Raw genomic sequence first — 144179 nt, forward strand, 5'->3', positions numbered from 1 at the left:
ATACTTAGGTTATAGCCAAAAGTTGGTTGTTTCGGTACAACGGGGCTCATCTGGAGGTCCATTGCTCGCCTACAGTCTAAAGAAAGTTCCCTGACAATGGATCAACGCCAGGTTAAGATTTCGGTCCGATTGGATTTGTGAATCGACTGTGGAGGACCAGTTTCAGTTCAACGGCTATCGTTACTTAATCGGGGCCACAAGTACACTGACATGTGTTGGAAAATTTCTCTGATCCAAGGATGTAGTTGGGTCAGAATTTGACAGTTTGAAACCTTATATTTGGTCTGCAAGCGAACGGCCCAATTCACTTAAGTTCGAGTTCATTTTCTAAAGATATTCACGTTTCTCATACACTTCGATCTGGGATCAAGTTGTGTGTTTCTGGATACTATTTGGAATTGATTCCCGAGAAGGTTGTCAAGCCTAGTAAGGCGGTCATAACTGTATAGTTTCACGTTAATCGAACTTTCGACGCGCGGTCCAGGTCCGATACGGAGTTTCAAAATGCTCCCGAGAGCAACTGAGTTTTGAGATTGATCCTAGCTTTTTAGGAAATGTAGAGTTAGTGATTCTATAGGTTTTGGGTCTTGCAGTTCGTATAGAAAGTGATTCGAACTAATTTGCCAATTAATTCAGTTCAGTACTTAATTAATTTTCGTCTAATTTCTAACAGATTCGGTCCTTAGTGATTTCTACCTGAGGTGGTACTCGGGTCTTTGTACGAATTTTTCCGAGACGTTACACAATTACATTAAGTAGTGTAATCATTTACTTGTACCTGTTATTTACATTTCTTAGTGTAATACATAACGGTAATAAAGTATTTGTTGAACCTTAGTTGTAATTATAGTCTACACTGATACGCTGGATTCAATTCAAGTATCAAGCAGATTTCTCCATCCAGGGATGTGTTTTGCAACTACTCTCCACGACCGATTATAAGAATTCTTTTTTTTTTCCCCTGTATTGAAAAGTCATTTTGTACGGAAGGCAAATGTGTAAGCCATTCTCAGAGGATGAACCATACACTCTGAATATCGCCTGATCATTTTAAAACACCGTGCAACTGGTTGAATAGGCGACCAGTCTTATTCGATCTTGGTCACATACTATCTATTTTCTTATCTAGGCGCTTGGGGTCATAGTTGTACGGTTGAAATTGAGTCGCACATTCAATTATGGCATGCCCGCATTTATCACATGACTGAATATGTAAATTGAACCATAACACATACATTCCAAACCATAACACATACATTATTCATCAAGTATACTATCATTTTATAAATTTTGGGCCCAACTGGATATCCGTGGATACCTTAAATCTCAACCATTCATAAGAGTATTAGTGTTGACCATTGCACTGGGTAGCAAACATGATCCACATTACATAATTTGGATGAATAATTTAGACAGATTAGATTAACCCCAAATTTGGTACATACATTATTCATCAAATATATTATCATCACACATAAATTGAGCCTCACCAACATAATTACAATAAAAGAGAATAATGTAGAAACACATGCACATAAGTAGGCATCATGAGATTCAATGGTGAATTTCCTTCCCATACTTCCTCAAGGGGATTTAATTTCCATAAATCCTCAAAGGGGTGGCCCACTTGGATTTGGTTTTGGGCCAACCAAACGCCACTATAATCTCATGGTGGGGCCCACTTTACCATAAAAAAAAGAAAAGAAAAGAAATAAAGAAATAAAGGGATAGATGTAACCACCTTAGGTTGAATGACTTTGATATTCACTCCAAAGGTGGCCCACCACCTCTCTCTCTCTCTCTCTCTCTCTCTCTCTCTCTTAAAGTTTTCTTGTTAAATGGCCAACCACATTGGTTAGCCCTATTTTGCATAGAGGCTTAACCATAGATTAGGAGTGAGAGATTAGCTTACTTAGGTTAGCTAGTTAGTGGGGTATAATGACAGTGCATGACCATGGCTCATGCATAGGAGGGTGATGTGTCACGAGGAGAATGTGCATGTAGTGTTACATGCAAAATGTGCATGTGGGGTGAGGTGTCACATGGAGAATGTGCATGTGGTGTGAGTGGACCATAATATCATGCTCATGTGTTGGTTAAGTGAGCAGAGAGTGTTGGCATACTATACCCAGGCATGAGATGGGCTTCCCAAAATGGGCCATGGGCCCAAGCCCATTGAGGTGTATGCATGCGTGGTTTTTTTGTGCACTTGTGCTCTAGAGTTCTTCTCGGTGTACCTCACAAGTGGAGCATCACACCCATGAACAAATTGTACCTTCGCGATCACTCCACTGTGGTGGTCAATATGACATGGGTTACAAGGTCTTGGGTTTGGGTCACTTGAGTATGTACTTCATTCGGACAATTGGGTTCTACACGGCTTATCTCACAATCGAAGCGCCGCATGGACAAATGGACGAGACCTCTGCCCTCGGGGAGACTTGGCGGTCAATATAGCAGGGACATCGATGTCTTGAGGTCTGTGTCACTCGGGTGTGTGCAACTCACGGGTGCTCAGAGTCTTACACCAGGTCTCTGGACGATGTGCACACATGCGTAGAAAGAGATGTAAGGCATCGGGGTAGTTAGCTGAGACATAGGCGAATGAACACACTGCTGGCTGCTGAAAAAATTGGGGTATTAGGATCCACCCTCCTATTCACAACACAACTTTGCAATCCATGACGAGGAAAGTGCACCAAACTGTTCCATTCATGCATTTTCTCATCATCCAATACTTTCACTATTATGGCCAAAGATCTTTATTCCACGCTGAAAAAACAGCGGACGCTACTAAGCTATCATTAAGCGCTGTCAAAACAGTTTAATGGACAAAATAAAACTTTGAAAAAAAAAACCCTTTGAGAAGGCCGAAACAGTTCAAAATCCGGGCCGGGATCAACCCCAGGCCCGGCATGTTGATAGCCCTAGGCATCACTTACAGTGCGACGAGAACACCGTTCCGATTAAGCGTCTCACGAGAAATAGAAAGGTGTGTTCGTTCTCCACGCAAAACGATTCTCTCACGGACAGCGGTCCCGTCCGTCGCGTAAGAGTAAAGCCATCTCTCTCTCTCTCTCTCTCTCTCTCTCACATTCAAGTACCCCACCTGAGGACGGTCTTTCTCTCATTCCAGTACCCCACCTGAGGGCGGTGACTGTCTTGCACAAAAGAACGGTTGAGAGGAGGGGGGTGCGATGGCGGACCCCTCGGCGCACGTTAGCAGATGGCGCGACCTCGACAAGCTCCTCCTCCGCCCGGGCAATCTCGTCGGGCCCAACTTCGAACCAGGACCCGAGGTAGGCCCCACCCTTCATTCCCTCCATCATACTCTTTTTGAGCGTTCAAGAGAATGGAATGAATGAGATGAAGTTGTTGTGATTTTGGGTGCAGTTGAGAGATGATCTTCGAGCGTATGTGAGGGTTTTGGTGGTCGGAGCGGGCGGTTTGGGCTGCGAATTGCTGAAGGACCTGGCCTTGTCGGGTTTCCGTAATCTTGAAGTGATCGACATGGACACAATCGAGGTCTCCAATCTCAACCGCCAGTTCCTCTTCAGGTTCCTCTCCTTCTCTACCCGTGTCTTCCAATTTCCTTTCCCCGTTGGGACCCACTTCATGTTCGCTTTCCTTTTTTTTTCCTCTAATCATGCCTTTATGCTTGTTTTTCTGGCTTGTCTAATAAAAAGCATCTTTACCGATTTAGATTTAAAAAACCCGAACTGGTGCAGCCCGCCTTTCAATGATCCAGGCGGTTCATCTGGTGGGACACATTTTATGGATGGGTTGGTGCCGTGGGCATCTTCCCCCACATATTGATACTCTGGTAGTGTGTGATCATCACGCTCATGCACCCTGAAATGGCACATGTGACATACTTGTAGCTCAAGTTAATTTGTCCAAATCATGGGCTTTCTGAATTGGAACTCTTCTTCTCTCTATAGAGCTTCCGATGTTTGGAAAGCGATACTGGCCACTGAGCACCTGGTTCGCAGGGGTTGTTCCTTCGTGCTTGGAAATGGGTATCATATATGTTTTTGGGTGGATGTGTGGTGCGGAGACTGTGCGGCGTGCGCTTCAGGATCTGTTTCCGAGAGTTGTCTGTGTTGCTTCTGATCGCTATGTTTCTGTGGTGGACAGTTTTTCTTTTGATGGTGGGACAATAGTGTGGTCTCCTCCTTGCCGGAGGAACATGATGGACGAGGAGATAGTGGAGGTTGTCGATGTTTTGGAGTTTCTAAAGAATGCTAAACTTGCTCTTTAGGATGAAGATCTGATCTTTTGGTTGAGGCACCATTCTGGAATTGTCATCTTTGAGCTGTCTTGTGATCCTGGCACGTCTCACCCATTTCATCATTGCTTCTATAGAGCTCCTCCCTAGGCGGCAGTCTTCATTTGGCTTGTAGGTCAAAAGAGAATTCTTACAGTTGATAATCTGTAGAGAAGACCGCTAGCTCTCCCTTATATTTGTTTGATGTGTGTGGAGAATGGGGAGTTGATTGATCACCTCTTCATTCACTGCCCGTTTGTTGCTAGAGTTTGGGTCACTTTCTTGGCTTATTTCACACCGACTGGGTGATGCCGAATTCAATGGAGGACTTACTTTGGGCATGACATGGAGGAGGAATCGGCGAAGCTGGGAAATCTATGTGGAGATTGATTCTTGTGGCTGTTCTCTGGATTTGGGGCTCTAGAAATGGTCATTGCTTTTGGAATGAGTGCGAGGGTGTGAGTGAGGTCATTAGCAAAGTGAAAGGCCTTGTTTGGGTTGGGCCGTGTATGTAAAGGCAACTTCAGTTGGCCCTCTTTTTGTGTATTCTTGATTTTGTTTTTGGGTTGTATTCTTTTCTCGCGTTTCTCGAGTTTCTCAATAAATTTGTGCTCTCAAAAAGAACTCTTGGGTCATAGACCTACAATCATAGTAAGCGGATGGTTTACTGGCGAACATCTACTGGATGGTTGGCGAACATTCAACCACACATCTTCGATCACTTCGTTGCATTGCTATTGCACTTCAATTACCGAAATCACTTGTTCTTTCTCATTTCGATCTTCATGGTGTCTGAAGTATGCAGTTTAATATTCCATATTGAAGATAGGGCTAATCTACAATCATAGTAAGCGGATGGTTTACTGGCGAACATCTATTGGATGGTTGGCGAACATTCAACCACACATCTTCGATCACTTCGTTGCATTGCTATTGCACTTCAATTACCAAAATCACTTGTTCTTTCTCATTTCGATCTTCATGGTGTCTGAAGTATGCAGTTTAATATTCCATATTGAAGATAGGGCTAATCTCTGGTTCAGGTTGAAGTTTGATGAGATACACACATTTTCTTCAAGTCTCGTCTTGATATAGTAAGGACTCACATTCATTGAATGCAGTTTTTTGTAGGATCCTGGTGGAAACTGTTTGGGCTCAGGATCGGCCATCACTCGGTCTTCGGATTCTATGAAATGTTGGCTAATGTCAATGTATTCCTCGTAGTTTTCTGTGCTTTATACAATCTTACACTTGACATCTTCATGAATGCCCCTAACACGCTGTAAAAAATGCTAAGTGTGTCCCCTCTGTGAAGGGTTGTGGCTTGTCATTAAGGGGCACGAGGGTCTGGTTATTGTGGAAGGAGTAGAGCTGCAAAGATTTGAGGAAGAAGATAAAGGGTATGGGAGAGAGAGAGAGAGAGAGAGAGAGAGAGAGAGAGAGAGAGAGAGAGAGAGAGAGAGAGGTTTGGAAGAATACTTCTTTTTGTTAGGGCTTCAAACCCCTACAGACCTTTTATTATAATATTAGAGTTACAAAAACATACTCCATAGGAGTACCCAACGCTATGTACATGCACACTAAAAAACACATAAAACAACATCATTCTTGTAACTCTTTATACTCCCCCTCAAGTTGGAGCACAAATATTGATCATGCTCAACTTGTTGGTGATATGAAGAAGAGCATCCTGACTAACAGATTTGGTAAGAACATCGGCCAACTGTTCCCCAAAGTGAATGAAAGGAGTTGCAATTTCCTTCTTAGCAACTTTTTCCTGAATTAAATGACAGTCAATCTCAAAGTGTTTTGTGCGCTCATGGAACATCGGATTTGATGCAACCAAATGTTCACATGTGCTGATTGATCAAGATTTGAGGAAAAGGCCTGCATCTCATGCGAGCACACTCCGCACATGTGCACAAGAAAATGCCATCTTTCCCTTTTTAGCTCATCTCTACTTTCCTTTTCTTTCAAATCTCTAATTAGGAAATTTTCTTTCTTTCATATCTTTATTTTAGGCAGGGAATAATTTTAGATATTTTCTTATCTAAGTATCTTCTTATTTTAGGCATGTTCTTAATTAGAATTCTTTTCTTATCTAAGTATCTTCTTATTTTAGGCATTTTCTTAATTAGAATGCTTTGTTATTTAGGTGCTTTCATAGTTTTGTAGATTTTTATATTCCATAGCTTTTGTTACAGATTGTAAAGTTTGATTATAAATAGGGCCTATGGAATAAAAAAAGCTGATTAATATTCTCTTTATGAAATTCTCTTATTTTCCCTACGGTAGCTATTGAAGGGAGTGGGAGTGGTCTCTAGTTCAAGACTAGAGGACTATTGAGCTTGTTCAAAATCTTGCATTTGTGATCTCTAGCATTCGGCTAGAGGGTTGTTGGGTCTTTTCCCACAACCTCTTTCATTTCATTTTGATTTATCTGCTTTCCCTTTCGGGTTTGCATTAGGATTGTTGACAATGTGAATGGCAACCTGATTGTTGTAATGCAATGGAATGTGAATCGAAGGATTATAACCGAGTTCCTGTAAGAGGGTTTGCAGCTAAATAAGTTCACATGTCGTATGAGCCATTGCCTGATACTTTGTCTCGGCAGAAGATCGTGCCACGACGGACTGTTTCTTGCTCTTCCAGGTGACAAGGTTGCCACCTACATATGTGCAGGACCCGAATGTAGACCGTTGATCATCATGTAAACTTCCAACATAGTCGGTATCAGAGTAATTAGACAGATGAAGATGGCCATGCTGTTGAAAACGTAAACATTTACCCAGGGAAGATTTGAGATACCGAAGGATACGACACACCGTAGTCAGATGTGTGGTACGAGGACAATGCATAAATTGACTTGCAACCTGATGTAGGACAACTAACTACTTGCTCTAAAAGCTTGAACTGATAGAGCGTGGCGAATCAATCCCTTTTTCTCATAGCCCGGGTTAGGCCCTCAGCTGAACCGCTAGGCCCTCAGCTGAACCGCCTTCGTGGGCCTCACTTCACATGGGCCCACTTCACATGGGTCTCGCCTCACATGAGCCACCCACCTACCCCGAATGTACTCCCCCTTCACATAGGCCACTCCACTTGAGCCCGGTGTGAAAATGCACCTGCATTAATCAACAACCCCCTTGTGGGCCCCACTTCACATGGACCCACTTCACAAGGGTCTCGCCTCACTCTGGCTGCCCACATCAAGTGTGCCCCCGCTTCACACAGGCCACCCCACTCGAGTCGGGTGTGAAAATGCCCCTACATTAATCACCCCCGTTGAGAAGTCTCGAACACAAGACCTTCCTCTCTAGTACCATTTTTGATGCAGGACAACCAACCACTTACTCTAAAATATTGAATTGATAGAGCGTGGCGAATCAATCCCTTTATCTCATAGCCTAGGTCAGGCCCTTAGCCGAACCCCCTCGTGGGCCCCACTTTACACGGGTCTTGCATCACACGAGCCACCCACCTCACATGGGCTACCCACCTCGAGCGTGCCTCTGTTTCACACATGCCACCCCACTCGAGCCCGGTGTGAAAATGCCCTTGCATTACAACCCTCACAACATACGAAAATCCGACCGAGTAATAGTGAGATAAATGAGTTGACCAAGCAACTACTAATATATCCCAGGATTAGAGGAGCTCACCATCATTAGGATTAATTTTGTAAGTCAAATCCATAGGCGTGGTAGTAGGCATACATCCTAGCATCCTAGTTTTAGAGAATAGATCAAGGGCATATTTCCTTTGAGAGAGCACAATTCCAAATTTAGACCGAGCAACTTCAATGCCCAGAAAAAACCGAAGTCTCCAGATCTTTGATCTCAAATCGAGTCTTGGGAAAATATTTAATTTGCACCATTCCCTCGGTATCATTGCATGACAGTACTATGTCATCTACATAGACAATCAACACCATGTCATCTACATAGACAATCAGCACCCATGTCATCTACATAGACAATCAACACCATGATCCCAGTGGGCCGATGACGAATGAATAGGGAGTGATTGGCTTGGCTTCGAATAAATCCAAAATCTAGGAGAGCATGACTGAATTTATCAAACCACACACATGGGGATTGTTTAAGACCGTTAATGGACTTCTTTAGGCGACACACAAGGCGTTTGTTAGAAGAGAGAAAAATCCGGGTTTTGATCCATATAAACCTCCTCAGCAAGATCACCATGTAAGAAAACATTCTTCACATCGAGTTGAATTGACCGCCAAGGAGATAACCACAAGAATAGAGTTAGGCTTGGCCACATGAGAGAATGTCTCAAAGTAGTCAATGCCATATGTCTAAGTATAACCCTTTGCAACTAACCGTGTCTTATACCGATCAATAGAATCATATGGAAGATACTCGATGGTATAAACCCACCGACATCCAGCTGTCTGTTTGCCTTCAGGCAAGGGAGCTAACTCTCAAGTATTGTTCTTCTCTAACGCTTGCATTTCGTCCATCATAGCCTTAGTCTAGTCAAGACTACTCATAGCTTCCTTCAAGTTATGCGGGGTAACCATGGAGGATATGGAAGATGTAAAAGACTGGAATGGAGGTGAAAAATGGTGATATGAAACAAAATTGCTAATGGATGCTTAGTGCATGAGCGGGGAGGCTTGCGGAAGGCAATATGAAGATCATTAGGAGATAAAGAGCTTATACCTGAACCACCAACAAAAGCAAATGAGAAGGGGGCCGACTGATCAGTAGAGTCCATCGATGATATACAAGGATGGGATTTGAGACAGACGGAGTGGGAGCATCATCAAGACAAGAGACATGATTGGGCATAGAGTTAGATTGTATATGCTCCCCCTGACTCGAAAGATGACTATGCAAAGTCTCCCTTCATTAGAGAAGTAGGAAATGTCTTCAAAGAATGTCACATTGGCGGATGCATATCTCTTACCGGTCCGAGGGTCATAACATTTGTACCATTAAGAATTTGAACAAAACATGTACATCCAAAAACCTTAGGGGTTAAAGGAAAGGGTTTATCGTGTGGCATGCAAATTTCAAATGAAGACTTATGAGACTATTTGAGATGGAATGCGATTAAATGGAAATATTGTTGTAAGCAAGGCATCATCCAAAAAACTTTTAGGAAGATTCATACCAAGTAAGAGGGCACGAGTGACTTGAAGAAGGTAATGGTTCTTTTGCTCAGCCACACCTTTTTGTTGAGGGGTCTGTGGACATGAAGTACGGGACAAAAAACCATGGTCATGCAAAAAAGACAGAAAGGCATATGACAAATACTTGCCCCCATTGTCAGAATATAGAACTTTGATAGGACATTGAAATTGGGTAACCGCCTCATTGTAAAATATTTTAAACATATAAAACACTTCATGTTTAGACTTCAGAGGATAAACCCATGTCATTCGAGTGCAATCATCAATAAAGGTAACAAAATATTTATATTCAAAAAGAGAGATAACACGAGCAACACCCCAAACATTAGAGTGGACTAGCTCAAATGGTCTAGGTTTACTGTCAGATGAACTAGGAGGAAAGATAGTTTGGTGATGATTGAAAAACTCACAAGTTTCACATCATAAATGTTTAGATACAGAAATTGAAGGAAATAAGAGCTTTAATCTAGACAAGGACGGGTGCCCTAAGCAACAATGCCACCTAGACACTGACTCCCTATCTAAGGACAAGGCTCTAGTTCCTATCACAGGAGCATCATCTAGGAAGTAAATGCTGTCACGTTCATGGCCCCCACCAATCATCTGCTTCATCTGGAGGTCCTGAAACACACAATGAGGGAAAGAATGCGACTGAAGAATTCAAGGATTTCGTAAGAGAACTAATAGATAATAGATTAACGGAAAAACTAGTAACATGTAGAACCATTGATAAATGCATGGAGGAAGAAAACTTGATGGCACTAGTTCCATATATAGGAGTTTGGTTTCCATCTGCAACAATGACAAAATGTGACTGATTAGAAGGAAGGTAAGAATTGAACAGGTGAGGCTTACTAGTCATGTGAGAGGTGGCTCCAGAGTTAATGACCCAGGGCGAAGGAGAAGAGGACACATGGAAAACAGTACCTGACTGGGCTACAATGGCTCTGGAAACATTAGGAGTATCACGAACATGAAGTCGCATAAAGGCATCATAGATCTCACAGGAGATGAGGACAATATCACATGAAGGAGACTTCCCTTGAGGTGCTCTAAGAGAAGGCTGCAAAGCTGGATCAACTCCAAAAGATGCACTATTAGCCAAAAGATGACTCGCACAGGATGGACGACCAATAAGTTCCCAACACCGATCAACGGAATGGTTTGTGCCCCCATAATATGTACAACTGTGAGATGCATCTCGGCCGCGTCCACGTCCACTTCAGCCATGATTGCCATCACGTACGAACATTCAAAAGCATGACCTTGGTCTTGATTGTTAAATAAAAAATCACGTCCACGCCCTGGTGCTCTAAGTGCAGGATTGGAAGAGGATCGGTCACCAACTGCGTATGCAGAGTTATCAGATGATACAAAGGTGGAAGAGGCCGAGGTAGTAATAGACTGGATCATGGCATAAATCACAGTCAAAGGAGGAAGTGTATCCATCACAACAATTTGCTCACAAATACGTTTATATTTAGAGTTAAGGCAGGAAAGGAACTACATGCTTCAGGTTTCTTCCTGTTGCTTATAAACAAGATCATAATCTTTCTCGCACTCGGACGGAAGAGGATGATAAAGGTCCAACTCATCTTACATACCCCGAAGGGCAGAAAATTACTCCTTTAGAGATCGAGAATCCTATTGGAACTTGTCGATATATGAAATTAACTTAAAAACTCTTGATAAATTCCACACTTTTGAATACATGCCATGGAGGGTATCCCATATCTTTTTTGCAGAAGATAGAAACATAATGGAGTTACTGACAGATGGATCTATAATGTTAAGTAACCAAGCCATGGCTTGGTAGTTCTCCTTGGTCCAAATTTTGTAATGCCCATCTATAGGGTCTAGAGCAACATCTAATATGTAGGTAAGTCTACCTCTTCCTCTCAAAAATAGTTTCACGAGTTGAGCCCATCGTAAATAATTATTACCATCCAACTTGACCGTTGTAATCAACAAAGGATGAGATTCTGAACACCCCACACCAGATCTAGAAGACATTTTGTCATTCATATGGGTCCACAAAAACTAAATTGAAGCAAAAAAGCACTTATGGTGGTGCTCAGAAGATTAGGTCGATCACTAGACTATACGAGACATATTTCATGGGTCCAGGAAGGAGAGAAAACTCAAGATCCAAGAAGGAGAGAAGACTCAAGATCCAATAAGAAACTTCACAGAAGAACTTGCACTAACACAACACTGCCATATGATGATAAGTGAACACATCAGATATACACCATAAGTTCTGGTGTATGTCTAGGGTCCCTAGGGGCGAAAAACGGTGGAGTCGCACCACTATAGTGCTCGAAAAACACAAAAAAATCTCCCCATGATAAGAAAAACAGCTATAGATACCTTCACATGGTAAAACTGATCCATCCTAGGAAGAAACCCCCAAAATATCCTTATCGATTTGGAAGAAATCGCAAAAAACAGAGATTTGGGGTTTTTCCACCGATCTTGAAAAAATAGCCCAAACGCACCTCAAATCAGCTCCAAAAATCCCCTAAAATGAAGCTACATCAAATCATGTTCTTTCCGATGCAAAACTGGGTGTACAATATGTACACTTGTTGATGTCAACCGTACGGCTGCTGACGCCAGCAGGCACCTGCTGCTCCAATCAACGCAAGTGGCCCTCAGCTTTGATATCAAGTAGAGCTGCAAATATTTGAGGAAGAAGATAAAAGGAATGGAAGAGAGAGAGAGAGAGAGAGAGAGAGAGAGAGAGAGGGGTTTGGAAGAATACTTTTTTGTGTTAGGGCTTCAAACCCCCCACACCTTTTATTATAATACTAGAGTTACAAAAACATACTCCACAGGAATACCTAATACTATGTACATGCACACACTAAAAAGCACATAAAAGAATATCATTCCTGTAGCTCTCTATAGAAGGCGACTCTATTAATGTTATTAAATGGCTAGAAAGGATCAAGCCGAGTCTTGAAGGCTCTCATTTGTATTGATGAAATTTGGTCTCACCATGAGGTTAAACATTTTGTTTGCCAAGGTTGGTGAATTTGTTAGTTGATGGTTTGTTGGAGGGACACCTCTCGTTACTCTCGTTATTCAGAATCTGTTCCCTCCTCATGATGTAGCTTTTGTTTTTCTTTGGAGAAATTTGTGACATTACTTCTCAAAAGGACAAAAAGGGTTGATTGCTGGTGGATAAGGATTCACTTAATCTAATTTGGTGGGTGAAAGGGCCGACACAAGGAGATGAGCAGATGTCATAGATGAGGTTCATGACCTTTTTCATTCGCTAGAGGTTCCTTTCTCCCATGTCCATTGGGAGGCGAGAGATTTTTTAGGACCTAACTTAGGAAGGTACTGCATGGCCTTCTTTTTATACAGGGTTTTCGATACATCCAACTTTGTACACTACACATTGATGCATGTAGACCATACATGACTCATAAGGATGGGGTGAGCCTACTTGCAAGCCGATTCAATAATTGAGCCATAAGATGTGTTTCAAGTTGCAGTGTTCGAAATATCGGTATCGCAGTACGTATCGCATCCTTGGGATACAGATATGTATTGGTTATCTCACGGGATATATCAATTGTGTCAGGTAATTTATCACACCTTTTGGGAAACATGGGGAAACATTGGGACAATGGTTGATTTTTTCAATGAAACTTCACGGATTGTTAAAAAAGACCTTAGCACACACTTTTAAATTATAACATCTCAAAAAAGAAGTGCACATAATAGGTTTCCTTTATATAGAGTCTTAAGCTATGCATTGTTTGACTGAACTAATGCAATTATATTCAAATTGAATACATAACATTTAGAGTTAATATGATGTTCATTTCATCAAACACTCCTAAATACTTCGAGTTAGTCTCAATTGACAGTTGGTTGAAGGGAAATTTTTTTTAAAATTAATATTTTAATTAAAAAATGATTTTTATTTTCCAAAAATTGACGAGGACTTAATAAATCAATAGATCAGCCCTCATACATGCTTGATTTCATATTTGGAGTGCAACATTGCAATCAATTTGGGTGAAATTATGAATTTTCCCGAATTTCCCCCAAATCGGACCACCTACACTTAAATTTCGAAATTAGAATGTATGTGGTGATCATTTCATCAAATACTCCTAAATACTTCAAAATTAGTCTCAATTGATAGTTGGTTGAAGGAAAATTTCGAAAAAAACATGGAGAACATGAAGAACCAATGGATATCGAAATAAAAGCTCAAACTTTTCATGCAAAACATGAAGAACCAATGGATTTGTAACATTCGACACTGATTTAACATAATTGAAAAAAAAGCGATCGGAAATTGAAAATGCTCACTGGATTGAACATGTGGGATATATCAGCACTACCTGTGCTTTTCGTATCTCACAGGTGGGATACAAGATATATCATGGGATATATTGGCCAATATCGTCGATAGTTAAAACATTACTTGGTTCTAGTGAATAGATTAACTAAAGGCTTCTTTAGGGGATCGAGAGGTTTACGGTAGAGAGATCGTTTATACCCCTTTTCATTTGTGGTGGCGGCAGAAGCTTTAAGCAAAATGATGGAGAGAACATCGCAAGTTGGCCCAATTAATGGGTTCAAAGTGGAAATGCATCATTCCAAATCCCTCATCTTCAATTTGCAAACAATACTTCTTGTTTTGTGGTATGGAAGCTTTGCATGTGGATAATTTGCGAAAAGTTATCAGCTGCTTCGAGTTTGTTTTGGGTCTGAGGGTCAACATTTGTAGAAGTAAGATTCAGTAATAGAAGATGTGGAAATCGAGTGCCTAGTTGGATCTTTGGTGCAAGGAAGGCTCCCTTTGTCTTGTTTTGGACTTCCTTTTTTGCATTGGGAAGCTGGCTAAACATCTATGTAATAAAGTGGTTAAGAGGATAGAAAGGAAGTTTTCTAGAGATCTTTTGTCTGTGAATCTAGCTTTGTTGGACAAATGGCTTTGGTGATTTGTAATTGAAACTGGAAGTCTTTGGAGACCAGTGCCGTCTGGTAAATACAGAATTGAAATGGGAGGTTGGTTATCAGGAGGCTTGTCTGCGTACCGTGCCCCTCCGACTTGGGAGGCTATAGTCAGGAATGTTGGGAGGTGTCATTTGTCATTGATGATGGATCTAGGATTTGATTTTGGGAGGATGTTTAGTGCTCGAATAGACTGCTTAGTTTTATTCCTTAGGTTTGCACTTGTTTTCTCATAGAGTGGGGGTTCTTTTTTGCGTTGCTTTCACTATTTTGGATGATCAAGTGATTTGGTCCTGACATGTCAAAGGACTTTGTTGGATGAGGAACCAGAAGAGATGACCAGTTTGCTTAGCCTTCTGCAAAGCTGGAATGTAGTAATTCAAATTAGGGATGAATGGTGAGGAAGTCGTAGAGATTGAGCAAAATTTCAGTTCGCTCCTTTTATTCAGTGCTTTAGGCCAACCATGGTGGTAGCTTCCAAGAGCCTACGGGGTTTATTTGGTCTTAGAGGGGCCCACCCAAGCTTAGGACTTTCAGTTTAGCTGGAAGGGAAAGGATCCTCACCATCGGTGACCTTCGGAGAAAGGAATATGGTTTATCCCAAACGACTACGTTATGTGCCTTCAAGATGTGAAATTTATTAATAATATCTTTTTGCATGTTAAGCTCGCTGGATCATTTTTGGAAAGAGTCTTAGATCTTTCCCAATGCTGCTGAGTGATGCCGGCATCGATTGGTCCCTTCTTCTTAGCTTGGCATGGGTGTGGAGTTGGTAAGTAAAGAGGAGCACTATTCCCCTTGGGCTTTGTTGGGGTCTACATCATAGTGGGTGAACCTGTTGGATGGGTTGGATGTTGTACATAGTTATGCACAACATGTGTGCACCACACCTAGTTGTTGCCCCAAACCAACTACTATCCATATTTTTCACGTTTTAGTAATGATAAGATATATCCTTCTATCCCTTGCCAGTGCCGTTGGATGAGAGCCAACAGCCAATGTAAAACATAGCGTGTAAGGATAAATGTGTACTATATATATTATTATATTAGACTCTATTATTAAAAATATGTATTGTCGTAGATTTTAGGAGATTTACATGGTAAAAGAGAAGAAAAGAGAGGGAGAAAGAATGAGAGATGGAAGAAAGTGAGAGAGAACAGAGTTTAGGGTTGGACATCGACCCTCCCTTATCTTCTATTAAGACTAAAGCAAGTATATACATACTGTGCCTCACCATACCTTGATGCAGCAATGCTAATGTCAGTATATGATAGTGATACAAGGAAATTAATTTATGGATTCTTCTAGATAAAATAAGACCTCGTAGGTAAAATAGGCAATTGGAACATCAATTAAATATCAGCATGTATTAAGGAAGACAAAATGGTGAACTCCACATTTATATAAGGGATAAGTTGTAAGTAATATATCCTATTTGGAAAAGCAAAAAGACATGAAACACTGTTAGTAGGAGTCAGAAGCTTGACTCTTTATAGTGGGATAATCACAGTTCCTACATGAATCCAAGCGCAAATCCATGGTATGAAGTAGTTCTATGAAATGGATGATTCTTGCAGTGGAGGATGGTTCCTCATAATTCAGGCAATTCCTCAAATACTTTCATGATAAAAAGTAGCATTAATCAGGTGCCCAGTTTTTCTGCACACAACACTAATCCAGGAGTCTCCCTTGACGGGGCAGACATGCCGAAACAGTGGAATGAAGTGTTTTTGATTGTGGTGGCATTGGATTCCACAGTGGACATTGTCCAAGTTAAGGCCTGTCGTTAATAAGTTGAAGATGATTCTAAAGAGGAAGTGCACGGAAAGTATTGGCAACAACGTCTGAAGAATTAGAGCTTGAGGGTGCTACCTTTATCTTGAGGCTTATTCTGGCTATGTCCAAGGAAGTCAAAACAGAAGATTGTCTTCCAATGAATATTTTCTGTACTTAAGTGGAGAGCCAAGGGGAGCTTTCTAATGTCATTACTGATTGTGGAAGTAGTATGAATATGGCCTCACAACGGTTGGTTGATAAATTGCAGGTTTTGATGGAAAGGCAGCTGAAGCCACACCTCATTGACTGGGCAAATGACACTTCTATTCTGGTATTCAATTGCTGCTTTGTTGCCTATTTGATTGGATCGCATTACACGGAGTTGGTTTGGTTTTAATGTCATTTTCATGGAACCCAGTTGCATCCTGTTGGGAATGTCTTTTGTTGCATGGTTAAGGTCCAGCATTATTGTTTTGCATACACATTTATGTATGCACTATGGGAAGATGATGATTCTAACGATCTTTCAAAAAAAAAAAAAAAAAAAAAAGAGAAGAAAAAGAAGAAAAAGAAGAAGAAAAAAAGATGATGACTTAACGCTTGTGAAGGATGATTCCGCACAACGAGTAAAAGGTTGTAACCATGATTCAGAAGTCTCAACTGACGATACAATCGTATGGACAATAATTGACAACGTAGGCATGGATGCATCAACAAACATATAAAGGGCGGTTAAGCATGAAGTTTGGTGACGGTGGTGAATACATTACAGAGGAAATCAATTGCAAGAGGATGCAAGATAATGCAAACTGACCTACAACGAGATCCATCAGGGATTCCACTGGGCTGATAAGTGGTTCTTCACCATAAACTTCCACCGAAGCACAAGAAGACAGTATGGAGTTGAATTAGGCCCCTGGATCGAGGGTGAGTTTTTCCAAGCTGGGGCGAATTGGTAAATCCATACTACACGTCAGGCATAGGCCAGTGGTGGGCTCCACCTGCTTGCATATCCAATAATTTGAGCCATAAGGCTCTGTTCAAACCTTTGGCCAGTAGATCAAATAGGGTGGACTTTTTTGGGCTCTGGTTGGCCTGTGAGGTCCACAGGACCAATTGTTCAACTCTATTCACTAACCATGGGACCCACTATTCACCTTTGGTCACATGGTTAGGCATATTGCCTTTACAAAAGTGGTTAGATTCCTTTTCTAGTTAAACTCGTTTAGCAAGCAATTGCCATTTTATTTAAACTAAGAAAAAATTGTTTAATATGGCATACATATGGGTGTAAGGGTGTACTTGTTTTGTGATTTAAACTCATTTTTCGAAGCCTTTGTTTGGTTGAATTTGTGGGGTGTGATGGTCCTTTTCAATCTAGTGGTATGATGCCCCAGATCTATCTTTTGTAATGATTTGATGTCCTATGCCCTAGCTCTCTTGTGTTAAGGAATTTTCCTTATTGTTTTCTAGGGTTTTTTTGGAAAAAAACCCCTCCCTTCCAATTGAATCATGGAATGGTACAAACTTGTTTGGTGGTGGATTCCCTAATGTATTCTTCTTCTTACATCCTTCCTCTCTATTCTTCGAAAAGTATTCTTCTTCTTCTCTTGTCTTCTTCTTTTCCTTCCCATTACATCCTTCTAAACCTTAGATCTTCAATTTCTTATTTTTTCCAATTTTAAAAACCTTAATTCCAAAATCCCCAATTCCCATGAACCTTAATTTTCCTAATTTCATATTTTCCCCTTTCCTAACCCTAATCAATAAGCCTACAAATTTGTCCATTGAGTGTGGAACGTGCCTATGCTAAATTGGAAGTTCTATCTTTCTATCGGTCCTAGTTTTAATTGATTTATGCAAATTCTTAGCATGCGGGCATGTGATTTAGGTTAAATCATATTTTATTTCCTATTTTTTACTCTTAATTAATTAGTAGGTTGACATCTTTTGTTAATTGAATTACTTTATGGACTCTTTCATAATCTCCACGTTGCATGCTAGCATTAAATCATGTGTTCTGCATCATTTACCTATATTGCTTCCGTGCCATGCCCACAAAAGATCGTCAATTGACTTCAGCATAGCCCATGAAACATGAAAGAAAGCCAGGAAATGCTCCCAAACTCTATCAGTGAAAGGGCAATGAATGAACAGGTGATCGATTGATTCTGCGTCTCCTATACACATCAAACAAATGTTAGGAAGGATGAGAGATCTCTTTTGAAGATTATCAATGGTTAGCACTCTTTTACTACCCACAAGTTAAACAAAAGCTGCAACTCTAGGCGGAGTAAGAACAATGATGGAACAGATAAAGGATCAAACTGGAAGGCTTGTTAATCAAATTGTAGAACGGACGCACTGAAAAGATACCTGAGCTATGCGCTTGTAACGTCTCGGAAAAATCCGTACCAAGACCTGAGTTCCACCTCAGGCAGAAATCACTCAGGACCAAATCCTTTAGAAATTAGACGAAAATTAATCGAAGTGTGTGAGAAAGGCAAATATCTTTAGAAATTATACTCAGATTTAAGTAAACTGGGCCGTTCGCTTGCGGGTCAATTCTAAGGTTTTAGACCGTCAGAATCTGACCCAAATACACCCTCGGATCAGGGAAAATTTCATATGCAGGTCACTGTACTTGTGGCCTTGATCGAGTGGCGGTGACCGTTGAACTAAAACTGGTCCTCTGCAGTCGTTCCGTAAATCCGATCGGACCAAAAACTTAACCTGACCTAGATCCAATGTTAGGGAACTTTTCCCAGATCGTATGCAGAAAAGGGGCCTCCAGATGTGCTCCGTTGGATCGAAACAGTCATTCTTTGGCTATAACCTAAGTATACCATGGCCCTGGGGCCATTCCCTTCAGTTCTGGGCCTATATAAGCGCCTTTACCCACCCCTCTCATTCCATACGAATTCTAAACCCTAAGAGAGAAAAGAGAGAGAAAGTGAAGGAGAAAGTGGAGAAGTGAGAGAGCGAGTGTGAGATAGTTCCTGGGATTCGATCCCACTACTCCACGTACGTAACTACCGCTTCCGTGTTGCTATACCGGAGATTCTGATTCCGTTGTTGGGTAAGAAACCCTAACCCTAACCTGTTTTAGGAATCCAAATACGTAGATCGGTGAAATAGCTTACCCGTTTTATTGATTAGGTATTCAAAGTCTAGTTTACAAGGCGAGAGTGTTCAAACTGAATCCGTTACGAATTTACTGGCGAAAGGTGCGGATTATAAACGTTTAGGTTATGGTTTTCAAGGCTGTCAATGTCGGTTAATGATTTATAATTAACTTGGTTGCCATTTCTCATGCTAGATACGATGTTTCCCTCTCTTTACAGATATATATGAACTATGTTGAATATAGTGTAATTCATGTGTTTGTAAAAATGTTTGAATGGGTATGGAACTTGGATTCGTGCTTGCCATGATTATCCGTCGTAGATATATGATTGTTGTACATGTGACAACTCCTTGGTGAAAGGATTTGCCCTAATACGTATTATGACCAACATACGTCATGTATGTTGAAGTGTGTAGTCTAAGTGTTTGTAAAAATGTTTGAATGGGTATGAAATTTGGATTCGTGCTTGCCATGATTATCCGTCGTGGATATATGATTGTTGTATATGTGACAACTCCTTGGTGAAAAGATTTGCCCTAATACATATTATGACCAACATACGTCATGTATGTTGAAGTGTGTAGTCTAAGTGTTTGTAAAAATGTTTGAATGGGTATGGAATTTGGATTCGTGCTTGCCATGATTATCCGTCGTGGATATATGATTGTTGTATTTGTGACAACTCCTTGGTGAAAGGATTTGCCCTAATACATATTATGACCAACACGCGCCATGTATGTTGAAGTGTGTAGTCTAAGTGTTTGTAAAAATATTTGAATGGGTATGGAATTTGGATTCGTGCTTGCCATGATTATCCGTCGTGGATATATGATTGTTGTATATGTGACAACTCCTTGGTGAAAGGATTTGCCGTAATACATGTTATGACCAACACACGCCATATATGTTGAAGTGTGTAGTCTAAGTGTTTGTAAAAATGTTTGAATGGGTATGAAATTTGGATTCGTGCTTGCCATGATTATCCGTCATGGATATATGATTGTTGTACATGGGACAACTCCTTGGTGAAAGGATTTGCTCTAATACATGTTATGACCAACATACGCCATGTATGTTGAAGTGTGTAGTCTAAGTGTTTGTAAAAATGTTTGAATGAGTATGGAATTATGATTTGTGCTTCCTATGATTATTGATCGCTAATACATAATCGTTGTATACGCGGCTACTCCTTGTGAAAGGACTAGCTATAGTATGTGTTTTTAACGAATTTATTACCTGTATGCAATATGTGTGGTCTAAGTGTTTGATAAAATGCCTGAATGAGAAAATGCTTGATGTAATGTACTTACTGAGGGTGTTGAGATAAGATTCTCAATTCCCTTATATATAGTTACAGTTTCCTTTATGCCACCTATCTTACTACTATGTGATTTACAGATGAACGCCTATGTATGATGACATGTGTCGTATGTGTTTATTGAAATGCTCGAATGGGATTTATGTTTAGATTTGGTTGTCACATGCTGTCTTGGAATATCACATGTGGATGCTATAGGTTGGAGTGTGATTGGGGCTACGATGTAGTTTAGGTAATCGGTAATGGTTTACGATCGGTGGCCGTACTGCTTAGCCATAACGGATACGTCTGATGAATCCGAGTCGTACGTTGTTTGTCGACAGTGGTTAGGTCACACGGAATGCTTACGCACTCCATGTCGATCAAGTAACATACGCTCGCACCAGTCGAGCTTGTTAAGTAACCCGATTGGCCCAATGTATGTTCACCATATATGGACGCTACTGCTTGAATCTAAGGTACCAAACTTACCAGCGAAAGGCCCGTTTAACCTTGGTACCTCGATCCGCTAAGACTCATGAGCCGGGCATGGTGGTATGGGACACCGTGGTCGTGCTATCGGCCTACGCTGGGGCGACGAGCCTCCCCGTAGTGTCCGATGAGCAACACAGACTCTTGAGCCGAATACGGTGGTATGGGACACTATATTCGAGCTGTCGGCCTACGATCAGGTGACGAGTCCGTAGTGACCTTGAGTACACTTTAAGACTACATTAAGGCGACGAGCTTTTCCGTAGTGACCTCGAGTATAAACCAGGCCTGCGCTGAGGTAATGAGCCGCTCCGTAGCTACCTGGAACTGTTCTTCGTATGTGATTAACTAGGATTGACGACCTTAGATGGATCAATGTTTGGGTAAATGATATGAATGGAGGTATCTTAGCTTTCCAATCCTGCTGTATGAATATGCCTAATTAAGAATTTGACTAATCACGATTATGCACCGCACTGCATATGCTTTGGCGAGGAAGCGCACCTTTCGGGAGGATGCCATGCACGAACGTGGGATGAAGTCGCTAAGGGAGTGTAGGCGAGGGCATGCATCATTATCGCATATCATTCTTGCATTAACAAGAGTAATCTAGGACATGATTGCTGTACTGCTTTATCATTACTGCTTGACTGACTTGATAACATGTTAACCTTTGCCTTATAGTTCCACTGAGTTGATCACTCACTCCCACTCTGGGACGGTGTTTTAAAACACCAATCAGACTCTATCTTAGTTGTAGATGATGACGCAGCTTATGAAGCGGAGCTTGATTTTTATGACGACAAGGAGTTCTCGTATATGCAGTATTCTGGCGGGTTCATGTAGGCCGCATTCTGATCATCGGGGCTATAGGGATTTCATGATGTAGACGGACCTACACATTTTGATATTTTGTATTTTGAAACGATACATGTAATTGTTTAACCTGGAACATGATTATACTCTGGAGACGCACCACCACTTATATGTTTTATATATACCTATCATGGTCTTCCGCTTGCGTAATTTAACTGTCTCTGGGGTATGATATGCTGATTTGGTATAATCCTACTCATGTTTAGTGCACTAACACGGACAACATTTAATCATCATTATCCATGTTGCATAGGTGATGCGTTGGAACTCGGGAGTTGAACTTCTGCTCGACCCCTGATTTTCAGGGCGTTACAAGTTGGTATCAAAGCATGATTTGGATTAAACTGGACTTGGGTTATGGTCACACGACGCACACTGATGTACTTTGACTTAGGAGAGGGCGTTAAACGAAGAAATGATCATAGGACTCCCAGTTTTGCCGCCAGGTGAAACTAACGTTTGAAATTGGGGCCCATACGCATCGAGATCATGCGTGTGACCACGGATCTTTCTGAGACCGTCAACCAATGGGTTTAGATGATGAATTGACAGATCCCATACTCGAACAAACTGAAAAGCGCTAATATACACGAAATGGGACCCGAAACGACTCAAACGGAGTCAGGGGCCCAAACGACGCAAATCGGGGGGAACCAAAGTGGACTCCGTACCCCTACGGCACCCCGGGGACTATCCTGTGCTGTGTGCAGTACAAGGGTGCACCCCCACCATCGCCGGGTTCTGACGACTAGTTATATATGTAGTTGTCTTTTAGTATGCCTTGTTGCTGGTTTCTTTTGTTTCTATGTATGGTCTTACCGGGTTTGTTTGTATGGTAGAGTAGGTTGTGTGCCCTAGTGTTTAAAGTTGTTTAGATTAGTTCACATGTATCTTCTGTCATGATCCATTTAAGGCATCTCATGTATTGTGACAATTTTGGTTAAATGAAATGCATGAAGTTCTTTTGTTATGGGATGTGTAAACCACTTGAGTAATTGGGTGCTGTTATGCTAAATCTAACACATGTTGCACCCTTTGTTGCGTATAGGGCATGCCTCCGAGGACTACTCCAAACACTACCCATCTAGCACTCTGTGGATTGCTTGAAGGGGTACCTCCCCTGAGCGATAGCCGCATGAACCCCAGCTTGGGCCCCGACACGGACACGATGTCAGACTCACTGCCGGCCACTGGCCCCACTACTGGGCCGCCACCTTATACACCCCCGATTCGCGAGCAGAATCGTGCGTCTACCTCGACGCCTCACATGCTACAGTCGGCTCCTCCTGATAGGTTGGAGCAGGTGATGCTACTGATGCAGCAACAACAACTGCAGCAGTAGCAACAGTTTTTGGCTGCCATAGCAGGGGCTTTTTCCCAGAATATGCACGCGACCCCTCATACACCACCTGTGCACCCTGCTGGGAACACGAGTGCCAGCGGCGCATTCGAGCGATTCGAGCGCTTGCGACCTCCTACCTTTGTGGGTACTCACCGACTCGAGGAGGCTGAGTATTGGCTTGACCGCATTTCTAAGATGCTGAAGCCGCTGCACTGCACTGAGGCGGAGCAGGTGGAGTTGGTCACCTTCATGTTTGAGAAGGAGGCCGGTCTCTGGTGGGACAGTATCCTTAGGTGGAGTTGGTCACCTTCCTGCACCACCTGTGCACCCTGCTGGGAACACGAGTGCCAGCGGCGCATTCGAGCCATTCGAGCGCTTGCGACCTCCTACCTTTGCCGGTACTCACCGACCCGAGGAGGCCGAGTATTAGCTTGACCGCATTTCTAAGATGCTGAAGCTGTTGCACTGCACTGAGGCGGAGCAGGTGGAGTTGGTCACCTTCATGTTTGAGAAGGAGGCCAGTCTCTGGTGGGACAGCGTCCTTAGGATTGTGGCTGCTGGTTACGTGTGGACATGAGACGCATTTAAGACGCGTTTCAACGACAAGTATTTCCCTCTCACCTACCGTAATGAGGAGGGAGAGTTTCTTCGCCTTCGACAGGGAGGGATGACCGTGGCTGAGTATGAAAACAAGTTCACGGAGCTGGCTAGGTATGCTCCGTTGATATTGGTTGATGAGCCGATGCGTATGCGATGATTTTCTGAGCGTCTGCGACCCGAGTTACGCTCGAAGATGTGTTGCGCTAGCATACCCAGTTATGCTGAGCTCGTGAGCATGTCTCTGCGAGCTGAGCGGGACGGGGATAGTCTATCCCTTACTCGTGCACCCATGGGTCAGAGGCCCCGACCAGATCTGCCGAGCAGCTGTTCCTATGTAAGAGGCCACGTGCGGATTCGCCTCCGAGGCTTGCGGCACCACCGACTCAGCTAAGGCGAGCAGACTTGCGGTGCACCTACTGCGGGAGGTCGGGCCACACAGATAGATATTGTTTCAGCAAGATGAGGGACAACGGTTTCTCGCCGCCTCAGAGGATTGACCGCCAGCTTCCTCAGGCTATTTCAGCCCCACCTCTATGGTCAACACCAACACATCCATCATTTCAGTCACCTGCACCTCAATTCAGGTCGCCTCAACGGCCTATGGTACCGTAGCTGAACCGTCCGCAACAGGCTCGCGTGCGCTCACTTGCAGCTGAGGCATCCGAGACAGCAGTTATAGCACCGATGGCTTTCGAAGTCACGACACATGTTCAAGGTGCTCAAGTTTTCTTATTGGTGGATACCGGGTCCACCATTTCTATAGTATCATGCGCAGCAGTTAAGTGACTAGGGTTGGAAGCTAGTCCTATGATTGGGATGAGACTCCTTATCGCCACGGGGACCTTCTCAGACTCTACCAAGATGTGTAAGGGTTGCTTGATAGACCTAGGGAGCAGAACAGTACTCGTCGACCTGATGGTTGCCCCGCTATGTCATTATGATGTGATCCTTGGCATGGATTGGCTCACCGAGATGAGGGCAGAGATCGATTGCGATACCCGACTGGTGACTGCCCATGGACTGGAGGGCACGACCTTTACATTTCCAGTGCAGGTCAGTTGGTACTACCGCATGAGTTGCTACGTTACCTTACTAGATCATGTTGATGGGCCGACGTTGGGGAACACGCCAGTAGTCCAGGATTTTGCGGACGTGTTCAGGTCGATACCGGGACTATCTCCTCGGCGTGAGATCGATTTTACTATCGACCTTGTGCCTGGTGCGACACCCATCTCATTGCCTACGTATCGCATGCCTCCATGTGAGATGGAGGAATTGAGGAGACAGATTGATGACCTGTTGGATTCAGGTTTCATACGGCTGAGTGTATCTCCTTGGGGAGCACCTGTGTTGTTTGTGAAGAAGAAAGATGGATCTCTGCGACTGTGTATCGATTATCGCAGGCTGAACCAAGCGATGGTAAAGAACTAGTATCCCTTGCCTAGGATAGATGATCTGTTTGATCAGTTGAAGGGGGCACAATATTTCTCCAAGATCGACTTACAGTCTGGGTATCACCAGTTGCGCGTCAGGGATGAGGACGTGCAGACGACAGCGTTCAGAACCAGCTTCGGGCACTACGAGTTTCTTGTGATGTCGTTTGGACTCACAAACGCCCTGGCCGTGTTCATGGACTTGATGAACCGGGTGTTTCAGCCGTATCTATTCCGATTCGTCATCGTGTTTATAGATGACATCCTGATATACTCCAAGAGTCGGGAAAATCACGAGGAGCATCTGCAAGTTGTCTTTGATACGCTCAGAAAGAACCAGTTGTTCGCTCAGTACAAGAAGTGCGACTTCTGGAAGGAGGAAGTCAAGTTCCTGGGACATGTGGTGTCCAAGGAAGGGATAACTGTGGACCTTGCTAAGGTGGCCGCAGTTCAGGACTGGGAGCAGCCCGGTTTGGTTACTGAAGTGAGGAACTTTCTTGGTTTAGCAGGTTACTACCGTCGATTCATTAGGGACTTTTCCAAGATTGCTAGGCCGTTATCATAGCTGACTCGGAAGGATCTTAGGTTTGCCTGGAATGAGAAGGCAGAAGCAGCTTTTCAGGAGCTGAAGGACAAGCTTACGTTCGCCCTTGTGCTAGTATTGCCAGAGCAAGGGGTCAGATTTACTATATATACTGACGCGTCTCGTGTTGGGTTGTGTTGCGTCCTTATGTAAAAGGACGGTGATTGCCTATGCATCGCGACAGTTGAGGAAACATGAGGAGAATTACCTTACGCACGACCTGGAGTTAGCGGCCGTCATCTTTGCATTGATGCTCTGGAGGCATTACCTCTATTGAGAGGAGTTCGAGCTCTTTTGCGATCACAAGAGCCTTCGCTATATATTCACCCAGAGAGACTTGAATATGAGGCAGCGCCGATGGATGGAAACCTTGAAGGACTTGAAGTTCGAGGTCTCCTACCATCCTGGCAAGGCCAACCTGGTGGCAGACGCGTTGAGCTGTAAGAAAGCGATAGCATTTGCGGCTCCGCTAATGGTTGAAGAGTGGAATATGGTAGAGTTCGTGCGAGATTTTGAGCAGAAGCTCACGGTAGAGGAGCCGTTTACGAGCGTCGCATATGTTCGTGTGCGGCCACTTGTGGATGATAGGATCATAGCGGCTCAGAAAGAGGAGCGATTGGTCGAGATGAGAGAGCTGGTGAGCGACAGTGATGACTCCGAATGGAGGGTTGGTTTAGATGGAAGTTTGCGATATCGTGGCCGCCTGTGCGTCCCGAATCTCCATGACTTAAGGAGAGAAGTTCTGGCAGCCGCTCACAATTCAAAGATGGCGATGCATCCGGGTAGTACGAAGATGTATCGAGACATGAAACGTTCGTATTGGTGGGACAACATGAAGGCTCACATAGCTGACTTCGTATCCCGTTGTCTCACATGCCAGTAGGTCAAAGCCGAGCATCGCCGACCTCCTGGTCTACTTCAGCCTTTGCCTATAGTTGAATGGAAGTGGGACTTCATTTCTATGGATTTCATTTTAGGGTTACTGAAGACGAGGAAGGGGCATGACTCCATTTGGGTGATTGTGGACCGATTGACGAAATCGGCTCATTTCCTCCCGATCAGAGTTACAAACTTTGCAGACGATTTGGCCAGGCTGTACATCAAGGAGATAGTACATCTGCATGGAGTGCCTATGGAGATCGTGTCGGATCGAGACACGCGATTTACATCTATCTTCTGGACTCGTATCCAGGAAGCAATGGGTGTGAAGTTGAAGTTCAGTACCGCGTTCCACCCACAGATTGATGGGCAGACGGAATGAGTAAACCAGGTATTAGAGGACATGTTGCGAGCTTGCGTGCTTGATTTCAAGGACAGTTGGGATGACTGTCTTCCTTATGCCGAGTTCGCTTACAACAACAGCTTTCAGGCGAGTATTGGTATGGCTCCCTACGAAGCACTGTATGGGCGCCCATGTAGAGCACCGCATTACTGGGCGGAAGTTGGCGAGAGAAGTTTGATTGGACCCGAGTTAGTACAGGTGAACTCAGAGAAAATTGACATTATCAGGTGTCGACTTCTTGCAGCACAGAGCAGACAGAAGAGTTACGCCGATACAAGACGGCGACCACTAGAGTTCGAGGTTGGGGACTATGTATTTCTTAGGGTTTCCCCCATGAAAGGAGTCCTTTGGTCTGGTAAGAAGGGGAAGCTCACGCAGAGATTTATTGGTCCATTCCAGATACTAGACCGAGTGGGTGTGGTCGCGTACCGCCTTGCTTTGTCCACACCACTCGCGGGTGTGTACAACGTATTTCATGTATCTATGCTAAAGAAATACGTTCTTGATCCTTCCCACATCATCAAATGGGAGCAGGTACAGTTGTGTGAGGATGCTGCTTATGTACTGCGGCCGATGAGTATTCTAGATAGGAAGGAGCGGGTGTTGCGTAGTAAGGTTTTCCTGTTGGTGAAGGTGTTATGGACGCATCACACTGAGGAAGAGGCTACTTGGGAGACAGAAGTCGAGGTCCGTAAGAACTACCCCCAGATTCTCGAGGAGTACGAGAAGTTACTAATTTCGAGGACGAAATTTTTCTTTAAGGGGAGTAGATTGTAACGTCTCGGAAAAATCCGTACCAAGACCCGAGTTCCACCTCAGGCAGAAATCGCTCAGGACCAAATCCTTTAAAAATTAGACGAAAATTAATCAAGTGCTAAACTAAATTATCTATGAAATTAGCTTGAACCACTTTAAATATGAACTGTAAGACCCAAAACGTGTAGAGTCGTTAACACTACATTACCTTGAAACTTAGAATCAATCTCAAAACTCGGTTGCTCTCGGGAGCACACCGAAACTCCGTATCAGACCTATACCGCACGTCGAAAGTCTGATTACCGCGAGACTATACGAATATGACCGCCTTACTGGGCTGGATGACTATCTCGAAAATCAAGTCCAGATAGTATCCAGAAACGCACAACTTTAGCCCGGAGCGAAGTGTGTGAGAAACGCGAATATCTTTAGAAAATGTACTCAGGTTTAAGTAAACTGGGCCGTTCGCTTGCGGGCCAATTCTAAGGTTTCAGACCGTCAGAATCTGACCCAAATACACCCTCGGATCAGGGAACATTTTATACGTAGGTCAGTGTACCTGTGGCCCTGATCGAGTGGCGGTGACCGTTGAGCTGAAACTGGTCATCTGCAGTCGTTCTGTGAATCCGATCAGACCGAAAACTTAGCCTGACCTAGATCCAATGTCAGAGAACTTTCCCCAGATCGTATGCAGAAAATGGGCCTCCAGATGTGCTCTGTTGGACCGAAATAGCCACTCTTTGGCTATAACCTAAGTATACCATGGCCCTGGGGCCATTCCCTTCAGTTCTGGGCCTATATAAGGGCCTTTACCCACCCCTCTCTCATTCCATACGAATTCTAAACCCTAAGAGAGAAAAGAGAGAGAAAGTGAAGGAGAAAGTGGAGAAGTGCGAGTGTGAGATAGTTCCTGGGATTCGATCCCACGACTCCACGTATGTAACTACCGCTTCCGTGTCGCTATACTAGAGATTCTGATTCCGTTCTTGGGTAAGAAACCCTAACCCTAACCTGTTTTAGGAATCCAAATATGTAGATCGGTGAAATTGCTAACCCGTTTTATTGATTAGGTATTCAAAGTCTAGTTTACAAGGCGAGAGTATTCAAACTGAATCCGTTACGAGTTTATTGGCGAAAGGTGTGGACTATAAATGTTTAGGTTATGGTTTTCAAGGCTGTCAATGTCGGTTAATGATTTATAACTGACTTGGTTGCCATTTCTCATGCTAGAGACGATGTTTCCCTCTTTTTACAGATATATATGAACTATGTTGAATATAGTGTAATTCATGTGTTTGTAAAAATGTTTGAATGGGTATGGAACTTGGATTCATGCTTGCCATGATTATCTGTCGTGGATATATGATTGTTATATATGTGACAACTCCTTGGTGAAAGGATTTGCCCTAATACATATTATGACCAACATACGTCATGTATGTTGAAGTGTGTAGTCTAAGTGTTTGTAAAAATGTTTGAATGGGTATGAAATTTGGATTTGTGCTTGCCATGATCATCCGTCATGGATATATGATTGTTGTATATATGACAACTCCTTGGTGAAAGGATTTGCCCTGATACATATTATGACCAACATACGTCATGTATGTTGAAGTGTGTAGTCTAAGTGTTTGTAAAAATGTTTGAATGGGTATGAAATTTGGATTCGTGCTTGCCATGATTATCCGTCGTAGATATATGATTGTTGTATATGTGACAACTCCTTGGTGAAAGGATTTGCCCTAATACATATTATGACCAACATACGCCATGTATGTTGAAGTGTGTAGTCTAAGTGTTTGTAAAAATGTTTGAATGGGTATGGAATTTGGATTCGTGCTTGCCATGATTATCCGTCGTGGATATATGATTGTTGTATATGTGACAACTCCTTCGTGAAAGGCTTTGCCCTAATACATATTATGACTAACATACGTCATGTATATTGAAGTGTGTAGTCTAAGTGTTTGTAAAAATGTTTGAATGGGTATGGAATTTGGATTCGTGCTTGCCATGATTATCCGTTGTGGATATATGATTGTTGTATATGTGACAACTCCTTGGTGAAAGGATTTGCCCTAATACATGTTATGACCAACATACGCCATGTATGTTGAAGTGTGTAGTCTAAGCGTTTGTAAAAATGTTTGATTGGGTATGGAATTTGGATTCGTGCTTGCCATGATTATCCGTCATGGATATATGATTGTTGTACATGGGACAACTCCTTGGTGAAAGGATTTGCCCTAATACATGTTATGACCAACATACGCCATGTATGTTGAAGTGTGTAGTCTAAGTGTTTTTAAAAATGTTTGAATGAGTATGGAATTATAATTTGTGCTTGCTATGATTATTGATCGCTAATACATGATCGTTGTATACGTGGCTACTCCTTGTGAAAGGACTAGCTACAGTATGTGTTTTTAACGAATTTATTACCTGTATGCAATATGTGTGGTCTAAGTGTTTGATAAAATGCCTGAATGAGAAAATGCTTGATGTAATGTACTTACTGAGGGTGTTGAGATAGGATTCTTAATTCCCTTATATATAGTTACATTTTTCTTTATGCCACCTATCTTACTACTATGTGATTTACAGATGAATGCCTATGTATGATGACATGTGTGGTATGTGTTTGTTGAAATGCTCAAATGGGATTTATGTTTAGATTTGGTTGTCACATGTTGTCTTGGAATATCACATGTGGATGCTATTGGTTGGAGTGTGATTGGGGCTACGATGTAGTCTAGGCAATCGGTAATGGTTTACGATCGGTGGCCGTACTGCTTAGCCATAACGGATACGCCTGATGAATCCAAGTCGTACGTTGTTTGTTGACAGTGGTTAGGCCACGCGGAATGCTTACGCACTCCATGTCGATCAAGTCAACGTACGCTTGTACTAGTCGAGCTTGTTAAGTAACCCGATTGGCCCAAAGTATGCTCACCATGTATGGACGCTACCGCTTGAATCTAAGGTACCAAACTTACCAGCGAAAGATCCGTTTAACCTTGGTACCTCGATCCGCTAAGACTCATGAGCCGGGCATGGTGGTATGGGACACCGTGGTCGAGCTGTCGGCCTACGCTGTGGCTACGAGCCTCCCCGTAGTGTCCAATGAGCAACCCAGACTCGTGAGCTGAATACGGTGGTATGGGACACTATATTCGAGCTGTCGGCCTACGATCAGGTGACGAGCCTGTAGTGACTTCGAGTATACTCTAAGACTACGTTAAGGCGACGAGCTTTTCCGTAGTGACCTCGAGTATAAACCAGGCCTTCGCTGAGGTGACGAGCCGCTCCGTAGATACCCGGAACTGTTCTTCGTATGTGATTAACTAGGATTAATGACCCTAGATGGATCAATGTTTGGGTAAATTATATGAAGGGAGGTACCTTAGCTTCCCAATCCCACTATATGAATATGCCTAATTGAGAACTTGACTAATCACAATCATGCACCGAACTGCATATGCTTTGGCGAGGAAGCGCACGTTTCAGGAGGATGCCGTGCGCGAATGTGAGATGAAGTCGCTGAGGGAGTGTAGGCGATGACATGCATCATTATCGCATACCATTCTTGCATTAACAAGAGTAATCTAAGGCATGATTGTTGTACTGCTTTGTCATTACTGCTTGACTGAATTGATAACATGTTAACCTTTGCCTTATAGTTCCACTGAGTTGATCACTCACTCCCACTTTGGGACGGTGTTTTAAAACACCAACCAGAACCTGTCTTAGTTGCAGATGATGACGTAGCTTATGAAGCAGAGCCTGATTTTTATGACGACGAGGAGTTCTCGTATATGCAGTATTCTGGCGGGTTCATGTAGGCCGCATTCTGATCGTCGGGGCTATAGGGATTTCATGATATAGACGGACCTACACATTTTGATATTTTGTATTTTGAAACGATACATGTAATTGTTTAACCTGGAACATGATTATACTCTGGAGACGCACCACCACTTATATGTTTTATACATACCTATCATGGTCTTCCGCTTGTGTAATTTAACTGTCTCTGGGGTATGATATGCTGATTTGGTATAATCCCACTCATGTTTAGTGCACTAACACGGACAACATTTAATCATCATTATCTATGTTGCATAGGTGATGCGTTGGAACTCGGGAGTTGAACTTCTGCTTGACTCCCGATTTTCAGGGCGTTACAGCGCTGTCCAAACCATCAAATCTTCATCTTGAGGCGAAGAGATGACAAGCTTTAGATAGTCAACTAAGCTAACAAGTTCTTCAAGCTCCTTATCCGATAAGTTCCTCCGACATGGAGGAGACCAAACCACCACCCCTCCACACAAATTATAGCAGTAGTCTACACAAGTGAATTGGTCCAAAGAGATACTTGCAATTCTAGGGAAGAGATACCTATTGCTTGTGTAAGAAAAATGTTATTCTTAGGCTTCCATTTTGCAATATAAGATTCATTCTGCTTTCTTTAGAATGTGACATTTATTTGGAAATATGACTGGACATTTTCAGTTGTAGGCGTGTGCGTAAAGGTCATATGATCTGCTTTATGATATGGTTAAGCCTCCTTTGTACTTTCCTTTATACTTGGAAAAGATGTGTTACGTATTAATTTCTGTGACCTACGTGCTTGATTGTTGGCATTTTGTTAATTGGAAAATCTACTTGTTGTCTTATTCTATATACGGGCATATACAATTGGTTCATATCTTTCTGTGGTTAAATTGTGGATGTTTTCTGAGTCCTTTTTGTTGTTATGTGTGTTGCTCATCCAACTAGTTGGTGCGAGGCTTGTTCACTTAATGAGGATGAGGCCTTAGATAGGATTGATCGGCAGATTTGTAGTTCCGCCTCCATTTAGTAAGGATAGCGCCATGTGCTGCTGCTGATGACGTGTTTCTCATTCATGTCCCATAGGTGTTTATTAATTCTAGGTTTTTTTTTTTTTTTTGTAGGCTTCAGGATGTTGGAAAACCAAAGGCTGAGGTAGCTGCAACATGTGTAATGGAAAGAGTCAGTGGAGTGAACATTGTACCTCATTTTTGCCGGATTGAAGATAAAGATCTTGAGTTTTATAGCGATTTCAATATTATTGCTCTTGGTCTTGATTCTATTGAAGCTCGAAGCTACATTAATGCGGTAGCTTGTAGCTTTTTAGGTGTGTTGTTCATCTCCATCATCTTCTTCTGTTATTGGCAATCTAAAATGGCTGAAAGCTTTCTGTTTCTTCAATATTGAAAATTATCTTTATCTGCTTTTCGTTGAATATTGCTCTACCTCGTGGAACTATTTCCCTTTTTAAATATGATGGCTTCTTTTCGATCTTGGAACTGTTGTTATTAGATGTGTAATAGGTGAGATGACATCTTTTGAACCATGGAGATAGCAATTCAGTTTACCTATTCTAACTCTAAATCTTGATTATAATCTAAACTCAGAGGTCAGTCATTCAAGTTTGTTTGTTTGTTTGTTTGTTTTTTGCTTTTTTTAATTTTTTAATTTTTGAAAGAAGAGGTCATTCAAGTTGACTTGGAGAGTTGGTCACATCATGAATATTTGGACACAACCATCATTATCGTCTTCACCCTTTCACATCAATTTGGTCCGACTTTTAAATGGTAGATCTGTAGAAGTATTATGATTGGCTGCCCACTAGACATCATCCTTAATCATTTATTTGGCTCTGGAGCCAACCGTGGAAGCGCTTCACATTTGATGATGGTTAAATATTTTATAATATGCAGAATAAATCAAAATTATTAAGAAAATTTGAAAGAATATGAAGAAGGTAGGACAGCCTTTTGGAAAACCATATTTTATTTTCCAAAAGAAACCCTTTTTCACAAGTTCGAAATTTCCTTTTGTGAAAAAATGTATAAAAATTGTTTTCTTTATGGAAAAAATGATAGAGAAGTATCATCATCTTAGCCTTGCTCCTCTTTCTCAAGATTCAGGTGACCAATCAAGTGAAGGATGAACTATAGGCAGTGAACAAGCTGTCTAGGCATGCAATATGCATCCTGCTATAAGAGTTGAAGTCAAGAGAACATCAACGACCATGGCTGCATGACTACACAAGAAGTGATATGATTTATGAGACCACTCCAAGTGAGAGGCCTAGCTTATATGTTGGTCTTTGGCATCAGCTCTTGCCAAAGCTAGCGGGGGAGTGAGAGAGATGATGAGGGTGATTTCGAGCATCAACACTACGGCGAGTTCCTTTAAGCTGGAGGAAACTTATGCAGGACCATTCTATCCTTCAAATAAGGTCCAATTGTACTCCATTGTTGGGAGTAATCGACCTGATCAGACCGTATGGACTAGAAATCAGGCCTATCCAACAACGTGACTGAAGATCAGGCTGATTCAATCATCCATATTGAAGATCTGGCCTCATCAAGGGTCCAGAATGAAATGATGAAAGATCATTACCTATCAACTGGTTTGATGGATGTTGTGTAGCCAAGGTATTAAAAAATGGTTAACAGTCGAACATGTTATGTGATATGGGGCTGTAACGCCTCGTTTTGGAATTTTGGCAGTTACGGCGGTCTAACATCAGTTACGGTCCAGTTAAATGGCCCTCAGCGTAATGGCCTTTTTTTTTTTTTTTTTCGAGAGAACAAGGATAACAAAAAATAAAGAGGAAAATGAAAAAGACGAAGAAGAAGGGCCACTGGAGAAACTTTCTTCTTTATCAATCCCCCCCCCCCCCCGTCTTTTCAAAATAAAAGACCAGATACTGTAGTGGCTTATATCGCATGATACACTCGCACTCAAATGTTGTATACATGGCATATATTAACTGAAAATAAACCACTTAAATGGTGGGACCAGGTGTTGCTAAGTCATACAGTCCCAAAATCAGATTGTTTGGACGATCATGCAAACACTCGTTTGTTGAAATAGGACCGCAGGATAATTTTTCATTCTTCACCATCTAATAAATGTCCATTGATCTAATAGTCGGATGATTAAATTAAGTACAATTTTGGGCTGATTGCATTAGTGACATGAGCGCCATGGATTGCATTTGAGTGGTACCCTAAATCGGTGACACTATTTATCCGAATTTAATTCCAATTTTTCTTAAAATTCCTTAGGGAGAATTATGTCAAATGGTTAGGGATATGAATTAGTGGGATGAATGCGATAGATTGCATGAATTTGTGGTTCATCTGAATTTAATTTCAATCTTTCTTAAAATTACTTGAATTTCTTTTCTTAAAATTTCTTGGGGAGAATAATGTCAAATGTTTAGGGATATTCATATGCATTAGTGTGATGAATGCCATAGCCAACACAGTTCATTCGATTTTAATTTTAATTTTTTCTTATTTATTTTGGGGTGAATGATATCAAATGCTTGGGGATATATCTATTAGTGGGATGTGTATCATAGATTGCATGAATTTAAGCTGATTTGGGGGCCACCATTTGAGTGGTCCTCCAAATTGATGCTATTCATCCGATTTAATTGATTTTTTTATTCTTATTACTTGGGAGGGAATGATGTCAAATGCTTAGGAATATACATTAGTGGGATGAGTACTATAGATTGCATGAATTTTGAGCTGATTTGGGGCAATGGAGTGCTCCATCATTTGGGACTCAGTCTAAGCCTATCAGGTTAATAAAATCATTAGATAGCTAGAGACAAGATTCTTATCAAAGAATGAACCATTACATCATCATACAATGTTCAAAACCAAAAAAGAATACATATTTGGAATCCTCTCAATTTTTGGGTTTTTTCTAACAATTTTTTTTTGATTTTTTCCAAAAAAATAAAAATAAAAAATGATCATTACGGGTTGTAGCGTAACAGTTTTCATAGTGGCTGTAACGGCCATCATTACCATAATCGAATACAACGGGTGCACATTTTTTTTTTTTTTTTTTTTAAATTTCAAAATTTAGTATTTATTAAGGATCATCGTCTAGATATTATCAAGCTCCAAAAAATAGAAACTAAGCCAGGATGTTACCTCAGATTCATGTCATGTGATTGATGCAAATCCTCCCATACAGGTGGTATTTCGTTGATTTATCCTAGAAAAGAGGAGAGAGAGAGAGTCGTTATGCACTCCCAAGTTTAGGTTGGGTGCATGTACTTGAGAGCCGTCGCTGGGTGGACCACACACATGTGGGAATGTGATGGAGGAGGAGAGAGATTTCTCTCTTCTACTTCTCTTCTTCTTCTCTTTTCTCTTTACTCTCTTTACACTAGACGTCCTTCGGGGATGGGGGATGTCTAAGCCTAGAATGCCCTCTCATTTGGATAGGATCTATTTATGAGGAAGCAAGGTTTTAGAGAGGGCTGTCAACGGGCTGGGCTTGGGGTTGGTCTTGGCCTAGATTTTGAACAGTTTCGGGTCGGGCTGGCCCTATTCAAAATTCCGATTTTGCAGGCCTGAGCCTAGCCCATTCACACCACTAGTTTCAGAGGGATGCACCAGGTATGGTGCTCCTCACCACCATAGACTTCAATATGCCCTACTACAAAAGTCTGTAAACTTGCTTCATCCATGCACCCAAACTAACCCAATCCCTCCACTGTTCAGTGGCATTCACTCTTGACCATAATCCCATGTTGGTCTAAGAGGTGGATGACAAGATCTTAACCATCAGATGTCCTAAGTGTGATGGAACACTCTTAATGGTCGAAACGAAAGATCAATGGTTAAAAATCTTTGATTGAACATTAAAACCTTTTTAAGTGTTTGGCGCATCTTAAAAACCGCCCCATGGATGGTTCAATCACTAAGATCTAAGCCATGTATTAGTTTCCCGGAGTGATGCGGGACATGAAAATTAACTATGATATGCAAGATCTCAGGCTTTAGATCAAACTAATTCAGAAACATTCACATAAAATTTTCACATCCCACACAAAAGTTCAAACTTCAAGCAAGGGGTATCTGTGTGGGTCCGGGCCTACACATGTTAGGGCTGGATCAGTAAAAATTATGAGCCAAACGATACTTAAAGGGAAGTAAAACTCATCCACACGTGCACAACAATTAGTCCCTAATCCAAGGGATTCACCAGTTTCAATTTAGAGTACCCTAGGATTAGAAAATGGGCAAATAAATTGAAAGTAATGCAATCTAGGGTTATGGTTAGGGAAAATAGGTATGAGGGGAGTAAAATAGGCAGGAAATCTGAACCTGGAGACAGTTCCCGCGCGCGGACAGCGGGCCAGGTCTGTCGCACGTGTGCGGGGGCCTGGCTGCACGTGCGATGGGGCGTCGAATGCGGAAAGTGCCTCCTTGGCTCTGGTCGGCCAGGGAAGGGCTTCAAAACTCCCGAGTCTCGTGTCGATCGGATGGGCGGTCTGTGCATGGTGCTCCGCAGAAGTTTCAGCCCTCCTGTAGGGCCAGATTCTGAAAATCGGCTGTAGGGAGAAGAACTGTTGCAAAAGCTGACAGGTTCGAAGCTAGGATGGGTGTAGAAGGTGAGAAGTATGGATGATAGAAGAGGGGTAGATCGGGATGGATGTGGCTTTGCACCACGGTAGTTAGCCCTTCGATGAAGGGAGGGCTTCGCACCCAATTGGATTTCCACAACTCAAGAACTCAGAGGAGTAAAAAAACGTAGGAATTTTTTATTAATCTTCAATGAATCAAAAAAACTACAAGGGGTGCCTATTTATAAGAAAATCTTATACCCTAAAACTCGCGCCATGTGTGCAACCTATTACTTGCCGATGAAGTAAACAAAAATAAAAACTAATAAAAGAAATCTAAACCGTCCATGATATTCTAAATAACATTAATAAGCAAAACCTAAAATATGAGATTAATCAGACTAGTGGGCCACGATCATGAGATCCCTTGATAGGCTTTACTTGACTATCGGGCCCACTCCAATGAACCATAACTCCGTCTTCTAACTAGGAGGCCCTCCCTGGACATCGTCATCGATCCAGATCGACAGTGGGGCCCTCCTTGTGTACGTGTGTAGGGAGCGGCGTGCATGTGCATGCGCGCGTGATGTCCCTATCACGGAGTAACTAGTGGATGTGGATCCCATGTTGGAGCATATGGACTACGACCACATTCTTGATGCATATACCAATTACACCTGTATGTCTACCACTAATGTAATCTCGCAGGGTGAGCCAAGGCACAAAATACCAGGAGCTTGTATTTCCCATATGAACTTAGGTCTAAGGATTTGTCAAAGCTAGTATATGATCAAGTTGATTCAATCCGGGCATGATGGGTCTCCTAAACTAGAGACTTGATGCGATCCTCTAATGCAAGTGCTCAACAAGGCCTAAACACCAGAAGCTGCATTTCGTGAACCCTCATACTTATGTGGGGTAGGGCCTTGACGCAATTATCCGGATGGTGGAGGCCTCCCATCGTAACTCGTCCCTGATTCCCTCGCATAGGATGGCCACATTTTACCTTTCATGGATTGCCCAATACCACTACTGTGGTCATGGAATTTATGGTACTAAGATCCATGAAACACAACTCTCCTTTGGCCACTAGCCGTTGTGTCCAAACTCATCTTCCCCTAGGACAATTGGAGGTATTCCTCCCTATTAATCATAGCTTGTAAACGTTTTCCCTCACATTAATCATGGCATCCATGGTGTAAACCAAACACTTGGTCATTAATCTACATGGTTATAGCCATTGTCATTGTCGTTTTAGGGCACACAATACCAGCATGTTGTGCACCATATTAGTGGTCTAATTGGACTATGGAACTCGCAGGCCCATGTAATGGGCTTAGTGACTTTGTGCCCCTAGGGTTAATTGGATGTCCTTAATAGACTTGTTACAGACCATATAACTGTTAAAGAGGCCCTTGTCCATTGTACAAAGCCAATAAATCCCCCAATATGGCTGCATATGTAATTGCCTTGAGCACGTGGAGTCTTTTTGGATTTGTTTCCTTATCTATTTAGTTCCCTTCTTTATTGCAAGTTTATAGGACCAACTTGAGGCAATCTGGGAAGGAAAGAATTTGGCCAATAGGCTTTTAAGGTGTACCTTCTTTAACTTGGAATGCAAGTTTTTAAAGAAGGCTAATTATGCATAACCATATGTATTAACTATTTGCATTGGTTTTGATATGTGTAATGAAATCATGCTTTTTTTTTTTTTTTTTAAAGGCAATTGAGCTTTTAGTAAGAAAAGGCCAAAAGGCAAAGAATACAAAAAATTTACAAGGCCCCGACCAACTCAACCCTATCACTATGGATGGGGACGACCTAACTCTTAACCCAATCTAATACTTTTTTTTTTTTTTTTTGAAGGATAACTTGATCTAATACATCAATATTCACCCTTATGAATACATCCGCAACCGACTTGCCATTACCCTAAAAGACTCGATTGTTCCTCTCTTCCCACAAGGCCCATAAGATCGCCACTAGAACAAACTTCTAAGCCACTTCATCTTTCCTCCCTTCTCTTCCCCCATGCCACGCGAAGAAGAGCTCTTCGATAGACGTGTGCATCACCCATGAGACCTTGAAGAGAGCAAGAAAGCTTCCCCATAACATGCCGACAAATGTGCAATGGATGAACAAGTGTTTCATCGACGCTACATCCTTCATAAATATTGGACAATAGTTGGGGACCTGATGTAGGGATATGTGACGACCTAACCCTAGATGCATGTATAATCTGGTTAAAGAATATTTAAATAAATACACCAATTAACTAACCGTTTCCTATCACGCCCCTTAGCATAAGATCACGTAAACAGTAAAAAGGGAGGACCTAGGGATATGAGGATATGTCAGATCTAACATAAGTCAGTCCACGGTCAAGTTTGGATCTGATTTTACTACCTAACCATCCCTCTTTTCCGTTCAAACTAGAAAAGGGGGTATCCAGAGAGGAACGAAAATGGTGAAGAACGAAGGGTTCGAGATGAAGAAAGTACGGGTCCTTTGTCGTCAAAGGAAAAGAAGGAAGATGATTCTTACCTTTTCCTACACCTCGAAGATCTAGAAAGAACGAAACCTAAAATCGGGGTGGAATCCTCAGCACCCAAGGGCCAATTCTGAAACCCTAATATCTTGAATAAAGAGGAAAAAAAGAGACGAATTTTTATTCATTTAATAATAATGAAAATAGGGTTTCTCACAATGTATATATAAGCTATGGAAAAATTAAAAGTGCACGAAAGCCCTTGAAAATAAGAAGAATAACAAAAAAGACGAAAAGTAAAGAGAGTGCAATAAAGCCCTTGAAATAAGGAAAATAACAAAAAAACGCCTATCTATGGTCAGGGTGCGGTTATGCCGCTCGTGCACTCGTAGCACATTAGAAAATGGGTTCGATGGACCCAACGTCCTTCCACATCAACTCCTCCGCTCTGGTACTCTGTCGGCGACGCCTCCTCCTTTGGTACACTCTAAATGGTGCACCATTGATGTCCGCATCAATTCTCCCCGAGTAGGAAGAATACACCGCTGGTGAAAGTGAGCTGCAGCTCTGCTTCTGTGATCCAAGAGTTCTCGGTAATGGGCTTGTTCCTCCATTTGATTAGGAATTTTTAGAAACCCTTGGAGCAAGTGGAAACCGCCTCGGAGTCTAAAATTTCCTCTATCTCGTCTTTTCTCGGTGCAGGTGGAAGAGAAGGTAAGATGGGTACAGGAAGATCAGGCTGTGGCCAAGGTCCATATTTAAGGAGGGTCTGGGAAGAAACAGGGGGACCAATGGATAGAGGTAATGGCTCGTAAAAGAGAATTAGATCTTCCACATTAAATGTGGAACTGATGCCCATGGTGGCAGGGATATCAACAAGATAAGCATTAGACCCCAACCTTTTCACAATTTTATGTGGGCCTATGCTATGGGCATGAAGCTTCTTCACGGATCCAGGGGAAATCGATCAGACCTAATACGAACCATGACGTCATCTCTAGGTTGAAATTCCCTAAATCTCTTATGAGTGTCAGCAGAAAGTTTATAATGTTCATTACTTGATTAATCTTCCTCCTGATCTCATTATGCAATGCATGTATATGCTAGGCAAAGGACTCTCCTAACTCTGAAGGACACTGTGGGGTAGCCATGGGGATCAAATCTATGGGGGCTCGGGGTTTAAGACCTGAAACAATTTTAAACGGGCTCATTCCAGTGGATCTATTCACTGAAGAATTATATGTGAACTCTGCTGTGGGAAGAATAGTGTCCCAGGTCCTGTGGTGGTCTCCAACCAGACATTTTAACAAATTTCTTAGGCTACGGTTCACTATTTCTGTTTGACCAGTTGACTGGGGATGATATGCTGAAGAAAATTAGAGTCTCGTACCCAAAAGATGCCATAGAGTCTTCCAAAAATAACTAGCGAACCTAGTATCTCTGTCAGACACGATGGATCTAGGTACTCCATGGAGTCGCACGACCTCCTGAAAGAATAACTTAGCAACATGGGAAGCATTTGAGGTCTTTGGTAGAAAATGGGCCATCTTAAAAAATCGATCAACAACCACGAGTATGGAGTCGTGCTTACGAATAGTTTTGGGAAGCCCAAGCACGAAGTTCATACTGAAATCTTGCCACGGGGCATGTGGAACTGGCAAAGGAGTATATAAACCTGTATTTTGCTTCCTTTGCTTTGCCAGTTGATATGTTCGACACTGCTCTACAATCTTAGCCACATCTTACTGAAGATTAGGCCAATGGAAACGATCAGACAAAGGGCAATTGTTTTATCTCGACCAAAGTGACCTGTCATCCCTCCAGCATGCAGCTCCCAAACTAGAAAATCGCGGAGGGATGTTCATGGGATACAGAGCTTGTCCCCTCTAAAAAGATATCCATCTGTAAGGACGAGCTCTGCACTTCTCGAGGGCGGGTTACTAGACAATGACGTATAAATGATCTCAAAATCAGGACAGTTTGAGTACTCACCCTTGAGTTGCTCAAAGCCTATAACTTCAATACTCATGGACCACAGCGTCATGATACGACGGCTAAGCACGTCAACAACTTTATTCTCTTTTCTGGCTTTGTGCTTTAGCATAAATGTGTACTCTTGAAAAAATTGTGTCCACTTGGCATGCCTAGGGTTCAACTTCTTTTGAGAGCTCAAATATTTCAAGGCCTCATGATAAGAGAACATGACAAATTCTTGCGGTAATAAATAATGCCGCCAATGGCGCAATGATTGCACAACCGCATAGAACTCCTTGTCATAAGTGGAGTAGTGTTGTTTAGCCTCGTTCAACTTCTCACTGAAAAAGGCCACATGATGCCTTGTTTGCTTTTTTCTCTTTCCTTTTTTCAAATGCTTAGCACATTTTTTATTTTTTTATTTTCCATTCTTGTCTTCTGTATGATGTCTCTTCAGGATCTTCATTTGTTTTATATACTTCTTCTGCTGCCCCAAATCTTTACATCTTAAAGTTACCATGCTTTCTTTCCTATCTTTTTGGGCGGAAGAAAGAAAGAAAGAAGCCTATGCTTTCCGTCCTCTCACTAAGTTTATATACCATGTTTCCTTGTTCTTGCAAATATAGAGTATGATTCTGAGGACAACCCATGTGAAGAAACAATCAAACCCATGGTGGATGGTGGAACTGAAGGTTTCAAGGGTCATGCCAGGGTTATTCTTCCAGGAGTTACGCCATGTTTTGAGTGTACCATCTGGCTTTTCCCCCCTCAAGTGAAGTTCCCTTTATGCACTCTTGCAGAGACCCCCAGAACTCCTGCCCATTGTATTGAATATGCCCATTTAATTAAATGGAATGAGGTAAAAGCTGGTGCATTTCTCCTATTCTTTTATAGTGGGGATTTTGGACTGTTCACAATTGCCTTTTCCTGATAATCTTGTAGGCACATGTTGGAAAATCTTTTGATGCAGATGATCCAGAACATATGCAGTGGGTCTACTCAGAGGTTTATATGTACACTATTTTTACGTGATGTTTCCTTAGGATGGTTTTTTCTTCTTTTATCCTCTTACTGAGTCTTGTTAATATCATACTTAGGCTGTCAAAAGAGCTGAGCTTTTCGGCATTACTGGAGTTACCTATTCCCTGACCCAGGTATGCTAACTCTTTACTAAATCCCTTTGTCTAAAATGAAAGCTTTTCATGTTTTATATATTAGTAAAATTGGCATGGGCAATGCCGTGAAATGAGAGGAAGAGGTTTGCAAGTTGTGGGAGAGGGGTATGTTAGTGGTGATAAAAAGTAGGTCACTTTTGGTGGAGGGAGGACTGTGAATTGGCTTATAACACAGCTTCATCCTAATTACCTAAGTGTCCTTTCATTTTTATTTTGATGATTGGATAATTTTATTCAATGAGAGAAAAAACAGCAAACTAAGAAACAACTAGGGGACAAGATCCCACTCAGCATTAGCAAACAGAGACCCCAACACAAACAGACTAACAGCTCTTCACAGCACCTAGTCACACATCAGCATCTCCCCCATTTGGATTGGAAAAGGAAAGTCGGAATTTCCTGCAGAAAAGCATGTGCTGCTTTCCCCATTTGACCATCCAGTTACTAATCTTTCTGAAGATCGCTGCCCACGAGCACGCCTTACCCTCTAATGTTCTGCTGTCTCACTTGAGCCAGATCCAGCAAAGGCTGGCCTTGGTGGTTAACTCCCACAAAAACCTTTCACAGGCCCCCATGTGAGTCTCCATTACCATGCAATGAAGTCCATTACTGTCTCAGGAACAAGACATTGTATATCAAATTGTCTGAATACCCCTTCCCATATCTGTCTCGCTACTTTGCACTGTAACAAGAGATGAGGAACATTCTTGACATCAGCTGCCACTTGATACATCTGTTTGGCAGTGCAATACCTGATGCAACCAAATGGTCACACAAGCCAATTGGTCAACATTTGAAGAAAAGACCCACATCTCACATGTGTGCACAAGGAAAAACCCACTTTCCTCTTTTTAGCATATCTCTACTTTCCTTTTCTTTCAAATCTCTACATTAAGAAATATCTCTACTTTTCTTTTAAATCTTTACATTAGGAAATATCATTACTTTCCTTTTCTTTCAAAACTCTACATTAGGAAATTTGTTTCATTCTTTCATATCTTTATATTAGGCAAGAAGTAATCTTAGATTTTTCTTATTTCAATGCTTTCTTATTTACGTAGTTCCCTATTTTTTAGATCTCGGCTGGTTAGGAATTCTATTTTTAGATATTATTGAAGATTGTAAGGACTCATTATAAACAAGGCTTAGGCTTATGGAGTAAGATAGTTGAATAATATTTTCTTTTATGAAAATTCTCTTATTTCTCTACAATAGCTTTTTTTTTTTTTGGCTCAAACTTCAATCTTGTGCATTGAATATTATTGCAATTTGTTTCATCTTTGATCTAGTTGCATCAAATTAGTATGAGAGCAAGTTCAACCTTTGAGATTTTCTCCTCGTCCTTCTTTCCCCAATTTTTGTCCCCAAAACCATCCTAAACCCCATAACCCTCATAACCTTAGATTTAGAATCCAAGCCTATAGTTAAACCCATGTTTTTATTTGGAGATGTTGTGGATAGGAAGATTTTCTTACGCCTCATACGATTATCCCTATATGGACTTTTCTACCCATCCACATCTATTGCTTTATTCTTATCCAGCTCATTTTGACTATCATGATCATCATTTCTATTGCCTCAAGTCTTACACATTTTCATATAAGTCTTCAAGAGATTCCTTTCCATGTGTCGGCTACATAAAAGCATCCTATTGCATGGAAATATCAATGATGTCCAAGAATGTTCAAGAGACGTGGGAAGAGAATTTGTAGGAAGTCAAAAAGGAGATTAGAGTGTTCAAGAAAGATATTGCAAAAGAATTTAAGAAACTCAAGGAGGCGGTGGGAACTTGCTTTGAGTCCTTGATTGAATGGGAAAAGTGCTATGTGTTTCGATCTATTTTATCTGGACTTCCTATAGATGATGTGGTTGTAGATAGTGTGGCGACCCAAGAGGAATCCTCCTTTGGATTGCTTGATGGATAAATGGATGGTGATGGGTCAATGGCCAAATCGGAGGAAGTTCAAGTTAAACCAAAAGATTAGATGACGGATGATCAAATTGAAGAGACTAAAGGTTTAACAAATATGGACGATTTGATGGTCAAAGAGACGGATAGTGATACAATCGTAATAGTAAACTCTGTAGAGGTCGACCCAATGGTACCATCTCAACATCAATCAGGGTGTGCAGATTGGAAGCTGACTGTAATGAAGGGGCCACAATCGATGTCTAGAATGTGGAGGACCAACAAGAAGCAAAAGGAAAGATGGCTCGTGTTTGAACATCGTATTATGCACATGGTACCAGTTGGGCATGTGGGTCTCCACCATCAACTGCTAGCAAAGTTGAAGAAAACGCACTACAAACTAGGATCTTCGCAAGAGATTATGACTACCAATTCAAACTGTAGGACGAGTTTTTATTTTTTTATTTTATTTATTTTTAAGTCGGGTGGAATTGATGCGACCGAATGACTACACAAGCCGATTGATCAACATTTGAAGAAAAGACCCACATCTTACATGTGCATGCTCCAAACATGTGCTCAAGAAAATGCCCACTTTCCTTTTTTAGCATATTTATACTTTCTTTTTCTTTCATATCTCTACATCAGGAAATATTTCTACTTTCCTTTTCTTTCAAATCTCTACATTAGGAAATTTCCTTTTTTTATATCTTTATATTAGGCAAGAATTAATCTTTGATGGTTTTGATTTAAATACTTTCTTATTTTAGAGTTTTCTTATTTAGGTAGTTTCCTATTTTTTAGATCTTGCCTAGTTAGTAATTTTTTTTATAGATTCATAGATTTTATCGAAGATTGAAATAAATAAGGCTTAGGCTTATGGAATAAGACAGTCTAGTATTCTTTTTTTTTTTTTTGTTTTTTGTTTTTTGTTTTTTGGCTCAAACTTCAATCTAGTGCGTTGAATCTTAATGCAGTTATTTTCATCCTTGATCTACTTGCATCAATAACTCTATTCTGGAATACTTAGATCGTTTCGCTATGATTTTTGGGTGCAAGAAGGGTTCCTTCCCATCTACATATCTCGGTCCCCATGGTATTGGAAAGCCTGCAACTCATTTATGGGATCGGGTGGTTGAAAGAATCGAGAGGAAGCTAGCTACTTGGCAATGTTGATATCTATCGCTTGGAGGTAGTCACATTAATTGTTTCTCATTAAAACAACCTTCTCTAATGTGGCCATGTACTTTATGTCCATGTTCAAATGCCCCCAGTTGGTGCTAAAGCGACTACATAAGATGAGAAGAAATTTCGTTTGGAGAGGGACTCATGATGGGAGGAAGTTCCACCTCCTGAAATGTGTGGAGGTGTGCAAACCGCTTAATGAAGGAGGAGCATGGATCAAAGATTTGGGACTGATGAACACTGTGCTTCTCGGGAAATGGTTATGGAGCCTTGGCACGAAAACATGAAGTCTTTGGAGGGAGATCATTGTGGGCAAGTACGGAGTACAGGAAGGGGGTTGGTTTGTGAAGCATTCATTTCTATGCTGGGCTTCCAGCATATGGAAAGCTATTGCCGTGGTGGACCACTTGTTTAGAAGAGGGATATCCTTCTCTTTGGGCAAAGGAAATAAGGTTCATTTTTGGGAGGATTTATGGTGTGGAGATAGGACGATGCAAGAGGAGTACTCTGCGTTGGCTATTCTTGCTACAGAGCATCACATTCTTGTTTCTCGGTGCTGCTCTATTTCTAGTGGAGTTGTTGTTTGGTGCCCTCCCTATCGGAGGAATCTATCTGATGATGAAGCGTTGCAGTATATGGCCTTGCTGGATAGGGTTAAGCACGTGGTGCTTGCCATGCAATTGGAAGACTCAACTTGGAAAGAACATCGTTCGGGAATCTTTTCGGTTGCTTCCTTTTACAATCTTATCTCCACCTCGACGAGGCCCACACATTCTTCCTTCCCTTACCTCTACTGGCATTATGCGCCTGCCCCCCCCCCTCCCTTGTGTTGTGATTTTCGTGTGGCTTGTTGGCTGTAAGAAGGTCCTCACCATCGATAATCTCCAAAGGTCTCTCATTCTACTTAACATATTCCTTATGTTATGTGTATGAAGGATGCAAACTCCATTAATCACTTGTTTATCCACTGTGCTTTCGCTCGGGGTGTGTGGGGGGTTTTTCCAAGGCCCTAGCAGAGGCTCAAACAGCTTGGGTTATGCCAAAGTTAGTTGAGAACCTCATATGGGCATGGCATGGAGGGGTAAGTAGAAGGCATCTAAAATTACCTGGAGGTTGCTTCTGCTGGCTATTTTCTGAGCTCTTTGGAAAGAAAGAAATGATCGATGCTTTACAAACTGGGAAGCTTTAGTGGATGGGATAGGCAAGTGGATTATGGGGTTTGCTCAGGAATGGGCTCCTTATGTTTCTACAGCTAGTGTTGCTGCTTCTTTTTCTTTTCGTTCTATACAACTGGGCTTTGTATTCTTTTGCTGCCTCTTGGCGGGTTTTGTAATAAAATTGTTCCCCCCCCCCCCCCCCTCTCTATTCTGGAGATTATTTAAATATCTTTCAATTGCTTTAAAGCCTTCATCATATCCTTTCATATTACATGGTTTAACTGTTTTAACCGACGATTGGCATGCAATTTTTTGCCTCTTGCAATTCTTGTTATATATCTATGCTACAATGTAAGGCCAAATAATTTTTCATTTTGCTATTAAAAAAAAAATCATGTATTTTTTTGAACTTTGACTTTTGACTAAAATATCCCTATAAATTTACATGACGAAACTACCCACAACCTTCCTCCAGGATGCAACATATCTACACCTCTATCGAAACTACACAAATACCGGTGCTCATTGTGGATGCAACATATGCCAGAAGGTTGGAATGAAACTAATCATTCAATTGGTGGCCATCAAATGGTGGTAAAAATTAAATGGTCAGAGATCCAAATTCACTTCACGGTACCCAAAGTTTGGCTTCCATTGTGTATGAAGCATAGCACAACATCATATTTATTGATTGGCTTTTACATCTAAATGTCACTCATTTTTAATCTGAGTCCATCAATCTAAGGAAGCATCTCTATGATTTACATAGAATGTGAAACTTGTTGATCAAGGAATATAGTCTGCTCTAAAATATTACTCCAATCAAGCTGTTAAATGCTGTCAAAATTGTTATCGTGTTGCAAATCGTAATAGGGGTTGAATCGCATCAAATTGCAAAATCGTATGATTTTTTCTTATATCTTAAAAATAAAAAAAGATCTGAAAGAAAGAAAGAAATCATTGTAATTCATTTTCTATCAATATGCACCAAAAAAGGTAATACATATTTTGATAGTGTTAAAAGGATTCTTTTCTTTCCTTTGTTTTGTATTTAAAGAAACGTACTTTCAAAAACACACTGATCCTTTATGTTCTTTTTACTTTAGTGTAGAGTCACGTTGGAAAAAGCAGCATTTGATTTTGTTGGCCAATGAAAAAGATATTCTGATTCTTTGTTTTGGGTTTTGAATATGAAACTCCCCAAATGTTCTCTCTCGAAAGACAAAAAAATGAGGATTTTTAATAGGGGAGGGCCTTTTTCATGTTTTAGCAAAAGGGTAAAAAAGTATAGAAAATGGAAAAAAATTGATTTTTATGTAATGTTGGGCCCATTTACTCTCAGTCAACAGTAATCTAGCGATTCAATATGATAAAATGGAAGCAATATAAAATTTGAAAAAGAATAGAACGGGTATAATTTGAATCATAAAGTGTGAGATTCAAACGATTGAATCATAGGATACATCTGAAAAGGGATTCAAGGTTCGACTTAAATCGTGAACTGTAAACCGTATGGTTTTGACAAATATGGCTCTTGATAATCCTATCAATGTGATCTTTGGCCCATGGCCCTTTCATTTTGGGACACCTCGTTTGCACCATGGGAAACCATTTCTTCTCATGAAAAACTTTGAGGATTAGTCCATCCGCCATGGGACACAGTAGACCATTTATCTGGAGTAAGAACTGTGGGAGTTGCTTGTCAAAATAGAAAACCCATGCGTACTGTGCAAAGATATGGCTGCGTGTCTTACATAATTCTTCTCTAGTAATGGTATATAATTGGACTGTGACAATGTTGTCATTCAATCCCAAATAGGAGGGAGGCCAATTCGTACACCTCCTCACCTCCTCCACAACAAGAAACAAGTCTACTTCAGCACTTGTACTTGAGGTTTGCTATCACCACATGCACTGTCAAACGCACCACATTTATCAAGTGTGTTGGGCCATCTGGGTGGTGTATTGGGTAACTCCAAATGTGAAAAATCAGGTTAGTCCATGCAGAGAGCCACCTCTACACAAAAATAATCAATTGTCAAAAGAAAAATGTCAGCAATCCTTATTCAACGTGCATAATGAACATGTGCTATGTGTAGAGGCATGTGTTGGAAGGCATGTCTGCAGGGCTAGAACTTCTCTCTGATTAGAATGAGAGTGGAACCTTTTAATCTGTGTTTTAGGAGTGTAGATTGTAGCCTGATAATCTCTCTGATTATGAGTGTAGCCCGTTACGGAAACTTAACAACTTACACAGGAACTCTAAAGAGAATGTCTGTGATAATAGAAATTATCCATACTATTGTGCAGTAAGGTGGGACAATGCATTCATCCACAGAACAAAACATGCATTCTTCACAAAAGTCCAGTCTATCCAATTGTTGGTTCCACTATGGGTGCAGCATTTCTTGAATATTACTTAGAAAGGACAATCCTAGTTATCTACAAGTTGTGGCTATTAGTGTTCAAATGGTGCTGATATTATCAATAATAATTTTTTGAAAGATGATATTATCAATAATATAGGCTGATATTATCTGTCTCACACCTCAGTAATACAGATACGGGGGATAATAATTAATAACACAATTTACAAGTAGTCTTGACATTTCCATGGAAGACAGCACAGCCAAACAATGGAATTATTGTTGGATTCATATTTTTCCATTTCCATATTTCAGATTCTCTCCAAGCAAATGGACCCTTATATTTTAGGAATTTCATTTGGTTTACTTTTATAAATGAGAAACCATAATGCCTTTGAAACATCAGTCCATGCAAGTGGGACCATGTTTAGGTGATCAAAGTTGATGATTTGATGGACTCCACCTTGGATTATTGATCCCTAAAAAAATTCCCTAGTTCAAAGCATTGTTGTGCAAAGCGTGAGGGGATGCGGCAACAAACTCGGGTGTGGGAGTGGGGAAGTGTCTCTTTCAAAATGTAATCGTGTATAAATAAGTAGGAAGCGGGAGCGGGATGGAGAGTCTGAAGCAGGGATTCAAATTATCTCCGATATTATTGAAATATCTCCAATATTATCTCTATCTTGAGCTCAGCGATACCGACAACACTAGTAGCGATACCGATAACACTGGTAATATTAAAAATTCTAGGCATCGGTGATGTAACGCCAATGTATCGATATGGCCAACATTTCCGACTGTGTAAATTTCAGGTGTCGCTTGTATTGCCAATGTATCGTTATCAGCAATGTATAGCTAATATTTTCGACTAGGGAAATTCCAAGTGTTGCTTGTATCGCTAGTGTATTAGTGATATTTCAATATCATCACAAAAAATCTGTTTATTAAAAAAAAATCATTTCAATTTTTTTACGAGTGCATGGTTGCATGCAGTCTTTAATTTGTAGATGATAATATTGATAATATCGTGATATTATCATTATCGCAACGTGGGTTATATCAAGAGCACTATTTCATTTTTTTTTCTAGTTGTCTACGATTTTTAGGTGAAATATCATGTAGAAGGTTGGATGGTTGGATGGATAGATGGGATGGATGAGATGGCTGAATTGATTTCTTGCAACAAGACATGCTTTTAGGCTCCATTAAATGGAAACTTATTATTCATGCATTCTTTTTGTAATTTTTTAATTCCTAAATATGCAAATACGTGTATTTTAACATCTCTTGAAGTTTCACTGAAAAAGTCTACCATTTTCCCATATTTCCCTAATGTTTCTGCATTTCCGGTTATCGGCATATTATGGGCGATATCGATATTGTTTCCATATCCCTGGCCAATGAAACTTGTAGCGATACCGATACTACGAACACTAACTAAGGTCCGTATTGAGCTCGTACCTTTGTATTGGTTACATGGTGTGCCGTAAAGGCCGTTACGGGGCCGTAAAGGCCATTACGTAAAGGTAATGGTGGCAACCGTTACACGTTACAGGGTCATAACGGCCGTAACAGCCATTATGGAAAAAAATGACCCGTAATTGCTGTTAACGGCACGTTACCTCCCCTATAAAATGCCATAATAGGCCCCGTAATGGTCTATTACGGGACAAACACATGTTTTTCATACTTTTTAATCAACACTACGGGTTAGATACAGGTTTTTTGGGCGGTTTTTCAATAAATAAATAAATAAGAGAGACCATAATGGCCGTTACGGGGTGTAACAACCGTTATGCCCCATACCGTAAAGGTAACGGTGGTGGCCGTTATGGCCACCGTTACCGTTACGGAACACCTATTTGGTTATGGATGAGTTAATGATGCATTTATAGGAAGAGTATCGCAGTGCATGTTGGTTGCAGATGACAGTTTGGATTGAGGAGATGAGGGGGTAAACACAAAGATAGAACTATGTGGGGATACTCGAGAATCTTAAGGTTAATGGGGATGCTTTAGAACTAAAGGTTGGCTACTCTAGGTGTTGGACTCGACTCAGTCCACCTATAAAATTTGACTTGGGTTAGTCAAACGGTGTCTCTGGTGAGTCATTTTTCATAGAATTGGGGCACATTTAGCCAGTTCACAAATCAATGCTATTAATATGATGGGTCTTTATAGTGGCCCATTTACAAATAACCCAGACTAAAAGATACTGTACACTAGCCTTTTGAGTCTGGTGGTTCATACACAGGTAGTAATTAATTGTATACATTGCATACAAGTTACTTAAACTATCATGTTAGATGGATCACAGTTAAATTTACACCAATCTGATTTTCTAATTGTCTGATTGATGGACACTTAAGTGGACCTTCAAACGAAAAAAATAGTTGATGGCCCAAACTTAGCCAACAAAACCTCCATCAATTAAAGGTCAGGGACTCAGAAGAGTTAAATAAATCTCATTTTGAAATGTCGAGTGGAACCCTCAATTTGGACTATCTATTTTGGGTCAATGTGTCGCACATACACACTTTGTCAGTGGTTGCCAAGAGTAGCAAATAAAGCCCTCATTTTGGTAGTGGGCTTCTTCTGTGATAGTTCACCACCAACTAAAATCCTGGTGACTCTTCCACCCTACACATGGCTTAGTCGTATGAGAAACCAAACTGTCCAAATCACTGACCCATTTATTGATGGAGCATAACCCAACATTACATGGAGCATATGATAGCAACCATCTGACTTTGCACTTGCAATATGGACTGTTCCCTGTTTTACATTTAACCATCCACTTGATAACCATCAATTTAATGGTTAAAAGATTGGTTGATTAGTGTGATTCTAGAGACAGCACCATCCACTACTATTCGGATGGCCTAGATAGGTCTACGTGGGTGCCACATCTGAGGATGTGCCACCACCATTTTTGAAATGGTGGTAAACTATCATGGGAATCTACCTCTTGGGAAGTTATCTGATACTCCAGTGAGAGCATGATATGCTTGATATGCAAGTACTCAGGAATTGTATGCATGGCATACGCTCACTAAAACTAAATTGTCAAAAATGTTTTACCTATGGTAGATAATTCACCATCTTGAAACTAGATTGATTGACTGATCCTAAACTTCGATTAATGGTCATATATTTGCTGAATTGGGACCATCAATTTTCATTTCAGCTGTTCCTTAAACATCCAAAAATCAGTTAAGATATGAATTTTAATTGGTATGCATTTGTAGTCCATCTAAACTGAAGGCCACAATTTGGACATGTTAACTTGAGTTTCTTAAATTCCATGTGTAGAGTTTAATAATGCCCGTGCATCAATTATCATGTACCAAGGGGTCTCTCTTTTTCAGGTTTTTAATTTGAACCGTCTCAGCTGCAAAGCAGCAGCCAGCGGCAGTACTAAAGGAAGAAGGAGAAGAAGAAAGGAGAAGGATAATACAAAAGGAGGAAGAAGGGGAGGAAGGGAGGAGGAAGGGGAACAAAAGAGAAGGAAGGAAGAGGAAGAACTTTTTTTTAAAAAAGGCAACAAACTGAAAATGCATTAAAAAGAAGGAACGGATACAAGAGGCGAAAAGAAAGAAAAACCAAAAAACAGAAAAAACAGCAAAACGAAAGGCCCAATTGCTGAGATAGCAGAAGGCACCTAAGGACCTAAGAAACTAAAATCCACAACTTTCAGAGTTTTAACACTAGCAGCCCATTCAATCACCAAAAGCTTAGCCCTAGAACCGATAGACTTAGCAGAAGAAGAAGAGTTGTTGAAACATCTGTTATTCCTTTCTTCCCACACAGCCCACCAGATGGCGAGAATGGCCATACGCCATATCGTAGTCTTCGATTTCCCAAGCTTGAGCCCATTCCAAGCAACCAACAAATTGGCGGCTGAGTAAGGAGAACGCCAACTGACCGAGAAACGTTGGCAAAACTCTTCGATAATGGAGGATATGAACACACAATGAACCAACAGATGATTCACCGATTCCGCCTGATGCATGCAACTTAAACTAATATTGGTAATCGTCATTCCTCTCTTGGCCAAGTTATCGATGGTAAGAATTCTATTGCGACCCACCAACCACCCAAAACAAATGACTTTAGGCGGCACCTGAAACTTCCAAATACACGGTGTGGTGACATAGTGATCCTACTTAGTTGGGTAAATAATCTTATAAAGAGATTTAACCGAGAAAGCGCCAGATTTCTCCAATGGCCAGATGATACTGTCAGACAGAGTGGAAGAGATTGAAGAATGATATATATATATACTCCAACAGATCCACATACTCTATAGCTTCGCTATCAGAAAGATTTCGAGTGCATCTGATGTCCAAAACTGTGTTCACTGACGTAGTATAGCAACAACTATTTATAAAAATTCCTCTGTCTGGAGAGATGCGATAAATTAGGGGGAATAGAAATCTGAGAGGTTTTTCACCGATCCAAATATCCTTCCAAAATCGAATTGAGGAGCCATTACCTAGTGCATATGTAGCATTATCAACAACCGACTGTCTGACCTTGAGAATTCCTCGCCAGATGTGAGAAGCCTTGTAATACGAAGATTTCCTCGGCCACCATCCTCCCTGAGAAGCGCCATATTTCCCTTTAACTATTGAAACCCATAAAGCATCCTTTTCAGCTGCAAATCTCCAAACCCATTTCCCCAAAAGAGTCGAATTCATAAGATGGAGATTCTTGACATGACTTGTCCAAGCCACCGAGCCATAAGATAACTCGGAAAAACTTGCTCAATTCATGTGGTTATTTCAACTGCACCGAGTCTGCATCTTTTTTTTTTTTTTTTTTTTAATTTTTAATTTTTTATAAATCCCAGTCAGTGGGGCATAAAAACTGGGTCGACTCGGGTGAGTTCTGAGCCAACTCGCCGAGTCATCCAAGCTTGGTCCAACCTTTTGGATGAGCTGGATGAAAAGATGGAAATAATGTTTTGGTTGGATGGTAAATTAGCGGTCTAAGTGTTTGGATATGAGCATCTTTCTCTTGCAGCCACTCAAACTGAATTTAAAAGTTTATAGGGTAGCTATAAGACTAGCCGGGCTTTATGGGACAAAATGCTGGGCAGTTAAGGAAAAACATGTTCATAGGATTTGTGTAGCTGAAATGAGGATGTTAAGATGGATGAGTGGCAAGACAAGCAACGATAAAATTAGAAATGAATGCATTGGAGGGAACTTAAGAGTATAACCAATCAGTAATAAGACAAGGGAAAATAGACTTAGATGGCTTGCTCATGTTCAATGGAGACCTAAAACTGTGCAGGTTAGGAGTGAGTTTGTACAAGTTGAAGGCCCAAAAAGAGATCGGTGGAGATAATGAGAATGGCTTTGATGACTTATCTAACCGAAGTTATGGCCCTTGATAGTGGAATGGCGGAAAAGGATTCATGTAGCCGACCTCAATTAGTTGGGATAAGGCTTAGATGATGATGCTGATGACGACAATCTTTCTCTTGTTGAGCATGTGCAAGTATGGACACGCACACACAGGGGCCCATCGTGTTGTGTATATGTCATCCAAGCCATTCATCATATGCACCCCACATCCTTCAAAAGAAATATACATGCCCCACCAGGATGAAGGAACACAAAAAAGCAGGCTATTCGAAAACTTATGTGGCCCACACGACATGAATTTTAGAGGTTTTAATCATGATTTGACATTGTTCCCTATGGTGTGGCCCACGTAAGTCTTGGATTGGCCTGATTTTTGGGTTATACAGTGAACAGGAGGGGGCCAACATTTTGGACAGAGCAAATTAGGTGCATACACCATGTGGGCCCCACAATAGCCTGGAACCACCCTTGGTTGTGGTGGCACCATTACCATGTGAATGCACACCGACATGTATGAATAATGCCATGGTCTCTATTGTTATGGGGCCTACCTGGGGTGTGTAACATCCAATTTGTCCAAAAGGCCCCACTATATTAATGTGACACTGCAAAATTAAGATTGACCGAATTATCAAGTGGGTCACACCATAGAAAACAATGTAAAAATACAAATCTACAAATTCAACTTGTGAGCAAGGTTTTGAATAATGATATTAGTGGGCGTGTTAGCTTGGGCAAAAAATGATATGAAAAGGAGCATGTCAGATTGTATCAGCCAAAATTGTTTTGGCCCAAATAATCTTGTTGGGAAAATAGAAAAAAAAATAAAATTTAAAACACCAGAATCTATCATTTTTTGTATATTTAACATGTATTCAATGGTGTATCGGACTAATCTTTGATTAGAATGCTTGTGGGTGGCTTGACCTGCTGAAAGTCGATTAGTTGGTCCATCCAATGTACACACTTGTGTCAGCTTGGGCAAAAAATGATATGAAAAAGAGCATATCGGATTGTATTAGTCAAAATTGTTTTGGCCCAAAAAATCTTATTGGGAAAATAGGTAAAAAAAAAAAACGTAAAACACCAAAATCTATCATTTTTGTATTTTTAACATGTATTCAATGGTGTATCAGACTAATCTTTGATTAGAATGCTTGTGGGTGGGTTGATCTGCTGAAAGGTTGACTAGTCGATCCATGCAAAGGTACACACTCTTATACCACCTTATATAGAAGTTGAGAAGAATTTTAAGAAAAAAGAATTCAGGTATAAAATATCTTTGATCTAGTAATCTTACTGTTTGGATTACAACAACAACAACAAAAAAGAAAAAAAGAAAAAGAAAAAGAAAAAGAAGAAGATCCATGAACAAAATATAGGAGTCAAAGTTGTAATATAGTCTAAATCAATGGAGTCATGCATGCGAAAACCTCCTCTTGACATAGGATACAATAAAGTGGAAACATATTTGGAATTTTAAGCATTAGCCCTCAGTTAGGTCCGGGTGTCTGGACCTAGATCAGATTCCAGTTGGGACCATTTTAGGTAAGTCAGAATCAGACCCATTTCAAAATTTGATTAGTAAGAATCAGATCCATTTCAAAATTTGATCTGAGGCAGGTGGGATATGGTTGATTTCAAATGTTTCCAGACCTGTCCCATTTAGTAATTGGGACAAACTTTTGGACCGATTCCTTCTCTAATGGGCTTAAATTCAGATCAAGATACATTTATTGTCGGGTCGGGCTGGGTCCAATGAGTTGGTGGGTCGACCTGACTGTTTGTATGCCTACTCTAATTGGTTTAAATTTTTTGGCAATACTTCATCCACAATGGCTGATGGTTTGGATCCATCTCTATTCCTGTGAATGCATTCTTCACATGTTGTGGATGGGTTGCCACAAATTATTACTTTGCACAACCAATAGAGGAGTCTACCCCTTTATATCAGTCGGATACTTCTTTCTGTTTAGGGCATGAGGTAAATTTATTTTCAAGAAAATTTTATAAGATAATAACATGTCAAGCAATCATTGATGGTCTTATAAGATAATAAATTTAGTTTGCTAGTTGACATCATTCACACTTATTTCAGAGATGAATATACACTGTGAATGATGTTGTTATATTTCACCTGTTGGATCATAAGTTACTCAAAAAGTATTGGTGCACGCACGTAATGTGTTAGTATCTATTTCCTTTCTAGTATCACACATTCCCTTGTACTGTTGGTTGTGCAGCTTTAGTAATATACACTTTTTTTTTCCTGCCGCTTTACAGGGTGTTGTGAAGAATATAATTCCAGCTATTGCTTCTACAAATGCAATTATATCAGCTGCATGTGCACTGGAAGCCCTGAAGATAGCAACAGGATGCAGCAAAACATTATCCAATTATCTGACGTAAATCCTTTCTCCTGTTCTGTGTTATGCAAATTTGAACTTCTAGTAGTGTAAAAAAGAACATGGGTGGCAATCGGCTGTGTCCAGGGAAAGCCAGGTTGGCTTCAGCCCATACATGGTCTATTTACATATTTCGTGGAAATTCAGGTCAGTCTTTTGGGCCCGAGCCTGGCTTGTTGCAGGCACAAGGGCTCTAGACTCATGGCCAATGATCAATGTTGTTGAATTGCATATGCGATCATGTGTGATCACATATGCCTATGCGCATATGCAATCACACAATCGCATAAGCGATTGCATATTTTTTTTTTTTTCGAAAATAAAAAAAATTGAAAAATAGGGAAAAATAAAAAAATGTAAAAAATATAAGAAACTAAGGGAAACTTTCCTAAGTTAATAGATAACTAATTTTACATATTTAAAATACATTTGAGAGATAAAATCTAATAAACGATGAATTAAACATCAAGTCATCAACATTCAACAATATTATTGTAGAAAATCAACAAGAGAGTTTTGGGGTGAGAATATTGCAAATGGAGGAGGTTTGGAAGCCTTCTTATAGACAGGTTTTTTATTTTTTATTTTATTTTTTTTTGCAAAAAAAAATAAAAAAAATAAATTAATGTGCCGTGGCCAATATGCGATTGCGTATGCTTAAGTGATCGCACATGTGCCATGATCGCATATGCAATCTGCATATGGATTTGCACATATGCGGTTGCACATGACAACACTGCCAATGATCATGTTTGGGCCATTCCACTGAAAAGCACTGTCACATCTGGGCTGCTCCTGGCCCTTTTAAGGCCTAAAAATCAGGTTCATATTGATCTGTGGGACTAAAATCAGGTCTGTCCCTGCTTGTTTAGGGCAATGTCCCAGAAGCTCGACCAGCCAGCCTTGCCCATTGCCAACCCTATACTTCTATGGTAAATGAATATTAAGCGCTCGGGATATTGTCTAGGATAAAGATTGTCTGTGAAGGACTTTTTAACTCTTGACTTGGATACTTCTTTCCCCTTTTTAATTAGTTCCTTGGACACATTTGTAGACGTCACATCATGTTTCATGAAAAAATAAGGTGGTAAAGTTATTCCTCCCATCTTTCTAGACTCAAATGGTAGTTTTAACAAGTTATTGATTGTAAGGCCACATATATACTTTTTAAAAAAAAAAATAAAATCAATGCAGGGCTATATATTTTGCTTGACTTTTGCTGACATGTCACAATATCATGACTATGAGTTGCATCCTCCTTATGAGTTCATTTTGTTTTTTTAGCTTTAGTAATAAGCCTTTTTACTCGATATATTTTTATGAGATATAACAGCAACAACAGGATGGTTTGAACTTTGAATAATAAAAAATCTTGTAATTTTTCTTTCAGTATTTGTTTTTTTTATTCTACTCGTCCATTCGGCATCCAGTACTCACTTTATTACGTACCTTGTTTTGCAATCCTTGAAAAACAAGTCGGTCTCTTTTCAACTGACTGTGAGACCCTAGAAAGAGTTGTATCCTAGTCCATCAGATGAGCTATTGTGCTTTTGCCTCATGAATGGATGGATTGCTTGTAGTCTTATTTGGGATGTATTTATGTGTTGTCCTCAGTTTTTAGAGTATTGGTATCATTACATGTATTGTTGATCGGGGATAGGGAAACATGCATCGATGTCACTGATATTCGGAGAAATATCGCTTATTGGGGAAAAACAGTGGGGAAAAGGTGGAATTTCTCAGTGAAACTTCAAGAGATGTTAAAAGACATGTTTACATATTTAGGAATCAAAATATTGCAGGGCAACTGTACATGATAAGTTTTCATTTTATAGGGGCCTAAACCATGTGTTGTTTAAAAAAAAAAAAAAACCAGTGCGATTATAACCACAATGAGTTCATATCATTCTAATACCATACAATGCAAGTAAAAAACATAAGAAATACATGCACAAACTAAAGATAATAAAAAAAGTATACCTTTGCTTCAAACCTAGATGAAGTAATGAGGCGGCTTGAACTCATCATCTCTAAATATAAAAAGAGAAGTCATCATTTCTGTCCCCACTACATACATACATGATACATCCATCCATCTTTCCATCCATCCCTCCATGGGTACATATGTACATACATACATACATTGCATATATGATACATTGATGCATGCATAACAATATCTATTATCGATCCATCACTACATCCATCCACATGTACATGCATACATAATTAGGAAACAACATAATTATTATTTTTAAAAACAAATGGTTTTTTAATTTATTTTTCTTAATTTTTAAATCATTCAATGATCTCCTGTATTGGCAATATATTGTCGATAACACTGATAAAGGTAAATATTTGTACTGGCGGGTCAGTGATATATTGGAGATGTTGATAATATCGGTGATATTTTGGTGATACGGCCAATTTTGTTGTCGATAGAAGTAATTTTTTTTTTTTTTTTTTCGCCCTAGTATTTGTATCACCCGTGATACCGATAATATCACCAATATATAGCAGCAATATTTGGAACACTGGTTGTCCTTAACTTTAATCCCACCACACACTCTTCAGAGGCTAGATATTCAATTTAAAAAAAGGAACTTAAAATCCAAGAAAGTGGTCGAGGGTTAGGCCAAGTATTGGCTCCAAAAGATGAAGACCCGGAGCAAATCCACATTTGGGGCTGATGGGTTGAAAAAGGAGGAGTAGCTATGAAAGATAAGTGATATAGATAGAAGGGAAGAAGTTGTGCAGCTTAATAAAGACCCGGGGAGGAGAGGCAACTTGGAGACAAAAGCATAGGGCACCATTGCTGAAGGAAGGTGTCAAGTACACCATTTCTTTTATAAGATTGCAAATGGGAGGTGAAGAATGAACCATATTAATAAGATCTATGCTCACAAGTCGCAATACCATAGAGGACCCAGTTCAGGTTAGAGACGCAATTGTTGACTTCTATAGGCAACTTTGTACCAAAGATCTCTTGAGGCCAAGGTTGGATGGCCTCTCCTTTATATGCATTATTGAGGAGGAAGCAGCTTGGTTCAAGAAAGTTTTTTGAGGAGATTAGGAAGGTGACGGGGGACACAGATAGAAAGAAAGGCTTGCGTCCGCATAGGGTTTCTATTGCTTTTTATATTAGGTGATTATAACAGAAGTTAATGTGTTTTATGAAGGAATTTTGATGATCGAGCAATTTTAGTGTCTTAATGCAACTTCTATTACTGTTATTAGTAAGATTGAGGATTCTTCGAGTTTTAAGGATTTCGAACCAATAAGCTTGATTGGAGGAGTATACAAGATATAAGCGAGTACTCTTTCCATGAGATTAATGGAGGCCCTTGGCTTAGCGATGATGAGAGACAAATTGAGTGATGGCATTAGCACATAAGTTCTTGGATCATTTTGAAAATAGCAAAAAAACTCGAAAGAGTCTAATCTGAGATTGGATTGCTAGATTAAATGATCTAAGTGGGGGACCCGCAAACATACCCATGATTAGATCATTATGAAAAAAAAGATATTTTAGAATAAAGTGTCTAGATTCATTGTATTTAGATTGTGTCTAGATTCATTGAATATAGACTGTCTAAGTTTGTTGTATTTACAATAAAGTGTCTAGATTCATTGTATCTAGATTGTGTCTAGGTTCAGTGTATCTACAATAAAGTGTCTAGATTCATTGTATCGAGATTGTGTTTAGATTGTGTCTAGGTTCGTTGTATCTAGAATAAAGTGTCTAGATTCATATTTACTATTTATAAGTATGTAACTCCTACAAAAGAGAAAACATACTCGGGTAATTCTTGCATATTAGTAAAAAGTTCTCAGCTTGGTTTTCTTGGTGTAAACCTTGTTGGTAGAGCCTGTTGGGACGTGAAATCAACACCAGTATGGTGGTATTTTACGTATCTTGCTTGTTTTGACTTTTATTTCTTCTTATATTTCACATTTGGGAGTAGTGACTGTGTCAATTTGGTATCAGAGCTTCCCGATCTTCATCCAACAAGGTTCAAATTGATTCTCTCATCGCTATGCCTCTTTGTAGAGTGAGAGGTAGAGGTAGACGTGATGAAGGAGAAGCCAATCCCAATCTGCCCGACTCCTATGATGTGGAAATACAAGAGTTAAGGAGACAGGTGGAGATTTTGACCCAACGCCTTGAGTGCATGGAACCGTCATTTCATCATGATGATTTTAATGATGAATCGGAGGGAGGAGACTTTTATAATGAGTTTTATGATAGATTGCTAGTTAAAAGACCTTGGATCATAGAGCGGAGGTATATTCGAAAGGAGCGAGGAAGAGAATTGGATGTTAAATTTAACATCCTAGAGTATAGTAGTAGTATGAAAGCGGAAGAGTTTTTGGATTGGTTGAATGTTGTGGAGAAGATTTTTGAATACAGAGTTGGCCGATCATAAATGCGTGAAGTTGGTCACCATTAACCTGAAAGGCCGTGCATCTGCATGGTGGGAACAACTGAAAAAATCAAGACTCCGGATGGGCAAAGATCGGATCACTTCATGGGACAAGATGAAGGGTTATATGAAAGGGTATTTTCTTCCATCAAATTATGTGCAAGCCTTATATCATTGACTTCAATCTCTATGTTAAGAAGATCAGAGTGTTGATGATTACATGGAATAATTTCACTACTTGGTTGCAAGGAATGACGTGAGAGAAGATGAAGAGCAGCTGGCACATTATCTTCATGGGTTAAAATCGATGATGTAGGAGGTTTTAGTTGTCCATCCATTATGGACAATTACGGAGGCTTATCAACGCGCATTGGCCATCAAAAAGTTCCAAAAGAGGACTTTTAGAAGGGCTGGGTCGTCGAGTTATTGGATGGATAATGGGTTGGTTGGCGAAGGCAACGGTACCAGAAGTGTGGAGCAACTCACTAAGGTCAAATGAGCTCAACATAGGACCAACCACACGACTCCAGTAGGACGATGTGGCACTGAGATCGATGTAAAGGGAAAAACAAGGGTGCTATACACTACTTTAAATGTGGAGGCATGGGGCATATTTCATCTGAATGTAGAAAAAGGGAGGTGCATATTGCAAGAATTCCCACTCGGACGATGATGGTGATGTGGCAGAATATGGTGATGACTTGGATGATCCTCTTTATGATGAGGAAGTGGGAGTGGAAGATGCAGACAACATTATTTATGCCGATTCAGGCCAATCACTTGTAGTCTTGAAGAGTCTATTAGCACCTAAGGCTTTGAAGGATGAGGACTGGCTACACACAAGTATCTTCTATAATCGATGCATGGTTAATGGACTTTATTGCCGCATGATCATTGATGGAGGTAGCAGTGAGAATGTTGTCGCTCAGGAGGTCATCGAAAAGCTTGAAAATCCTATAGAGAAGCACCTTACGCCATATTGCCTTTCCTAGTTTAAGGAAGGTAATGAGATAACAGTTTCAACCTGTGCATGTATTTCATTTTCAATTGGAAGAAAGTACCATGACAACGTGTGGTGTGACGTCGCCCCGATGGACACATGTTAGATTTTGTTGGGTATACCATGGCAATTTGATCGGAATGTTGTACATCATAGCTAGAAGAACACTTTCACTTTTTTGAAGGATAATGTGAAAGTTGTATTAGGTCCCACTAAAGAAGGAATCCGCGAAACCCACTTATTGAGGGATATGAATTTCCTCTCCATGACACAGTTTATAGCAGAGACAGAAGAGGGATAGTTTTTGTCATGGTTGGGAAAGATACGATGAGTGGTATAGAAGTGCTGGATGTAATGAAGCCTACAATGAGGGAATTTGTAATTTTTATTTTATTTTACTAATGACTTGCTAGCTGGATTGCCACCTATTCGAGACATACAACATCATATTGATCTTGATAGACCAACCTACCGAATGAGCCCAAAAGAGCATGAGGAGCTCAATCGGCAGATTAGGGAGTTATAGGATCGTGGTTACATAAGGGAGAGCATGAGTCCTTTTGCTGTTCTGGCCCTCTTAAGACTTAAGAAGGACAAATCATGGAGAATGTGCGTGGATAGTAAGGCTATCAATAAGATCACAATAAAATACAAATTCCCAATTCCACGGTTAGATGATATGCTTGATATGTTGATTGGTGCAAATGTGTTCTCTAAGATGATCTAAGAAGTGGTTACCACCAGATCACAATGTGCCCGGGAGATGAATGGAAAACAACGTTTAAGACGTGCGAAGGGCTTTATGAATGGCTTGTCATGCCATTCTGTTTGTCAAACGCACCGAGCACTTTCATGTGGGTGATTAACCAGATGTTTAGACAATTCATTGGCAAGTTTGTTGTAGTTTATTTTGATGATATATTGATGTACAATGTAGACGAGCATACTCATAGACATCATCACCTTCGAGAAGTGTGTGAGGTTCTAAGGGGTGAGCGGATAGATGCCGATACTAAGAAGTGTAGTTTTGTGACCGATAGGGTGATATTCTTGGGTTATGTGGTGTCAGCGGTTAGAATTACTATTGAGAATGAGAAGGTGATGGCTGTCCGAGAATGACCTACCCCTTCTAGTGTGTAGGAAGTGTAGAGTTTCCATGGGTTGGCATCTTTCTATTGCCAATTCATAAGAAATTTCAACACCATCATGGCACCAATAATGAATTGTATTAAGCAGGGTTTGTTCATTTGGACAAAGGAAGTAGCTCATAGCTTTGATGTGATTAAGAAAAAATTGTTGAAAGTTCCAGGTTTGGCACTACCAGAATTCGGAAAAGTATTTCAAGTAGTTACCGATGCATCACATGTCCTCATAGGTGTATTGTTAAGCCAAGATGGAAAGCCTACTACATATTTCAGTGAGAAGCTCAATGAAGCTAGGACTCGGTATTCGACTTATGATATCGAGTTTTATGCCATTGTCTAGGCCCTACGACATTGACGACATTATCAGATTCAATAGGGAGTTCGTCTTGTACTCCGATCATGAAGCGTTGAAATATATAAATGGGCAATGTAAAATGAATCGCATGCACATGAAGTGGATTTCTTATTTGTAGGAATTCAGATTCTCTTTGAAGCACAAGTGCCGTACACACAATAAGATGATTGATGCATTAGGTCGGAAGGTGGCATTATTGGCTACTTTATGGGTGCGCGTAGTTGGGTTTAATATATTCCCCTAGATGTATCGAGAAGATCCGGTCTTTGGACAGATTTCGTCAGATTTGCAACTGGGACAATTGGGAAAATATCTTATGCAGGATGAGTTTCTATTCAGGGGTATACAACTGTGACCCAAATTGATCCCTCCATGAGCGGATCATTATGGAGTTGCATGCATGTGCTTTTGTTGGATCACTTTGGTCGCGACAAGACTGACTTTGGTGGAACAAGATTATTTTTGGCTCAGATTGAGTTGGGATGTCTTGGTTCGTGGAACGTTCTCATATTTGCCAGGTGGCCAAATGTCAGATTCAGAATATTGGCCTTTATACTCCACTTCTTGTTCCTAAGACACCATGAGAAGATGTCAGCATGGATTTCATGTCGGGTCTTCCGCGGACCCAACGAGGTATGGACAGTGTTTTTGTGGTTGTTGGCAAGTTATCTAAAGTGGCACACTTCATTCCCTGTAAGAAGACTTCAAATGCTTCATGTGTGGCCATCCTTTATTTCTGGAAGGTTGTTCGATTGCATAATATGCCAAAGACCATTACTTTCGACAGAGACACCAGATTCGTGGGCCACTTTTGGTGCACGTTATGGAGGAGATTGGGAACAAATTTGTGCTTCGGTACTGCCTATCACCCACGTACAGATGGACAGACTGAAGTTGTCAACAAAAGCTTGGGAAACTTGCTTCGTAGCTTGGTGGGCCGTTGTGCAAGACAATGGAACCTCATGCTACCTCACACAGAATTCGCTTACAATAGCTCGTGCAACAGGTCTACTCAGATGAGCCCTTTTGAGATTGTGTATAGGGCCAATCCAATTAATGTTTTGGACCTTGTACCAATCCAAAAGCCTGGAAAGGTGAACGAGGATGTCGAGGAGATGGCTCGGAACATCTGATCAATGCATGAGGAAGTGAGAACACAATTGCAAGCTAAAAATGTCAAGTATAAGGAAGCTGTAGATCATAATCGCCGGTCGTTGATTTTTGAGGAGGGGGACAAGGTGTGGGTCTTTCTTCGACGAGAGAGGTTCCCCGTGGGTGCTTATAGCAAGCTTAAAGAAAAGAGGATTGGGCCTTATCGCATTCTAAAGAAGATTAATGATGATGCCTACACGGTGAAGTTGCTTACGTGAAGACTTCCAATGTTTTCAACGTAGATGATTTACATCCTACAAGGGAGAGCAACTGACTGTTGAAGTGCTAGAGGAGGACAAAGCAAACTCGAGATCGAGTTCTTCTCACAAAGGGGAGACTGATGATGAGACAAATCGAGTGATGGCATTAGCAAAGAAGTTCTTAGATCATTTTGAAAATAGCAAAAAGGTTCGAAAGAGTTTGATATGAGATTGGACGGCTAGATTAAATGATCAAAGTGGGGGACCCACAAACATACCCATGATTAGATCATTATTTAGAAAAAAAAGATATTTTAGAATAAAGTGTCTAGATTCATTGGATCTAGATTGTGTCTAGATTTATTGAATCTAGATTGTGTCCAAGTTCATTGTTTCTATAATAATGTGTCTAAATTCATTGTATCTTGATTGTGTCTAGATTTGTTGTATCTAGATTCATTTCATCTAGATTTTGTCTGAGTTCGTTGTATTTACAATAAAGTGTTTAGATTAATTGTATCTAGATTGTCTACATTCGTTGTATCTAGTTTGTGTCTAGGTTTGTTGTACCTAGAATAAAGTGTCTAGATTCATCTTTACTGTTTATAAGTATGTAACTCTTGCAAAAGAGAAAACAGATCTGGGTAATTCTTGCATTTTAGTAAAAAGTTCTCAGCTTGGTTTTCTTGGTGTAAACCTTTTTGGTAGATCCTGTTGGGACGGGAAATCAATACCGGAGTTGGTATTTTACATATCTTGCTTGTGTTAACACTTTATTTCTTGTTATATGTCACATTTGGGAGTAGTGACTGCGTCACTTAGCCATCTCCTTTTCAGGGGGCTTTTATAGGAAAAAATTGGCAGATCTTAGACAACATTCTAGTGGCTTATGAATCCATTGACCCAAAAATAGAAGTGGGGAGATGGGCTGTTCTGCAAAGTGGATGTGGAAAGGCTCATATTGGGAGTTTTTTAAGTTATAAGATGGTTGTCCTAGGTTAGGGAATGCATTAGTATGTGATCCTTCTCTATTTTGGTAAAATGGTTCGCTGGTGGGTTTCTTCTCTTGTTTAAGATGTCTTCGGCAAGGAGATACATTGTCCTTTCTCTTAGTCATAGTCATGGGAGAGAGTTTGAATATGTTGATAATGCTTCCAAACTAGGCATGGTTAGAGGGTTTGGGTTTGAAAGACCAGAGGTGTTGATTTCCCACCTTCAATTTGTAGATGGCACACTGCTTTGAGGCCTGTAGGAGTTGAAGTTCATCGAAGGTGGTGTTTCGTAGTGGTTTTTGGCCTAAGGGTCAACATGAGAAATAGTGTCCTTGGACGTATGGTCGTGGATGGGGAAGTAGATCCTTTTGTAGAGGCCTTGGGACGTAATGTATCGCTACTCCTGGCGAAATATCTTGGCCTTCCTATTGGGTGATGCAAATGCCTCCTTGTAGGATCCTGCTGTTGAAAGAATCGAAAAGAGATCGACGTGTAATTGATTTTATCCAAACTTTGTGAATCTGGCATGGTATTAGAAATGGTTACACAACAGCCATATTGGCCATTACATGAAGGAAATGGCCACCCCCACTACAAGATACGGGACTGACCAGTTGGTTATGAAAAACGGGTTATATCGGTTGATACGAGCCAATGTGATTGTTACAAACTGATACACACCCATAGAGTGCCCATTACGAAAGTTTTTATTTTCAATTTTCTCTCTTTTTCCACTGCACTATTAACTAATTTTAAACTAGATCTAGGCTTTTATTTATTTATTTATTTTTTAAGAGGTAACTTAAATTTATTAAGAAGCTGCTCCCATAAAGGAGGACGCGGAGAATTATAAACCCGCCAGGGGAAGAAAATTACAAGTGTCCACAGATTCTAAGCTGGACGCCCAACCCACTACATCTATCTTAATTCTCCTAACAACCTCGCTTACTGAACCCTAACGGTTGTGGAAGCACCAATTAATCTTTTCCCCCCAAATGGCCCAAAGCAACGCCATAAGAACAAGATGCCACAAAGCCTTGCCATCTTCGCCTACACCGCTACCATGCCAAGCCCAAAGGAATCCTTCAATGGATTCTGGCATCATCCATGCCATATTGAACAGACCAAAGAAAGTGGTCCAAACCTCGCTAGCAAACTTGCAATGAATAAAGAGATGATTAATCGACTTGGCATCTTCCATAAACAGAGTAGACGTTTGTGAGCATCTTGGCCCTTTTTTGGAGATGATCAATGGTTAAGTACCCTCTTTTTACCCACCAACCAAACAATCGTTGCGATCTTGGGAAGCGCTCCATAAAACCAAGAGAATGATGTTGAATAGTCTTGCACGTGAAAGGCTGACTTACTAATCATATTTTGAGGATAAAAAAAAAAGAATTTGAGTTGACTGGGACTCGATGAACCGGAGCCGGGTGGTTATTTTTGGAAATATTGGAAGAAGGGGTAAGCCATGTTTTTTTTTTATAAAAATTATCATTTTCCATCTTTTCTTTTATACTTATATGTAACAGGCCATAATCCACAAAATTGTGCTTAATTCATATTTGATTAGAGATTGTTTGGTTGACTTTCAGCAGGCCAAGCTGATGCTGACCAACAAACAACATTCTTACCAATGAATGGCCGGTTACACTAGCATATAGATGTCCGTCCTCACATTTTTAGAATTTTACCAATAATGATTTTAGATCCCCTGTCAAAAGAAAAGAAGAAGAAGAGGCCGATACAGCCTGGATCGTATTGGTCAACAAGCTTGGCCAATACCGTTACGTAGTAGCTTAGAATCCTGTTCTCCGTGCTATCCATATGCCCAAGTGTGTAAAGCCCCTATTCGTCCTAGGGTTCAAGTGTTCGTTTTGATTGCCACAGCCAGTAAAATCCTAACTGTTGACAATCTTAAGAAGCGGAATATGGTAATGCCCAGCATGTGTTTTTTTGTGCTGGAAAGAAGAGGAATCAGTGGATTATAGGGATCTTCATCATAAACTGCGGATATTTTTCTTCCGATCAGTTCGTTTGGGACATCAGGTGCTTCAGAAATCTTGATGACCATGAGGCTGCTAAATTCACATCCCTCCTCGATTTCATCTCTACTTCTAAGCCTATCCCCTTGTTACAGGACAGCATCGAATGGTTGCTGGAAAAATGTGCGGTCTTCTCAGTCTGATCCCTATATGCTGCTATCTATCCTGTGGCTCAACCCCATTTTGATGTGGCCCCTTTTCTCTGGAAATATCAAGTTCCACCAAAGATCAAATGCTTTGGATGGCTAGCGGTTCGGAACAGAATTCTCACTATAGATAACCTTGCCAAGTGAGGAATGCAGATCGTTAACAGGTGCCTTTGCTGTATGCACCAAGCGGAATCCGTGAACCATCTGTTGGTTCATTGTTCCTTTACCTGGGCCATTTTGATGGAATTCTGTCACATTTTCTCTGTGTCCTGGTGCATGCCGGATTCGGCTGCTAATCTGTTGATTGCGTGGAATGGGTCCAAGCTTGGTAAATCCAAATTGATCATCTGGCGCATGTCTATTCTTGCCATCTGGTGGGCTGTTTGGGAGGAAAGAAATGAAAGATGCTTTAACGATCGTTCCTCTTCTGCGAAGAGGGTGGGAGAGAGGGCTAAATCTTTGGTCCTTGATTGGGCAGTTAATGTTAAGGATTTGAATAGGGATGATCTTTTCTTTTTTGCTTGTTAAGGGTGTCTGCTATCTTAGCAGCCCTCTTTTCTCTTTGTATCTGCTTTCCCTTCTAATGAATTTCTGCGTTGCTTTTCAAAAAAAAATAAAAATCAGTGGATTATTTGTTCATTCATTGTCACGATGCACATGTCACTTGGGATCGTTGTTGTTGAGATGTCTAAATTTTGATGTGGTGTTGAGTGGTCTGTTTTTCTATGTCATCTCTGAATGGTCTGCTGATCCTTTTAGTGTGGTAGACTTATTTCGAACTGTTCAGCATTTGCAGAGAGAGCCAACGAGTGACAAGGAGTGAGGGAGGATTAGGCAGGGTAGGGAGTGAGGGAGGGAGGGAACACTTGGAAATTGTGTGCAAGATCTGAAGCAGGGTATCAGACTACAAGGGGAGGGATGATTGGACTACACATGGGGAGAGAGGGGGGTAATTAGACTAACCCAACAGCTTGATCAAAACAAATACCCAAAAATTGGCAAGTGTTAGTTTGTTTCCCTTGCAGAAATTTTCCATTCAGTTGCCCCTCTTGCTTCAAGGTATAATTCAGATGACTCCTTCCACTTCCTAGTGATTTATGCTTGGTTACATTTTAAAACGGAGACTTTCCCACTTCTGCATCTGAATATATTGCTGCTTCGCTTCACGTTTTGTGCAAACTATTGTTTTTTTCCTTCACATTGAGAAATTAGGATCCTCCAACTGACCTAATTGTTGGATACGACCCATTGGTTGCATGGTTCAGATCTTGCACGTCTTCAATATGTCTCGTTTGGTGTGAAATTTGTGTGCAATAATTCATGGGCATTTACCCATTCCATTTGTGAATATGACTGACTTCTGCTTTGTGAAAATAAGAGGGTGTCATGTTGATTCTTCTTGACACGCATATGTTTCACATGATCCTACTTGCCCATTTCACCCATGTAGTGGTCCAATTCAAAACCGTGAGGCTTAGACTTAAGTCGATAGTCCAACTGGTTGTCATGGTGCATTCTGGTCCATCCTTGTTCTTGCTCGACAAGAATTAGAAAGGTCTTTCTGAGAGCTTTCTATATACATAGCTTCATTTTGTTTAAAATTAAAAAAGGCATACCATATGTAGGAAGAAACTTGTTTTCCCTTACAGATCTCAATCCTTCTCTATTTGACTATTCGTATCTGACATTTTTCTTGTGCTTTTCGGTAACCATATCAATTTCTATAAAATGGATTCCTTCATGCATCATTGCTTGCTTCTGTTTCTTAGTGTGGTATGGTTGATAGGGGTTCATCTTTTAGATCCATTGAAAATACTTGCGCATTATACATTTGTCTTGCTTATGAAAATAAGAAACACAATGTGTTTCTCCTTATGATTGGAAATTTTGGAGGGTGGAGTTGTCATAACTCATAACTTTTGTTGTTGATTTTGATTAAGATTGGTCATTTGCACCATCGAGCTTTGTTGAAATTTGTTCTTGTTCTTTTTAATCCAACTTTAAGATGGGCTACTTAATTATGAATGTTTCAATTAACTTCAAGTCTCTTTACATGTTTGATCAATGGGTGTCCATTTGTTACTCCAATCGGTCAAGTATTGAAATGGAGTTTCTCCATGACTATAACATAGAGCTCAAGGATTCTTTTATGTACTTCAGTTAATAGACAAACCATGAGTAGAAAGTTTATAAAGTATATGTATGTGTTTGACTAGGGTTATATCCTTTGTTCTTGGTATCACACATAAGTGAATACTCCAAGTGTCACCATTCGAAGGTCCTTCACCACAAAACCCCAAGGACAAAAGGCAAAAGGAGCAATTAGCGTTACGAGTTAGAGGAGCAAAAAGAAGATTCTTCTTAATGCCAGGCTCAAACAGGACATTATTCAAAGATAATGTAGTAGCTAGTGTATGTAAGAGAGCATGACATCATTAAAAGACTATGTACTGGTGCCAATGTACGTGATGAGAATAGCATTACCATTTCCATTGTTTATGTTATTTGATCATGATACTTATTGGAATGATAGAGTGAGCTATTTGATGTTATATGCCTAATAGTGCCAGAGTCGGGATGTCAGTTGGAATCATACTTGTTATTTGATGTTATATGCCTAATAGTGCCATATTCGGGATGTTAGTTGGAATCATACTTGTTATCAATTGAAGAATGACAAATTCTAGAATCTCATCTTGATGTGGCCGATTATGTTATTGGCGATAAGTTAGGGAAAAATGACAAGAAAGGTTGTAGATTTGACAAGAGCTAGCAAATCATCCAGAAGAGGGAGAATCTCCGCGCGCTCAATTATTAATGTAGACCACAATGAGACATTTGCGGCCACGCCCACAACTACGTTGAATGGTTAGATTTCGAGAGGTAAACAAAGCTGTTTGTCCTATCAAATGGAGGAATGTGCAATCATTAGACTTGTCATTCATAGATGAGAAGACGAGGCCATAATTAGGAAAAAACGAATCGGTTAACCCCTGTTGAGCATGTTGTTGACGAATGACTCATATTCAACACTAAGTCTACCAAGGGTGTGCAACACCAAATCTTGATTAGAAATAGCTTACTGAATCATTGTAGGAGAATTGTTAAGGTATTTGATCTTGAGTAGATACTCAAGAATGGGGAGCTTCCCTTCTTGATTGTTTGCAATTGTATTCGATACAACATTGCACGTGAGCATTCAACAAAGACCCGTTCAATAGCATCCCAAGCATCCTTAGATGCAATGACAATTACTTGAACCAACTTGGTCTCATGAAAAGTGGCATGAAGAAGAATGATTATGTATTAATTTGTGTGATACCATTGCCCGTAATTTGGATTAACAATTAAGTTGTTGGTTATAAACTCCTTGCATGCATCAACAACTTTTGGTGGAGCCTTGACAGTGCAATCAACAAAACCATTAGATCTTGAAAAAAGAGGATAACTAGAAGCCGATTTTTTAAAATTAAGTAGTTGTATCCATCTAGTTTAATAGAGACAAAGTTTGTATTATTAATAATGGGATGGGAAGAAGGGTTTGACAATGAGGTCAAAGTAGAGGAAGATGTAAAATGAGGATTTGGCAAGGTGGAAGATGTGGTGGAGAAAACGATGATGGGGTTTAGATGATCCAAATTAGATGGATGAGAAGAATATAGCTTCTGATTTGGATATAGTGCTTGATGTTTAGATCAGATTTAAGGTAGGAGATGAGCGACAACAACGACTTTTTGATAGAAGAATAGATCTGGCATGTCAACAAGAAAGTAGACTTGAAAAGTGGCTCACCATTTGGTGGCAGAGATGTGAAAATGGCTGGGTCATCTTCATTACCAGCAACAAAGAACATGCAATCAAGATGACAACAAATGTGGTAGTGGTAGAGATTTGGCATTGGTAGAGATTTGTTACATGACAGAGGCAACATTAATCGATAATAGAGCTCCAACAACTGAAATTGATATTGCAATAGCTTAATGGGTGTGGAGTCTGAGCTTTTTGGGTTGCAAAAGGATATGCATTGGTGGTGGATGGTGATTGGAGACTGTTCTAGTGATTCTAGGGATTTTGATGAGGCATTGGATGTTGGATTTCTACGGCGAAGATTTGGTGAGTGAGATGGTAATGATAGAGATTCATTGTAGTAGTTGGCAAACGCATCAACAATTGGTAATGTAGCAGTAGTCATTGACGATGGGTGCTTCAATAACTGACGATGGGTGCAAGACATAGCCTTTGTGTATTGCAAAAGGATGTGGACGGGTTGCGGATGGTGGTCGAAGGCTGTTTTGTGAGGCGATAACTATCTAATTCTAGGGGATGGAGGTTGGAGATTGCTCTGATACCAAGGGACAACAATCATATTGGAGAGAATGCATTACCATTTCCGACCATTATACGATTCAAATCATGGTACTCATTAGAATGGACCTATATGATTTCATACAACTAGTAGTGCCAAAGTCAGGATTGGTTTGAATTATGATACTCATTGGAATGGAGTGAGCTGTCTAATATCATAATACTAATAGTGCTAGAGTTGAGATACTGTTTTAGATCATAACCGTTGTTGGTATCAGGACAATCACCGATCTTTATCAGTTGGAATCAAATGTCTTACATTGGAAAAATAAAGCCAGTGCCTTATTAGAATCCCCAACAGTCGTTAAAATGGTTTCCGACCAACATCCACAATATGTGCATATCCTTTTGAAACCCATGAAGGGTGGATCTTGCACCCATCACCAACCATTGTGACACACATTGCCACTTACTACTACCACATTTGCTCTTTGTTGGTTATACAATGGACCTCTGTTGATGCTGAAACCCAATCGTTGCTATCTCAATTGTTGCAGGTGAAGATGTTGCATTCATTGCATCTCTACCACTGGTGACTAGCATTCGGTGAGTCCATTTCTTGTTTGCTTGGCGGAATTGTTTTCTTACTTGTTGCCTGTTGGATCCGTTCTCTTGTTTTCCAGTTTTCATCCACAAGCTCCATTATTCTCACCCAGCTAAATTTAGATCATCTTAATCCCCTTATCATGTCCTCAACTACCACATCTTCTTTACATTGCCAAATCCTCATCCCACATCTTCCTTTACTTGGACCTCTTTGCTAAATCCTCCTTTTCATCCTTTCATCAATATTACAAATTTCATCTTTGGATGACAATGGCTATTTAATTTGAAAAAATTAGCTTTTCTTAATTCTCTTTTCTCAAGATCTCATTAGTTTTGTTGATGTCACCGTCTCCACTACTAGTTGTTAATATGCATCCAAATACTGCACATCCAACAATTTGTTCGTTAATCCATGTTATGCGCAATGGCATCACACAAATCAATACGATAACTTATATTCTTCATGCCACACTTCATGGGATAGTTTTGGCTCACGTTGTTGGTCTCATCACTACGAGACATTTAAGATCCCCTTGGAAGTATCTTTGCTCAACAATTATAAGCAGAATATATGCAGTTGTGAATGATTAAGGGAATCTCTCCATTCCTTTCTAAAGTATATACTCAAGATCAAATTGCTCAACAATTATCGTGCACTGCTTCAACAAACTTTCTCTGATCAAGATTTAGTGTTGTGCACCCTTGGTGGACTTGGTGTTGAATTTGAAGTAGTTGCCACTACTATGTTGAATATGGTTAAACTGGTTTGCTTTTTAAAATTATGTTCTTGCCTTCTCCAAGAACAACCTTCCCCCTGATGAGACTTGGAAATCTTTGTTTATTGCTCGCAATCCAAACAATCAACATGGTCATGGGCATAATTGTGGGCAATTGTCTCATCTTGATGGTCATAGACAACCGTTTTTTTTTTTTTTTTTTTTTTTTTTTTTTGTATTCCACAACATAAACCTAATGGTCAAGGTTGTGGTGTTCCTCCTTTTTTGGACACTTTGTTGGCTCCTATTAAATGTGCAACATTCCTGATCATGTTGCATGAACTCGACAGTAACAACGTAATCAGGGATATCAAGATGAAATTTTGGAACAGTTCTTTGCGGCTCTTTATATCAATAATGAGTATGATCTCAACTGGTGTCCCGAATTTGGCAGTGCTGGCCATATGGCATTAGAGGGCTCTTTATCATTCCAAATTAGTATAATGGTTCAGATCATGTAATGGTTGGAAATGGTGATGATATTTCTATCTCATAAAAATTAGTAGGGCTCTCGTAGACGCACCATCTACCACATTGTATGGGAATGATTGTCCTTGTGCTTGATGACATCAAGAAGAATCTTCTTTACATTGCTCGTCCAATTCATAATAATAGCTGTGCTGTGACTTTTCATCCTTGGGTCTTTATGGTGAATGACCTTAGAATGGCGGCTCTTCTTCTCGACGGGCTGATTAAGGGAGATCCGTTTTTACTTTGGGGTCTTCTTAGAAGGTTCAAAGTCAATAGGATTTTCCAGAAGTATACTTTTTGCAAGTATTTGGCACAAACAGTTAGGCCATTCAACTCTTAGATTTTATCTGCTTTTAAGTATGAATCAATGCCTTGATTCTAGTTGATTGAGACATAAATTTGTTCCGATTGTTAGCTATAGTAGGAAATTGATGTTTCATCACTCTTCAAGTACCTCTCAATCAATACTGTATTTAACTCACAATGATGTATGAGGACTGGTTGCTACTTTTTGTGGTTGCACGTGCTAGTATTGTTGTGTTTGTGGATAATCATATTAGATAGACATGAATTTATCCTTTGCACACAAAAGATGAGAGCCATTGTTATTTTTGTCATTTTCGGATGGTGGAGAAGTTCTCTCTCTCTCTCTCTCTCTCTCTCTCTCTCTCTTTTAATGCTAAGGTTAAATATTTTTAGAGTGATGGTGTGACCGGGTGTTAATAAAGTAATAATTGGATGCTTTAAAATCACACATTTTTTTTTTTTTTCCATTTAGATCACATCCAGTTACCTTCACGAAGGTACACATTCACAAGAACAAAATCATCTGTGCTTATTCTTTCATCAAGACATAAAATTCAGCTAATTGTCTAATGCCCTCTCAAATGGGAGCTCATTACATTGTTCAAAGTTGCAACAAAAAATAAATAAAACTAAATATAATGCTATCTCATTCTTTATCCAGAATAATCTTCCAGAGGGAGATCATCATCCCTATCTTCAATCTGTACATCAGCTGCATCATCTGTATGGTTGGAGAGGGTCAATGCCCTACTCATAGTGATGGTTATCCTTAAAGATTAACAATAATTCAAGAGATTCATAAGAATAATATGAAAGTTCTGATACCTCTTGTACTCCACCACTACGAGTGGTATCAGTAGCGCAACCAATATAATATATATATATATATATATATATATATGAATGCATGCCTAGCAAAGTGTGTGCGGTCCATCATACGTAGTGATCATCACAATATGGAATATAATTCATGGAAAACCCGGTTCGCCCTGCATCCCATACTACGGAGATTCGTCAGCGTATCCAATGCTACCGTGGATTTACCTGAACACCTCAAGACAGCACAAAACACAGATCGGATGAATTGCGTGACATGATTTGTTCATGAAGCAACTATTTGCGACATCCAATCCTAGAAGTGATGTAACGCACATTGCGGATTACTTACATTGATTTGTGCACCACTACCCAAAATCCATGGAATTACGCATCGATTAAGAGGGTCACTAACCAGAGCGCATTATGTCCATGATAAATTGTATGAACCACTATATATGAGGCATATAACACATCACTTGCATCAATAGAGAAATAAGACGAACCATGATGGTTTTGGAATTTTAAGACTCCTGCCCAAGCCATCAAGGGAGATAGTACAAGGCCGACCTAATAAAGGAGAAGAGTAGCAATAAGCTAACTCAATAAAAGAAAAGAGTAGCAAATAGGCTAACTCAATAAAAATAAGGGGAGATGAGCAACAGACCAACTCAATATAGAGTGGGAGCATGCGTCGCTATCAAGGTGTCCCGTATCGGTATCGGTTGGCGTAACGGTGACCTCCAAAACCGATATAGAACGGGGGCGTAACGGCTCGTAACGGTGCAAATTTTTTTTTTTTGCCAAAAAAATATGGATTAAATCCGGAATATTCTAAGCATTCCAAATATGCATTCATTTATAAATTGGAACTTGTTTATGGTGGTGTAACGATCTACTCTTTGGTGAGAAGTTGCATCGGACTGTCTGATGAATTTATGAACCAGATAACCTGAATTTGATTACAAAATTCATATGTTTAATTTTCTAACTATCTACTATCAATGATAGATATATTAGAATGAATATAATATGAAAATATCTTACATTAGGTGTTTGCAATTATTTTTGAGGAATTTCTCGGACATACCTGTGCATGTGACTGTGATTCCTGTCTATAACCTGTCATCCTCAAGTCAAGAATATTAATAAAAAATAAAAAATTAGTAGTGTCTGATATACTCCCCTGCAACTTGATTAAGGATTACTTGATTGGTTGTCAGGGGAGCTATTTTAAATACAAGTTCGGCATTGTCAAGTGTGTGCATGACTGCATGGCTTCTTGCAATAATACTGCTGTGAGCTGTCTGCTGCAAATACTTACCTTAATACAAATATATACTCACAATCACAAGTCACCACCAAAATGAAAATCTGTTTTTTTGTGGTTGCTCGATCTCCACATCATCATCATCGTCACCATCAGGCTAAGGCTGTCCAATAAGTGTAGGTGCTGCATATCCATAATATCCAGTGTCAGAAGGAAATACTAGATCAACGAAACCAGAGGATGACTGATCCTGACTAGGCAACGACTCTGACCTCGAGTAAGGATATCCACCAGTGCCCGTTGAATAGCCATACTGGTGCCCATACTCAGGCTGTTGAGAATCTTGAGATCGAGAGTGCGTCTGCTGTGATGAGTAACTTGGATTTGCATCTGGATATCTATAATCATATGGATATTGATCGGGAGGGCTACTACAACATGAATGTGATGGAACAGGCTCAGTATAATCATCATAATCATAATCCAATTGACTATAAGAATATCCATCATAATAACCAAGACCATGAGCCTGCTGATGTTCCGGACCTCCCGGACCCGGTGCACCACTAGATGTACCCTCCTGCTGGCTGTATCGTGACTCGTTACACTCATAAGTCCAACCTCGTGTACCACCTTGTCGATGTTCATCTGCATCGCTATCTCTAGACGGCTGTATAGGGCGCTGAGCAACACCAAAAGTGCCAGCACCAGGGGCAGGAGGGTTATTGTCACCATCATCTAACACGGTCAGGCTACCACTGCTCGTACTCTTTTATTGATCTTGAGTCGTACCCGTACTTGGCATAAACGCTGCCTCTCTTACTGGGTCCAATACATCTGCACGACTTTCTTGTTGCGCTTTACATATTTTTGGGTCATCAATTTCCAATTCTTCACTATCCTCTTCAATTTGCTTTTCCCTTGTTTCCAACCAAGGTAGAAGCGGGTCATCCTCATCATAAATATTGTCCAAGTTTATTGGACAGTAGTCTCCGTCATCGACAGCTGTAATGCTCCTATAATGTCGTCGCATTCTTAGTTTTATATTGTAGTGCATGAAGACAAGTCTATCTAATGTTCTAGTCTGCAATCTATTCCTATTCTTTGAATGAATAAGCGCAAAACAACTCCAATTCCTTTTGTAGCTAGATGAAGATGTTGTCTGGCTTAAAACTTTTACTGCAATTTTTTGAAGAGCCTTCGTACTCTCTCTGAAATTAATCTACCATTCGGCTGGTTGCAACCTAGATACTGCATGCTGTGCAAGAGCATCTCCAAAGCTACCAAGGCGATTTCCAAATGTATCTAATTCATTCAATGCCTTTATTTGCATATCTAAGTCAGGCTCTAATCTCTTTATCACATTTTTTAGCCCGACACGAACTTCGTCATCCTCAACAAATGATTGGGCATATCTATACCTAGGATTTAGATAGTAACCTGCCGCATGAAGATCATGATGGAGTTGTCTTGTCCATCTCCTATCGATCATTCTCCAATAAGACTCGCAGCTTCTATAATCACGTTGAATTGCCAACTTTGCCTTATCCATGGCATCGTATAGGAAGCCCATGGTAGGTGCTTCGTCGGTTTCAACAAGATGGAGTACCCTCATTAGTGGCTCCATCACCTTTAGGATCGACTTGACCTTCTTCCAATATTTGTTGTCCCGTATGGTGTTCGCAACTTCAACCGGTGTCCCTGATGTCTTCTTCCCATGTTTTGTGTTGAGCCATTCTCGGGAAGCGAATATCTCACTCAACTCTCCCCCATGCTGGAATAAACTCTCTAATACTATAAAGTTTGTTGCGAATCTAGTCGCCGCAAGCCTCAACAACTCTCTTCCTTTCGTGAACTTTCTCATTATTGCGACTACTTGATTATGGTTGTAAATAAACGTCTTTACTTCTCTTGCGCTGTCGACCATTTCCTTAACATTCTTCTTCTTCCCAATATCTTCCAATATAAGATCAATACAATGGGCAGCACATGGTGACCAAAAAAGATGTTTTCTCTTATCCATCAACATATGTCCTGCATATGTTGCTTCATTATCTGTCACAATCTGCACTATATTCTCCTCTCCAATCTCGTCCACAACTTTATCCATTAGTCCATTAATATAAGTAGAATTTTTTGTTGCCTCTGAGGCATCAATTGAGTTATGGTATATAGTTCGTAAGTGGCAGTACACCATGAAGTTGATCATGCTGCGTCTGGTTGGGCCAGTCCAACCATCACACATGATCTTGCATCCTCTGGCTTGCCATACAGGTTTAAAGGTAGCCACGTATGCTTTCACATCTGCATACTCTGCATATGTCCATTTCTCCCTAATCTCCTTAGCTGTGGGAGCTTTTATTCCTTCACCTGCTTCTGCTGCTGCATCAATTACCACCTGCCAATATGGAGAAATGACTGCGTTAGGAGGTATGTTGGCATGTATAAATAACTTTGCTGCTGCTCTACCTAATTTCTCAATGGAAGTTCTACTCCACATTTGTTTTATCTTCTTTTGTTTGGTTGATTCTTTCCTAAACAGGATTGGATCAATAAAGGGTCTTCTAGGCTCATTTACTTCTTTATCCAAACGTATAGGGGCATCATGTGAAGATGTCTGTCGTCGGCTCCCAAACACACGTCGTAACCCACCAAACCTATCCCCCCACCCCCACCTGCAGAAGCAGTTGCACTTCCAGTCCCACTCCCACTCCCACTGCCCCCCCTGTATCACGCACTGATCCATGTGTGCCAAACATGCTGCGACGTTCTTCCTCTTCACGAGCTAGACGCAAGCTCTCTCCTAACTATAGTTACTTCTCGATCTGAATCTTCGTCAGAATGAATAATATCTTCATCACGAACGCCCATATATTCAGGACCAAACACCTCCTGTCGAGCTGCATCCAAAATATCATCTTTCTTCTTTTGTACAGCAGCACGTTTACCCTTGACTCATCCAGACTAGCTTGCATTAAAAGCATTATCTCTTTCGGTATTCTACTACATGGCGCAACTTGACCCTTTCGATGTGCCAAATGTTGTTTGAGACGGATAATTCCACTAGTCACTAGTTTATCACAATACTTGCACTTCATTTGGTGCCTAGTACCACCGACCCTCTCACGATGTTGCCATCCAATATCCTCACTTGTTGTTGGCCAGACCCAGACATTTCTTTATGTTTAGGTAGATATTAGATAATTAGATATGAGTATGAGTGTATGACCTATGCTAATAAAGATGATTTTATGTTCTAACTAAACCCTGAGAAGCTCCGAGGCAAAACCTGTCCAATATAAGCAAATAAAAACATAAAGTCACTAATTCGAAAATAGAAAAAAATTATAACATAACACCACAAATCTGTAAAATGCATATTAACATGTTCTACTATAATTAACACATCAAATTCTATGATTAAATTAGCAAACTATTCATTAAAAAATGATTTTTCGAATTTTGAAAAAAATGGCCAAAATTAATGTGTAAATAGAAAAAAATATAAAAAATATAAAATGGCACCATAAATCTGTAAAATACACATTAACATGTTCTAATATGATTAACACATCATATGGCATGATTAAAACAGTAAAACAACCATTAAAAAATGATTTTTCGAATTTAAAAAAAAAGGGCCAAAATTCATGTGTAAATAGAAAAAAAAAATAAAAAAATATTAAATGGCACCCCAAATCTGTAAAATGCACATTAACATGTTCTACTATGATTAACACATCATATGGCATGATTAAAACAACAAAAAAACCATTAAAATTTGATTTTTCGAATTTTAAAAAAAAGGGCCAAAATTCATGCGTAAATAGAAAAAAATATATAAAAAATATTAAATGGCACCCCAAATCTATAAAATGCACATTAACATGTTCTATTATGATTAACAGATCATATGGCATGATTAAAACAACAAAACATCCATTAAAAATTGATTTTTCGAGTTTTAAAAAAAAGGGCCAAAATTCATGCGTAAATAGTAAAAAAAAAATATTAAATGGCACCCCAAATCTGTAAAATGCACATGAACATGTTCTGCTATGATTAACATATCATATGTCATGATTAAAACAACAAAACAACCATTAAAAATTGATTTTTCGAATTTTAAAAAAAAGGGCCAAAATTCATGTGTAAATAGAAAAAATATAAAAAAAATATTAAATGGCACCCCAAATCTGTAAAATGCACATTAACATGTTCTACTATGATTAACACATCATATGACATGATTAAAACAGCAAAACGACCATTAAAAATTGATTTTTTGAATTTTTTAAAAAAAGGACCAAAATTCATGCATAAATAGAAAAAAATATAAAAAAATATTAAATGGTACCCCAAATCTGTAAAATGCACATTAACATGTTTTACTATGATTAACACATCATATGGCATGATTAAAACAACAAAACAACCATTAAAAATTGATTTTTCAAATTTTTAAAAAAAGGGCCAAAATTCATGCGTAAATAGAAAAAAATATTAAATGGCCCCCGAAATCTGTAAAATGAACATTAACATGTTCTACTATGATTAACACATCATATGGCATGATTAAAACAGCAAAACAACCATTAAAATTTGATTTTTCGAATTTTTTAAGAAAGGGCCAAAATTCATGCGTAAATAGAAAAAATATAAAAAATATTAAATGGCACCCCAAATCTGTAAAATGCACATTAACGTGTTCTACTATGATCAACACATCATATGACATGATTAAAACAACAAAACATATTAAAAAAGTATAAATACCTATTTTTGACGAATTTCTGAAAAATGGCCCGCCGAGCTTTGATTCAACAAAATCTGTAATATAATGTGTTTTTATCTCAAATACCCAGCCAAGGTTGGTCGAAATTAGTAGTAGGAGTGAGAAATAGTTTGGAAGCAAGAGGTTTCAAAAAAACAACAAAAACAGAGCTTAAAATGAAAAAAAAAAGTTACCGTTACATGACCGTTACGGGCTAGCCGTGACGGGCCTGTAACGGCCGTTACACCTGTAACGGGCCCGTAACGGCCGATACGTGTACAAAATCGGGTATCGGCCGATACGACCCCGAAACGCGTAACGGTTCCCACCGTTACCGTTACGGCCGATACGTAACCGTTTTGGGACACCCTGGTCGCTATCAAAATTGGCAAAAGGCAAGGCTTGTATCCATCACCCCACATAAATTCATAATAATCATACATAATTAAAATCATACCTTAACCATAAATCCCAAAATGATAAATAATTAATAATGACCGATCAATCAATTGCATGGAAAATCACAGTAATATGAAAGTATGTAAAAACAAGATAAATCATATCAACTCAAATTAGTCTTAAGCTCTAAAGGAATCCCTTACCTTAGCCTTAGATCTAAACCCTATGTAGATCTCGATGTAGGAAAGCTTTTACATGAACCATGACATTGCTCGAACAAGAGGGAGACACCATCCATGTGGAGAAGGAAGAGGATGATGGTGTCTAGGCTTTCTCTCTTTCACTTTCTCTTTCTCCCTCTCTCTCTCTCTCTCTCTCTCTCTTCATTGGGCGTTGGGAAATTGGGCGTGTGAGTGGAGAAGGGACGCACACCCCTTTTATAAAGGAGTGGGCGTGTGAGAGGGGGTGTGTTTCACATCCCACTTGGATTGAGTTTTCCAATTTGACCTTTTCTGATGATCTTTCTTTAAATCTAATTCGATCAGTGTGTCATGTTCGTCGAATAGAGCCATGGTATATGATTTTCTTGGTGATCCGAAATTGAGATCGGCCTATCTTGAAAATTCTCCTAATGGGTACCAAAACGATCTTGATTTCACTTAATGAACAGGGTCCAATTTTGGGAGAAATGTGTAGTCAGGATAGGCAAACGGTTGGACAAAAGTTGGTGGTTGATCGATGGTGAAAAAGGCCTAAATTTGAAATTTCACCTTTTGCACCATAAGGAAGGAACTGGAGTCAAGGCGGTCATCATTCAACGGTGTAGGATCATAGATCAGGACCTAAATTTTGTATGATATCGTAGTCATATGAAGCCAAAGTGTGGTCCAAATTTAAGTTGCGATTGATGGTGTAATGTGGGTCAATCGAAAGCTCTAGATTTAGGAAGAGTTGGTTGGCCTAAAACGCATAACTTCGCGGCTAAGTAAAAGCCTACCAAGGTGGGGTTCTCATATTTCACACTTGGTCTTTATGATGGAAAATCTAAGTCGTTCATACGAAGGGAAATATCCTACTACGGCTACCCATTACCTTTCTTTACTCGATGGACACCAAAATCAATGGATAAGGGGTTGATTTGTCAATTAGGTCACTTTTACAATGATCTAAAGGTTGAAATTTGATGTGTATAGTTAATTTATGATAAATAGGCATGGTATAAAATTTCACATGAAACGGATCATGAGAACTATGTGATCTAGAATTCAGAGTATAGGTTAATGACATTAAGTATTTACGATTTTTCCGTCTTTAATTTCTCCAACTTCCACCGTCTGTAATGTCGGACTACACCATCCAAATGCATTGAAATTTGACAGACATTCTTTATTTTTCATTCTCTTTCCATCGCCCCATTTTGGGCCTTGATCGCTTACAGATGACCAAGATGCCTTTTTAATGGGTTATACCGCCCCGAGGTCTAAATCAACGCTTTCATATATCTAATAGAGAAGTCAGCTGGTAGTTGTGGCATATACCTTACGATCTTCGAACTGAGTAGTTCATTCTAATATTTAGGCGGCCCATTTGGCGGATCCAAATATGATGGACTGTTAGATGACATGTAAAAAATAGGAAAACTTGATTATTAGTACTTTGATCATGTATGTAGGTGGTTGTACGGTTGGTTTTGTAAACGGATGAACACAAGTAGGTTGTTGGAGTGATTAAGAGGTAGAAAATGTATACCATTATATTCAAATGACTTGTTCACATGTGTAAGTTCCTTAAATTGTAGTCCTGATGGTGGGTTAAGCATATTCATAGGTGGTGATCAAGATGAACGGATCAACATCTCGATTCGATACGTGTACGAGCGGATGTAGAGATTATGTAGTTAGTTTACCATGATTGGGTGGTCCAAACTCAAAGTGGACGGTCATATATCTTTACCTAGTAGTGAATAGTTGATTGAACGGTTAGTTATGATGAATAAGTAAGAATACTTGGATATATGATGATCTTGTTCTAAAAATCAAAGGTCGGATGACTTGAATCTATGGATGAAGATTATTCCCAATAGTCAAATTCAAGTTAGAGTATAGATGTAAGGTTAGGATAGGCTAAATTGGTGACATACACATATATATACTAAATTAAATTTCATGGTAACACTCAAGAATTTTCAATACTCGGGTATTGAAAAGTTCGGGGTGTTACAGATGGTGGTATGGAATATGTTGGTGTTCCATTTAATTCCTATTTACATTCTCATGGCATAAACAGTCTTGCTCATTACATTAGGACAAAATGGTGTTGTTGAGGGCCAACATCATCATATTGGTGAGTCTAATAGAAACTCTTATGTTTCATAGAGGAGCTTGACAGTCTCTTTGGATAGGAGCTTTCTACACCACAGTTTTCTTGTTCAAACCAAATGTCTACACAAGTTCTACATAATCGGTCCCTATTCAAGATCTTCTTTAGATAAAGGCTGACTACAATGCTCTACGAGATTTTGGTGGTGCCTGCTGTCCTTCTCTGGGTTCTTTCTGGAAAATCAAATTGAGTACTAGATCTGTTAAGTGTGTTCTCCTTGGATTTAATAATTCAGACAAAGGTTATCACTCCTTTAACCTCTTTCATTACGTGTTTATATCTCTAAAAACATCATTTTCTTATGAAGCTTCCTTTCCTTTGTGATGTGTGGAGCCATGAATTTTTGTTCATTCATTGCCCTTCCTCAATTGTTCTCCTTGGCATTATAAATCCTATCCATGGCCCACCTTCTCATGGTCTCATCAATGGCTGGCCCCCAGTTCCACCTGTTGTTGTTATCGACCCTCTATTCTCTTCTCCCATTGCATCTAGTGGTTCAAAATGAGTCCTGCTGGCTCCTCTTCATTAGCTACATCTTAGGGATGCCTGGACTCTGATACTTCTTCTTGTCCATCTTCCATGAATCCACTTCTATTCCCATAGTGGAGGATCTCACAAATACTGTACGTGTCACACTTTCTATTGATAGCAATTGTGCCTTTTAGTTATGCTTAAGGGTGTACATCCACTTGCATCCAATCACATGCTTTCCTTTTGGCTGTTCAACCAGGTCCCATCTTTCATGTTTTGTCAAGAGCAATAATTTCTTCCATTATAATGGCTTCCCTATGAGGATCACGCAGGGCTTTTGCATCTCTAAAGGGAACAGAGAGAGGAAATCAAAGAAAAGCTTTAGAAGCTGGTGAGATGGAATGATAAAACACAAAATTACTTATTGGGTGAGATGTGCATGAGCACTTAGCTTTTATGAAGAGCAATTGGTAAATGAGGAGATGATGGAGGTGCTGGGATTGAGGATGGATAGTGGTCGATCATCTCTAAGGCCGATCCCTATGTTTCCTCTTAGTGTACACCTTTAATGGCTTCTCCATAGACAAAAAGACGAAGACCAGAATGAGATTAGAAGAATCCTAGATGACTGTGAGGGGAAGAGCATCATGACAAGGAGGGATAGTGATGGTTGTATGCAGTGTTCGAAGTATTGTTATCGCTACAAGTTTCGCTGGCTAGGGATACGGAAACAATATCGATATCGCCGATAATATCACTGATAACTCGAAATTTCACCGATGGTGGAAGTTTCACCGAAACTTCAAGAGATGTTGAAATGTACATATTTGCATGTTTAAGAATACAAAAATTGCAAAAAGAATGCATATATAACAAGTTTCCATTTAATGGGGCCTTAAAAGCATGTGTTGTTGTAAGAAATCAGTCTAACCATCCCCTCCGGCCTATTTAACCATCCAAACATCCATCGATATTGCAAAATATCAAGAACACATGATATTTCACCAAGAAATAATCAAGGATTGGAAAGGAAACGAAAGATTATGGTCTCAATGTCTCGCATGTTGCGATATCAATAATATTGAGATATTATCAATATTATCAATGGCAAATTGAACACTACACACAACCATGTGCCCATGAAAAAAATTTGAAATAGAAAATTTCTAATAAACAAAAAATTGTTGATATCAATATGTTGGTGATATTATTGAAATATCATCAATACACGTATGATACAAGCATTACCTAGAATTTACATAGTCGAAAATATTGGCAATGCATTGGCAATACAAGCGACACCTAGAATTTACATAGTTGAAAATATTGACGATTACATTAGCGATATTGATACGTTGGCGATACTTAGTGATATATTGCTAATACTTGGTATTTCTGATACTACTAGCGTTATCTGTATCACTACCAATGTTATCGGTATCGTTGAGCTGGAGATGAAGATATATCGGAGATATTTCGATAATATTGGAGATAATTCGAACACTGATTGTATGTGAGGGGATATCCAGTGCATTCTAAAAAAAGTAACACATTCTTGTAGACATACCTCTTCCTATTCGTAGGACAATACCACTTACACCCTTCTAACTATAAGCATTCCCTAAGAAAATTTACATCACTGACTGAGGACCCAAGTTATCTTTTGACGACCCCAAGACCTGTACAAAATACAGACATCCAAAGGTTTTTGGAAAAAACACTGAATATCATATGATTTGGTTTTAATAGTTTGAGAGAATAACTATTTCTATGTAGGGAAGTTGACATTCAGTTGTTCACATAGCTGGTAGTAAGAATTGCCTCAACTCGATAGATCTTGGGAACCATCATCTGTATTAAAACGGACCTAGTTACTTCAAGGAGATGATGATTTTTGCTGCTCAGCAATTTCATTCTGCTGAGAGTAAATGGAAAAGAGGATTGGATTTTTCTGTCTTGATCCCGAAGTAACTTTGTAAATCGTGGCACAAATATTTCTTCACATTGTCCAATTCAAACACTTATATTTTGACATCAAACTGTGTGAGGATCATTTTATGGAACATGTCCTAAGAGACTTGACAGAGACATGACCTAAGCGTGTATGCCATGATTGGGCATTCTCTTTATTACTAAGATGAGACTTGAAACAAATGCAGTGGAAATATCATTAGCATCAAATAGGTATAGCCTATGAGCTTCATGTCCACATTGTCCCCTTCTTGGTTTGTAGATCCTGTATAACACAATGAGATGTAAAGGTGACACAGCAATCTAATTACTTAGAGCACTCACAGATAGCAAATCAGATGGAAAAGAAGGGACATTAATGATAGAAGGTACCGTTAGAGGTGAAGTTGATAGTTTCCTTTCCCAGAAGCTTTCGAAAAGGACCATCTGCAAGTTTTGTGTGACTCAAGGAAGTAGAATATGACAGGAAGTTTCTGTCCTTACCAGTTACATGATTGATTTCACTGGAGTCAATAATCCAGGAGGTGGAAGTATTCGAGGGGGATTGCATGATTAATAGATATGCACAACTGCTTGCTCGATGTACTGGTTGCATAAGATGCATGAAGATTTGCTAGCTCCTGGCAAAAGTCACTGATGGTCTGATGTCAAGGGTCCAACACAATGAGAGCTGGCTCCCCCGCAACCTGAACACTATAAGCAACAACTTTAGTCTTGGGGCGTGAATGAAGATGAAGAACCCAACAGTGATCATTAACATATTGGTGAAAGCCACTATGTGTGTAAAGGATTGTATCCTTAATTCCTTATCACTGTTTCTATAAAGGAGCGTGATTACTCTTGGGTTGCTTGAGATGGTTTCAACCTAATGGCAAGAGTTGGTCTCTTTGGAATCACGAAACTCTACATACTGGAATCAGCACAATGACTGGCTTCTTTGATGTAGTTGTACACTGATTCCAGGGAGGGTTAAGATTCCATAACCAGAACTTAAACACATTGAAGCTCAAATCAGAGTCATGCCCAGCAAGGAACTCAAGTACTTTCCTCTGCTGAAATTGTCTCCTAATTTCTTTGGGAGTGGAAGCAATGGGCTTGCAATGATCTAGATTTTCCACTTCTGCCGAGTAGCAAAATACTCCCTTGTTGCATATTGGTGATATCCTGGTGTAACTGATATGTACGCACAAGATCATCATTCTGAGAATACATCTTGGCCATCATATCTTGTATCAAGTTATAACTAAACCTAAGTTGCATTGAGCCAAGAAGTCATGACATAATTATCAGACTTCCACTTTTCCAATCGTAATGGAATAGGTTATCTGCAGTTGGCTTGTTATTTCCAGTTATGTAACCCAACTTCTTTCTACTGCAATCAAAGCCAGCTGTAGAGAAGGAAAAGAAGAAGAAGAAGGAGAAGAAGAAGAAGAAGGAAAGTGGGTAATTGGAAGAGGGATGAGGGAGAAGAAGAGATGAATATAATCGGCCTTCTTTGATACCAAGTCAAATCACATGGTGTAACGTCGAAACGGGGAAAAGTCAAGGAAAAATATTGGGAGAGAAAAGATGCAGTAAGTTTAAAACTCCTCTCATCTAATAACCCTTTATTACGAAGCCTTAAACATAAAATGATAGTGTCCATGATCAGTCACGATACTACCGGAGTAATGAAGAAGATAGAAATACACCTTCACTCAGAGATGCAAGGACGGGGGATCAACGTTCTTTGATGCCAAAGAGTGGATCAACAAAGTCTAATAGTGCGAGAAGAAAAGAACGTAAAGCAGAAAGATCGAGCTGCGAAAGAGGCAGACCCTCCCATAGGGTTTCCTTGAGGTCGACGGTAAGATTTGCTAGGCCATCTAAGAGATCAGCCTATGGTGGAGACAGATCTAGGGCCTCTTGAAGTGGCTCCTCCCATCGCCATACGAGTTTATCATTGGATGGGGACTTTGTCAAGGAATATGCTCGTTCAAGAGAACAAAGAAAACTCCTTGACAGCTCCCAAGTCCCAAAGAGTAAGAAGAGTTCAAAGACTGCTGAAGTGGCTTCTAATAGAAGTGCTTGGACCTTCGCCCCTTCCAGGGAAAGGGATTACTGTGAGTTCAAAAGGCTTGACGAAGATGGAGGGTGGGTGAAGGCGGTTTCGACTAAATCCTGTCTCCATAAAAACAAAACCCATCCTCCAAAACCTCTACGAGTACTACCAACTCTTTTTGTCAACAACTTTTCGGAAGATTGGATGGACATCCACTTTCGTAGAGTTTTTGGAAGATTTGACATCGTTAGGGAGGTTGTCATTCCTAAGGAAAAAGGAATATCCATCATCAAAGGCTTTGCTTTCGTCCGGATGGATTCAGACGAAGAGTTATTCCGTGCAGTGGAGGGCCTGAAAGGAAAGGTTTTCCATGGGAAGGAGATCAATGTAAACGTCGCTCATTTCGGGCTGGATAGGGTGTTGATGATTCCCAGCCGATCGTCACCGACAGACGGACTTTTCGACAACCGCCAAAAGTTCATTTAGTCTCTCTGCCTGCTTCTCTCTCGACTATGCTGGGTGCAGAGGGATCTCATCATCCCCAGGTGGGGACAAGTCCTTCAAAGTTCTAGTGGGTGGCCATATCTCTATGCCTCTAACTACTCCTCAGGACCCTCCCCTCCCCTCCTCTTCCCCTTCCTTGACTCTGCCCCCTCCAACCTCCTTTTGCCCTTCCCCCTTGCCTCCTATCGATCCTCCCATTTCCACACAGGAGGCTTTTGTCACAATTCCCCAATCAATCCCTAATGTTTCTCCTCTACTCCCCCCCTACATCCTCACTCTCTCTCTAAAATGGTAGATGAAAGGGGTTTTCTTGTGGTGCGGGTCGCGGATTCTGTTCTTACCAAGGCAAAAGAAAACCTTAAATGGTCAGGGGTGGTTTATCTTCGCAACGACCACTCCCTTTTCTACTTGTCTTTATGGTTCCAATTCTTTTGCCGGTTGAATCCTAATGCTTTTAGTATGCCAACCCTCCCCCCCTCACACACACACAAACACACACACACACACGCACGCACACACACACACACTCACTCACTCACTCAAAAAGAGTTGGCCTTATGGAAGGGATGAGGACTTGGTCTGATTGGTCCTTTGGATTCGAAGAAGATTTGTTTGGTTTTCCTCAAATCCCTCTTGAATTTTGGTTTGGGGACTTTTTTTAAGGTCTTGGCTTCTTGTATAGGTGAACTTGTGCAGGTGGATCAGGCGACCATGAACTGGGAGGAGCTCCGATTTTCTAGACTTCGGATTAGGGTCAAGAGGTTGGGGGAAATCCCGAACGAAATCAAGATCAAGGCGGGTGGTCTTCTTCTTCCAATCAGAGTTTACCAGGAAACCATGTTTTGGCTAACCCCAGACTGGATAGCTCTCCAACAGATTGTTCCTCCCACTATGCAGTCGGCCGCCATGAACGAAGGACCACCATTTCGATGTCGTGCGGAGTTCCATTCCACATTGCTACCACGTGTGACCTTCCATCCTTGAACGAGATCCATGCGGAGTAGAACATGCATCTCGATGGAGGACACATGGCCTTAGAGAGCCGAGAAGAGATCTCCCATCGGATTTGTTAGATTGGGTAGTCAATTCAGGAGATTTTCGTTCCTTTCTTCTTGCCTAACTTCTCTTCAGTGCATGATAAATCGGGGCCTATATCGTGTCTATTTCCTGAAATATCGTGTCTCGACCACCTCTTCTGACGATGAGAGTATGCAGGGAGCTTCTTGCAAGTTCTCTGTCTCATCCTCATTTGAAGAATTGGAGCCTCCTATTCACAGTCACCAGTTCTTTCTTGTTGTTAGTTCTCCCTTTTCAGTAGATGTATTTCTTACCCCTCCTTCCTCTCCATCCTCTATGCTTTTTCCTTTGCCGGTTTAATCAGTGGATGTAGGTATCTCTTCGTCCGCTGTGGGCCCCTTGCCTTGATCCATCTCCCTATGATCCGATTATCCATGACATAGGAGAAGGTTAGGTCAGGGTGTCATCGGCGTTTTCTCTTAATGTTCCACCCATTAGGACCGTTTTCACCTTTGAAAACTCTTTTCTTCCCCTGGGGGACCTGTATTCCTCTCATATCCTAGTAGAAGTTATGAAAGGGTTGGTGGAGGCAATCAAAAGAAAACGTTGGGTCATGGAAGCTATAGGGCATGCCGGAAGACTACTGGGGGTTGTGTTCAGAGATTCGGACGACGACTACATAGCCCTTTTTAAGCTAGTGGCAGAAAGAGGGCTAAAGGTTACAGTGGAAGGGGTTTCTCCAGTTAGAACCCCAAGGTCTTCTTGTCCCAATAGGGAATTGGTCAGGCTTGGTGTAGCGGACTCGGAAGTGACAGAGAACACTCCTAGAGAGAAGGAAAGGATGAGGGGGCAGAGTAGTTCCCCAATGAAGATTCTCTCCTGGAATGTGTGAGGCTTAGGCTGCCCTCATAAGCGGTCCCAGGTGAAAGAAATGTGTTCAAGATCGAAAGCTAACATGATTGTTCTACAAAAAATGAAGCTTCAATTTATGAACATAGGTTTAGTTAGGTCCATTTGGAGAAAAAAAAGGCATCGATTGGCTTGCCCTGAATTCCAGTGGTACTGTAGGAAGTATTATTATTCTCTGGGATCATTTTGTTAGATCCATGGCAGATAGCTGGATTGGATAGTTCTAAGTTAATGTGGTGTTTCGTGAATCATTTGGTTTTCACTGGATGTTCCTAGGGGTTTACGGGCCTTCTACCCTAGCCAATCGCCCTATGTTCTGGGCGGAACTATCCTCTGTATCTGGAAGATGGAGCCTTCCTTGGGTTCTGGGTAGCGACTTCAATGTTGTTCGTTTCTCCTATGAGAAGTCGAATAGGTCTAGTATTACTAGATCCATAAGAGCCTTTGCCGATTGGGTGGCCAATCATGGCTTGCTAGATCTTCTGATGGGGACAATTAATTTCACTTGGTCAAAGAATCTATCACTTGCGCCGATGTCTCTCCTCGATCGATTTCTAGTCTCGCTTGATTGGCTCCATCAGTTTGTTTTCGCCTGCCAAATGGGATTGCCGAAACCTGTCTCTAACCATTGTCCAATTCTTCTCGAAATTGAGGAGATCAATTGGGGCACAAAACCTTTTAGGTTCAAGACAGCTTGGCTGGAAATGGAGGAATTTAGGGTTCTGGTGGGTGAATGGTGGTCTTCCTTCCAGATTGAAGGTACGCCCAACTTCTCCCTGCATAAGAAACTTCAAATGCTGAAAGGGAAACTTAAATCTTGGCATCGCGACATTTTTGGAAAGTGAGAGTCTGAAATGGCCTCCATTTTGGCGTCAATTCAAGACTTGGGTTTGCTTTAAGAAGTTGGGGACTTGTCTGATGTGGAGAAGGAATCCAAAAATCTTCTCTCCTCTAAGTACTGTGCAAGGTTAAAAGAGGAGGACATAAAGTGGTGTCAACGGTCCAGGGCTACATGGCTCAATGAGGGTGATTGGAACACTAAATTTTTTCACTCCGTGGCCAACGCTAGGAGGTGCTCCAATTTCATTTCCTCCATCCTCGTTGAAGACGTGGTTCTCTCATATGAGAAATTCATTACATCTTTTGTAAATTTCTTTTCTAATTTGCTTTCTATGGATAATGCAATCGGACCTTCTTTGGATAACCTCCCTTTCGGGTGTATATCAGACGAGGATGTTGCTTTCTTGGAGCAGCCTTTGTTGATCGATGAGGTTAAATAAGCTGTGGGATTTGGGGAGGGATAAAGCCTCGGGTCCTGATTGTTTTTTCGATAGCTTTTTTCCAATCTTTTTGGGATGTGGTTGTAGCAGACTTGATGGCTTTTACTTCTGATGTTTTTATCATAACAGGTTGGCCACTGAGTTGGGAAGCACTTTCATTGCGCTTATCCCCAAGCTGGAGGGTGCTCATAATGTCAAGGACTTCCGCCCAATTAGTCTTTTAGACATCCCTTACAAAATTTTATCTAAAATTCTGAGTCAGAGGTTGAGGATAGTTATTCCTAAGATTGTCTCCCCCTTCCAATATGCTTTTGTGGAAGGGAGACAAATCCTGGACTCAATTATTATAGCTAATGAATGTCTGGATTCTCAAACTATGTCCAAAAAGCCCGGTATCATGTGTAAGCTAGACCTAGAAAAGGCTTACGATCACATTGATTGAGTTTTCCTAGACTATATGCTGGATAGAATGGGCTTTGGTTTCAAATGGAGAGCCTGGATGACATCGTGCATCATGTCTCTATCCTCATTAATAGCCCTCCTTTCGGTTTCAGGGGGCTTCATCAGGGAGATCCCTCATTTCCTTTCCTTTTGTGTTCTTACAAAGGCCCTTAGTGAAATACTGTCCCGAGGGCAAGAGGTTGGGTTGTTTAGAGGCTTTTGTGTGGAGAATTTTCATATCCCGATCTGTCATTTGCGGTTTGCAAAAGACACGTTGCTTTCTTGCGAAGCTGATGAATCTCAAGTGGCTCTTTTGAGTATGACTATTTGCTGGTTTCAAGCGGTCTCAGGTATGAAAATCAATCTGTCCAAGATTGAGCTTTTCGGCATCAATCTAGATCATGAGGAGTATTTCAGCATCAATCTAGATCCTGCGGTTTGTTTCTCTTTCATCGATTTTTTTGGCTGCAAGTATGTCAGCTTCCAACTCTTTACTTGGGTTTGCCTCATGCATAGGAAAGCCCCCCCCGCGTTGTGGGACAGAATTATCAAAAGAATGGAGTGGAAACTCTCATCCTAGAAACTTAGTTTGTTGTCTTTGGGAGGAGATTGAATCATGTAAAGGCTTCCCTTTCTAACTTGCCGATCTATTTTCTATCGTTATTTATATGTCCTAAATTTGTGATCGTTAAGATAGACAAACTCAAAAGAAATTTTCTTCGGAGGATTGAGTGGTGGTAAATTCCCTCTCTTGAATTAAAAAGAGGCATGTTCCTTTTTGGGGGGTTGGGTTCAATTAAGGATCTCCTCTTGGTCAATGAATCTTTATTGGATAAATGGGTGTGGAGATTTGGGAAGGAGGAAGACAACCTCTGGCACCAGATCATAGGTGTAAAATATGGCGTGTTTGATTCAAGATGATAGACTAAGAATTCTTCCTTTTATCATGCTTCCTATTTGTGGAGAGACATTGCCAAATCTGCCCCAGCTATGTTTTATAGAATCTCGTTCTCTTTGGGAAAAGGAACTAGAATCAGATTCTGGCTGGATATTTCTATCGGGAACCATGCTCTTGCTGAATCTTTTCACGCTTTGTTTTCAATCTTTGCTGACCTGAATGTGTTGAGGATTGTTTTTGTTTACAGGGGACCAGCGCGACTAGGTTCCCCCTCTTATGTAGAAATTTCTCAGATTTTGAACTTGAGGAATTTACTAGCCTCCTCTCATTTTTGCAGGGTGCTCTCCCGCCTCTCCCCTCTAAGCCGGAAGACATTATCTGTTGCTTGCTGTTGCATACAGGGATGTTTACGGTGCGATCTTTCTACTAGTCTCTGTCTACTTCTTCCTTCTCCTTTCCCTGTCATACCCAGTTCAGTATAGTTTTACGGAGTGCCCCCCAAGGTAGCTGCTTTCGGTTGGCTGGTTGGAAGAAAAAGAATTCTGACTATTGACAATTTGAGAAAAGGAGGCATGCAAAACCCGAATGTATGCCTTCTCCGTCTCAAAGCTGCAAAGACGATAGATCATCTTTTTTTACATTGCCCTTTTTCGTCTGATATTTGGTGGAGCGTTCTCAAGCTTTCTGGTGTCACCTTGGTTATGCCAAGCTCAAGAGGAGACTTATTTTGCGGGTGGCATGCGGAATCAGGTAGAGCCCTCGGCCAGGGAAAGTGGAGGACTATTCTTCTGGCTATTATCTGGGCAATCTGGGCAGAAAGTGATGTAGAGCGGGTCGCGGACAGTTTCATGGCCAAGATGGATCAGAAAAGGCCCGATCGACGACAGAAGTGATCCGGACCGTCGGACCTTAGATTGGGCGTATCTCGCAATCCGGAATGAGTTATCTGACGTAAAATATATGATTTTGGGGTAGAACGAGCTACTTATAGCCAACCAACCCCGCTATGCCGGGTTGCGCAGCCCGGAATTGCGAAAAACCCCTGGATCGACGGTCGTTTCCCTGTTTTAATTTCGTTTTTACTATAAATAGTAAGTTTTAGTTTGATTATAACTCTTCATCCGTCGGGCTTTAGGAGTTGCGCCCAACGTGAAAAGAGCTTAGAATAATTAGGAGAACGGTTTGGTGAAGCCAAATAGGACAGTTACTATTTTTGGTTGAAAACCTTGCGCACTAGTAGACATCACGACCGTCTATAAATAGTAAGTTTACTATTTATAGTAAGTCGCGAATTCTAGGAGTTTTAGTTGTAGTTTGATTCTGATTTCTTTCCCATTGGTTGGTACCCCTATTTAAAGGGTTGTGAACTCGTTTTTATTAATTCATTAATCAATTTCGAATTTATTAGAATTTATTTCTATTTTCTGCTTTCTTTCCTCGTGGATTCGAGAAGTCTCTGTGAGGAGTCCAGAGAAGTTCCGTGGATTTGGAATAGTTATCCTCTTGAGGAAGACGGTGCTCGACCTCACGTCCTCCCCTGCGTCAGTTTGGTATCAAAGCGAGGTTTCTCCTCGGATCGATGGCTTCTAATGACGGGTAGGGCAACAATCCCATGGGCGGTGCTCCAGGGAATTTACCTTTAACTGCGGCAGCTTTCGAAGTAGCACAACGAGAGAATCAGCAAACCATGCAAGGGTTGCAAGCTTCCATTGACTGCATAGCGGATCTCTTGGCGGAAAACCTAAGGTAACTCCGTGTTCCTGGTGGTCATCCTCCACCGCCAATTGCTGAAACTCGTAATCGCCCTGATCGCAGGATAGTACTGGCAGTGCATCCAAGGGTCATTCCTGAGGAAGGGGGCTCTAGTGAGGAGGAAATCGACGACATAATCTTCCAACACCCCAGACATGGCGGCGATCGAGTAGATCGAACGGATCCAGAATTCAAGATGAGGGTTGATATTCTTAGCTTCAATGGCCAACTACACATTGAGGATTTCCTCAATTGGCTTTCTGAAGTTGAGTGATTTTTCGACTATATGGACATCCCTGAAGCAAAGAAGGTCAAGCTTGTGGCCTACAAGTTGAAAGGAGGAGCTTCAGCTTGGTGGGAACAACTGCAACTCGTGCGAACCAGGCAGACGAAAGCACCAATCCGCACCTGACAGTGGATGAAGCAACTACTACGTGCCCCATTCCTCCCTAGCGATTACGATCAGGTATTATTCCAACAATACCAAAATTGTCGACAGGGTAGTCGGTCGGTGAGAGAATACGCAGAAGAATTTTACCGCCTGGCGGCGCATAATGATTTGGTCAAGTCGCCCGATTCAATGGTGGATTGCGTATCGCTATCCAGGATCGGGTCCAGATGCAGTCCGTCTGGACGATGAATGATGCGATCAAGTTGGCTACTTGGGCAGAAGTGCAACTTAAACATCCTAACACACGGACCTATCCTACTGCAAGGATCCCTGTGGCAGGTCTGCCTCAAGGAACTACACAACCTAAGGGAAGGAGCCCGTAGGAGCATGCACTCAACCTCCTACGTTTGAGAGCCGAGATCAGGGAAGCGGGCAAGCTAGACCCCAAAGGGGCATATCGACTGCTGCTGGTCCAAGTAGAATCCCGAATCCTATGCTCGGCCAAGGCCCGATAACTGCTATCATTGTGGCCAACCGGGCCACCTATCAAATACTTGTCCCCAGCGAAAAGTGGCAAACCTCGCCATCAATGATGGTAGTGCTGATAACGCTTATGAAGATCCAGATATTGAAGAACATGAGCATACCACCGAGGACGAGGCAGATGATTCAGGTTGGGTTCAGCAAGATCACGGCGAGTCGCTCGTTGTGAGGCGACTATTATATGCGCTAAGAAAAGAAGTGCATCCACAGAGGCATAACATCTTCCGCACTAGGTGTACGGTGAATCGAAAGGTTTGTGACGTGATCATTGACAGTGGGAGTAGCGAGAACATCGTCTCCAAGGTCATGGTGGAAAAATTGTAATTGAAAACGGAGCGTCATTCCTCTCCATATACAATCGGTTGGATCAAGAAGGTCAGCAAAACAAAGGTAACTGAACGGTGCACCATATCTTTTTCAATTGGCAAACATTATAAGGATGAAGTAGTATGTGATGTGGTTGACATGGAAGCATGTCACATACTACACAGTCGGCCCTGGCAAACTGACCGTGACGCCACTCATAAAGGGCGAGATAATATCTATATCTTCGTCAAGGACGGCCGAAAGACCATATTGGCCCCTATGGATCTGGAGGGACCACCTGAAACTTCTAAAGTGGAGGGCCGTTTTCTCTTAAACATACGGGACTTCGTGGAAGAATCCAAGGAAACAGGACAGACTTGTACATTAATTATAAAAGGGGAAGAACTCGAGCCTACCAACATCCCTGAAAGACTAAGGCCCCTGCTACATGAATTCAAAGAAATCTGGCCTGATGACCTTCCCGATGGGTTACCCCCCATGCGGGATATCCAACACCATATCGACTTTGTCCCTAGGTCCAGTTTACCTAATCGTCCCCATTATCGAATGAGTCCGAATGAGTGCGAGATCCTGCAGGGACAAGTAGAGGAGTTGATCCGTAAGGGTCTTATTCGATAAAGCATGAGTCCATGTGCTGTACCAGCTCTATTAACTCCAAGGAAAGATGGGAGTTGGCGCATGTGTGTCGACAGCCGAGCCATCAACAAAATCACCATAAAATATAGGTTTCCTATACCACGGTTGGACGATATGCTGGACATGCTAGAGGGTGCAAAAATATTCTCTAAATTGGACCTAAGGAGCGGCTACCATCAGATTCGAATATGGCCTGGTGATGAGTGGAAAACGACCTTTAAGACCAAGGAAGGATTATATGAATGGATGGTTATGCCCTTCGGTCTTTTGAATGCGCCTAGCACATTTATGAGATTGATGAACCAAGTTTTGAAACCTTTCATTGGGCGGTTCGTTCTGGTTTATTTTGATGATATTTTGATATATAGTCAAGACGAAACCACCCATATGGAACACCTCAAGAAGGTCCTTCAAGTGCTCACTAAAAATAAACTGTATCTCAATTTAAAAAAGTGCAGCTTCATGACTGATAGCCTATTGTTTCTGGGTTTTGTCGTAACATGCACGGGCATTCGGGTGGATGAGGAAAAGGTGAAGGCAATCAGAGAATAGCCGGTTCCCACAAATATTCACGAAGTGCGAAGTTTTCATGTACTGGCCACATATTATCGTCGGTTCGTGAAAAATTTCAGTACCATTGTGTCACCAATCACAGATTGCATGAAGAAATGACAGTTTCAGTGGACTGACGAAGCCGACAGGAGCTTTGCTGAAATCAAGCGCATGTTATCCACGACCCTGGTTCTTGTACTTCCCAACTTTGACAAACTGTTTGAAGTCGAATGTGATGCCTCATATGTCGGAATTGGGGGAGTTTTGTCTCAAGAAGGTAGGTCAGTTGCCTTCTACACTGAGAAACTTAGCGACGCACGCAAGAAATGGTCTATATATGAGATCGAGTTATACGCGGTGGTCCAGGCACTGCGACACTGGCGACATTATTTGATTTAGAGGGAATTCATATTTTACACGGACCATCAAGCTCTCAAATTCATTAATAGTCAAGCTAACATTAACCGTGTGCATGTTAGATGGATCTCGTTTTTGCAGGAATTCACGTTCGTACTAAAACACAAGTCACGGCAACAGAACAAAGTAGCTGATGCACTGAGTCGCCGTGCAACTTTGTTGGTCACTATGAGCAATGAGGTTGTCGGGTTCGAGCGCCTCAAAGACATATATGCTGATGATGATGACTTCAAGGACGCGTGAGTTAGATGCCAAGAAGGTTCCCCGGCGACTTACATATGCAAGACGGGTTCCTTTTCAAGGGAAATCGACTGTGCATCCCGAACAGTTTGTTAAGAGAACAGATAATCCAAGAGCTACATGGAGGTAGCCTTAGTGGACACCTTGGGCGAGACAAGACGCGAGCTCTTGTGGAAGAATGGTATTACTGGCCGCAATTGGTACGTGATGTAGGAAAGGCAGTCCAACGTTGTTATATTTGTCAGACCTCCAAGGGGCAATCTCATAATACGGGCCTCTATACCCCGTTACCCGTGCCTGACGGTCCCTGGGAGGATTTATCTATGGACTTCGTGCTTAGTCTCCCACGAACACAACGCGGCATGGATTCGGTGTTCGTGGTAGTAGATCGTTTCTCCAATATGGCGCATTTTATTCCATGCAAGAATCTCAATGCAACACATGTGGCGAATCTATTCTTCAGAGAAATTGTGCGGCTACACGGGGTTCCTAAGACTATTACTTCTGACCGTGACACGAAGTTCATAAGCTACTTTTGGCGGACTCAATTCGATACACGGCTTCAGTTCAGCAGCGCCTACCACCCACAGACTGACGGTCAAACTGAGGTTGTGAATCGCACGTTGGGAAACCTCCTTCGATGTATTTCAGGAGAAAAATCGAAGCAGTGAGATTTGGCTTTGTCTCAAGCGGAGTTTACGTTCAACAACATGGTGAACCGCTCGACAGGGAAATCCCCGTTCCAGGTTATTTACGGACGAGTACCTCGCCACACACTAGACTTGGTCCCTCTGCCCAAGCTCCCAGGCATGAGCATTGCAGCAGAACATATGGCTGACAAGATCATGGGCATTCATGTAGAGGTACAAACCAAGCTACATGCCTCGAACGAAAAGTACAAGGAGCAAACGGACAAGCATCGGCGACAAAAAGTGTTCGAGGTGGGCGACCAAGTAATGGTCCATCCGCGCAAAGAACGATTTCCGACTGGAACGTACAACAAGTTGAAGAATAAAAAGATTGGACCGGTACCAATCATCCGAAAGATCAATGATAACACTTATATTGTTGATCTTCGAGATGACATGGCGATCTCACGGACTTTCAACGTCGCGGACCTGACCGAGTATCATGAACCAGGAACTCGAAGATGAGTTCTTTTGAAGTGGAGGGGACTGATGTAGAGCGGGTTACGGACAGTTTCATGGCCAAGATGGATCAGAAAAGGCCCAGTCGACGACAGAAGTGATCCAGACCATCAGACCTTAGATTGGGCATATCTCGCAATCCGGAATGAGTTATCTGACGTAAAATATATGATTTTGGGGTAGAACGAGCTACTTATAGCCAACCAACCCCGCTATGCCGGGTTGCGCAACCCGGAATTGCGAAAAACCCCTGGATCGACGGTCGTTTCCCTGTTTTAATTTCGTTTTTACTATAAATAGTAAGTTTTAGTTTGATTATAACTCTTCATCCATCGGGCTTTAGGAGTTGCGCCCAACGTGAAAAGAGCTTAGAATAATTAGGAGAACGGTTTGGTGAAGCCAAATAGGACACTTACTATTTTTGGCCGAAAACCTTGCGCACTAGTAGACATCACGACCGTCTATAAATAGTAAGTTTACTATTTATAGTAAGTCGCGAATTCTAGGATTTTTAGTTGTAGTTTGATTCTGATTTCTTTCCCATTGGTTGGTACCCCTATTTAAAGGGTTGTGAACTCGTTTTTATTAATTCATTAATCAATTTCGAATTTATTAGAATTTATTTTTATTTTCTGCTTTCTTTCCTCGTGGATTCGAGAAGTCTCTGTGAGGAGTCCAGAGAAGTTCCGTGGATTCGGAATAGTTATCCTCTTGAGGAAGACGGTGCTCGACCTCACGTTCTCCCCTGCGTTAGAATGCAACTACCGTTGTTTTAGGAATATATCGGTCTCGGCTGCGGGGGTGTCCTCTAGGGTGTTAATTTTGTATGGAGACTAGGCACCTGTGTTTCTTTTTGGTTACGTCCTTGGGGTCCTTTCAGTTTTGGCTGCTTGGTTGCAGCCCATGTTGTTTTTTGCTTTCTAGTCTAGTTGTCCTTTTCCTTTATGTTTTTTGTTTTTGTTGCTTTCTTGGCTGTGTAATTTTCTTCTTTCAATGAAGGTTTCATCTTCAAAAAACAGAAGTAAAAAATGTTAGTGTCCTGAAGGGCCAGAAAAGTAAAAGACACCAACGATACCCACCACTACACACATTCAAGTATACATGTGGACATGGACACCTGCACTCATGCTCCTACCAATTCAAAAGCACTATTTTCCATTATTATGAAGCATGTAAAAGGATGCCTATTCAGTGTTTCTCTATTTGGGATTATTCCAACATGAAAACTTTGAACTCAAATAGTAATAGTTTATTTTGTTATAGTATCTATTGACTTATTGGCATGGTTTGCAGGTATAATGGTCTGGAAGGACTTCATACGAAAGTGACTGAGTTTGTCAAGGACAAGGATTGCCTTGTCTGTGGTCCTGGCATTCTTATTGAGCTGGACGCGTCAATTTCTTTACAGAAGGTATAAATTCATGTGGGGCTTTTCTACTGAACATATGATTAACATAGTTTGTATCACATCACAGGCTGCATTTCATTCTGAATTAGCGACAATCAGTCAGTAACCGATAATGCTTAGATGAGTTTTTTGTGAGATAGAATTTAATGCTTTCATGGGTCGCAAGCAGCTTTGATTATTTGTTTAGAAGGGTTACGTGTTGCTCTTTAGACTAATAATTTTAGTATTTTGTGACTTATTTTAGTTGCAGTTGAGACTTATGTCCAACTCTCACATTGTTTTCAAGCTATGGGAGATTCATTTCGGTTTAGCTTTCTTTGTAGCCTCACTTTGGTACATTAATCCAATTAAACTGTTCTCCGTAGTGAAAAACTCTCTGATCAGAAAAATGGAATCAGATTTGGTTCTATTTGTCTAACCTGAGTTGAAGTCATTTTGTTTGAGTGAAAATTAGAACAATTACTTAAAAAAATAATAATTTATTATTAACGCCTTTATGCTAACTATGATGTCTACTTAAATAGCATTTATGCTACTATCTGGAAATTGAATCTGTGAAGTAATTTGATATGAAATTGGTAGTTTAAAGGGGTTACTGTTTACACTTATGCTGCACATGCTGTTCCTAAGAAATGGATGGTAGGTATGGATAACTTTACATAGCAATAGCATGCAACATAGCAGAATAAAAATTCTGGAAACAAGAGATAGACATCAAAACTAGCAGTTGAATATTTACCAACATGTAATATATTGCATGTATATGCAAACACAGTGTGTGTAACAGAATCTTGCAGTGGCATTCGCCAAATGATCATATAGAGATAAGAAAAAGGAGTTGTGCATCATACCTAGATCAAGTCGTCAGAGATTTGAGATGATCAGAGAAGACCGCAGATGATCAGAAAAGACTAGAAAGACTGGAGATGATAAAAAATAGGAAATATACAATGTTCGATTGAGCATTTGTTCAGCCAAGTGAACTATATTTGCAGGGCCAGCCTTTGCTGATCCTAATTGTTCATATGGCAGGCTTATGACAAATGGAATACCAAAGAAGTTTTTCATATTGGATGATCATAACCTTATGAGAAAGCCTCCACTAAAGATGGACCATTGATTGTGATTGTCCATTTTCATGGGGAGAGTTTGGATAACTGGAAAGGGAGTGGGAATGGCCTATCCTGTGATGGGACCCAACAGATCAACAGCTTTAGTTACTGAAATATGGGTTCATCCGTACCATTTCTTAGTCAAATCGAAAAGCTGCTTCTTTTGATCAGGCATAGTACTGTGAATAGCTTGGGTTACTGAAATATGGGTTTCATCCATACCATTCTTTGGCTGGGATGGAAAGCTTTGCTTCTTTTGATCGGCCATCATAAAGTGTATGAAAGTAGATATGATTGCGGAAGACGGGAGAAATTGAAGATAATGGGAAACAATTTGATCGTCCGTGTCGCTTGGAGCGATGTATCTATAATGTGACCAAAAGGGTTTTCATGAGGAAGCTGGGTGTATCATTTATCAAAAGAAATTAGATTATTTGTTCCTGAAGAATGATGTCTGGCTTTGCTGATGGTTACCTTGAGATTAGAAGTCTTGTCTCCTTCATATTAAATGGTCCCTTTCCCTAATTTAGGTACTTGAGAAGTATGTTGAACGGTTTAAATGCCCTGTTTCATATGTTGCTTCCCAAATGCTAACCTACATAAGATGGTTCTTCCCAATTTGTGTTTATGAGGAAGCTGGGTGTATCATTTATCTAGAGAAGTGGGAAATGAATGACATGTGTTTTAGAAATAAAAAGGGTAGAGCTATATATGTGATGTAGGACCAATGCACGAACCCAAATAATGTGAGAGATCAATCAACAAATTTAAATTAATTAATGAAAACTATAAATCTTGCTAGCATCATCACAAATATCAAGATTCTAAAAAGGAAATCATGCATACTTCAAGCCTAGCTGCCAAGCATCATCCTAGAAGACCATTAAACATGAGAACTAGGATCTAATGGATGTAGAAACATCCAAATAGCATAGGGTAGGGCCTATTTTAAAGAGGAAGGTCTAATACTACCTAGGGTTTACTAGATTTGGGTGGGGGTGAAGCTAGGGTAAGGAAAGTTTGGGGAAAAAGGTGAAATTAAGGTTAAAGTGAGGAATTGAGTAAAGGGATTAAATGGTTTAGGTATTAGGAGATGGGAATTAAGGTTTTGGATATAGGGAAGTTAGGGATTTTAGGTGAATTGAAGGATTTTAAGATCTAGGGTTTGTTGGTGGGAATGAAGGGGTTTTGTTGTAGGGTAGTGGAAGGCCAAAGGGACAAGGGGTGGGACCGTACGACCAGCCCTATGGGTTTACACGTGTGGTCGTACGGTCACACGTGTGGGCTAGGTAGGGTTGGGTTTTCGGTTCTAAGGTTCGGCTTGTAGAGAAAAGTGTAAAGGAGGAGAATTGGAAGGTCGCTGATGGATTTTAGAGAAGAAGGAAAGAAGAAACTTGAAAAAATGCCTCGATTGTTGATGAAGAGATGAATGAGGGGATAGAAGGAAGCCTCACACTTCCATTGATAAAGATAGGTCTCACATCAATCTTCCTTCTAAGTCACATGGAAGATATTCTCACATCACATGAAGATTAGAGAGAAAACAAGAGTTCTCTCTCTTTTTTCTTTTCATAAACAAACACTAAGGAGGTCAACCCCCGCCCCCTCTATATAGTCTCGGGAACTTTTAAAATTACAAAAAATAAACCATGTTTAATAACTTTTGACCAAAATAACCCTAGTCTAATGAAAAATAAAATAAAACCACTCATAAGGTGTCCTAAAGCTTAAATCAATCATAAAATAAATCCTAAAACATAAATGTGTCCTATGATGAGGAGAAGGGTCCATGATCAACGACCCGATCATGTAATCCATGCGATCCAATGACCCAATCGTCACGTCCTGCAAATCTAACAATGCAAATTGTTCCCTAAAGCAACCCATGTGTATCTTCCCAGTGTGGGTTTTTTCTAGATGCTCGCACATGCACATGGGGTCTTCAACATGGATACTCGCCTAGCCACTGAGAAATCGGTGTGGCCTGACTCCTCCTCTGATACGTACACAGAGGTGTACGTGATGTGATGTCCTCATCAATATGTCATCAAGAAGGTGATCCTCAATGTAAAGGAGTGGACGATAGTATCGAATTCTTAGTTTGTTTGTGCTTGGAGTTTTGATAGGGTGTTTGCTTGTACATTTGTACATTTGTTTTTTTGTTTTTGTAGTGTTTGGCTTCGACCTTTGTTTATAAAATATCATAATTGTTAAAAAAAAAACATTTATTAAAAGAAATTAGATTATTTATTTGTGAAGAATGATGTCTGGCTTTGTTGCTAGTTACAGTGAGATTGGAAGTCTTGTCTCCTTCGTATTAAACACCCATTTTCCCTAATTTATCGATTGATTAAGGGAGGTACTTGAGAAGTATGTTGAGTGGTTTAAATGTCCTCTTTCATATGTTGCTTTCCAAATGCTAACCTACGTTAGATGGTTCTTCCCAATTTGTGTTTTTTACATTGGAATGATAAAGAGATGGTGGATTGTATGCTCCTCCATTGCAGTCTACATAGAGATATGGAGCCATTACATGACCATGTTTTCTAGATATGATGGCCTTAATTTTTATTTATTTATTTATTTGAACTTTACGTTGGGCTTAAAATGCCTCTCTTAAAGTGGTGATAGGGGGTGGTCATGTAGACTAGAAATGAAGTGTTCTGGAGGATGATGCCATTTGCTATCATTTGGGGCTATGAAAGGAGATGAATAATAGGATCTTCGATGCTGAGAGTGCTTTGGTAGATCATCATCATTATCTAAGCCTTATCCCAACTAATAGGGGTTGACTCTAGGGTAGATACAATGAAATTGGAGAATCTTCTCTATAATTTTTAATTGGGTTCCCATTCTTCTTGTGTATTGAGTGTCTTCCTTCTTGGAATCATTCAAAGAGTGGAGAGCAGGTTTAACTGGGGGTAGGGCACTTGCCTGAAGGTGCCAAAAGTATCATGTGGTTTGGTTAAGGTTGCGTTTCTCAAGCTCAGTTTCGGTGCTACTTGTTGGGCAACTTGGTCCATCTAGGCTTGGAGGCATTCTGAGAACGAGTGGGGTTGCCTTTGTTGGCTTTTTTTGTTCCCTGTCAGGAGATGGGGTAGTGAAGCTTTGGTCTTGCTCTTAAGGAGAGGGCTTCTTATCTTTTTGTCCTTTTTCTCAGCGATGCTTATTATTGAGGGATACTCTAATCAGGCTCTTCTTTGGGTGTCCGACAATAAGCTGTGCCTTGGAAACTTTTATGTTACATCTCTGAGCACAAGTTGATTTTACCCCCCTTAGGAGCTTATTTCTTTTTTGGGTTGTCAGACAAATGGGGTGGCCATACGCATAGAGAAGTGGCGAGAGGGTCACTCGCTATGGAGTCATCTTTGTATTCTCCTTAGTTGTTTCTTTTCTTTTTCGTCATCTTGAAAGAAAAGAAAATGTGGGTATGTTGGATGGAATAAGATTGTCATGAGAATCATGAAGATTCTGCCTGCCAATAAAGGCCCTTGCATTGATGGAAGCTTAGTTGCATCTTGCATGAAGTGTGAGTGGTTTGAGTGCGAGAGTGGGAGTAGGAGCGACACCTTGGGTTGGAGGTTCCTACAAGTGAGGATCTAACTAGTACAAACGGTGCTAATCTTAGATTTGCCATCTCTCTCATTCACTCGGCCTTTGTTCATCTCTTAGTTGTTTGGTTGGATCCTCGTCTTACTCTGCTATATCTCATTCGAATAGTGTTAACTCCTGGGGATGGATATCATGCATGATTAGTAATTTCTTTTCTTAGATCACTTTTCCTCTAAAGGGGACTTTGAATGTGGGGATTGTTCTTATTTTATCCAAGGGAGTCAACTTAGCTCCTCCCCTTGATGATCTGGTCATATTTCTCCTGAGATGAAAGAAAATGAGTGATCTATCTTTTCAAAGTTACTGCCCCACTGAAACTAATATTCTTGTGGTAGGTCCTGTTCCTAATTAGAAATATAGTGAAATCATATTTTCTATTATTTCCCCAAGCCTTGCCACTAAGAAAGCAGTTAACTTCTTTAAGGATCTTTATATATGTTGGTGGGAACAGGGTAAGGGGTTACATTTATCCCAACGAGAGCATGGAGTTTACTCCCAAGAATATATCGATCCCATCCTTAAGCCAATCCCATGAGTATCCATTCTCATTCGATCATGGTAGGGGAGAAGTCAAAATAGAAAAACTCACAACGGGTTTACGAATATTCAGGCTCACCGCTAGAGACAACTTGAGGAACGCGATCTGCAAAGATGGAAAAGGGGGTTGTGGCCATGTAAGTTTTCATTTTCAATAAAATCTGTGGTCTCAAAGCTTGATTAGTATTTCATCTAATCATGTTCGAAGGGAGGCGAACAATGTTACAGATACGCTCATGAAGAGGGGTGTCGAGACTCGAGAATCTCTCATGTATTGGGACTCATGGCCCTGTAGTTACTTGCCCTTGTTCTTTTTGCAGTTTGCGTGCCATGACTTGGCTTGGGACTTGATCAGTAACTAGGTTGGGTCGACCTAGGACTTAATGGGTCTACGAGCCGGGTCAATAAAACATTTTACTACTATCGTTTTATAGAATATACAAAAAAGAAAATATAGAATTTGATGAGGACATCTGGTGGTTCAAAGTGTACCAACAAAGGAGGATAGCGACGCAACCTTCTGTGGCTGGACGAGTATTACATGGGACCTACGGGGTCCAGATCACATCCCTAACCACCATAGAAGACCACACGTGCATGGTTTGTGCATCTTTGAAGACCCCACACTGGGAAGATGCACTTGGGCTTCATATTGTGGTGTTCCAGACCATTGGATCGAGTGCACGCGTCAATTGGATCGTTGGATTGTGCGTATCAGGCTGTTTACCCACTTTTGATTGTGGCTTGCCTCGATTGTAGACACTTAGATGTCTTAGGTTTTATTTCTTACTTTATTAGGATTTAGTTTATTTTGCGATTATATTTTGTTTTATGCATTTAATGACATTTTAGATATTAAGGTTTTTTTATATAAAGAAATCTTTCCTGAGAGTGTCTTTTTGTAAAAAACAAATTTACGAGGGCACTCCGTGCTATTGCTTCTTAGAAACTTCATTATCTTCTTTCATGTGATTTGGAGATTAGGATTGGTGAGAGTAGTGTTTTTAGTAGCGCTCGTAGCTTAGCTAAAACGCTACGTAGCGTAAGCTACGACGCATGTAGCATACACTATGTAGCGTAGCGTGTGGTGTAGCACAGGTAGTGTATGTTACCTGAAATCTCCACGTTTAAAAAAATAAAATAAAAATAAATCTTCTATGCAAGTTCAACACCAATTTTAAAATGGTGGTGACTCATCTCTATCACACGTGGCACTACATTAGATTAATCTGGACTTCGTAAATTGTGGTTCATATCGTGTATAGAGCACTACATTGGATCGTGTGTATTGGGATGTTTACCCACTTTTGATTATGGCCCGCCTCAATCATGGACACTTTAGGACTTAGGTGCCTTAGTTTTTATTTCTTACTTTATTAGGATTTAGTTTATTTTGTGGTTTTATTTTATTTTATGCATTAAAGGACATATATTAGATATTAGGGTTTATTTTACAAAGAAATATTTCTTGAGAGCGTCTTTTTGTAACAATGAATTTTTGAAACTATGGGAGGGGGCTCTCACAATGCTATCTCTTCTCAAAAGCTTCAAAGTTTCTCTTCTTTCTTCATATGATTTGAAGGATTCTCAATGTGATTTGGAGATTATGATTAATTAGAGGCCATTCCTATTCGACGGAGGTGCGAGGTTTCCACTTACCTTCCGTACTCTTCATTTTTCTCCATCAAAGAGGTATTTCTTTCAAGTTTTCATCTTTTCTTCTTCCCCTTTTCCTGAAACCCACTAAAATCCATTCCTTTCTTCCTCTTTACATCCTCCCGTATAAACCCAACCTTTGAAACCCCAAACCCTAGCCAAAATAACCCACACGTGTGACCCTACGACCACACATGTGAACCCCTATAGCTGGCCGTACGGCCCACCTTTCGTCCCTTTGATTCCTTCTTGCTTCCACATCAAAACCCCCTTGAATCCCATACCTTAATCCTAACCTAAACCCTAGATCCCCAATTATGCCAGTTTCCCTAAATCACTTAAACCCTAGATTCCAACTTCCCTAATTGGCCATAAATTTCAAAGTTCCAACCATCCAAATCCTCCATTTCCCTTCTATTATGACATGAAGCCTCAAATCCCTTTAACAATGAAGCAACCTAAGCCTTAAATTCACTTTCCCCCAAATCCCATGAACCGTAGGTTGGCCTAAACCGTAATTGAGAAAACCCTAGGTAGTATTAGTTTTCCCCTTTTGAAATGAAACTAATTCCTATGCTACTTGGATGTTCCTCAATCCATAAGATCCCGTCTTTTAGTATTTAATGGTCATGCATTGCGTAGTTTGATATATGTGACTTGAACTTCTCATAATTACATGCTTAATTCTTGATATATTTGATGATTTAGCATAGTTCGTGAGTTTTGATTATTTAGATTAAGTTGCTAATTGATCTCGCTTAATTATTTAGTCATATGCATGCATCTTGCATCAAATTTGGTATTGGAGCCCATAGGTTTAGCATAGGCTATTGTTGCCACATTTAAGTTAAAGTTGCATTTAGGCTGAAATTTCGCTTTCAAGGGTCTTAGTTTCTTTTGTTCACATATAGTTTGCATTCCATATCATTATACCACATAGTATTGCACCTCATCATCCCTTAGTGTCAGGTCTAGGCTATTTCGGCAACCCTAGTTTATGCCCATTCGTTTTGGGCGTGGTTTTGATCTACATCCCACCATGAATCTAGAACATATTGTTGAGGCTCTTAACGCTATCAACAACCGTCTTACGGCCATTGGGCTCATAATAGGACCACCGCTATTCAATTGAATGTGACCAGCGCATGCGTCAATTAGCTAGAAGCATCTCTCTAGGCGACCCCTGACACTAGGGAAGATGTCCATTCTAAAGCTGGGGGACAAGTTAAAGGATGTCGGCATGGACGTAGCCAAGGTGTGGCTATGCTGGAGCGCATGTGCAACGACATCGTGAGGAGTGTCATGACCACCATAATCCAGATGCGCATGTCATGAAGAGTCTGAAAGTTGTGGCCCCTAGTTTTGATGGTCGCCTAGACCCCAAGGCATTCCTTGATTGGATGATGGACATGAACCACTATTTTGAGTGGCATGGCATGTTTGATGCCTGTCGTGCGAGGTTTGCCAAGATGAAGTTGGTGGGCTTGGCCAAATTATTTTAAACCCACACGGAGCAGAAGATTGAGAGGTCTAGAGATGCCCTGGTCGCGCACTGGGTTGAGATGAAGGAAATTCTAAAGGAAAAGTATATCCCCCTCTCGTACCATAAAATACTCTTGGATCATAGCAGTCCTTTCGCCAGGGAATAATGCCCGTGTCGGATTACATCACTAAATTTGAGGAATACATGATGCGATGTGATATTGAGGACTCGATGATTATACTCTCCCATTTTAGAACGGGCCTCCGAGAGCTCCTTTCTCGCGACATCGACACCTTATAACAAATGTACCAAGTGGTGCAAGAACTCAAGTATTACCTCAAACCGCAATTTGGTAGACAATTTGACTCTCGGGATTTAAATGTTAAGATTACTCCCCAGGGAGTTTAATCTAAGTTTGGGAGTCAATCCAAGCCCCTTATTGGTTCTCAATCTAACCTTAGGGATGTTAAGGGAAAAGGGATAACAAGTACCTACTCTAGGGGAGGTGAGCCAGTGCGGTGTTCCAATTGCCAAGGATTCGGTAATTTTGCGCACCGGTATCCCTCGAAAGAGAGGAACAAGACCCTCATGCTTGGTGAATGTGAAGAAGAGGTATATGAGTAGGGCGATTACAAAGACTAAGTATATCAGCTTGATGCGACTGGTACTAGTGATGAAGATGCAGAGGAAATTGAGACCGTGCCAATCGCAGTCGTGATGTGTGCCTTAAACACATGCCAAGGAGATTGACGATTGTCATAGAACTGCCATCTTCCATACTTATGTCAAGTGTGGGGACAAGAGCTGCAAAGTGATCATAGATGGCAGAAGTTGCACCAACGTGGTCTCAGCGAGCATAGTGGCTCAGTTAGGTTTAATGGCAATTTCCCATCCCCAACCATATCGTGTTGCCTGGGTTGTCGCATTTTCCATTCCTGTGTCCCTATAATGTCTTATCCCTATCCAGTTTCGATCTTACAAAGAGATACTGCGATGTGATGTAGTGCCTATGGATATCGGCCACATCATCTTGGGCAAGCCTTGGTTGTATGACAGGGATGCAACACTATTCGGTCACTCGAATACATGTTCGTTTAAGTATGAAGGCAAGATGATTATCTTGTACCTTGTCCCGCCCAAGAGCACCCCATATAAGAAAGGAGATGTCACGAGGGGTGATCGGAAGGATGCAAAGAAACCCCAGTCCAACTCTCTGCATATTATAAACGGAAAAGAATTTGAGAAAGTGACTAGGATTGATTCCGAGGTGTATGCCCTTGTGGCTAGGGAAGTTACACACCAGGTTGATGTGGAGTTGCCATGTGAAGTGATTTCGATGATAGAGGAATTCAAGTATGTTTTTCCTGATGACCTCCCGGATGAGCTCTCACTTATGTGGGACATACAACATGCCATTGATCTTGTCTGGAGGTCAACTCTACCTAATCTCCTACATTGCTGAATGAATCCCATAGAGCACGTGGATTTAAAGAAGCAAGTTGACGAGCTTCTGAGGAAAGGATTCATTCAGGAAAGCATGAGCCCGTGCGTTGTGCCCGCCCTTCTCACACCCAAGAAAGATGGCACATGATGCATGTGTGGACAGTAGGGCTATCAATAAGATCACGGTCAAGTACCGATTTCCCATACTGCATCTTGATGATATGCTAGATGATGGCGAGTGCCACTATCTTTTCAAAGATTGATCTCAAGAGTGGGTACCACCAAATCCGCATATGCCTAGGAGATGAGTGGAAAACGACGTTCAAAATGAAAGATGAGCTTTACGAGTGGTTAGTCATGCCATTTGGCTTGACCAACGCTCCAAGTACATTTATGAGGGTGATGACCCAAGTGTTGAGACCTTTAATAGGGAAGTTCCTAGTGGGTATGCTTTGACGATATTCTCATCCATAGTACTTCTAAGGAACAACATCTCAACCACTTGAGACAAGTTTGTGGGATACTTAGGACTGAAGAGCTATATGCCAACCTTAAGAAATGTTCCTTCATGACATATAGAGTTATCTTCTTTGGGTTTGTTGTGTCGTCCAAGGGAATGTTTGCAGATCTTGAGAAAATTAAAGTCATTGTTAGTTGGCATGAACCGCGAAACATTCATGAGGTATGTAGCTTTCATGGCTTATCTACCTTCTATAGGCGGTTCATTAGAGGGTTTATTTCCATTATGGCTCATCACCAATTGTAATAGAAAATGGGAGTTCCAATGGACTAAAGTAGCCTCTAAGGCTTTCAAAGAGATAAAAGTTAAGATGACAAAGGCCCTTGTCATGCGTCTTCCTAACTTTTCCAAAGTCTTTGAAGTTGCATGTGATGCGTCGGGTGTTGGTATATGTAGAGTACTATGCCAAGAAGGACATCCAATAACTTATTTAAGTGAGAAACTAAATGAAGCTAAACAATAGTATTCCACTTATGATAAAGAGTTCTATGTGGTTGTTCAATCCTTACGCCATTGGCGTCATTATTTGTTACCATAAGAATTCGTCTTATTATCTGATCATGAGGCCCTGCGTTACCTTAATTCCTAGAAGAAACCAACTTCTAGGTATGTTGAATGGGCTCGGTTTATTTAGGAATACACTTTCGTTCTCAAACACAAGGCCGGGATCGAGAATAAACCAGCTGATGCCATTAATCTTCGAGTGGCGCTACTACAGAGTATGAGTATAGTGACTAAGTTTGAGCAACTAAAGTGAGAGTATCCTGTGTGCCCAGATTTTGGAGAGTTATATGCGTCACTGGGGAATGATCAGCCGAGAGACAATTGTGGGTTTGTCATCATTGATGACTTCCTATTTAAGGGTGACAGACTTTGCATCCTTCGTGCGTCCTTCCACGATTTTCTAGTTTGGGAGCTTCATGTTGGGGAGTAGCTGGTCATTTTAGGAGGGTCAACCATTGTCCTTATGGAAGATCGATTCTATTGGCCAAGTCTCAAGCTAGATGTAGCCAAGATCATTGGGCAGTGTAAGACTCGTTAATTGGCGAAGCAAAATACGGGATTGTATACATTTTTGCCAATGCCACATGCTCCGTGTCAAGATATCGGTATGGATTTTGTGTTAGGCTCACCAAAGGCTATCAAGAAATACAATTCCATCTTTGTTGTTGTGGACCGTTTTTCCAAGATGGTCCATTTCATTCCGAGCTCTAAAACATTGGACACCTGCAATATTGCTAAACTTTTTTTTTTTTTTACATGGTCAACCTAAGACCATAGTGTCTGACTGCAATGTGCGCTTTATGAGCTACTTTTGGAAGACACTATGGCACATGATGGGGACGAGACTTCAACTCTCATAAGCCTATCATCCCCAAACAGATGGACAAATTGAGGTCATTAATAGGAGTCCTGGAAATCTGCTTAGATGCCTTGTGGGATATCACATTAGGACTTGGGGAAGTGGATTTGGAGATTCGGGTCAAGAGGAGGGGTGGTGGCCTAATAGTGCTTCTATGTACAAACCTTCGGGGGTTTGGAAACCTATTTTGAAGTTAAAAGATGTGGTCCTTAAAGGGGTGGTCTTTGGGGTGTATGACAATTCGAGGGTGAGATTTTGGACAGATGTGTGGTTAGGTGATTGGAAATTGGAAGACCAATTTCCCAAGACTTGCTCAAGTGGCAATGGATCCCGATATTGTGTTTTTCTCTCATGAGGCTATCGGGGTTTGACTCCGTTGTGTAGGAGGGATCTTCATGAGGATGAATTTGTATAACTTTTGGCTATGTTAAATAAGTTGTTGGGGATCTCTATTTCGGAAGGAGCCGACTTTGTGCATGGGTTAGAGGAGAAATCTGGAAAGTTTTCGATGAAGTCTCTTCATTCCTTGATTGTTGACTATAGTGGTCATGTCAAAACGCATACATTCTTCCTTTGCTCCTATGGTGCCCGCTCTAGGGTGGCAGCTTTTGCTTGGTTAACGGGTTGGAATAGGGTATATTGATGATTGATAATTTGTAGAAGAGGGGCCTCATTATTGTCAATGCTTGCCCTTTGTGTTAGAAGGCCAAGGCATTGGTATGCCATCTTCTTTTGCATTGCTCTTTCTCAAGGGAGGTATGGACTTGACCTCCTTGAGCTTCTCGGCATCTTTTGGGTGTTTCTGAGATCTATGGAAGATTTCTTTAGGCAGTGGAATGGTGGTGGTCATGGCAATCAGGGTCATAAGGTGTGGAAGCTATCCCATTTAGCTGGGTTTTGGGCCTTATGGAAGGAAAGAAACAATAGATGCTTTCAGAATATTTGCGCTTGTTCAAAGGGGGTCTTTCTTAGGGCTAAATCTTATGCTTCCTTTGGGCTGTGACCTCCTTCGATGTAGAGGCTTGTAATTTGTGGGCTTTTTTGGGGGGTTGCATCTCTTTGCTTTCTATTGCTTTATTTTTCATTCTCTCGTATTCTTTCAGCTTCACTGCTTTTTTTTAATAAATTGTCATCCTTCGAAAAAACAAAAAAGAAGGGTCAGTTATCTTTCAAGCATAAAAAAAATAAAAATAATAGTGGGCATACACCTAGCTCAGTATTCGAGTTGGTAGTGTCCACTGTTCTGATGTGGCATAGCCTGGGATCGAGTTTCACCATGGACGTTTGGTAGGCAGTTGGCTTATTGCTCTAACAAAAAAAGGAAAAGAAAAATGTAGTGGGGATGCTTTACCCATTATAATTGTGTTCTCTCTTACTAATTAAATAGCGATTTATCTCAAAGGAACAAAGAAAAAGAGAAAAAAACAAAGTATGTTGAGAACTTGGAGAAGATGTCACACACTTGACATGATCTAAATTTTGTTTCAGATGTTTGGAATATGTAAAATTCATGCTTATTGCAGAATGAAGTTATCCTTGATGAGGATTAAAATTGATCCTTCTTATGAAGGCTATGGTGTTTGGCCTTTATCTGGGGATCTATACAGCTTCCTATGGTGCTCAATTCTGTGCTTGCGGGCACATGGTTTGGTGATCCAGACTTTTGATCTAGTGGGCCCCACCATATATCAGGTTCACACCTAGTAGAAGCATCTAGCCATCCAATATTTGGCATTCTTTCTAGATGAAACTCAACTGTTGCTCCAGATTCTTTTTCCATTTGTAGGCCACTGGTCGAAGGGTTGGGATCTTCCAGTCTTGAGATTCTCTGGGACATCCCCCATCAGTGGTGGGATCTAGAACACCAAAACATGGGCCCCAATTTACAATAAGGCACCTTAGCAAATTGTAAATTTGCTGAGGATCATGACCCAGTAACTTCCTCCTCTCGAGGTGTGCGACTGCTCTTCTACGCTACAACACCCATCTAACTTTTTTAAGTCCCCCATGTCATCTTTATAGCTCTTGATTCATGTTTCTTCCTTAAGCTTGCATCTGTTCTTCTCATGTCCATTTACTTTGTGTGGAACAGTTCATTGAACTCATTGGAGAACACCCGAGGCTGCTCCTATCAAAGCCGAGCATCACACACCACGGAAAGAATCTATACATGCAGGCACCCCCTGTACTGGAAGAGATGACACGTTCGAATCTACAGCTTCCTCTTTTTGAGCTCATGGGTAAACTCCCGAAAGATATCATCCATGCCACAGGCATGACCTGTGTGAATGGCAAGAAGATGTCATGCCTTAGGAAATTGCGGGTCATGTTCAAGGGGATCGTTGATGGGGTTGCAGACATGGACACGGCTGGTGGGGCATGATTTTTTTTCTGCTCCATGCCTTTGAATTTTACTTTGTGAAAATGTATTCTGAAAACACCGAGGGAGTGAAAGAGGCACTTGGCGAGTAGGGCTTTTGGGTCCTATCATTCTGTTGGGTTTGATTTGTCAAGATATGTCGAAAGATGTCAGTAATAGGGCACATTTTGATGCATTTGGCAATGGAGGAAATGTGTAGATGAAGTTGGGAAGTGAGGATGTCTTTTCCCAATTGCTACTTTCAAAGTGTCTTGCTTCTTTCATTTGTTAAGGAGATATAAAAATACAAGAATACGGAGTTTGCGTTTAGTCTACAAATGTTGCAGCTAACCAAATTGAATTCCATTAATATTGTACGGACTAGAGATGCTAAGATGATTTGCATTTGGATAGATTGAAGAGACACGATCTGGGCCATTCATCAGGTGCGCTTTGAACATGCCATATCTGGTTGGTCAACTCATCAGGTGGGTTGGATGTAATATGATGATTCATAATTCTTTGAACTGTCCAATTTCCCCGAACAAGTGCAGTCCTCTTGATGATAAGGGCATGGATTGATTTCAGGGCTGCATTATGTTTGTCATGGGCCTCATCTGATGAATAGCTTGGATCTTGCACCAATGTGCCAGGTCAGGCAGGTGTACAGTGAGTCTGTCCTTCAATATCTTATTGCTTAAACCATCATAGCATTCATCTTACATGCTAAGCTCTAGTTTGCCTTGTCTTTTGTGGAAGGGGAATTATTCGATTCTCTGGCAGAATGTGAAGGTTGATCTGCAGGCAATGAGAGATGGTACATGTTGAACTCATTAACTCGAAAGTAAATGAACCCTTTACATGTAAGACCTATTACTTATGCAATTTGGGATCTACCCAAGGAGTTGCTCTTGGCGTAGCCATTTCCAGTTATTGTTTCCCTTCCAAAGGCAAGTTCTTACACTTGATTGGTTAAATAACAATCCTTATCTCACAAATTATAAAAATCCTACTATAATGAAAAGGAATGAAAAGTGAAACCTTGTATTTTGTGAACCACTGTAAATAGGTCGTCGGAATAAAAAACAATCCTAAGCTCTGGTTTTGTCTATGAATATTTGCTGAATTAGGACCCGTTGTTACTTTTCATGTCAACTATCAAATAGATGTCCACCAAGCAGCCACTTAGGAAATCAAATTTTTTGCTTTTTTTTGGGTGATCATCTAAATTGGACCTTTTTTTTTATTATTATTATTATTGTTTTTGTTGTTAGCCATGTACTGTTTCTTATTAGTGCTCTTGTATCAAAGTTTAGGTCTTGGAAGCTTTATATGAGGATGTGAAATATCACATGGATTCAGAAAAGATGTAGTATGCCAACATGCACCTTGATTGAGGGTGTGTTTGGTTGGCACCAAATTAGACTAATTAATCAGAAAATCACCCTCAATCAGAAATTCAGGTAAGTGAATGAGTAGAAAAAGTTGCCCTACTTGGGTGTAGGGCTCCTTACACATGAACCAATTTAAGTGTTGGGATTTTCATTTCCATAAATAGGAATATTGAAAAGTCAAATAGGTTTCGCCTTCTTTACAGAAGAAAAAGAGTAATCAAGGGAATGAAATAATGGGATTTGAACCAACTGTGTGTGTGTGTGTGTTTCCACCTTTACTATATGTTTCCCTTTCGGTCTCTGCAATTCCCATACAACCTACCTATTTCAGCAACGGTGGACCTTATGATACTCGTCAAACATCAACCGTTAGCCATTTTTATACTTTTACAGTCCATTTGTAGGTCAGTGAGCGGATGGTTGATAGGTGCCAATCTGTGTTGTTTTTGAACTGTTGGCCACAGATGGATGGACCTACTTAATCAGTGTTCAGAATGTAGGTGTTTAGGACAGTGGGGAGGACTAGACTCAATAATAGCATTCCCATCTTACTTGAGAAAAGAGTGCATGTTGCTCGTCTTATAGTGTCCCTGAATGGGTGACATTGGATGATATGTACAGTCGTCATCCTAGAATGGGCACGAATTTGGGGCGCACTCGGCACAGGCGGAGGCTCCACTGAGGGGCCACCGTTATGTATGAATTTTACCCACACCGTCTATCCATTTTTTTTTTTTCATTTCATTTTAGATTATGAAATCAAAAATAGAAAATATCCAATGCTCAAATGGACCACACTGGGGATTTTATAATCTAAAATGATATGAAAAAAGGGATAGACGGTGTGGATAAAATTCATACATAATGGTGGCCCCTCAGTGGCCATCGGAGCCTCTGCCTGTCTCGAGCTCTGAACAGGCGGGGGTAGTACCTAATTCGCGCCCACGATTTTGATGGTCATTCATGCAAGGTTGGAATAATAAAGGTAGGCGAGAATTAACCCATACTCGGACTAAGATATCAATTCGGCATGATTCTTCAACTCTTGCATATTCATGATGTACTACTAGTGAGATGGATGGTTCAGATAATACGACTATACAGCTGTTTCGACGCAGCCAGGAGATGCACCCAAATGGAAATCGGATTGCGTACTGAGTTACTCAGTAGGCTCTTATCGTACTGAGTAAACTCTGTTGGGCCCACTGTTAATGTATGTGGCTTATCCACACCGTCCATCCACTTTTAGAGCTCATTTTATGGGTTGATACAAGAATTGAAGCTTATCCAAAGCTCAAGTGGAACATACTACAGGAAACAGTGGAAATAATGATTTCCACCGTTGAAACATTGCTGGACCCCGCAGTGTTGTTTATTTGTCATCCAACCTTCTCATAAGAACACAAAAACATGGATGAATGTAAAAAAACAAATATAAGGTTGATCCAAAACTTCTATTGCCCTCAAGAAATTGTCTACGGTAGACATTCAATTCACAAGATTTCCTGTGGTGTGGTCCATTTTAACTTTTTGTTTTGCTTCATTTTTGGCTGAAGCCCTAAAATCATCTGGTAAAATGTATGGACGGATTGGATAAAATACATAGATCATAGTGGAACCCACAGAGTTTACTCAGTACGCTTAGCGTACTGAGTTACTCAGTACGCAATCCGCCTCCACCCAAATGAACTTTGGTAAGTTGTTCCTTATTTCATCAAATCTCTCCTACTCAATCAAACATAATTCAACATTCAAGAAAACAATTGAACCAGACAGGAATGAAAATGATTGATTGCCTTACAAGGTAAACACCCAGTTACAACCAAACTAACCAAACTAAACCAAAAATCCAAAGTCAAACAGCTAAGATAACCAACAAACAACTCCAATGATTGCCCATAACATCCCATAAAAGCCTTGATTAAATTTTTTTTTTTTTTTTAAAAAATAAAAAAAATTCAATCTAATACTTAACCAGTAAACGGGTATTGCTCATATCTAATGGAACAATCATAGAGAACCGCTCGTCCACCAATACGGCTATTGCAAGCATCGGTCATAGTCTTCATCGCTGAGGCTAGACATGTGGTGCAGTCAGCATCCGAGATGGTCCCACCGCATGTGGCATGGCCATAAGCAAAAGCGTTGGGAAAGGGTGAGATGTTGTGGTAGTCATGGCTCTTGTATGACGGTGTGACTGCCTCCAAATCGGCCAGGACATAAGCCAGACTTATAGTGAAGGGATCTCCTCTTGTGTAAGTACCAGAGTTGCAGAGAACCGACGTCACGTTGGTGTTAGGCGCACCACTAATCGTACCACATGAACCCATGATCACACCTAAAACCATCAATAGCCCAACAAGAGAAGCCATTTTTCTTACTCTCTTTTCTTTTCTTTTCTCCTCCTTTGATGAGATATGAAGGCTTCCTTCGTATTGGATCCCCTTTGAATTTTCCACCACGCTATGACATTGTCATACTACCTCTTTGTTTTATCCTCTGTTTGTTTATAGTCATAGGTTCTTTGGTCCCCCCAAAAGCATCCTAACCCTTCATCTGATGGATCTCTCTTCGATTAGGAATATCCAAGAAATCTCTCGGATTGGAAGATCCTTAACTGACCCTTGTATATCGGGATTTTTCTCTATCTTTCTTAGATAGAGAAATCTCTCATTGGGCCCCACCATGCATGTGCCTTGGCACAAAAAGTCGGACTAATTCAATCCATTGGGTGGGCCACACATAGATGATGAAAATGGAGGACATTTTGGATCAAATTGACAACAGTCCTCATCTACAATCTGAGCCGCCTAATTTGGAGTCTCACGTTGGGTCCCTCCTGATACACGGTTTGGATGTCCCACGTATGTGCTAACCAGGTTGGCGCGTGTGGCCGTGTATGGCGCTAGTAGAACTTTAGGTACTTGTTATGTGATCCTGTGCACGTGACATCCGGCCCAATGATCACGTACCCTCACATCGGTCCTGCAATCCAAACCACCATAGTTGATCAACGTTCGTTTGTAAGTTTTTAAGTATCTGTTTTAAATCCTCAGAAAATTTTCAACGGTGAGGATTGCGTTATCCTTTTGCACGGGTTGTTAAAGATAAAATCTTGAAAAAAAAAGGGACGTGGTTTGAGGAGGCCGGTTCCTCTCTACAAGTCGTTGTAGGATAAGCTTATGGTACAGGGTTTCTCATGGGGCCTACCGTGGTGTGTGTATGGCAGCTAGCCTGTCCAAGAAGGGTCACCCCCAAGCTGAAAGATGGACGGCCCAAAAATAAGGTCGATCCAACCATCATGTGTCCAACACGTGAATTTGGAGGTTTTTGGGTGGTTATCCTTTCTTTTCTGTAGTGTGGCTCACCTAATTGCTGGATGGATCTGATTTTTGGGGGAACCACGTCATCATCGCAGAGATCACTCAATGCGCTGATTGGATGGCACACGCACAAAACGTGGTTTGAGATTTCATCATCTACTCTCCCAAATAAAATTCCTAGAAGCCACCTCTTTCTGAGGACGACTCACCTGAGAATTTATTTACATCCCGTCTTCTTCAATTTGCGCCGATGGGGCTTACCGTTTGGTGCCCTACATCTGATTGATCCAAAAGTGTCTTGGATGGTAGACTCCTTGAAAGTCGGGCGCGGAAGAGTGGGCCTTAATGATCCGACTGTCTAGATGATATGGTACCGCTACAAAGCCGAAGATGAATGGCGCAGGTCCAGCAGTCCACCTAATTACTATTGGAGTAGATGGGTCTAATCACCCCTCTAATTTTACGGTATAGATGGCCATTGATTTTGATCTACGTCTTGGATCGTTTAAGGAACAGGTTAGATGGACACAAACTCACTATTTCTTCTCTTCTTAATGTTTCCCGTATTAGTAATTGCATTTTTTTTTATTTTTTATTTTTACATCGAAGGTATTTTTCTCCATCCATAAAACAAGGAATCGAGAGATAAGGGATGAGATTTGATAGGATTAATTTTATCCTTAATCCAATTTCTTATGTATCTCTCCCTCATAGAAATTTCAAATTCTCATTGGATTTCAAAGTCCTGCAAGAGAGAATAAGCGAGAAAGGTTTGTGGGACCTATTGATTAGCAGTTGTCCACAAGTGGGCTCTATAGGCCCATGTCCAACATCTCCCACTCAAGCACATCATGGGGTGAGCTTATAGATTGTCCATCTAGCTCGTCACTAAACAACCAAAAACAAAGAATTGTAATAAAAAGAATCAGAGGTGTGGTACCAGCTGGAACACCGTTATCTTCTCACAAATTGTTTGAGTACTAATTGACCATCTAACTAGCACTTAATAATCCAAGCTTTACAATGCCTGTCCAAGTCTGCATGACCACACTGGATGGAGTTAATTCCTAATCAGGAATACTCGGCCAACATAGGCACTTATCCAATTTATTGAGTTTATTTTCAAAATTCACTTTTCGTAAACATTGATTTAAATCCTTTTAAAGTAATACAAATATATATATATATATATATATATATATATATATATATATATATATATATATATATATATATATATATATATATGTTTGGAAAAGAATATTATTTGCAAAAAATCTATAAGAAACTTGATAATGTCGGCAAATAAGTCTTTAAGTGCGTTTTTATACTTTTATAAACTTGGTGTAGCTGTCACGGGATCTTTCCCATGTATATATGTAATTTGGAATATATCAAGGTGCTTTCCTAGCGTAATCAAGTCTAGCCAATCAAGGGCCTTTTGTCATCGTACATTAAAGTAATGACACTCAATCTCATCTTCCTGTACACAAGATGAGGGTATGTAAGGATACAAAGAGTCACCTATAGGACTGGCTAGTCGCACATTACAATAATTAGATCGAATCAAAACAATTGGTAGGTAAAAGGTCTCCGCATATTACTACAGTTAACGTTGTAAAATAAACAATACTAGGCATATGTTGGGTCTACAATACGCAGGTCGTCTAAGGTATGACTTATCTTATATTCTCGTACCCTAGATTTAATTTAGGTCATAACATTATTCACATGAAGAGCAATGTAACGTCTCGAAAAAATCCGTACAAAGACCGAGTACCCCCTCTGGCAGAAATTACTTAGGATCAAAACCTTTAGAAAATTAGGTTAATGTTAACAAGTGCTAAACTAGAGTCCTTGTGAAATTAGCACTAATCACTTTAAATATGATCTGCAGAACTCAAAACGTGCAGAATCAATGACGCTACATTACCCTGAAATCTAGAATCCATCTTTAAACCCGGTTGCTCTCGGGAGCACACCGAAACTCCGTATTAGACCTAGACCGCACGTCAAAAGTTCGATTACCTCGAAACTATACGGATATGACCGCATTACTGGACTTGACAACCCCCTCGGAAATCAAGTCTTGATTGTATCTAAAAATGCACAACTTGAGCCCGGAGCAAAGTGTGTGAGAAATGTGAAAATATTTAGAAATAAAAATTCGAATTTAAGTAATCTGAGTCATGTCGCTTGCGGGCCAAATATAAGGATTCAGACTGTCAGAATCTGACCCAAATACACCCTCGGATCAGGAGAAATGTCCCACACATGTCGATGTACTTGTGGCCCTGATCGAGTGACCGTGACCGTTGAACTGAAACTGGTCCGCCACGGCTGATCTGTAAATCCGATCGGAACGAAAACTCAACCTGACCTAGATCTATGGTCAGGGAGCTTAAGTCTGACCGCACGTGGAAAAGGAACCACCAGAAGTGTTCCGTTGGACCGGAATAGTCCGTATTTGGATATAACCTAAGTATACCTTGGCCCTCGGGCCATTCCCATCAAACCTGAGCCTATATAAGGACTTTAAACACTCCCTCTCATATGCCATACGAATTTTGCAAACCCTAAGAGAAAGAAGAGAGAAAAGAGAAGAAGAAAGTAAGGAAGAGAGAGAGAGAGTGAGAGATAGATGTTGAGATCTTTCTCTGACGCTCCACTTCTTAGCCACCACTCCTGTGTCACTATACGGGCGCTACCAATCCTGTTCTTAGGTAAGAAAACCTAACCCTAATCTGTTTTAGGTTTTCAGATAGTGTAAGATTTGAAATAGCTAACCTAATTTATGCTATGAGTTGCCAATCTGCCGTAGACAAAGACTTAGCTTTAAAACTGAGTTCGTTACGAGTCTACTGGCGAAAGGTGCGGACGATAAATGTATAGGTTATGGCTTTTAAAGCTTTCAATGTCGGTTAATGGTTTATAACTGATGTGGATGCTATTTTACATGTGAAATGCGTCATCTGTTTCGTTTTACAAGTATATATGAACTATGTGACATATAATGTTCTATGTATATGTTGTGATATTTGAATACGTATGGAATTTGGAATTGTGCCTAACATGATTATCTGTCGTGGATATAAGCTTATTATATATGCGACAACTCATTAGCGAAAGGACTTGCCCTAAATCATGCCACGATCAATATACGTTATATATGTTAAAGTGTGTAGCCCAAGTGTTTGTGGAAATGATTAAATAAATATGGAACCCGAATTCATGCATGCCATAATTATCCGCCGTGGATATATGCGTGTGGTATATGGGGAAACTCCCTAGTGTAAGGATTTGCCCTAATACGTGCTATCACCAACATACGTCATGTATGTTGGAATATGTAGTCTAAGTGTTTGTAGAAATGACTGAATGAACAAGTGTGTAATAAATTATACTTTATATGGGTATTGAGAAGAAATTCTCAACTACCTTAACGATGTGTATGATTTCCTCCATGTAATTTATATTCTTTTTCTGTTTTACTTAGACACTGCCTATGTATGAATTCATGTTTAAGTTGAAATCCATCAAATGCTCACATGCTTGTATGATTGGAATTGTTGACCCATTACTGTTCTGATTAGCTTATATGATTATCTGTTATAATTGAATGTGTTTGGGACTATGAAATAGTCCACGCAATCGGTAACAGGTTCTGATTTGGTGGCTGAGGTTGTCTCGCCACATAGGACGTGATCGATGAATCCGAGCCGTACTTGGGATGTTGGCAGTGGTTAGGCCACACGGAGTGCTTACGCACTTCATGTCGATTAACTCAACATGTGCTCGTACTGGTCGAGCTTGTCAAGTAACCCGATTGACCCGATGTATGTTCATCATGTATGGACACTACTGCTTGAACCTAAGGTACCAAACTCACCAGTGAAAATCTCGTTAACCTTGGTACCTCGATCCGCTAAGACTCATAAGCCGGGCATGGTGGTATGGGACACCGTGGTCGAGCTTTCGGCCTACGCTAGGGTGACGAGCTTCCCTGTAGTGACCAGTAGGCAACCCAGACTCGTGAACTGAATACGGTGGTATGGGACACTGTATTCGAGCTGTCAGCCTATACTGATAAGGTGACAAGCCCTTTATAGTGAACTCGAGCGTACACTAAGACTGCATAGAGGTGACGAGCCCTTACGTAGCAACAAGAGTACATTAGGCCTGCTCTGATAAGGTGACGAGCCCTTTGCAGCGACCTAGAAACCGCAATATCGTATGAGAATTGCTAGGACTGACGACCCTAGAATGGATCATTATTTGAAAATTGATATAAGGGAGCTGCCTTAGATTCCCAATCCTGCTGTATGAAAGGGACTAATAATAACTCGGTAATCACGCTCATTCCATCGCACTGCATGTGCCCTGGGTTGAAGAGCACAGAGGGAAGAAAGCATGCCGGGACCGTAAGATAGTGTTGCACGAGAGAGTGTAGGCGAGGGCTTGCATCATGCTTATATTTCATCCTTGCATTAATAAGAGTATCTAGGAATGTCTGATATGTCTGCTTTATCATTACTGCTTGACTGAATTGATAACATGTTAACCTTTGCTCTATGGTTCCACTGAGTTAATCACTCACTCCCACGTTACGAGACGGTGTTTAAACATCAACCAGACCCTGTCTTAGTTGCAGATGACGATGCGACTCAGGAGGCGAAGCCCGATTACTATGACGATCAGGATGAGTTCTCATATATGCAATTCTCCTGTGGATTCGCTTAGGCCATCCGAATCAACGGGGCTTTAGGGTTATACTTGTAGTGGACTATCACATTTTTGACGTTTTGTATTTGGAAACAATACATGTAATTATTGAGCTGGTAATGCATACATACTTTAGGAACCTATACTGTGTTATAACGCTATACGTATTTGAGTAAGCCTTCCGCTTGCGTATTACAACTGTCCCTGGATTATGTTTTGCTGCTCTGGCTTAATCTTATTCATGTTTTATGTACTAATACAGACAATATTTAATCATCATTAAATATGTTGCATAAGTGATGCGTTGGAACTCGGGAGTTGGACTTTTACTCGACACCCGATTTTCAAGGCGTTACAAGTCGGTATCAAAGCGTACTCGGGAGTTTCAGACTAAACGAGATCTTGATCCCCAGGCTCCCGTCGGAAGGACTCTGTTGGCGGAGCTGTCGCTGGAGATAATGAGGGCCGTAGAGTTCTTTTTGAAGCTCATGTGGATGCTACACTGTACAGAGCCAGAGTAGGTCGAGTTGGCCACCTTTATGTTTGAAAAGGAGGCCAGCTTGTGGTGGGATAGTGTCCTGCGGACCGTTGCAGTTGACTATGTATGGACGTGGGCAGCTTTTGGGTTTTGCTTCCATGAGAAGTACTATCCCCAGACGTACCGGCACGAGAAGGAGAATGAGTTCTTGCGCCTCAGACAGGGAGGCATTTTAGTGACAGAGTACGAGCACCAGTTTAAAGAGTTGGGCAGGTACGTCCCTACAGTACTTGCTGACGCGCAGATGCGGATGCGGTATTTTTTCGAGGGCCTGCGACTTGATATTCGCTCGAAGATGTGCTGTGCTAACATACCCTCCTATGCTAAGTTAGTATACATGTCTATGCGGGCAGAGCAGGATGGGGATCGATTGTCATGTTCTCGTGGGCCTATGATCCCTAGGCCACGACCAGATATGCCGAGCAGGCCATTCCTCGGCAACAGATCCCGTAGCGACTCTCCTTCCAAGATCGCGGCGCCACTAGTTCCAATGAGGCGACCTGGTGTGACATGTACGAATTGTGGGAGACCAGGTCATGCTGCGGAGAGCTGTTTTGCACGCATGAGAGATAGTGGGTTTTCGCCGCCACAGAGAATCGACCACCCTCGCCCTTAGGCTCTATCGGCTCCACCCCTACGGACAGCACCTGCACATCCTTCCTTTAGGCCCCCTCCACCTCGATTTAGGCCACCTCAGCAACCTATGTTACCTCAGCCCAATAGATCTCAGCAGGAACGCATTCACGCACTTACAGCGGAAGCACCTGACACTACAACTACCATACCTTTGGCCTTCAAGCTCACCGCCCATGTTGAAGGTACCCCTATATTTCTGTTGGTGGATATGGGATCCACTATTTCATTGATATCACATTCTACAGTCAAGCGCTTAGGGCTGAATACGACCCCGATGGTTGGGGTGCGAGTTATCGTAGTACCAGGGACTTTTACAGATGCCACCAAAATGTGTGCGGGTTGTTTGATAGATCTAGGGAGCAGGACAATATGCATTGACTTGATTGTCACCACACTATACCATTTCAACATCATCCTTGGTATGGATTGGTTAACTGAAGCGAGGGCCGAGATTGACTGCGAGACTCGTCTAGTGACAGCGTACGGACCTGAGGGCAAGCCCTTTACATTTTCCATATAGGTCAGTTGCCCTTTTCGAGTTCTTTGTTATGCTTCCTTACTGAAGAATATTGATGGCCCGACACTTGAACATACGCCTGTAGTTCAGGATTTTGGGGAAGTGTTCAGTAAGATACCGGGGCTACCTCCTCGTCGTGAGATTGATTTCACCATTGATTTAGCGCCTGGTGCGACGCCCATTTCACTTCCGACATACCGTATGCCTCCGTGTGAGATAGAGGAGTTGAGGAAACAGATCGATGATCTGTTAGATGTTGGTTTCATACGACTGAGTGTATCTCCTTGGGGAGCACCTGTGTTGTTTGTGAAGAAGAAGGATAGGTCACTGCGATTGTGTATTGATTACTGCAAATTGAACTAAGTGACGGTGAAGAACAAGTATCCTCTGCCTAGGATAGACGATTCGTTTGATCAGTTGATAGAAGCGCAATATTTCACGGAGATCGACTTGCAATCAGGGTATCATCAGTTACGCGTTAGGGATGAAGACGTGTAGAAGACGGCTTTCAAGACTTGTTTTGGGCACTATGAATTTCTTGTGATGTCGTTCGATCTTACGAACGCTTCGGCTATGTTCATGGATTTAATGAACAGAGTATTTCGACCGTTCCTTTACCGATTCGTCATTGTGTTTATTGACGACATTCTGATATACTCCAAGAGTCGGGAAGAACACGAGGAACACCTGCGAGCAGTCTTGGATACTTTGAGGAAGAACCAGTTGTTTGCCCAGTACAAGAAATGCGACTTCTAGAAGGAAGAAGTCAAGTTCCTGGGACATGTGGTGTCTAGGGAAGGGATAACTGTGGACCTTGCTAAGGTAGCCACAGTTCAGGACTGGGAGCAGCTCGGTTCGGTTACCGAGGTGAGGAGTTTTCTTGGTCTGGCGGGTTACTATCGACGATTCATTAGGGACTTCTCAAGGATAGCCAGACCTTTGTCTCAGTTGACACGAAAAGATCTGAAGTTCGCCTGGAATGAAAAGGCGGAAGCAGCTTTTCAGGAGTTGAAGGACAGACTAACGTCCACCCCTATACTAGTATTGCCAGAGCAAGGGGTCAAGTATACGATATACACCAATGCATCTCGGGTTGGTTTAGGTTGTGTCCTTATGCAGAAGGACAGGGTGATTGTATATGCCTTGAGACAGTTGAGGAAACACGAGGAGAATTACCCTACACACGACCTCGAGTTAACAGCGGTCATATTTGCATTAAAGCTCTGAAGACATTACCTCTACGGAGAGGAGTTCGAGCTCTTTTGCGACCACAAGAGCCTTAAGTATATATTCACTCAGCGAAATTTGAATATAAGGCAGCGCCGATGGATGGAAACCCTGAAGGACTTTAAGTTCGAGGTCTCCTACCATCCTGGCAAGGCCAACCTTGTGGCAGACGCGTTGAGCTGTAAGAAGGCGATCATATTTGCAGCTCCGCTGATGATTGAGGAGTGGGGTATGCTAGAGTTTGTTCACGACTTTGAGCAGAAGCTCATAGTGGAGGAGCCATTTGAGAGCGTCGCACACGTTCGGGTGCGGGCACTTATCGACGACAGGATTATCGCGGCCTAGAAAGATGACGAACAATTGGTTGAGCTTAGAAAGCTGACGGGTAATGATGAGGATGCCGAATAGAGTGTGGATTTGGACGGGGGCCTGCGTTATCTTGGCCGCCTATGCGTCTCGAACCTCCCTGACTTGAGAAAAGAAGTTCTTGAGGCTGCTCCCAATTCAAGGATGGCGATGCATCCAGACAGTACAAAGATGTATCGTGACATGAAGAGGTCGTATTGGTGAGACAATATGAAGGCTCACATAGCAGATTATGTGTCTTGTTTTCTCACGTACTAGCAGGTCATGGCAGAGCATCGCCGAACTCCTGGACTACTTTAGCCCATGCCCATAGCAGAATGGAAGTGGGACTTCATCTCTATGTATTTCATATCAGGCCTACCGAAGACGAGGAAAGGTTATGATTCCATATGGGTGATCGTGGACCGGTTGACAAAAACGGCTCATTTCCTCCCTATCAGAGTTTTGAACTCTGCAGACGAGTTGGCCAGGTTGTACATCAAGGAGATCATACATCTGCATGGGGTTCCTTTGGAGATCGTGTCAGACCGAGACACACGATTTACATCTATCTTCTAGACTCATATCCAGGAAGCGATGGGTGTGAAGTTGAAGTTCAGTACCGCGTTCCACCCACAGACTGACGGGCAGACGGAATGGATGAATCAGATTCTGGAAGATATGTTGCAGGCCTGTGTGCCGGATTTCAAGGACAGTTGGGATGATTGTCTTCCAGATGCAGAGTTCGCCTATAACAACAGCTTTCAGGCGAGTATTGGCATGGCTCCTTAGGAGGCACTATATGGGCGCCTATGTAGAGCGCCGCATTGCTGGGCAGAGGTTGGCGAGAAAAGCTTGATTGGCCCAGAGTTAGTACAGGTGACTTCAGAGAAAGTCAACATCATCAGGCGCCGACTTCTGACAGTGCAGAGCAGACAGAAGAGCTACGCCGATACGAGGCGGCGACTGCTAGAGTTCGAGGTCGGAGATCATGTGTTCCTCAAAGTTTTTCCTATGAAGGGAGTCCTTCGGTTTAACAAGAAGGGGAAGCTTACGCCTCGATTCATTGGCCCATTTCAGATACTTGATCGGGTGGGGGCGGTAGCGTACCGCCTTGCTTTGCCCACACCACTTGCGGGCATGCATAACATATTTCATGTATCTATGCTGAGGAAATACGTTCCCGATCCTTCCCACATTATCAGATGGGAGCAAGTACAGTTGAGCGAGAACGCTACATATGTACTGCGACCGACGTGTATCCTAAACAGGAAGGAGCAGGTATTGCGTAGCAAGGTCATTCTACTTGTGAAAGTGCTGTGGACGCATCACACAGAAGAAGAGGCTACTTGAAAGACAAAAGCCGAGGTTCGAAAGAACTACCCTCAGATTCTTGAGGAGTACGAAAAGGTACTAATTTCGAGGACAAAATTATTTTTAAGGGGGGTAGATTGTAACGTCTCGAAAAAATTCGTAGAAAGACCGAGTACCCCCTCTGGCAGAAATTACCCAGGATCAAAACCTTTAGAAAATTACGTTAATGTTAGCAAGTGCTAAACTAGAGTATTTGTGAAATTAGCACTAATCACTTTAAATATGATATGCAAGACCCAAAACGTGTAGAATCATTGACTTTACATTACCCTGAAATCTAGAATCTATCCTTAAACCCGGTTACTCTCGGGAGCACACTGAAACTCCGTATCGGACCTAGACCGCACGTCGAAAGTCCAATTACCCCGAAACTATATGGATATGACCGCATTACTGGACTTGACAACCCCCTCGAAAATCAAGTCTTGATTATGTCTAGAAATGCACAACTTGAGCCCGGAGCAAAGTGTGTGAGAAACGTGAAAATATTTAGAAATAAAAATCTAAATTTAAGTAATCTGAATCGTGTCGCTTGCGGGCCAAATATAAGGATTCAGACCGTCAGAATCTGACCCAAATACACCCTCGGATCAGGAGAAATGTCCCACACATGTCGATGTACTTGTGGCCCTGATCGAGTGACCGTGACCGTTGAACTGAAACTGGTCCGCCACGGCTGATCTGTAAATCTGATCGAAATGAAAACTCAGCCTAACCTAGATCCATGGTCAGGGAGCTTAAGTCCGACCGCACGTGGAAAAGGGGCCACCAGAAGTGCTCCGTTGGACCGGAACAGTCCGTATTTGGATATAACCTAAGTATACCTTGGCCCTGGGGCCATTCTCATCAAACCTGGGCCTATATAAGGAACTTAAACCCTCCCTCTCATATGCCATACGAATTTTGCAAACCCTAAGGGAAAGAAGAGAGAAAAGAGAAGAAGAAAGTGAGGAAGAGAGAGAGAGAGAGTGAGAGATGGATGTTGGGATCTTTCCCTGACACTCCACGACTTAGCCACCACTCTTGTGTCGCTATACGGGTGATACCAATCCCGTTCTTAGGTAAGAAAACCTAACCCTAATATGTTTTAGGGTTTCAGATAGTGTAAGATTTGAAATAGCTAACCTAATTTATGCTATAGGTTGCCAATCTGCCGTAGACAAAGACTTAGCTTTAAAACTGAGTTCGTTACGTGTCTACCAGCAAAAGGTGTAGACTATAAACATGTAGGTTATGGTTTTCAAAGCTTTCAATGTCGGTTAATGGTTTATAACTGACGTGGATGCTATTTTACATGTGAAACACGTCATCTGTTTCGTTTTACAAGTATATATGAACTATGTGACATATAGTGTATTCTATGTATATGTTGTGATATTTGAATAGGTATGGAATTTGGAATTGTGCCTAACATGATTATCTGTTATGGATATAAGCTTGTTATATATGGGACAACTCCTTAGCGAAAGGACTTGCCCTAAATCACGCCACAACCAATATACGTTATATATGTTAAAGTGTGTAGCCCAAGTGTTTGTGGAAATGATTAAATGAATATGGAACTCGGATTCATGCATGCCATGATTATCCACCGTGGGTAGATGTGTGTGGTATACGGGGCAACTCCCTAGTGTAAGGATTTTCCCTAATACGTGCTATCACCAACATACGTCATGTATGTTGGAATATGTAGTCTAAGTGTTTGTAGAAATGTCTGAATGAACAAGTGCATAATAAATTGTACTTTATATGGGTATTGAGAAGAAATTCTCAACTCCCTTAACAATGTGTTTGATTTCCTCCATGTAACTTATATTCTTTTTCTGTTTTACTTAGACACTGCTTATGTGTGAATTCATGTTTAAGTTGAAATCCATTAAATGCTCACATGCTTGTATGATTTGAATTGTTGATCCATTACTGTTCTGATTAGCTTATATGATTATCTGTTATAATTGAATGTGTTTGAGACTATGAAATAGTCCAGGCAATCGATAACAGGTTCTGATTTGGTGGCTGAGGTTGTTTCGCCACATAAGACGTGATCGATGAATCCGAGCCGTACTTGGGATTTTGGCAGTGGTTAGGCCACAGGGAGTGCTTACGCACTTCATGTCGATTAACTCAACGTGCGCTTGTACTATTCGAGCTCGTCAAGTAACCCGATTGACCCGATGTATATTCACCATGTATGGACACTACTGCTTGAACCTAAGGTACCAAACTCACTAGTGAAAACTCCATTAACCTTGGTACCTCGATCCACTAAGACTCATAAGCCGGGCATGGTGGTATGGAATACCGTGGTCGAGCTGTCAGCCTACGCTGGGGTGACGAGCCTCCCCGTAGTGACCAGTGAGCAACCCAGACTCATGAGTCAAATACGGTGGTATGGGACACTGTATTCGAGCTGTCGGCCTACACTGATAAGGTGACGAGCCCTTTGTAGTGACCTCGAGCATACGCTAAGACTGCGTAGAGGTGACGAGCCCTTACGTAGCAACAAAAGTACACTAGGCCTTCACTGATAAGGTGACAAGCCCTTTGCAGCGACCTAGAAACCATAATATTGTATGAGAATTGCTAGGATTGACGACCCTAGAATAGATCATTGTTTAGAAATTGATATAAGGGAGGTACCTTAGATTTCCAATCCTGCTGTATGAAAGAGACTAATAATAACTCGATAATCACGCTCATTCCATCGCATTGCATGTGCCCCGGGTTGAAGAGCACAGAGGGAAGAAAGCATGCCGCGACCTTAAGATGGTGCCGCATGAGGGAGTGTAGGTGAGGGCATGCATCATGCTTACATTTCATCCTTCCATTAACAAGAGTATCTAAGAATGTCTGATATGTCTGCTTTATCATTACTGCTTGATTGAATTGATAACATGTTAACCTTTGCTCTATGGTTCCATTGAGTTGATCACTCACTCCCACATTATGGGACAGTATTTTAAACACCAACTAGACCCTGTCTTAGTTGCAGATGATGATGCGACTCAGGAGGCGGAGCCCGATTACTATGACGATCAGGATGAGTTCTCATATATGCAATCTTCGGTGGTTTCGCTTAGGCCATCCGGATCGACGGGGCTTTAGGGTTATACTTGTAGTGGACTATCACATTTTTGACGTTTTGTATTTGGAAACAATACATGTAATTATTGACCTGACAATGCATACATACTTTAGGGACCTATACTATGTTATAACGCTATACGTATTTAAGTAAGTCTTCCACTTGCGTATTACAACTGTCCCTGGATTATGTTTTGCTGCTCTGGCTTAATCTTATTCATGTTTTATGCACTAATATAGACAACATTTAATCATCATTAAATATGTTGCATAAGTGATGCGTTGGAACTCAGGAGTTGGACTTTTACTCGACACCCGATTTTCAGGGCATTTCAAGCAATGGAGCGGTTATGTTATTTGACTTCATTAGTCTCATCTTCAATCTTTTAGGACTGAAATTGGATATGATTTACTTCATCATCATCCTCTGTAACACCCCGTACTTTCCTGTACTCGGGTGTTACCATTTAATTTAATTTATTATAAATACAAGAAAAATATACAACCTAAATATATATACTATGGAATTGTATATTATTTAATACAAATATAATTTTCGTTAAATATAATATTGTATATTATAAATTATATATACTAATGAATGTGTGAACAACAGCAGCATGTAATTAGTGGTATGTTAATATTAAAATTATATTTATATATATGTATGAGATTTTAAATATTGTAATTATAAGTAAGATACAAAAATAATAAAAATTATATTAATATTAGTATCGGTTAGTAATATATGACAAAAGCCTTACAAATGGCCTATTAAGACCCTTTTAACCATTGACGTCCAACTTCGAAATCATCCGACCACTAGATTGACCAAAAACCCACCAATACGACCTAAATCATGTTGTGGGCCCCAGATAAGCATTCAACAGCCTGGTCCACGATCCCAGGCCCTACTTGGGGACTTTCAAATGGAATGGACAGCGTATATTTTCCACAAACATCACGGTGGACCCCACACCTGCATCGCATGTGCACCACAGGGGATGCACTCAGTGTGCACCGTACTAGCAGGAGTATTCAAAGCTCCTTTGACCGAGCTTTCTCTTAAAATAGAAAGTCTCTCTCCCTCTGGTTTTCAACAGCGGATGGACAACCGTCCATGTCTATGATCATGGCCCATGAGGGTGGACCTGATTCCATGATCTGAACCATCCATCTTGTGCACATCAAGGTCCTGACCAAAAGCCAACCTCTCCCGCACGCGGAAACACATTTTCGTGCGCACGGTTCTTAACATAAACAGCCCCTACTAACACCTGTTTCCAAAAAAAAGAAATTGCTCACACGCCAGCAGGGCGATCCGCATGAGCTCCTTTTCCTCAATCTCTGCCATTGATTAAGGGACAATCCTAACCGTCCGTTCCAGACTGCCCTAGGGTTTTCTACCCACCGTAAAGAGAAACCATAGACGGTTTCAATTTTTTACCACCATTTTTGAAGGCGGTTTCGGCCGGAGAAATCCGGACTGGTTGCTAATGATCCAACGGCTCTAGGATGATCTAGGGTCTGTTTTAAGGAGGAGAGGATTGAGAGAAATCAGACTTCTCATCCGTTCTTGCAGCTGCAACCAGAAAATCAGTCGAAACCTACTCCACTCGAACCCACCACCTAAACTTCTTAGAAGCTTCAAAAATCCACATCCCTAAGCTCCCATAGACCTGTTCGAACCACCTAGAGGCTTCGTTTTGGAGAGAGTGTCGACCGTTGGCGATTTGCCAACAGTGGCTTTCTTCCCCATCGCCGCTGGTGCATTTCTAGGCACGTCCGGCCATGGTGCTTGAGTCCGGAGATGAGTGGACTCTGCAACGAGGAAAAATAGAAAGAAAATAGGGAGGAACAGGGAAGAAAGGAAGAAGAAAGAAGATAGAAGAGAGAGTGAGAGTTCGGGCTCGGGCTGGAACTGCACTGCTTGTTGCAGCGTGCGACTCAGGCCAGTTTTAGACTGAGTTGGGTTCGATCTAGGCCAACAATGGGTCAGAGTTGGGCCTTTCGAGTGTTGTTGGGTTCTAGTAAAGCAGAGATGAAGGGAAGTCAGGCAGGGAAGAACGAGAGGGAGAAGAAACAGGCTCGAGTTCAGGAACTCGACTCACTGTCCGAGCCTTGGACTGCCGACTCGCTGGAGCGAGTTTCTTTTCGGGTTTTGGCCCAGTGATCTTACTGAGGTGAGAAAATGAGTGTGGTTGAGGAAAAGAGAGGGGAAAACAAATGGGAGAGAATGAGCACCCCACCTTGAGACGGCTCGACTCGACTGATTCGCTGAGTCGAGTTGTGCGAGTCAGGTTGGTTCTGATTCAGTCCAGCAGCCTTGCTGGTGAATCGTTTGAAGAAAAAGGAAAGAAAAAGAGAGAAGTGAGAGCAAGTAGAAGAAGAAGAGAGAGAAGAAGAAAGAGATAGGTGGGTGGTGTGTTGAACCGAGTCAACTCGACTCGAACTGAGTCGACTAGGTGCGTTCTTCTACCTCTCATTGAAATTCCAGTTTGTAGTTTAGTTGTTTAATAGATTTCCTAATCTCAACTAAGATATAAGTCAGCCTTCCCTCCTAAAGTAAGTCAATTGATTTAGTACTATAATAGGTGTCGCCTTAATAATAGATCATAGTATTTATTATTATCATAATAATTATTATCACCATATTAGCTAACATCAATTATAACATTAAGGTTAATAATTATTTTTTCTAATCATTAAATTAACATTGTAATTTATTGTACACCAACTACAATGTAGATCCTAGAACCTAAGTCTAAGGCTAAACTCTAGGATGGAAACCTAGCTCTACATCAACACACTGGTTGCGCTAATGCTAGTCATTATAAGAAAGTTACCATTAATGATGTTAGTGTAGTATCCATCACCTAAGAATATTATCATTAAAAATAAATTACATCGTTACATTGTAATACTTAGTATTACCATGGTCACAAATATTAGTCATATCATTAACGTTAAAACTGTAACTAACCATATTATTACATTGTGTTTAAGCTACACCTACACCCTAGTTCGACTCCTAGAACTAAAACCCCAGGATAAAGCCCTAATTCCATATTAAAACCCTAAAAGAAATCCAAACCTTAGGTAGTGATTAGAACTTGGACCTAATTATACAAGTTCATGATTTGTGGTAGGGTACAATTCTAAGGGTGCAAGCACTTAGCGACACTAAAAGGCGATTCAAAGTATAAGGTGATGATTCTTCCCCTTGAGCTTTCCATCTTCTCATTAGCTTAAGTTATAGTTTTTATTTAAATTTATAATTGATATCTCCCTTTATAATCACATGTGTTAGCTGGTGGAAATTGAATTGATGTATTACATAGTTTATGATTATCCTGTATAATTGTTCATGCTTGTGGATTTCTTTTTGTGGATTGCTTATGGAACTTAAACTGGTACATTAGTGGAAAATTCCCACATATGAATGTACACCCATACTTGGGATGTAACTTGACTAGTTGTGAACGTAATGGACCTTCGACTTGGTGGTTATTGAGTTATGGTCTAGATGGATCATTGATGTGGGCCTACCATCTAGGGTTGTTATGTCCAATGGCTTTCAAGGATGGTCTTTTATCGCACAGTTCTGATACTCGCCCTACGTGGCCTACTTTGATATCGCCCTATGTGGTTTTGTTCTAGTATTTTTCCTATATGGGTTCGATTTTTTATTCTGTGCAATCATGCGATGGTAAGCCTCATATACTGTAATATGATTGGCCACTAGTCGAAGGGTTTCCATTAAACATCTTAAGATGGTAGCCTCATGAGCCGAGGATGGTGGTAATGAGACACTATGCCCGAGCTGTCGGCCTACGCTGGGCCATGTGCTTCTCGTAGTGACCTTTGAGCTTACCTAAATTGGCTGGTTGTAAATGGACTAATAATGACTTGGCTAATCATGCATACATGGCATATTTTGATGACTTGGATCACTCTGCCCTGTGATTACGCTGAATGTTGCGCTTATGACCAGTCATTCGATGATGATATTGACTCGGATTATCATGCCCTGTGATTACGCTGAATGTTGCACTGATGACTAGTCTTATCCCTGGGTGACGACCCCAATGTCCGTCCGGATGTTTTTCCTGGGACATTGCCCGTCCGGATGTTTTACCCGAGGCACAGACCGTCTGGATATTTTACCCAGGTCGATCATTACATTCATGTATCCATGCATCTAATAAGATTGCATTTACTCTGTTTTGGTTGTCTGTATGTTTTATACTATTTCTTACCTAATGCAACGATGTGTAATCTTGAGGGGAATTCACACTGAGTTGGCCACTCATCCATCAAATATAAAACCGTACAGGTAGTACAGGTGGCTTAAGTGATTTGCATGTTCAGACTTAATAAGGAGCAGGGTACGATCACCAGGAATGCATGACTGTATGCTTGGAGGAGTTATGTGATCATGCGGCTTATATTTATATGCTTTCTATTATTTCTCATGTATTAGATAATGTAATTCTTGTATTTGTAAATTTTAGAGACATTGGTTTGTATAAGTCATTATGGGCATATTTGAATGATAATGAAATTTTTCTTTATGTCGATTTGTCCACACTACGCTCATTTGCTTACTCTGATGAAAGAAAAAATATATATACTCGAATTTGACCATCCTTTAAGGTTAACACTCGGGTTTTTGGGAAACGGGTTGTGTACTCGGGTCCTGAAAAGTCGGGGTGTTACATCTTCCATTATTCACAATAAAAGGAGGTTCACTTTAATATATGAATGTTCACAACCCCAAGTGTAGGGTCGCGATGTAGTAATAGTCTCGGTAAGACTAAGGTCGAATCCACAGAGACTGAAACTTGTACGTTTATGAAATTAACTAGAAGTAGAACTAGAAGACGATATGAAACTAATTTTAAAGTATTTGAGAGAGTAATTGTGAATAGAGTAGTTAAAACTAAGAATTTAAAGGTGAGAACTAGGGTGCAAAGGATCCACTTGTAGTGATCAGGGAGATCTCTTGCTTAATTCAAGTAACATAATTAGAATTGGAGTCCTATCATATCCAATTGGAAAATATATCAATAAAACCAAATTTGAAATTCCATTGACCTAATTCTCAATGAAGGAGAACTATGATAATTGGTAGGGATTCCATCACCAAACCATGCCCAGGAAACAATGGCAAACAACAGGATTTACCAATCTCATAATCTTAAAGCAGGAGAATTATGAAGATTAGGAAGGATTTTATCACCTTACCATGCCTAAGGGACGATGGTGAACACTAAGGCTGACTAATTTCATAATCTCAAATTAAGAAAAGAAGATACTCAAAGCTATTACATATCTATTGTAATTTGAGTCACAATAAACCATTAAAAACTGAAAGTATTCCTTAAATATCAAATTATAATCCATGGAGTTCAGCATAAACATGAATCAAAGCAATAGAAACATCACATCATGCTATAAGCCTCACCTCTTAGCCCTAGTTAAGAGGTTTAGCTAACTATAAACATGATTGGATTTAAAACCCTAAAAGAAAGCATGAAAACAATTAAGGAAGAAGACGAAAAGCTCTTAAACCCTAGAAGATGCCTAGGAACATCTTAGGGAGTCCTATTTATAGTTGTGGAACTCCAACTTTCGCACCTAGTTGGAAAACTCTAGAAACCGTTGCAAATTTATGAAGTTTGCTAAAATAGACTTCACTCTGCGCAGTTTCTCAAGATAGACTTCACTCTGCGCAATTTCACAAAATGACCCGGAGTTTCAGAATATGCTTTTTCAACATAATTTCAGGATCCCTTTTCTTCATTTCAAATATTTGATTATCTTCATTCCTCACTTGATTTTCTTGGATCTTTGACATGTGAATTCTTCAATCTTAGTCTCTTAAGATCCATCCATTGCGTTGATGATTCTTGAGCATCAAATCAATGCTTTTAGCATCTTTTTCAATCTAAGCTCTTAAATTCACCTTGCAATACAAACATGAGTAAAATAGAACATTAAGCATTATTAAGTTCATAAAACCAAGATATAAATGGGGGATAATATGCAATATTCAACCCTCAAGAATGAACATCACCCCAAATGTACCTCTCTTGTTCATTCAGGGTTGGTCAACCTATGCGATTGGGTGACCGGCCTGCCAACAAAAGTAGAAATACTACAGAATCTCAAGGTAAATGTTGATGATCTACACACCTAGTATATATCAGTGCTCAATACTGAATAAATGAATGTATTATTTATTTATTAAAAATCAAAGGTTTATGATACAAGCATATCAATCAAGATCTCCTCAATCCTGTATGCTTAATATAAACTTGGAATAGATATATAGCTATAGGTTTCATCATGGGATAAATCATCATCTCCTTAGTAGGAATGTAGTTGAGGATAACCTTTTTATCTCTTACTTAATCATGGATGTAATGATACTTGATTTTAATGTGCTTGGACTTCTGGTGTTATTTGAGGTAATTTGCCAAGTCAATAATAGAAGTGTTATATATTCTCAATCATATAGGCTCATGAATGCCCGGTACAACACCCAAACTTAGTAAGAATCTGCAAACTCATACACACTCCTGAACTGCAGCAAACATATAATGTACTTGACCTCCATAGATGAAAGGGCCGTGGACATCTGTTTCTTACTCGACTATAAGATAGCTCCCCCTTTGAGCAAGAAGACATCTTGAAGTAGACTTTCTCTCATTGGCATCATTACCCTAAGCAGCATCTAAATAACATTTGAGCTTAAGATTCATGCCTTTATAACACAACATTAGGTCTTTAGTTCCTCTAAGATAGCGAAATATCCTTTTAACGACTTGTCAATAAGACTATAACGGGTTACTCTGGTAACGACTGACTATACCAACTGTATAACTAATATCCAGTCTAGTGTAAAGCATATCATACATTAAGCTACCGATAATGCTTGTATAAGGTACTAAGAATATAGCCAATTTCTCAGCTTTGGTATGGAGATATGATTTCCTGTCTAACTTGGTAGCTTTTTCCATAGGGGTTTCAACAGATTTTGAATTTTCCATCCCAAATTGCTCTAAGATTTTTTGTATGTAGGTGGCCTGAGACAAACTTAAGAATCTTCTAGGGCGATCTTTGATGATTTTTATCCCGAGAATAAAGTTGGCTTCACCAAGACATTTCATCTCAAAGTTCGAAAAGAACCAATATTTAGTCAACATAAAAAATTGCATGTTATTACCAACTAGAATGATATTGTCTACATATAGAGATAGTATCAGAAAAAATCTTTTAGACCGTTTTATGTATACCAAATGACCTTATTCATTTATTGTGAACTTGAAAGTGGTGATGGCTAAGTGGAACTTCATGTACCACTGTCTTGAAGATTGCTTCAGCCTATAGATAGATTTCAATAGCTTATAGACTTTCTTTTGATGCTTTTGATGTACATAGCTCATGGGTTGTTGCATGTATCTCTTCATCCAAGTTACCATTTAATAATGCAGTCTTTATATTCATTTGATATAAGTCTAAATCTAAGCTTGCGACAATGGATAAGATCATGCAGATTGAGAAGAATTTTGTAATAAGTGAAAAAGTATCCTTGTAATCAAAGCATTCTTTCTGTGTAAAACCTTTAGCAATAAATTGTGCTTTTACATATCTATTGTACAATTTGTGTTTATTTTTATCTTAAGTACTTAATTGTTACTTATCATTTTGTGATTGGAATGTGGATCTACAAGTTCCCAAACTTTATTCTTCTCCATGGAGACAATATCTTCGTCCATGACAGTCACCCAATCAATGGATTTTGGAGACAACAACGTATCCTGATAAGAATCAGGTTCATCATCGTCAACCACAAAGTAAGAGAATGACTAGCTCTTGATATTGAAGTACTTTGGGGAATGCTGAGATTTACTCCCATTGTCCTGATGAACTATAGGAGTAACTCCATTTTGAGAAGCGGAACTCATACTCTCTTGAGATACATCAGAAATTTTAAAAAGTTGTATTGCAACCTTTTTCTTCTTTTGGTGGGTTTTATTACAACATTCTCGAATTGCAGCCCATAAATCCCTGAGACCCTTTAGATCTATGGTGAACAGGCTTGCAAAGATCTGATCGTTCATCAAATTCACAATGGATATTCATGCAGTCCAACATTTGATCACCTTATGTTAAATTGTTGAATTATAAAATTTATCATCAATCAACCTCTAAAATTGTGGTAGGGATCCTTGACATCATGAGTAGATAATATAAGGTCAATCTGACCATTAGATTTTCATAAATAAATAAATAAATCCCAAATTGCTATTAATGTAGGCCATCCGAGTGATGGATCGGTCTCATCACTGGTCAGGGTTCCTAATGGGACTAGTATAACTTAATGGGACGCAGTGTGTGTGCGCTAGTGACGGGATGCACACCCACGACACACCGAACCCAAACCCAAACTGGGTTTGACTTGATAATACTCAAAGAGGAAGGAAGTCCTCTTCCTTTTCGTACTTTCCCACCAGCGAATGGACAATGTCCATTAATTTGAAATTGGGCTCACCATCAGAGACCTCATTAGAGATCTGAGCTATCCATCATCCCCGGACATCGTTTCTGACCAAACCCTAGTAAGATTCACTTATTAACTCTCATAAACAAATACACAAACACAAGCAAAAATAGTATTGCATGTAACTATTTTGCTGAAAATGAAAACTCCATTTCTACTTACATGCTGGTAATCTAAGGCAGCCGTTTCCCTCCAATCCCAACCCTTCATTTGAACAAATCTTAGCCTTTATTTTGATCTTTATTTTAGGGTTTTCCACAACAGGAGTTTGGGTGGAAAGAATCTTTTCTCATCTGTGTGCTGGCACAATCCTAGCCATTGATACGCTTCTAGAAACCACTCTTGGGCTCATCCTGAAAGTCAAAGCTAGGGTTTCACTTAGCCTTTCTCACAACTATTACAAGTTTTTGTAGGAGATATTTGGTGTTGCGAGATTAAGTGCGGAATGAGAGATTCTCGTGAACCATTGGTATTTTCTTGACCTTTGTCCAAATGGTGGGTCCCACAATGTTCTCTGACCTAATCATGGCCATCTATGTGCATTAGATTGAAAGAACACCCTAGTGTTGATGATCTACCATTAAAAACTTAGTCATCTTCTTCGCTTGATAAAAAAACCCACTAACCTGTGATGTTGCTCATTCGCTAACCAAAATTGCTCGTTTGGTGGGCCAGGAGCCCAGAAATTCATCCTTAATGGCTACTTTCATCCATGCAAAGATAATTTGATTATATCATCTCAAAACTCATTAATTATAATAAAAAATATCCTATAACTAAATATTCAATTAGTTAGGTTTGAAGGCTCTAGAATTAGATTAGGAGAGGCTATATAAGTTCTCTTTTGTTAGGGCACCCCATTTCTAGAAATAGAAAATGAAAGAGAGAAAGTGAGTGTCGTTTGTCACTTTGCCACACTGAGTGACTTAAATCAAGTCTCATATTGAGTCGAGTTGCTGTCCATGTGATCCTGGTCTTTTGCAATCTGAGAATGTTGAGCAGAGAGAGAAAGAAGAAAGGAAAGAAAGAAGAAGAAGAAGAAAGAGAAAGAAAGTCAAGTGCTACACTCGTCAACCTGCTGAGTCTAACTCATCTTTGTAACATCCTTGTCTAGCGAGTTGCGGATCATTTCAGCAAGAGAGTAGAGGAGAAAGGAGAGCAAGGAGGAAGGAAGAAGATAAATCAACCATGGGTTCAGGATCTGTTTGAATTGAGCAACTTGTTGAGTTGAGTGGGTTTTGGGATCTATTTGAGTCCAGATCTGTGTTTGGACGCTTCAGCTTAGAGAGAGGAAAAGAAAGAAAAGATAAAGAAAGAAGAAGAAAAGAAAGAAAGAAGAGTGAGAGAGAAAACAAGGAGAGACAAAGAGGTAAGGAGATCGGGATGTTCGAGTTGTCTCGTTGTGTTTCGACGAGACGAGCTGAGTCTGTTGTTAAGTGAGCTCACTTCAACCCTCATCGTGAGCGTTGTTGATGGGATGAATAACCATCCAGTTTGTGGAAAAAATTGGTCCGAGTAGGTGTGACGCTGTGATGAGATTGACTCAGAACTAAGTTAGATTAGGTTACACCAAACTGTTATTGAGTTAACTCAATAAAAATCCACTAAGTTGAGCAACAAGAATCTGGTTTTGGGGTTGTTTCAGTTCAAGTTTAGCAACAAGTTGAGTTTAGTAACTAGTTTCGATAGATAATTCGAAATTGAGTCGAGTTGGGAGAATCTGGCCTGATTGGTTCGTATCACCACAGTCGAGTTAACTTAGTGCATGTTTATGAGTTTTTAGATGGGAGAAATACAACTTTTAGAATCCTTGGTCTAAAAGCAGTGGCTGGTCTCAGCATATCGAGCTCTCTTTAAATCAAGTCGATCTTGTCCAGATTTGGCATCGGCTCAAGTGAGCGAGGGAGGTGAGAGTTATTTTTAGGGTTTTGACTTTGAATCAAGTTCATTTTTGGTTGTCTAATTTAGAATATTTTATTTAATTCTAGAGTATTAGATTTTTTTCAGAATCATAGCATAGATATTCATCTTGTTCGATTATGTTGGGTTAGGTAAAAAGCAAGTCGAACCGGAGCAATTGAGGTAACCTCTTAAACCCTTTAATGAAAGTTTAATTAGAGTGTGATTTATGTTTATTGATCATGTATATCATTTGATTATCGTAGGGAACTTGGTTTTCTTCTAAATCCTACATTTAACCATCTCATTAGGTCCAAATTGAGAACTAGTTGGATTTGAGTAGAACCAACTCAAAGACATGAGGTGGGCCAATCTCTCTAGCTGCTTTTAGGACTCTAATTTGATTAGAATTGGATTAGTTGTTTCAAATTGGAGTTTTAATTATTTTTTTCCACCATTTCTTCCCTAGGGTTCACCTAAATTGAGTTGTATCCGGATCGGGTGTTTATTTATCTAGGGACGTCGACTTGGTAGGTGAGGATCA

General features: G+C 40.7%; 1 protein-coding gene across 1 annotated transcript; it reads left to right on the top strand.

Moving 5' to 3' along the window:
• The first annotated feature begins 2788 nt into the window (after positions 1 to 2788).
• On the top strand, positions 2789 to 116337 carry LOC131230824 (NEDD8-activating enzyme E1 catalytic subunit). Its single transcript, XM_058226831.1, has 9 exons — positions 2789 to 3299; positions 3394 to 3557; positions 32928 to 33130; positions 42470 to 42702; positions 42786 to 42848; positions 42941 to 42997; positions 57291 to 57412; positions 101808 to 101925; positions 115741 to 116337. Exons 1-9 carry the CDS (start codon positions 3198 to 3200, stop codon positions 116029 to 116031), a joined length of 1353 nt encoding a protein of 450 aa, XP_058082814.1. The 5' UTR covers positions 2789 to 3197; the 3' UTR covers positions 116032 to 116337.
• Positions 116338 to 144179: the final 27842 nt, after the last annotated feature.

Source organism: Magnolia sinica, chromosome 17 (assembly GCF_029962835.1).
Source record: "Magnolia sinica isolate HGM2019 chromosome 17, MsV1, whole genome shotgun sequence".
Taxonomy (NCBI): Eukaryota; Viridiplantae; Streptophyta; class Magnoliopsida; order Magnoliales; family Magnoliaceae; genus Magnolia; species Magnolia sinica.

Coding starts and splice junctions, on each gene's coding strand:
- LOC131230824 (XM_058226831.1), top strand. CDS start 3,198: ATGGCGGACCCCTCGGCGCACGTTAGCAGATGGCGCGACCTCGACAAG. Junction 3,300..3,393: donor ACTTCGAACCAGGACCCGAG/GTAGGCCCCACC, acceptor TTTTGGGTGCAG/TTGAGAGATGATCTTCGAGC. Junction 42,849..42,940: donor TGCAGTGGGTCTACTCAGAG/GTTTATATGTAC, acceptor TATCATACTTAG/GCTGTCAAAAGAGCTGAGCT.